The following is a 144,179-nucleotide window of genomic DNA, read 5'->3' as shown; positions in this document are numbered from 1 at the left end:
ATCATTAGTTTGATATTGCTTTAGTCTTTACTTCATTTTCATTCTACATTAAGGTTAATATCAGTTCCACTATTCATTTGTTCTTAGATTTTGTTTTTGCAAAAGTTTCACTTATATATGCTTATTCTTGCATATTTTTAAAAAGCGTAATTTTTATGTATATTTCGTTCAAATTTTGTCGGTGCTTATTCTTGCATATTTTTCAAAATCGTAAATGGTAATATCAATGCCACTAATTCATTCTTCCTTAGTAAATTTTATTGTTTCTTTTGTGTGGTATTTTGGTTTTATGTTTCTATGCGTTTTTTTCATTATTGGTTATTTTTGCTTTTTGGGTTTTGGCTGAGTGTAATTATATATAAACAAATACTATATAATATGTGCCAAAATTATTTATTATATGCTTATTTTTGCATATTACGATAAAGTGCAATTTCGGTGCATAGTTGTGCGCAAGTTATTTTTTTCTTTTTTCTTAAAGGAAAATAAATTATTTCAGTTGCACTATGTGTATATTATAGTAGAATGTGAAAAATGCACTATTATATTTTCTTTGCATATTTCAAAAAGTGCAATTTTAGTGCAAATTGTGTGCAAGTTTTTAAATATTTTTTCTTTTTATTTTCTTTCTTATTAAAAGGCTTCATTCTTTCTTAGAAAACTTCATTATTTTGATTTTGTTTTATTTTTTCTAGAAGGGTAATACCAATGCCACGAATACATTCTTACATAGAAACATCATTTTTTTTTAAAATTTGTTTTAGTTTTCATTTTAGTTTTTAAGTTTTCATGTCTTTTCTTTTGTGTCACCAATCCATTACTTTTTAGAAAACACTTCTTTTGCGGAAATCTCACTATAATTAATATACTCAGTTATGCTTTATTTTTTATTTCTGTTTTCTGTTTGTATGCGTTTTTCTTTTTTCCTTTTTTTATTTATTGGTTTTTTTTTCTTTTTGTGGGTTTTTGGCTGAGAGTAATTATATACGAACAAAGACTATATAATATGAGCCAAAATTTCATGATTATATGATTATTTTTACTTATTACTATAAAGTGCAATTTCAGTGCAAAATTGTGCGCAAGTTGTTTTTAATTTTCTTTCTTCTTAAAGGAAATACATTATTTCATTTACACTATGTATAAATTATAGTAGAGTGCGACAACTGCACTATTATATTATTCTTTGCATATTTCAGAAAGTGCGATTTCAGTGCAAATCGTGTGCATGTTTTAAAAGCGTTTTCTTTTTCATTGTACATATAGTCACTAATGATTGCATACAGCAGATTGATATAGTCACTAATGATTGCATACAGCACATTGTGTTGCTGGTCAGATAATGGCGGCAAAAACGACAAATTTGACCTGTGACGAAAAGAATTCACAAACTGAACTGTCTTTGAAAACATTTCACTCCACTGACTCTTTTGTGTAGCGCCCGACAGCCAGGCGTCACACTACACCGTGCAGCGCCTGACTGACAGGCGCTAGGCGTTACACGCTGACTTGGTAATTTTTAGGCAGTCCGGGTGCGATACTGCTGCAAAGTGTAGTGTGACGCCTGGCTGTCGGGCGCTACACAAAAAAGTCAATGAAGTGAAAAAATTTCAAAGACAATTTAGTTTGTGAATTCTTTTCATCCAGACGTTAAATTTGTCGTTTTTGCTGACGGCTAGTTTTCCTTGTGATTAATTAAATGCTAATGACCGGTGCTTAATGAACCAAATACTGCTCATGAGATTGTGCGGTTGTGTGCATGCATGCATCGCATGAAAGTGAACCCAGCTCCGCGCAAGCCACACCTGAGCAGCACTACAGATCATGCATGGATGGACTCTCAAGATTGATCCATACATCCCCCTGTCCCTCCATTCCCACTTGAAGCATATTGACTGAAACAAATTTGGGTCAGTCGGCTGACCCAAATTTCGTATTCAGTTGATTGATCTCTAGCCGGTCCCAACAATTATACCATTTGCTCCGATCAAACCGTGTGTATACTAGTACTCGTTGGAAGAGGAGCACGGATACTAGACACTTGTGGCCAAATCTACTCATTAGAAATTTACAAGGCGTAAAAAACAAGAGGTCTTGTGATGCCCTGCGATGAGAACAACGTTCTTGTTGCATACGGTACGGGGACAAGGTCTCGTATGTGCTGTGCCACAGCTTCTTGCAGCTAGCATGCCAATGGCCAAGCAACTGGCTCTAGTAGCTTCCGCTGGCTGCCTGCAGCTAGGGTGCACCCAAGCAAGCAAGCTGTTGCCGCCCGTCACCCTTTGTAGCCGGCCGCAGCAGTAATCGATCGTGTTTTGTTTTGAGGGTCTTGTGGTAGCTCCTTTTAGCTGTTGTTGATCCTCCTGAATTCCTTCATCCATGTAGGATCTTGGTCTGGTTGCTGCCTGCAAACTATATATGCTTGTCCTCCAAGATGAAAGACTTGCTTTCTCAAAAATAAATAAAATGCTGTTGCAACGACGTGTTCATCAAGCCACTGGGCTAGGGCTCGATTTTTCATTGGTAGGCACTAGACCGGGACACGCCGCTTGAGCCGGTGCCACCGATTTCACGGCCTTAGTTTGAATTTGAATCAGTGGAAGACTTTGAATTTTGAAAGACTTTCCAGGTCGTCCGTGAATGGAGGTTGACGTTGTTGGGTATTTCAGCTGCGCATAATAATGTTAGGTGTTAGTTTTCTTCAGAAAGTTCAGTAGTTTCAGAAAGTTTAGTAGCTTCAGATTTCTTTAGTTTTTAGTTTTCTGTTAGCGCACGAAGGGCACGATCGTTGTGTGTCCCGTGCGAATAGTTAGGAAGCCAGCTGCACGACTTCGCCCGTGGGATGGTGCGGGCACGATGGGGTTGTTGCGAGCTTCTCGGCATTACTCTCGATCACAAAATAAAAGGATCAAGGAAACAGAAAAGCAGCAGAACTTGCGCTGCACAAACTACCTGTCTCTGTTCTTCTTCGTCTGAGTTTCAGAGAGTGAGAGAACGAGAGAGAGAGAGGAAGGAGGTGCTCCGGCGAGCATCTCCGGCAACACTTGGCATCAGAGCCAGGTCATCTTCGGGATCATGTCGTCCGGTGACAACGGCTCGAACGCCCGGCAGGGCTCGGAGACTCCTCCGCGCAGGAGAGCAGCGTCGCCAGCCCGGGGCAGGAGCAGGACTCGCCGCACCGGCGAGATGGTGGTGCACCAGCAGGTGATCCGGGAGATGAGCTCCGCCGGAGTCTACCCCACGCTGACGCGCACCAACTATGCAGAATGGGCTCTGCTCATGAAGGTAAACCTGCAGGCCGAGGGCTGGTGGGATGCCGTTGAAACCGGGGATGCACCTTTCCGTGACGAGCGCAAGGCCATGGCCGCGATCTTGCGCGACCTCCCGCCGGACATGGTGAGTCCGATCGGCGCCAAGGCCAACGCCAAGGAGGCGTGGGAGGCGATCGCGTCCCAGGGCATGGGAGCCTCTCGGGTGCGAGAGGCAAACGCACAGCGACTGCGGCGCGAGTTCGAGAGCATCTCGCTCCGCTCCGGGGAGACGATCGACGACTTCTCGATGCGCATCTCCACCCTCGCCGCGAACCTGCGCTCCCTCGGCGATAACGTCCAGGAGTCCGGCGTGGTTGCCAAGTTCCTGCGCGTTGTCCCTCAACAGTACGCGCAGGTCGCCATCGCGATCGAGACTCTCCTCGACGTGAGCACCCTGTCCCTGGACGAGGTCACTGGTCGCCTCCGCGTCGTGCAAGACCGGATCAGCGAAAACGCCGCCGAGTCTCAATCCGGCGGCCGCCTGCTTCTCACCGAGGAGGAGTGGGACACACGAAAGCGCTCGGCTCAGGGGGGACGGTGGATCGTCCTCCGGCGGGCGAGGAAACAACCGGCGCGGTGGCGGGCGTGGCCGCGGTGGACGCCGCGGCGGCAGCCGCAGAGGTCCACAGGGCGGGCGCGGTGCTGACAACGTCGACAAGAGCGGCGGAGACAAGGACACGTGCCGCTACTGCGGCATCAAAGGGCACTGGGCCCGTGACTGCAGGAAGAAGAAGCGCGAGGAAGCTCACCTCGTGCAGGCGGACGAGGACGCGGACCCGGCGTTCCTCCTGATGGAGATGGTGGGGATCACCACGGCGGAGGCCTCTGCGGTCACGGCAGCGGGCCTCGACTCTCCTACACCAGGCCCTGTCTCCACCGCCATGGCAGGGGCCTTGGCCACGGGGGAGGAAAGGGCCTCGCTCCCCGTTTTCCTCAACGAGCAGCAGGCGGAGATCACTCCCGGCGCCGTCGACGCACCGCGGGAGACCACCTGGTTCTTGGACACGGGTGCCTCGAACCATATGACCGGGGACCGCAGCATCTTCGCCGAGCTGGACGAGAGCGTCACCGGTACCGTGCGTTTCGGCGACGGCTCGGTGGTGCAAATCCGAGGACGCGGGACGAACGCGTTCAAGGTGGACGGCGGCGTGCAGCGCGCCCTCACCGACGTCTACTTCATCCCACGCCTGAAGAGCAGCGTGGTGAGCCTGGGGCAGCTGGACGAGCTCGGCTGCGACATCCGTCTCCGCGGCGGGAACATGACGATCTTCGATTCACGCCAAAAGCTCCTAGTAAAGGTACACCGTGCGTCCAATCGCTTGTACAAGTTGGATATGACCCCTGTACCTCCCGCGTGTATGTCGCTGCGTCATGACGGCGAGGACTGGAAGTGGCATGGCCGCCTGGGTCACCTGCATTTCGAGGCGATCCAACGGATGGCGCGCGGCGGACTGGTCCGTGGCCTTCCTCTCATCGAGCACACCGGCGAGCTCTGCGAGGCATGCCTCGCCGGCAAGCAGCGGCGCATCCCGTTCCCCTAGAAGGCCAAGTACAGAGCTGAGAAGCAGCTCGAACTAGTGCGCGGTGACCTGTGCGGTCCCATCACGCCGGCGACTCCCAGCGGCCGGCGTCACTTCCTCCTGCTGGTCGACGACTGCAGCCGGTACATGTGGCTGGTCCTCCTCACCTCGAAGGACGAGGCAGCGGCTGCACTGAAGCGCTTCCAAGCTAGCGCTGAGGGGGAGGCAGGCCGCAAGCTGCGCACGCTGCGCACCGATCGCGGCGGTGAGTTCACGTCCAACGCCCTCGCCGCGCACTTTGCCGACCACGGCGTCCAGCGCCACCTGACAGCGCCCTACACACCACAACAGAATGGTGTGGTGGAGCATCGCAACCAGACGGTGGTGGCGATGGCACGGAGCATGATGAAGGCCAAGAACATGCCGACGTTTTCCTGGGGGGAGGCAGTGACCACGGCGGTGTTCGTGCTGAACCGTAGCTTCACCCGCAGCGTCGACGGCATGACACCCTTCGAGGCCTGGTTTGGTAGAAAACCAGACGTGCATTTCCTTCGTGTATTTGGATGCATTGCTCATGTCAAAACAGCACGGCCTCATCTGAAGAAACTAGAGGACCGGAGCACTCCCATGGTGTTCATCGGGTATGAACAGGGCAGCAAGGCGTACCGCGTTTACGAACCTATGTCAAAGTGCGTCCACGTGAGCCGCGACATCGTCTTCGACAAGGAGGCGAGCTGGGACTGGAGCAAGGAGCCTGCGGGTGCGTCGGCTGGCTCCTTCATTGTGCAGTACCCTCTGTACGAGGGGGCCAGCGACAGCGCACCGGTGGGCTCGACTGGAGCGTCGGGCAAGCGAGCCGCGTCCCCAGGATTGGCCGACACGGACACGACCGGCGCATCCGGAGGAGGCTCGAGGACTCCTTCTCCGGTCACCATGGCGGGCGACACTGGGGGGACTCCTGCCACTCCGAACGGCGGCCCGGTGTTCGTGTCGCCGCCGGCGGAGCGCCCTGACCTCTTCGACAACGACGACGACCCAGACGCACCGCACCGCTACCGGATGATGGATGAGATCCTTGGTATGCGCGAGGGGGGGCCACTGCAACCTGACGAGGACCGTGAGGAGGAGGTGCTGCACCTCATGGCGGGCGAGGAGCCTGGAAACTTCGCCGAGGCGGCACCACATGAGCAATGGCGGCGCACCATGATGGATGAGCTGCAGGCAATCCACGACAACAACACCTGGACGCTCGTGGACCTTCCCCCTGGAGAGAAGCCCATTGGTTTGAAATGGGTGTTTAAGCTGAAGAAGGACGCCGCCGACACCATCGTCAAGCACAAGGCCAGACTGGTGGCGAAGGGATACGTCCAGCGGCCCGGCGTGGACTTTGAGGAGGTTTTTGTTGGGAATCATAGCATAATTTAAAATTTTCCTACGCTCACCAAGATGCATCTATGGAGTCTACTAGCAACGAGGGGAAAGGAGTGCATCTACATACCCTTGTAGATCGCGAGCGGAAGCGTTCCAATGAACGTGGATGACGGAGTCGTACTCGCCGTGATCCAAATCACCGATGACCGAGTGCCGAACGGATGGCACCTCCGCGTTCAACACACGTACGGTGCAGCGACGTCTCCTCCTTCTTGATCCAGCAAGGGGAAGGAGAGGTTGATGGAGATCCAGCAGCACAACGGCGTGGTGGTGGATGTAGCGGGTCTCTGCAGGGCTTCGCCGAGCTTCTGCAAGACGGAGAGGTGTAGCAGGGGGAGAGGGAGGCGCCCAAGGCTGTAGGTTGCTGCCCTCCCTCCCCTCCCCCTTTATATAGGCCCCCTGGGGGGGCGCCGGCCCTGGAGATGGGATCTCAAGGGGGGGCGGCGGCCAAAGGGGGGAAGGGGGTGCCTTGCCCCCCAAGGCAAGTGGGAAGCTCCCCCCCCTAGGGTTCCCAACCCTAGGCGCATGGGGGGAGGCCCATGGGGGGGCGCCCAGCCCACTAGGGGCTGGTTCCCTTCCCACTTCAGCCCATGGGGCCCTCCGGGATAGGTGGCCCCACCCGGTGGACCCCCGGGACCCTTCCGGTGGTCCCGGTACAATACCGGTAACCCCCGAAACTTTCCCGGTGGCCGAAACTTGACTTCCTATATAATTCTTCACCTCCGGACTATTCCGGAACCTCTCGTGACATCCGGGATCTCATCCGGGACTCCGAACAACTTTCGGGTTTCCGCATACACATATCTCTACAACCCTAGCGTCACCGAACCTTAAGTGTGTAGACCCTACGGGTTCGGGAGACATGCAGACATGACCGAGACGCCTCTCCGGTCAATAACCAACAGCGGGATCTGGATACCCATGTTGGCTCCCACATGTTCCACGATGATCTCATCGGATGAACCACGGTGTCGAGGATTCAATCAATCCCGTATTCAATTCCCTTTGTCAATCGGTATGTTACTTGCCCGAGATTCGATCGTCGGTATCCCAATACCTTGTTCAATCTCGTTACCGGCAAGTCTCTTTACTCGTACCGCAATGCATGATCCCGTGACTAACGCCTTAGTCACATTGAGCTCATTATGATGACGCATTACCGAGTGGGCCCAGAGATACCTCTCCGTCACACGGAGTGACAAATCCCAGTCTCGATCCGTGCCAACCCAACAGACACTTTCGGAGATACCCGTAGTGCACCTTTATAGTCACCCAGTTACGTTGTGACGTTTGGCACACCCAAAGCACTCCTACGGTATCCGGGAGTTGCACGATCTCATGGTCTAAGGAAAAGATACTTGACATTGGAAAAGCTCTAGCAAACGAACTACACGATCTTTTATGCTATGCTTAGGATTGGGTCTTGTCCATCACATCATTCTCCTAATGATGTGATCCCGTTATCAACGACATCCAATGTCCATAGTCAGGAAGCCATGACTATCGGTTGATCAACGAGCTAGTCAACTAGAGGCTTACTAGGGACACGTTGTGGTCTATGTATTCACACATGTATTACGATTTCCGGACAATACAATTATAGCATGAACAATAGACGATTATCATGAACAAAGAAATATAATAATAATCATTTATTATTGCCTCTAGGGCATATTTCCAACAGTCTCCCACTTGCACTAGAGTCAATAATCTAGTTACATTGTGATGAATCGAACACCCATTGCGTCCTGGTGTTGATCATGTTTTGCCCTAGGGAGAGGTTTAGTCAACGGATCTGCTACATTCAGGTCCGTATGTACTTTACAAATATCTATGTCTCCATTTTGAACACTTTCACGAATGGAGTTGAAGCGACGCTTGATATGCCTGGTCTTCCTGTGAAACCTGGGCTCCTTGGCAAGGGCAATAGCTCCAGTGTTGTCACAGAAGAGAGTCATCGGGCCCGATGCATTGGGAATCACCCCTAGGTCGGTAATGAACTCCTTCATCCAGACTGCTTCCTGTGCTGCCTCCGAGGCTGCCATGTACTCCGCTTCACATGTAGATCCTGCCACGACGCTTTGCTTGCAACTGCACCAGCTTACTGCTCCTCCATTCAAAATATACACGTATCCGGTTTGTGACTTCGAGTCATCCAGATCTGTGTCGAAGCTAGCGTTGACGTAACCCTTTACGACGAGCTCTTCGTCACCTCCATAAACGAGAAACATATCCTTAGTCCTTTTCAGGTACTTCATGATATTCTTGACCGTTGTCCAGTGTTCCATGTCGGGTTTACATCAGGTCTGGTACACAGCATGGCATACATAATAGACCCTATGGCCGAGGCATAGGGGATGACACTCATCTTTTCTATATCTTCTGCCGTGGTCGGGCATTGAGCCGTGCTCAATTGCACACCTTGCAATACAGGCAAGAACCCCTTCTTGGACTGATCCATACTGAACTTCTTCAATATCTTGTCAAGGTATGTACTCTGTGAAAGACCAATGAGGCGTCTTGATCTATCTCTATAGATCTTGATGCCTAATATATAAGCAGCTTCTCCAAGGTCCTTCATTGAAAAACACTTATTCAAATAGGCCTTTATACTTTCCAAGAATTCTATATCATTTCCCATCAATAGTATGTCATCCACATATAATATGAGAAATGCTACAGAGCTCCCACTCACTTTCTTGTAAACACAGGCTTCTCCATAAGTCTGTGTAAACCCAAACGCTTTGATCATCTCATCAAAGCGAATGTTCCAACTCCGAGATGCTTGCACCAGCCCATAGATTGAGCGCTGGAGCTTGCATAATTTGTTAGCATTCTTAGGATCGACAAAACCTTCCGGCTGCATCATATACAGTTCTTCCTTAAGGAAGCCATTAAGGAATGCCGTTTTGACGTCCATCTGCCATATCTCATAATCATAGTATGCGGCAATTGCTAACATGATTCGGACGGACTTCAGCTTCGCTACGGGTGAGAAAGTCTCATCGTAGTCAACCCCTTGAACTTGTCGATAACCCTTAGCGACAAGTCGAGCTTTGTAGATGGTCACATTACCATCCGCGTCCGTCTTCTTCTTAAAGATCCATTTGTTTTCTATGGCTCGCCGATCATCGGGCAAGTCAGTCAAAGTCCATACTTCGTTTTCATACATGGATCCTATCTTGGATTTCATGGCTTCTAGCCATTTGTCGGAATCCGAGCCTGCCATCGCTTCTTCATAGTTCGAAGGTTCACCGTTGTCTAACAACATGATTTCCAGGACAGGGTTGCCGTACCACTCTGGTGCGGAACGTGTCCTTGTGGACCTACGAAGTTCAGTAACTTGATCCGAAGCTATATGATCATCATCATTAACTTCCTCCCCAGTCGGTGTAGGCACCACAGGAACATTTTCCCGCGCTGCGCTACTTTCCGGTTCGGAAGGGGTGACTATCACCTCATCAAGTTCCACTTTCCTCCCACTCAATTCTTTCGAGAGAAACTCCTTCTCCAGAAAGGACCCGTTCTTGGCAAGGAAGATCGTGCCTTCGGATCTGAGGTAGAAGGTATACCCAATAGTTTCCTTAGGGTATCCTATGAAGACGCATTTTTCCGACTTGGGTTCGAGCTTTTCAGGTTGAAGTTTCTTGACATAAGCATCGCATCCCCAAACTTTTAGAAACGACAGCTTAGGTTTCTTCTCAAACCATAATTCATACGGTGTCGTCTCAACGGATTTCTACGGAGCCCTATTTAAAGTGAATGCGGCAGTCTCTAAAGCATAACCCCAAAATGAGAGCGGTAAATCGGTAAGAGACATCATAGATCGCACCATATCCAATAGAGTGCGATTACGACGTTCGGACACACCATTTCTCTGAGGTGTTCCAGGCGGCGTGAGTTGTGAAACTATTCCACATTTCCTTAAGTGTGCACCAAACTCGTGACTTAAATATTCTCCACCACGATCTGATCGTAAGAATTTTATTTTCCTGTCACGTTGATTCTCAACCTCACTCTGAAATTCCTTGAACTTTTCAAAGGTTTCAGACTTGTGTTTCATTAGGTAGACATACCCATATCTACTTAAGTCATCAGTGAGAGTGAGAACATAACGATATCCTCCGCGAGCCTCAACACTCATTGGACCGCACACATCGGTATGTATGATTTCCAATAAGTTGGTTGCTCGCTCCATTGTTCCGGAGAACGGAGTCTTGGTCATCTTACCCATGAGGCATGGTTCGCACGTGTCAAATGATTCGTAATCAAGAGACTTCAAAAGTCCATCTGCATGGAGCTTCTTCATGCGCTTGACACCAATGTGACCAAGGCGGCAGTGCCACAAGTATGTGGGACTATCGTTATCAACTTTACATCTTTTGGTATTCACACTATGAACATGTGTAACATCACGTTCGAGATTCATCAAGAATAAACCATTGACCAGCGGGGCATGACCATAAAACATATTTCTCAAATAAACAGAACAACCATTATTCTCGGATTTAAATGAGTAGCCATCTCGAATTAAACGAGATCCAGATACAATGTTCATGCTCAAAGCTGGCACTAAATAACAATTATTGAGGTTTAAAACTAATCCCGTAGGGAGATGCAGAGGTAGCGTGCCGACGGCGATCACATCGACCTTGGAACCATTCCCAACGCGCATCATCACCTCGTCCTTCGCCAATCTCCGTTTATTCCGTAGTTCCTGTTTTCAGTTACAAATATGAGCAACCGCACCGGTATCAAATACCCAGGAGCTACTACGAGTACTGGTAAGGTACACATCAATTACATGTATATCACATATACCTTTGGTGTTGCCGGCCTTCTTCTTGTCCGCTAAGTATTTGGGGCAGTTCCGCTTCCATTGACCACTTCCCTTGCAATAAAAGCACTCAGTCTCGGGCTTGGGTCCATACTTTGACTTCTTCCCAGTAACTGGTTTACCGGGTGCGGCAACTCCCTTGCCGTCCTTCTTGAAGTTCTTCTTACCCTTGCCCTTCTTGAACTTAGTGGTTTTATTCACCATCAACACTTGATGTTCTTTTCTGATCTCCCCTTCCACTGATTTCAGCATTGAATATACCTCGGGAATGATCTTTTCCATCCCCTGCATATTGTAGTTCATCACAAAGCTCTTGTAGCTTGGTGGAATCGACTGGAGGATTCTGTCAATGACCGCGTCATCCGGGAGATTAACTCCCAGCTGAGACAAGCGGTTGTGCAACCCAGACATTCTGAATATGTGCTCACTAACAGAACTGTTCTCCTCCATTTTACAGCTGAAGAACTTGTCGGAGACATCATATCTCTCGACCCGGGCATGAGCTTGAAAAACTAATTTCAGCTCCTCAAACATCTCATATGCTCCATGTTTCTCAAAACGCTTTTGGAGACCCGGTTCTAGGCTGTAAAGCATGCCGCATTGAACGAGGGAGTAATCATCGGCACGTGATTGCCAAGCATTCATAACGTCTTGGTTCTGTGGGATTGGTGCATCACCTAGCGGTGCTTCTAAGACATAATCTTTCTTGGCTACTATGAGGATGAGCCTCAGGTTCCGGACCCAGTCCGTATAGTTGCTGCCATCATCTTTCAGCTTGGTTTTCTCTAGGAACGCGTTGAAATTGAGGACAACGTTGGCCATTAGATCTACAAGACATAGTGTAAAGATTTTAGACTAAGTTCATGATAATTAAGTTCATCTAATCAAATTATTTAATGAACTCCCACTCAGATAGACATCCCTCTAGTCATCTAAGTGAAACATGATCCGAGTTTAACTAGGCCATGTCCGATCATCACGTGAGACGGACTAGTCAAGATCGGTGAACATCTCCATGTTGATCGTATCTTCTATACGACTCATGCTCGACCTTTCGGTCCTCCGTGTTCTGAGGCCATGTATGTACATGCTAGGCTTGTCAAGTCAACCTAAGTGTATTGCGTGTGTTCCGAGGCCATGTCTGTACATGCTAGGCTCGTCAACACCCGTTGTATTCGAACGTTAGAATCTATCACACCCGATCATCACGTGGTGCTTCGAAACAACGAACCTTCGCAACGGTGCACAGTTAGGGTGAACACTTTCTTGAAATTATTATAAGGGATCATCTTACTTACTACCGTCGTTCTAAGCAAATAAGATGCAAAAACATGATAAACATCACATGCAATCAAATAGTGACATGATATGGCCAATATCATCATGCTCCTTTGATCTCCATCTTCGGGGCACCATGATCATCTTCGTCACCGGCATGACACCATGATCTCCATCATCATGATCTCCATCATTGTGTCTTCATGAAGTCGTCACGCCAACGATTACTTCTACTTCTATGGCTAACGCGTTTAGCAACAAAGTAAAGTAATTTACATGGCGTTATTCAATGACACGCAGGTCATACAAAATAATAAAGACAACTCCTATGGCTCCTGCCGGTTGTCATACTCATCGACATGCAAGTCGTGATTCCTATTACAAGAATATGATCAATCTCATACATCACATATATCATTCATCACATCTTCTGGCCATATCACATCACATAGCACTTGCTGCAAAAACAAGTTAGACGTCCTCTAATTGTTGTTGCAAGTTTTTACGTGGTTTATAGGTTTCTAGTAAGAACGTTTTCTTACCTACGTATGACCACAACGTGATTTGCCAATTTCTATTTACCCTTCATAAGGACCCTTTTCATCGAATCCGTTCCGACTAAAGTAGGAGAGACAGACACCCGCTAGCCACCTTATGCATCTAGTGCATGTCAGTCGGTGGAACCTGTCTCACGTAAGCGTACGTGTAAGGTCGGTCCGGGCCGCTTCATCCTACAATACCGCCGAAACAAGAAAAGACTAGTAGCGGCAAGAAGAATTGGCAAACTCAACGCCCACAACTGCTTTGTGTTCTACTCGTGCATAGTAACTACGCATAGGCCTGGCTCATGATGCCACTGTTGGGAATCGTAGCATAATTTAAAATTTTCCTACGCTCACCAAGATGCATCTATGGAGTCTACTAGCAACGAGGGGAAAGGAGTGCATCTACATACCCTTGTAGATCGCGAGCGGAAGCGTTCCAATGAACGTGGATGACGGAGTCGTACTCGCCGTGATCCAAATCACCGATGACCGAGTGCCGAACGGACGGCACCTCCGCGTTCAACACACGTACGGTGCAGCGACGTCTCCTCCTTCTTGATCCAGCAAGGGGAAGGAGAGGTTGATGGAGATCCAGCAGCACAACGGCGTGGTGGTGGATGTAGCGGGTCTCGGCAGGGCTTCGCCGAGCTTCTGCAAGACGGAGAGGTGTAGCAGGGGGAGAGGGAGGCGCCCAAGGCTGTAGGTTGCTGCCCTCCCTCCCCTCCCCCTTTATATAGGCCCCCTGGGGGGGCGCCGGCCCTGGAGATGGGATCTCAAGGGGGGGCGGCGGCCAAAGGGGGGAAGGGGGTGCCTTGCCCCCCAAGGCAAGTGGGAAGCTCCCCCCCCCTAGGGTTCCCAACCCTAGGCGCATGGGGGGAGGCCCATGGGGGGGCGCCCAGCCCACTAGGGGCTGGTTCCCTTCCCACTTCAGCCCATGGGGACCTCCGGGATAGGTGGCCCCACCCGGTGGACCCCCGGGACCCTTCCGGTGGTCTCGGTACAATACCGGTAACCCCCGAAACTTTCCCGGTGGCCGAAACTTGACTTCCTATATATAATTCTTCACCTCCGGACTATTCCGGAACCTCTCGTGACATCCGAATCTCATCCGGGACTCCGAACAACTTTCGGGTTTCCGCATACACATATCTCTACAACCCTAGCGTCACCGAACCTTAAGTGTGTAGACCCTACGGGTTCGGGAGACATGCAGACATGACCGAGACGCCTCTCCGGTCAATAACCAACAGCGGGATCTTGATACCCATGTTGGCTCCCACATGTTCCACGATGATCTCATCGGATGAACCACGGTGTCGAGGATTCAATCAATCCCGTATGCAATTCCCTTTGTCAATCGGTATGTTACTTGCCCGAGATTCGATCGTCGGTATCCCAATACCTTGTTCAATCTCTTTACCGGCAAGTCTCTTTACTCGTACCGCAATGCATGATCCCGTGACTAACGCCTTAGTCACATTGAGCTCATTATGATGATGCATTACCGAGTGGGCCCAGAGATACCTCTCCGTCACACGGAGTGACAAATCCCAGTCTCGATCCGTGCCAACCCAACAGACACTTTCGGAGATACCCGTAGTGCACCTTTATAGTCACCCAGTTACGTTGTGACGTTTGGCACACCCAAAGCACTCCTATGGTATCCGGGAGTTGCACGATCTCATGGTCTAAGGAAAAGATACTTGACATTGGAAAAGCTCTAGCAAACGAAACTACACGATCTTTTATGCTATGCTTAGGAGTGGATCTTGTCCATCACATCATTCTCCTAATGATGTGATCCCGTTATCAACGACATCCAATGTCCATAGTCAGGAAACCATGACTATCGGTTGATCAACGAGCTAGTCAACTAGAGGCTTACTAGGGACACGTTGTGGTCTATGTATTCACACATGTATTACGATTTCCGGACAATACAATTATAGCATGAACAATAGACGATTATCATGAACAAAGAAATATAATAATAACCATTTATTATTGCCTCTAGGGCATATTTCCAACAGTTTTCGCGCCGGTTGCTCGCCTGGAGTCGGTGCGTGTACCCCTGGCCATTGCCGCACACCGGGGATGGGAAGTGCACCACATGGACGTGAAATCGGCCTTCCTTAATGGCACTCTTGAAGAGGTGGTGTACGTGGCGCAGCCCCCTGGTTTTGCACGGCGGGGCGAGGAGGAGAAGGTGTACAAGCTAGAGAAGGCGCTCTATGGTCTCCGACAAGCTCCGCGCGCATGGAACTCCAAACTGGACAGCAGCCTCGCATCACTGGGCTTCACTCACAGCAGGACTAAGCACGCCGTGTACACGCGCGGCACCGGAGCATCTCAGCTGCTCGTCGGTGTCTATGTGGATGATTTGGTCATCACCGGAGAAAACCTACAGGAGCTGCATCGTTTCAAGGGAGAAATGAAGCACCTGTTCGAGATGAGTGACCTCGGGCTGTTGAAATACTACCTCAGGCTCGAGGTGCACCAGAGCGCGCTCGGCATCACCATCAACCAGGCGTCCTATGCTGAGAAGCTGCTGGACAAGGCAGGCATGGGCGGCTGCAATCCGAGCCATGTGCCGCTTGAACCCAACTGCAAGTTGAGCAAGGCGAGCTCAGCGCCACTCGCCGATGCCACGCTCTACAGGAGCATCATCGGCAGCCTTCGGTACCTGGTACACACACGCCCTGACATAACCTATGCAGTTGGCCTCACTAGTCGTTTCATGGAGGCGCCGACTTCAGAGCATTTCGCCGCCGTGAAGCACATCCTCCGGTACATCGCTGGGACGCTCACTGTCAGCTGCACCTATCGCCGCGGTGATCGCATAGAGCTCGAGGGTTTCAGCGACTCTGACATGGCCGGCGATCTGGATGACAGGAAGAGCACTTCTGGAGCAATCTTCTTCCTTGGTGGCAGTCCAATCAGTTGGCAATCACAGAAGCAAAGAGTGGTGGCGCTCTCCTCTTGCGAGGCAGAGTACATCGCAGGTTCAACCGCGGCCTGCCAAGGGATTTGGCTGGCACGCATGCTTGGAGAACTGCTGAACCAAGGTACGAAGGCAGTTAAAATTTTCATTGACAACAAATCAGCTATCTCGCTTGGGAAGAACCCTGTTCTGCACGACAGGAGCAAACACATCGACCTCAGATACCACTTCATCCGTGATCATATCGAGAAGGGTACTGTGGTGGTCGAGTTCGTCCGTTCTAGCGATCAGAAGGCCGACATCTTGACCAAGGCACTTGGGCGGACTCGCTTCCAGGAGCTGTGCAAGAAGATCGGCATCCTCGACGTCAGGGGGCGCACCTGAATTAGGGGGAGAATGTTGGGTATTTCAGCTGCGCACAATAATGTTAGGTGTTAGTTTTCTTCAGAAAGTTCAGTAGTTTCAGAAAGTTTAGTAGCTTCAGATTTCTTCAGTTTTTAGTTTTCTGTTAGCGCACGAAGGGCACGATCGTTGTGTGTCCAGTGCGAATAGTTAGGAAGCCAGCTGCACGACTTCGCCCGTGGGATGGCGCGGGCACAATGGGGTTGTTACGAGCTTCTCGGCATTACTCTCGATCACAAAATAAAAGGATCAAGGAAACAGAAAAGCAGTAGAACTTGCGCTGCACAAACTATCTGTCTCTGTTCTTCTTCGTCTGAGTTTCAAAGAGTGAGAGAACGATGTTCTTCTTCGTCTGAGTTTCAGAGAGTGAGAGAACGAGAGAGAGAGAGGAAGGAGGTGCTCCGGCGAGCATCTCCGGCAACAGACGTTGACCTGATGCTCCGTCCTTTCCATCATGCAATAATAAAGTTTTAAGCCAAGCTCCTCATCTCACGAGAACTCCCGGCTACACGCAGTCAGGTCAGGACGCATGAAGCATTGCCTCCACGTACTCTGGTCTCGAGTCTCAACCATGGCCGCGTCCTGCATTCACCTTGTCTTTCTCCTTTGTCTGGTCCCAGCCACCGCCGCCTCACCTCGCCGTAATCTACGCAAGTCCCCGGCCGACATCGCCGCGGCCGCACCGTTTCCGGCAGGCGCGTCACGGCCGACCACCTTCTTCCAGGTCGACCGCCCGCTCCGCCCGCCACCGGGCAGCACCGGCCCGTGCTCCACGCTCCTGCTATCCGGCTCCTTTGCGTACACCTTCACCAAGCCGCCCGCCACCGCCGCGTACTCCCCGCCGCCCTGCCTGGGCGGCCGCGCCTCGGCGGTCTCCCTCGCCGTCCTCGAGTGGCACGCCACCTGCCGGGGAGTCCAGTTCAACAGGATCTTCGGCGTCTGGCTCGGGGGCGCCGAGCTCCTCCGCGGCAGCACCGCCGAGCCGCTGCAGAACAGCGTCGTCTGGTCCGTCTCCAAGGACATCACCGGGTACGCGTCCCTCCTCGCCACCGGCAACTCCACCCTCGCCGTCTTCGTCAAGAACCTCGTCAACAGCCAGTACACTGGCGTGTACTATGCCAACGTCACGCTCCACGTCTACTTCCGCCACACGCCGACGAGGCCGCCGCCCGCCGTGGCTCCCGCCGACCTCATCGTCCAGATGTCCAGAGGCTTACCTCTCAACGACGGGCTCTGGTACAAGATCCACAACGCCACCGACGTCGTGTCCACCAGCGTGACGTTGCCATCCAACACCTACCACGCAAGTATCAGTACAAAACGGAAGTGCTCAAGTGAAATCTTGCAACAGATCAACAGTATAGGCCAGCTCTTGTATGTTAAGGACCTAAAATATAGCTTTATTGATCGGGTTATACAGTGTCCGAGGAGATCATCTCAAACCTCTATATCTTTATCTTTATCTTTACCTAATAATAAAGCAAATTGGGTTTCTTTCATCCGTCATGACATTTTTCAAAAAAGTCCCTGTCTTTTCTTGAAATCAACCCGCCGTCTGGATTTAAGTCACACCCAAACCGTTATTTTACATTTTTCAAAACCCCCCCTGATGTTTTAGGTAATTCATCCGCGGATCATATTTAAGTCAAACAAATGCTTTTTAAAATCATCCATATCTTTTAAACCGTAACTCCGATTTGAACATGTTATATATGAAATTTGATTAGAAAATATGTAGAATATGAATATGATATTATTTTTACCTGTTAAGTATTTTTAAATATTATTTTAAAATATATTTGAGTCAAACCAAATGATTTTCTAAATTATCTGTATCTTTTAAACCGTAACTTCGATTTTAACATATTATATATTAAATTTTATTAAAAAAATATGTGGAATCTAAATATGATGTTAATTTTACCTGTTAAATATTTTTTAAATATTGTTATGGAAGCAAACTTGTAATTCGGTTTTTTTCATAACGGCGGCGATCCGGATTGCAAATAAACACCCCACTATAACCATATACGGAAAAGAAAACATCGATAACTACACATGCATACCTTTGAAAAATGTCGTAGGGGGAAACAACAGATTTCTCATCGCGAGAGAGAGAGAGAGAGAGAGAGAGAGAGGGAGAGGGAGAGAGGGAGAGGGAGAGAGAGACGCCTTAGGATTAACCGTATTTAACACACGTTTTTTGTTGTTTTGTGTGAACACCGTGGCCATCGCCGGCGAGAGTGAGAAGGAGGATAAGCCGCAACACAAATATGATGCCTCGCAAAAATAAAGGAGATGGACCTATTGTGGTCTGAGTGATGGTTGTTGAGTTAAGAGCGTGTGTTATGTTTTCTCTCCCGTTGCAACGCACGGGCTCTTTTGCTAGTACGGTATAATATGTATTCAGATCATTTCTCTAACTCATCCATCACCAGCCACGCTTTAGCCTCCTATCACTTCTTCCTTCCATAACTGAAAAATGAATACGAGAGCCGTCATAAGAAATTTATAATTTCATCAATCATAAAGTGAATAAGGCAGAACTTCAAATATAAATATGGCATTATCTGAATAGTGGGGATTTTCCAAAGGTAGATGTAGAGACAGATGGGGGCCATGACAGAATTGAAATAAACTAGTCCGATGATATCAGAGTCATTGTGAACCAACTGATTAGTACTCAAATACTGCCTTCAAAATGGAGTGACCAAGGCAAGCTTAAATTTGCAGACTTACACTTATATTCCTTCCTTTTATCACAGCCCGTGGAACTTTATTGACATCCGCAGAGTAAAACTTGACTCTAAAAGAAAAAAAATGTGTTTTTTTAGCCCCAATCATCCTACACATTCCATTTCACACCAGTCGATGGCACACCTTGAAAACATGGAGCTATGGCATAATAATTGATTGATGTGGATACCAAATAATAATCTCAACAACAATAATCATGATATCTTGTCAATGGAATGTGAAAATCATTTCAGGGAATTGAGGCCAACCCTGGAAATTCTCTTACTATCTTCCGTATTATGAAAGCTGAGATCACATTTAAAAACTACAGATTAGTAGAATGTGTATTGGGCACCTGGGGGTTAGAAATTCACTCAACACAGAGTCCGCCTCAGCCTTTGAATTATGGCCATGAATAGTAGGAGTACCATACTGCTGTGATAGGGTTCAAGACAGCTGATCACACATCCTCTTCGTGGAGCAAAATACAATGACTTTCGATCCAGGCTCCTGTGATCTCAAGACGTGATCAAGACGCCTCCCTTCCTCCATAGGTGTGGCAACTTCCACATACTGCAAAGTGTATCAAACTAGGAGTACTTCTGAACAATGAAGCAAAATATACCTCAATCAAGAAAATAGCAATTTTTTCCTGCAGAAAAATTCATTTTTTTATTACCGAAGTGATTGACTTATTTGAAACAAGCTGATCATTGTTCCCAATGTTAACCTGGACAGGGTTAGTGAGAAAATCTGAAGATACTTTCCTCGCCTCTTTTAGCCAAGTGGCAATGAACATAAGAGTTTGCCATTTAGGTTGCACTTGTTTCACATTTTTTTTCCTTAGTTGTGGCTCAAAACCCATATCAAGAACAAGATATGCTACTTGACGCAGGCTCACTTTTCCCATTTCTAGAATATCATTCAGCCTTCCAGAAGTTGCAACAACCATGTCAGCACCATGCTCTAAATCTCTTAGCTGAGGGCCTTTTGGAGCACCACCATATAGACACTGCAAAAGAAAATTTATGATTAAGACGATATTCTATCACGGCTATATATATCCATGTAGTTTACAAAAACGGAAATACCATTTCTTAGGTACGAGTAACATTAGCATCTAGCAATGTGGATAAACAAGTGTATTAGGTGGTCTAAGAGTAGAACAATGTAGTGCAGACATAAAGATATATAGAAAGAACATACAGTAGATGACATTCTCGATGATCTACCAAACTTGATTGCTTCATCTTGAATCTGTGTTGCCAATTCCCTGGTTGGAGATAGAACTAACACGGTTGGCCAGCTGGCCATCCCGGGGAGAGTACACTGAAACTTCAGCTACTCCTCCTCTTCCTGTTACGCCGGCACAAACGAAGGGACAGCGGCCTCCCTGTCATTGATCCACCCCCCATTGAGGGCGAATGTGTCGGGCCAGACCGCACCCGCGACCCGAAAGTGCACTAAAAAAACAAGCAATCGATTGAATTGACCACATCCGCGCTGAGATTCGGGAAAAGAAAATCGGACGGCCAAAAAATTCAACCTGAAGCCAAACCGAAATCAGCCGACTGAAATTTAGTAAAAGTGTAAAAAAAAATAGTGCTTCGGCAGTCTCCCTTTACCTTTACATTTCCCAGTAATTATTGGAATATCCCAATAATTCACCCAACTCGCCCTAAATAAAGGAGTTGTGACTCTCCAGATACGGTAGTTGGATTGGGATGAGATTATCGGGAGATTGCAAAAGCAACTCTTCCAATAACGATAAAAGTAATATTGAAATATCCCTATTAACTAGTTATTGGAAAACTGCTGAGCAGAGGAACCTATTTGTTGCGAACGAAGGTGTCAATTTGCAGCTCAGATTCAAGTAGTTTAGGCAAACTATTTCCTGATCCTGAATGCCATGCTCCCGATCTCAGGCAAACAAGCAACATCATGCTCCTGCCCCGTCATGGCGGCGGCTGAGCGGCAGCTGGAGCCGACATGCTGACATGGCCGAGCTCATCCGCAGCTCTGAATGCAAAAATGAAGTGCGACAAGATATATGACTAGTATAACGTGCAGATGAAAGAAAAGTGTATAGATGAACCCGGGTACATATGAATCCACTTTGAAAAACACATTTTTAAATGCCAAAAGAATCTGAAAAAGTTTGCATACTCGCAGAAGCCAAAGCATAAAACAAGTGTGCCATTTGCTCCGACCAAACCGTGTACTACTACTCATTGGAAGAGCACGTATACTAGACACTTGTGGCCAAATCTAGTCAGTAGAAATTTACAAGGCGTAAAAAACAAGAGGTCTATACTATACTGGTTCATGCACCTAGGACTTGATGCCCTGCGATGAGAACAACGTTCTTGTTGCATACGGTACGGGGACAAGGTCTCGTATGTGCCAACAGCTTCTTGCAGCTAGCATGCCAATGGCCAAGCAACTGGCTCTAGTAGGTTCCGCTGGCTGCCTGCAGCTAGCGGTGCACCCAAGCAAGCAGCTCTCAGCGGCATAGCTAGCTGCTGCCGTCCGTTACCCTTTGTAGCAGGGCATCAATGGAAGACTTTCCAGGTCGTCCATGAATGGAGGTTGACGTTGACCTGATGGTCCGTCCTTTTCATCATGCAATAATAAAGTTTTAAGCCAAGCTCCTCATCTCACGAGATACACTCCCGGCTACACGCAGTCAGGTCAGGACGCAGGAAGCATTGCCTCCACTCTGGTCTCAAGTCTCAACCATGGCCGCGTCCTGCATTCACCTTGTCTTTCTCCTTTGTCTGGTCCCAGCAGCCACCGTCGCCTCACCTCATCGTAATCTACGCAAGTCCCCGGTCGACATCGCCGCGGCCGCGCCGTCTCCGGCAAACGCGTCGCCGCCAACCACCTTCTACGAGGTGGACCGCCCGCTCCGCCCGCCACCGGGCAGCTCCGGCCCGTGCTCCACGCTCCTGCTATCCGGCTCCTTCGCATACACCTTCACCAAGCCGCCCGCCACCGCCGCGTACTCCCCGCCGCCCTGCCTCGCCGCGGCCTCGGCGGTCTCCCTCGCCGTCCTCGAGTGGCACGCCACCTGCCGGGGAGTCCAGTTCGACAGGATCTTCGGCGTCTGGCTCGGCGGCGCCGAGCTCCTCCGCGGCAGCACCGCCGAGCCGCTGCAGAACGGCGTCGTCTGGTCCGTCTCCAAGGACATCACCGGGTACGCGTCCCTCCTCGCCGCCGGCAACTCCACCCTCGCCGTCTTCGTCGAGAACCTCGTCAACAGCCAGTACACCGGCGTGTACTATGCCAACGTCACGCTCCACCTCTACTTCCGCCGCACGCCGACGCGCCCGCCGCCCGCCGTGGCTCCCGCCGACCTCATCGTCCCGATGTCCAGAGGCTTACCTCTCAACGACGGGCTCTGGTACAAGATCCAGAACGCCACCGACGTCGTGTCCACGAGCGTGACGTTGCCATCCAACACCTACCGCGCGGTCGTGGAGGTCTTTGTCTCGTTCCACGGGGACGACGAGTTCTGGTGGACAAACCAGCCCGGTGCCGACGCCAACGGCCCGTTCCGTGAGGTCACTGTCCGTGTTGACGGGGTCCTCGCCGGCGCCGCGTGGCCGTTCCCCGTCATCTTCACCGGCGGCATCAACCCCCTCCTATGGCAGCCCATCACCGGCATCGGCTCCTTCAACCTCCCGACGTACGACGTCGAGGTGACGCCGTTGCTGGGCAAGATGCTGGACGGCAAGGCGCACGTGTTCGCGTTCGCCGTGACCAACGCCGTGGACGTGTGGTACGTCGACGCCAACCTCCACCTCTGGCTGGACCCTGGGAGCACCGACACGGCGGCGGGCCTCGTGAGCTACGTGGCGCCGGAGGTAGCGGCGGCGACGACGTCCTCCCGCACGACGGCGAGCCGGCGAGTCTCGGCGACCGGATGGGTGAAGTCGTCGTACGGGAACATCACGACGAACGCCACACAGACGTTCCATTTCGACAACACCAACACCAACGACGGCGAGACGGTGAACCAGACGACCGTCGCGCACGCCGGCGTCGCCGCCACGGACCTCGCCGGCGTCCTGTACTACTCGGTGCAGACGCGCCAGAGCTTCCCGCTTTTGTTGGACTCAGGAGCGGACCAGGTAACCGTCACGCACGGGTTGGAGGAGACGACGGTAGCCACCGGCCGGTGGTCGTCGGGGCCCAGGTACCAGTCGCTGCGCAACACGCAGCGGAGCAGCGTCGCCGGGGCGTCGCGGGGCGTCCGGCAGACGTACAGGTACGAGGCCACCGACGGGTGCTACTTGAGGAATGTGACCAGCAGCGGTTATAGCATCGTGTCGGACCAGTCCAGTGAGGCGTGCGTGAAGGGGCCATTGCGTTGATCTACAGGATCAAGCAATAAATAAAGTGGACGGTGATAGAGCGACAGGTGGTTCGTTCGTGATCCTCCGTCACTTGCATTCTTTTCTTCTTCTTAGTTGTGGCTCAAAACCTATATCAAGCATTCGGTCAGCTTCATCAAGAACAAGATATGCTATTTGACGCAGGCCCACTTTTCCCATTCCTAGAATATCATTCAGTCTTCCAGGCGTTGCAGCAACCATGTCAGCACCATGCTCTAAATCTCTTAGCTGAGGGCTTTTTGGAGCACCACAAAATAGACACTGCAAAAGAAAAATTATGATTAAGACTGATATTCTATTATGGCTATATATTTTTTTCCAACAAAGGATGAATTTTATTGTCTCAAAATGAAGCATCAAGGGGATACAAACACAATGAGCACACACCCGGCCTCTGCATAGTTAGGATGCACACAGCCAGCACCAACACACGCACACAAAAACACGCCGGCAATAGCAAAGTCATTTAAGACCAAAGCTATGACTTTGTTTAAGAACAAGCTATGCGCAGGCAGCCCACGTGCCAACTCCCATCTAGGGTTTCCTTGCCTCTCACCGGTGCCGCCGGTCCGCCTCATCTCCTATGTGTTGGAAATATGCCCTAGAGGCAATAATAAAATGGTTATTATTATATTTCCTTGTTCATGATAATTGTCTATTGTTCATGCTATAATTGTATTAACTGGAAACGTAATACATGTGTGAATATATAGACCACAACATGTCCCTAGTGAGCCTCTAGTTGACTGGCTCGTTGATCAATAGATGGTTATGGTTTCCTAACCATGGACATTGGATGTCATTGATAACGGGATCACATCATTAGGAGAATGATGTGATGGACAAGACCCAATCCTAAGCATAGCACAAGATCGTGTAGTTCGTTTGCTAAGAGCTTTTCTAATGTCAAGTATCATTTCCTTAGACCATGAGATTGTGCAACTCCCGGATACCGTAGGAATGCTTTGGGTGTACCAAACGTCACAACGTAACTGGGTGGCTATAAAGGTGCACTACAGGTATCTCCGAAAGTATCTGTTGAGTTGGCACGAATCGAGACTGGGATTTGTCACTCCGTATGACGGAGAGGTATCTTTGGGCCCACTCGGTAATGCATCATCATAATGAGCTCAGTGTGACTAAGGAGTTAGTCACGGGATCATGCGTTACGGAACGAGTAAAGAGACTTGCCGGTAACGAGATTGAACAAGGTATAGGGATACCGACGATCGAATCTCGGGCAAGTAACATACCGATAGACAAAGGGAATTGTATACGGGATTGATTGAATCCCCGACATCGTGGTTCATCCGATGAGATCATCGTGGAACATGTGGGAGCCAATATGGGTATCCAGATCCCGCTATTGGTTATTGGCCGGAGAGGTGTCTCGGTCATGTCTGCATGGTTCCCGAACCCGTAGGGTCTACACACTTAAGGTTCGGTGACGCTAGAGTTGTTATGGAAAATAGTATGTGGTTACCGAAGGTTGTTTGGAGTCCCGGATGAGATCCCGGACGTGACGAGGAACTCCGGAGTGGTCCGGAGGTGAAGATCGATATATTGGACGAAGGGTATTGGAGTCCGGAATTGTTCTGGGAGTACCGGGTGACGACCGGCGTGACCGAAAGGTGTTTCGGAGGCCACGGCAAGCGTTGGGGGGCCTTATGGGCCAAGGGGAGGGGGCACACCAGCCCACTAAGGGGTTGTGCGCCCCTCCCAACCCCTCTCACGTAACCTGGAGGTGGAGGCGCCTCCCCTAGGGCAGCCACCCCTCCCGGCTTGGGGGGCAAGTTTCCTAGGGGTGGGGGCGCCCAAACCCATCTAGGGTTTCCCCTGTGGCCGCCGTCCCTCCCCTAGGGAACCCTAGGGTGCCTCCTCCACCCCCTTCCCTCTATATATAGTGAGGGAGAGAGAGGGCAGCCGTACCCCTTGCCTGGCACAGCCCCTCCTCCTCCGTAGTGCTTGGCGAAGCCCTGCAGAAATACCACAAGCTCCACCACCACGCCGTCGTGCTGCCGGAGCTTTCCCTCAACTTCTCCTCTCCCCTTGCTGGATCAAGAAGGAGGAGACGTCCCGGGGTGTACGTGTGTTGAACGCGGAGGCGCCGTCCGTTCGGCGCTAGATCGGATCTTTCATTATTTGAATCGCCGCGAGTACGACTCCATCAACCGCGTTCTTGTAACGCTTCCGCTTAGCGATCTTCAAGGGTATGAAGATGCACTCACTCTCTCTCGTTGCTAGCATCTCCTAGATTGATCTTGGTGACATGTAGGAAAATTTTGAATTATTGCTACATTCCCCACTAGTGGTATCAGAGCTAGGTCTATGCGTAGATTCTATGCACGAGTAGAACACAAAGTAGTTGTGGGCGATGATTTGTTCAATTTGCTTGCCGTTACTAGTCTTATCTTGATTCGGCGCCATTGTGGGATGAAGCGGCCCGGACCGGCCTTACACGTACACTTACGTGAGACAGGTTCCACCGACTGACATGCACTTGATGCATAAGGTGGCTAGCGGGTGTCTGTCTCTCCCACTTTAGTCGGATCGGATTCGATGAAGAGGGTCCTTATGAAGGGTAAATAGCAATTGGCATATCACCGTTGTGGCTTTTGCGTAGGTAAGAAACGTTCTTGCTAGAAACCCATAGCAGCCACGTAAAACATGCAACAACAATTAGAGGACGTCTAACTTGTTTTTGCAGGGTATGCTATGTGATGTGATATGGCCAAAAGGATGTGATGAATTATATATATATGTGATGTATGAGATTGATCATGTTCTTGTAATAGGAATCACGACTTGCATGTCGATGAGTATGACAACCGGCAGGAGCCATAGGAGTTGTCTTAATTTATTGTATGACCTGCGTGTCAATGAAAAACGCCATGTAATTACTTTACTTTATTGCTAACCGTTAGCCATAGTAGTAGAAGTAATAGTTGGCGAGAGAACTTCATGAAGACACGATGATGGAGATCATGGTGTCATGCCGGTGACGAAGGTGACCATGCCGCTCCTCGAAGATGGAGATCAAAGGCGCAAGATGATATTGGCCATATCATGTCACTTTATGATTTGCATGTGATGTTTATCATGTTTACATCTTATTTGCTTAGAACGAAGGTAGCTTAAATAAGATGATCCCTCACTAAAATTTCAAGAGATGTGTTCCCCCTAATTGTGCACCGTTGCGAAGGTTCGTTGTTTCGAAGCACCACGTGATGATCGGGTGTGATAGATTCTAAAGTTCGCATACAACGGGTGTAAGCCAGATTTACACATGCGAAACACTTAGGTTGACTTGACGAGCCTAGCATGTACAGACATGGCCTCGGAACACAAGAGACCGAAAGGTAGAACATGAGTCGTATAGTAGATATGATCAACATGAAGATGTTCACCGATGATGACTAGTCCGTCTCACGTGATGATCGTACACGGCCTAGTTGACTCGGATCATGTATCACTTAGATGACTAGAGGGATGTCTATCTGAGTGGGAGTTCATTAAATAATTAGATGAACTTAATTATCATGAACATAGTCAAAAGGTCTTTGCAAATTATGTCGTAGCTTACGCTTTAGTTCTACTGTTTAAGATATGTTCCTAGAGAAAATTTAGTTGAAAGTTGATAGTAGCAATTATGCGGACTGGGTCCGTAAACTAAGGATTGTCCTCATTGCTGCTCAGAAGGCTTATGTCCTTAATGCACCGCTCGGTGTGCTGAACCTCGAGCGTCGTTTGTGGATGTTGCGAACATCTGACATACACGTTTTGATGACTACGTGATAGTTCAGTGCGTAATGTTAAAACGGTATAGAATTGAGGCACCGAAGACGTTTTTGAAACGTCGCGGAACATATGAGATGTTTCAAGGGCTGAAATTGGGATTTCAGGCTCGTGCCCACGTTAAGAGGTATGAGTCCTCTGACAAGTTTCTTAAGCCTGCAAACTAAGGGAGAAAAGCTCAATCATTGAGCATGTGCTCAGATTGTCTGAGTACTACAATCGCTTGAATCGAGTGGGAGTTAATCTTCCAAATGAGATAGTGATGGTTCTCCATAGTCACTGCCACCAAGCTATTAGAGCTTCGTGATGAACTATAACATATCAGGGATAGACATGATGATCCTTGAGCAATTCGCGATGTTTGACACCGCGAAAGTAGAAATCAGGTAGGAGCATCAATTGTTGATGGTTAGTAAAACCACTAGTTTCAAGAAGGGCAAGGGAAAGAATGGATACTTCATGAAATGGCAAATCAGTTGCTGCTCTAGTGAAGAAACCCAAGGTTGAACCCAAACCCGAGACTAAGTGCTTCTGTAATGAGGGGAACGGTCACTGAAGCAGAACTACCCTAGATACTTGGTAGATGAGAAGGCTGGCAAGGTCAACAAAAGTATATTTGATATATGTGTTATTGATGTGTACTTTACTAGTACTCCTAGTAGCACCAGGGTATTAGATACCGGTTCGGTTGCTAAGTGTTGGTAACTCGAAATAAAAGGCTACAGAATAAACGGAGACTAGCTAAAGGTGAGATGACGATATGTGTTGGAAGTGTTTCCAAGGTTGATGTAATCAAACATCGTACGCTCCCTCTACCATCGGGATTGGTATTAAACCTAAATAATTGTTATTTGGTGTTTGCGTTGAGCATAGACATGATTGGGTTATGTTTATCGCAATACGGTTATTCATTTAAGGAGAATAATGGTTACTCTGTTTATTTGAATAATACCTTCAATGGTCTTGCACCTAAAATGAATGGTTTATTGAATCTCGATCGTAGTGATACACATGTTCATGCCAAAAGATATAAAATAGTAATGATAGTACCACATACTCGTGGCACTGCCATTTGAGTCATATTGGTATAAAACGCATGAAGAAGCTCCATGTTGATGGATCTTTGGAACTCACTCGTTTTTGAAAAGATTGAGCCATGCGAACCATGTCTATTGGTAGATATGCATGAAGAAACTCCATACAGATGGATCGTTTGGACTCACTTGATTTTGAATCACTTGAGACATGCAAATCATACCACATGGGCAAGATGACTGAAAGGCCTCGTTTCCAGTAAGATGGAACAAGAAAGCAACTTGTTGGATGTAATACATTTTGATGTGTGCATTCCAATGAGTGCTGAGGCACGCTTTGGATATCGTTATGTTCTTACTTCACAGATGATTTGAGTAGATGCTGAGTATATTTACTTGATGAAACACAAGTCTGAATTATTGAAAGGTTCAAGTAATTTCAGAGTGAAGTTGAAGATCGTCGTGACAACAGGATAAAATTTCTATGATATGGTCATAGAGATGAATATCTGAGTTACGCGTTTGGCACACAATTAAGACATTGTGGAAATTGTTTCACAACTAATACCGCCTGGAACACCATAGTGTGATGGTGTCTCCGAACATCATAACTGCACCCTATTGGATATGGTGCATACCATGATGTCTCTTATTGAATTACCACTATCGTTTATGGGTTAGGCATTAGAGACAACCGCATTCACTTTAAATAGGGCACCACGCAATTCCGTTGAGACGACACCGTATGAACTATGGTTTAGAGAAATCTAAGCTGACATTTCTTAAAAGTTTGGGGCTGCGACGCTTATGTGAAAAAGTTTCAGGATGATAAGCTCGAACCCAAAGCGGATAAATGCATCTTCATAGAATACCCAAAACAGTTGGGTATACCTCCTATTTCAGATCCAGAAGCAAAAGTGATTGTTTCTAGAAACGGGTCCTTTCTCGAGGAAAAGTTTCTCTCGGAAGAATTGAGTGGGAGGATGGTGGAGACTTGATGAGGTTATTGAACCGTCACTTCAACTAGTGTGCAGCGGGGCACAGGAAGTTGTTCCTGTGGCGCCTACACCAATTGAAGTGGAAGCTGATGATAGTGATCAAGAAACTTTAGATCAAGTCACTACCAAACCTCGTAGGTCGACAAGGATGCGTACTACTTCATAGTGGTACGGTAATCCTGTCTTGGAAGTCATGTTGCTAGACAACAATGAACCTACGAGCTATGGAGAAGCGATGGTGGGCCCGGATTCCGACAAATGGCTCGAGGCCATAAAATCCGAGAGGATCCATGTATGAAAACAAAGTATAGACTTTGGAAGAACTACTTGATGGTCGTAAGGCTGTTGGGTACAGATGGATTTTAAAAGGGAAGACGGACAATGATGGTAAGTATCACCATTAAGAAAGCTCGACTTGTCGTTAAGATGTTTTCCGACAAGTTCAAGGAGTTGACTATGATGAGACTTTCTCACTCGTAGCGATGCTAAGAGTCTGTTGGAATTATATTAGCAGTTACTGCATTATTTATGAAATCTTGCAGATAGGATGTCAAAACATTGTTTCCTCGATGATTTTCTTGAGGAAAGATTGTATGTGATACAACCAGAAGGTTTTGTCAATCCTGAAAGATGCTAACAAGTATGCAAAGCTCCAGCAATCCTTCTAAGGACTGGAGTAAGCATCTCGGAGATGGAATGTACGCTTTGATGAGATGATCAAAGATTTTGGGTTTATACAAAGTTTATAAGAAACTTGTAATTCCAATGAAGTCAGTGGGAGCACTATAGAATTTCTGATGAGTACATATTGTTGATCAGACATGATGTAGAATTTCTAGAAAGCATAAAGGGTTATTTGAAAAGTGTTTTTCAATGGAAAACCTGGATTAAGCTACTTGAACATTGAGCATCAAGATCTATAAGGATAGATCAAAAACGCTTAATAGTACTTTCAAATGAACACATATCGTGACAAGATTTTGAAGGAGTTCAAAATAGATCGGCAAAGAAGGAGTTCTTGGCTGTGTTATAAGGTGTGAGTATTGAGTAAGACTCAAGACCTGACCACGGCAGAAGAGAGAGAAAGGACGAAGGTCGTCCCCTATGCTTTAGATGTAGGCTCTACAGTATGCTATGATGTGTACCGCACCTGAAGTGTGCCTTGCCATGAGTCAGTCAAGGGGTACAAGAGTGATCCAGGAATGGATCACAGGACAGCGGTCAAATTTATCCTTAGTAACTAGTGGACTGAGGAATTTTCTCGATTATGGAGGTGGTAAAAGAGTTCGTCGTAAAGGGTTACGTCGATGCAAACTTTGACACTAATCTGGATGACTCTGAGTAGTAAAGCGGATTCATATAGTAGAGCAGTTATTTGGAATAACTTCAAATAGCACGTGGTAGCTGAAGGAAATATGCGCTAGAGGCAATAATAAAGTTATTATTTATTTCCTTATATCATGATAAATGTTTATTATTCATGCTAGAATTGTATTAAACATGTGTGAATACATAGACAAACAGAGTGTCACTAGTATGCCTCTACTTGACTAGCTCGTTGATCAAAGATGGTTATGTTTCCTAGCCATTGACATGAGTTGTCATTTGATTAACGGGATCACATCATTAGGAGAATGATGTGATTGACTTGACCCATTCCGTTAGCTTAGCACACGATCGTTTAGTATGTTGCTAATGCTTTCTTCATGACTTATACATGTTCCTATGACTATGAGATTATGCAACTCCCGTTTACCGGAGGAACACTTTGTGTGCTACCAAATGTCACAACGTAACTGGGTGATTATAAAGGTGCTCTACAGGTGTCTCCGAAGGTACTTGTTGGGTTGGCGTATTTCGAGATTAGGATTTGTCACTCCGATTGTCGGAGAGGTATCTCTGGGCCCTCTCGGTAATGCACATCACTTAAGCCTTGCAAGCATTGCAACTAATGAGTTTGTTGCGATATGATGTATTACGGAACGAGTAAAGAGACTTGCCGGTAACGAGGTTGAACTAGGTATTAAGATACCGACGATCGAATCTCGGGCAAGTAACATACCGATGACAAAGGGAACAACGTATGTTGTTATGCGGTCTGACCGATAAAGATCTTCGTAGAATATGTGGGAGCCAATATGAGCATCCAGGTTCCGCTATTGGTTATTGACCGGAGACCTGTCTCAGTCATGTCTACATAGTTCTCGAACACGTAGGGTCCGCACGCTTAACGTTTCGATGACGGTTATATTATGAGTTTATGTGTTTTGATGTACCGAAGGTTGTTCGGAGTCCCGGATATGATCACGGACATGACGAGGAGTCTCGAAATGGTCAAGACATAAAGATTGATATATTGGAAGCCTATGTTTGGATATCGGAAGTGTTCCGGGTGAAATCAGGATTTTACCGGAGTACCGGGAGGTTACCGGAACCCCCCGGCAACATAATGGGCCTTAGTGGGCCTAGGTGGAAGAGAGGAGAGGCGGCTAGGGCTGGGCTTCGCGCCCCTCCCCCCTAGTCCGAATAGGACAAGGAAAAGGGGGCGGCGCCCCCCCTTCCTTCTTCTCCCTCTCCTCTTTCCCCCCTCCCAAGTCCTAATCCAACTAGGAAAAGGGGGGATTCCTACTCCCGGTGGGAGTAGGACTCCTCCTGGCGCGCCCCAAGGCTGGCCGCACCTCTTCCCCTTTGCTCCTTTATATACGGGGGCACCCCAAAGAGACAACAATTGATCTATTGATCTCTTAGCCGTGTGCGGTGCCCCCCTCCACCATATTACACCTCGATAATATCGTAGCGGTGCTTAGGCGAAGCCCTGCGTCGGTAGAACATCATCATCGTCACCACGCCGTCGTGCTGACGAAACTCTCCCTTAACACTCGGCTGGATCGGAGTTCGAGGGACGTCATCGAGCTGAACGTGTGCTGAACTCGGAGGTGCCGTGCGTTCGGTACTTGATCGGTCGGATCGTGAAGACGTACGACTACATCAACCACGTTGTGTTAACGCTTCCGCTTTCGGTCTACGAGGGTACGTGGACAATACTCTCCCCTCTCGTTGCTATGCATCACCATGATCTTGCGTGTGCGTAGGAATTTTTTTGAAATTACTACGTTCCCCAACAGTGGTATCAAAGCCAGGTTTTACGCATAGATGTCATATGCACGAGTAGAACACAAGTGAGTTATGGGCGATATAAGTCATACTGCTTACCAGCATGTTGTTGGAAATATGCCCTAGAGGCAATAATAAATAGGTTATTATTATATTTCCTTGTTCATGATAATCGTTTATTATCCATGCTAGAATTGTATTGATAGGAAACTCAGATACATGTGTGGATACATAGACAACACCATGTCCCTAGTAAGCCTCTAGTTGACTAGCTCGTTGATCAATAGATGGTTACGGTTTCCTGACCATGGACATTGGATGTCGTTGATAACGGGATCACATCATTAGGAGAATGATGTGATGGACAAGACCCAATCCTAAGCCTAGCACAAGATCGTGTAGTTCGTTTGCTCAGAGCTTTTCTAATGTCAAGTATCACTTCCTTAGACCATGAGATTGTGCAACTCCCGGATACCGTAGGAATGCTTTGGGTGTGCCAAACGTCACAACGTAACTGGGTGGCTATAAAGGTGCACTACGGGTATCTCCGAAAGTGTCTGTTGGGTTGGCACGAATCGAGACTGGGATTTGTCACTCCGTGTAAACGGAGAGGTATCTCTGGGCCCACTCGGTAGGACATCATCATAATGTGCACAGTGTGACCAAGGAGTTGATCACGGGATGATGTGAGTTACGGAACGAGTAAAGAGACTTGCCGGTAACGAGATTGAACAAGGTATCGGGATACCGACGATCGAATCTCGGGCAAGTAACATACCGATGGACAAAGGGAATTGCATACGGGATTGATTGAATCCCCGACATCGTGGTTCATCCGATGAGATCATCGTGGAACATGTGGGAGCCAACATGGGTATCCAGATCCCGCTGTTGGTTATTGACCGGAGAACGTCTCGGTCATGTCTGCATGGTTCCCGAACCCGTAGGGTCTACACGCTTAAGGTTCGATGACGCTAGGGTTATAGGGAAAGTATGTACGTGGTTACCGAATGTTGTTCGGAGTCCCGGATGAGATCCCGGACGTCACGAGGAGTTCCGGAATGGTCCGGAGGTAAAGATTTATATATGGGAAGTCCTGTTTTGGTCACCGGAAAAGTTTCGGGTGAAATCGGTAATGTACCGGGACCACCGGGAGGGTCCCGGGGGTCCACCAAGTGGGGCCACCAGCCCCAGAAGGCTGCGTGGGCCAAGTGTGGGAGGGGACCAGCCCTAGGTGGGCTGGTGCGCCCCCCCCCCCCACCAAGGCCCAGGCGCATGGGAGAGTGGGAGGGGGCAAACCCTAGGTCCAGATGGGCCTTAGGGCCCATCTAGTGGGGCGCCTCCCCCTCTCCTCCCCTTGGCCGCCCCCTTTGATGGGATCTAGGGCTGGCCGCCTCCTCTTGGGGGTGGAAACCCTAAAGGGGGCGCAGCCCCCTTCCCCCCTATATATACTTGAGGTTTGGGCTGCCATACAGACATGAGAACGTCTCCTTTTGGTGCTGCCCTACCCCTCTTCTTCCTCCTCCTCTCCCGCGGTGCTTGGCGAAGCCCTGCGGGATTGCCACGCTCCTCCACCACCACCATGCCGTCGTGTTGCTGCTGGATGGAGTCTTCCCCAACCTCTCCCTCTCTCCTTGCTGGATCAAGGCATGGGAGACGTCACCGGGCTGCACGTGTGTTGAACGCGGAGGCACCGTTCTTTCGGTGCTTAGATCGGAATCAACCGCGATCTGAATCGCTACGAGTACGACTCCCTCATCCGCGTTCTTGCAACGCTTCCGCATCGCGATCTACAAGGGTATGTAGATTCACTCCCCTTCCCCTCGTTGCTAGATTACTCCATAGATTGATCTTGGTGATGCGTAGAAAATTTTGAATTTCTGCTACGTTCCCCAACAGTGGCATCATGAGCTAGGTCTATGCGTAGTTTCTATGCACGAGTAGAACACAAAGAAGTTGTGGGCGTCGATGTTGTCAATTCTTCTTGCCGCTACTAGTCTTATCTTGTTTCGGCGGCATTGTGGGATGAAGCGGCCCGGACCGACCTTACACGTACGCTTACGTGAGACAGGTTCCACCGACTGACATGCACTAGTTGCATAAGGTGGCTAGCGGGTGTCTGTCTCTCCCACTTTAGTCGGAACGGATTCGATGAAAAGGGTCCTTATGAAGGGTAAATAGAAATTGGCATATCACGTTGTGGTCTTACGTAGGTAAGAAACGTTCTTGCTAGAAACCTATACAAACCACGTAAAAACTTGCAACAACAATTAGAGGACGTCTAACTTGTTTTTGCAGCAAGTGCTATGTGATGTGATATGGCCAGAAGATATGATGAATGATATATGTGATGTATGAGATTGATCATATTCTTGTAATAGGGATCACGACTTGCATGTCGATGAGTATGACAACCGGCAGGAGCCATAGGAGTTGTCTTTATTTTTTGTATGACCTGCGTGTCATTGAATAACGCCATGTAAGTTACTTTACTTTATTGCTAAGCGCGTTAGCCATAGAAGTAGAAGTAACCGTTGGCGTGACAACTTCAAGAAGACACAATGATGGAGATCATGATGATGGAGATCATGGTGTCATGCCGGTGACAAAGATGATCATGGTGCCCCGAAGATGGAGATCAAAGGAGCAAAATGATATTGGCCATATCATGTCACTATTTGATTGCATGTGATGTTTATCATGTTATGCATCTTATTTGCTTAGAACGACGGTAGTAAGTAAGATGATCCCTCACTAAAATTTCAAGAAAGTGTTCACCCTAACTGTGCACCGTTGCGAAGGTTCGTCGTTTCGAAGCACCACGTGATGATCGGGTGTGATAGATTCTTACGTTCGAATACAACGGGTGTTGACGAGCCTAGCATGTACAGACATGGCCTCGGCACACACGCAATACACTTAGGTTGACTTGACGAGCCTAGCATGTACAGACATGGCCTCGGAACACAAGAGACCGAAAGGTCGAACATGAGTCGTATAGCAGATACGATCAACATGGAGATGTTCACCGATGATGACTAGTCCGTCTCACGTGATGATCGGACACGGCCTAGTTTGACTCGGATCATGTATCACTTAGATGACTAGAGGGATGTCTATCTGAGTGGGAGTTCATTAATCAGACGAACTTCATTATCATGAACATAGTCAAAAGGTCTTTGCGAATTATGTCTTGCGCTTTAAGTTCTACTGGTTTAGATATGTTCCTAGAGAAAATTTAGTTGAAAGTTGGTAGTAGCAATTATGCGGACTGGGTCGGTAAACTGAGGATTGTCCTCATTACTACACAGAAGGCTTATGTCCTTAATGCACCGCTCGGTGTGCTGAACCTCAGCGTCGTCTGTAGATGTTACGAAACAACTGACATACACGTTTTGATAACTACGTGATAGTTCAGTGCGGTTTAGAATTGTGGCACCCAAGACGTTTTTGAAACGTCGCAGAACATGTGAGATGTTCCGAAGACTGAAATTGGGATTTCAGACTAGTGCCCACGTCAAGAGGTATGAGACCTCTGACAAGTTTCCTAAACCTGCAAACTAAGGGAGAAAAGCTCAATCGTTGAGCGTGTGCTCAGATTGTCTGAGTGCCACAATCGCTTGAATCGAGTGGGAGTTATTCTCCCAGATGAGATAGTGATAGTTCTCCATAGTCACTGCCACCAAGCTAGTAGAGCTTCGTGATGAACTATAACATATCAAGGATAGTTATGATGATCCTTGAGCTATTCGCGATGTTTGACACCGCGAGAGTAGAAATCAAGAAGGAGCATCAATTGTTGATGGTTAGTAGAACCACTAGTTTAAGAAGGGCAAGGGCAAAAGGGATACTTCATGAAACAGCAAGTCGTTTGCTGCTCTAGTGAAGAATCCCAAGGTTGAACCCAAACCCGAGACTAAGTGCTTCTGTAATAAGAGGAACGGTCACTGAAGCAGTACTACCCTAGATACTTGGTAGATGAGAAGACAGGCAAGGTCGACAGAAGTATATTGGATATACGTCATATGAATGTGTACTTTACTAGTACTCCCAGCAGCACCAGGGTATTAGATACCGGTTCGGTTGCTAAGTGTTAGTAACTCGAAATAAAAGCTGCGGAATAAACGGAGACTAGCTAAAGGTGAGATGACGATATGTGTTGGAAGTGTTTCCAAGGTTGATGTGATCAAGCATCACATGCTCCCTCTACTATCGAGATTTGGTGTTTGCGTTGAGCATGATTGGATTATGTTTATCGCAATACGGTTATTCATTTAAGGAGAATAATGGTTACTCTGTTTATTTGAATAATACCTTCAATGGTCTTGCACCTAAAATGAATCTCGATTGTAGTGATACACATGTTCGTGCCAAAAGATGTAAAATAGTAATGATAGTTCCAGATACTTGTGGCACTGCAATTTGAGTCATATTGGTATAGAACGCATGAAGAAGCTCCATGTTGATGGATCTTTGGACTCAATCGTTTTTGAAAAGATTGAGACATGCGAACCATGTCTATTGGTATATATGCATGAAGAAACTCCATGCAGATGGATCGTTTGGACTCACTTGATTTCGAATCACTTGAGACATGCAAATCATACCACATGGGCGAGATGACTGAAAGTCCTCGTTTTCAGTAAGATGGAACAAGAGAGCAACTTATTGGAAGTAATACATTTTGATGTATGCAGTCCAATGAGTGCTGAGGCATGCAGTGGATATCATTATGTTCTTACTTCACAGATGATTTGAGTAGATGCTGAGAATATTTACTTGATGAAACACAAGTCTGAATTATTGAAAGGTTCAAGTAATTTCAGAGTGAAGTTGAAGATTGTCATGACAAGAGGATAAAATGTCTATGATATGATCATAGAGATATCTGAGTTACGAGTTTGGCACACAATTAAGACATTGTGGAAAGTGTTTCACAATTAATACCGCCTGGAACACCATAGTGTGATGGTGTCTCCGAACATCATAACTGCACCCTATTGGATATGGTGCATACCATGATGTTTCTTATCAAATTACCACTATCGTTTATGGGTTAGGCATTAGAGACAACCGCATTCACTTTAAAAGGGGCACCACGCAATTCCGTTGAGACGACACAGTTTAGAGAAACCTAAGTTGTCGTTTTCTTAAAAGTTTGGGGCTGCGATGCTTATGTGAAAAAGTTTCAAGCTGATAAGCTCGAACCCAAAGCGGATAAATACATCTTCATAGAAAACCCAAAACAGTTGGGTATACCTCCTATTTCAGATCTGGAAGCAAAAGTAATTGCTTCTAGAAACAAGTCCTTTCTCGAGGAAAAGTTTCTCTCGAAAGAATTGAGTGGGAGGATGGTGGAGACTTGATAAGGTTATTGAACCGTCGCTTCAACTAGTATGTAGCAGGGCACAGGAAGTTGTTCCTGTGGCACCTACACCAATTGAAGTGGAAGCTTATGATAGTGATCATGAAACTTCGGATCAAGTCACTACCAAACCTCGTAGGATGACGAGGATGCGTAATACTTCAGAGTAGTGCGTGATCCTGTCTTGGAAGTCATGTTGTTGGACAACGATGAACCTATGAGCTATGGAGAAGCGATGGTGGGCCCATATTCCGACAAATGGTTAGAAGCCATGAAATCCGAGATAAATGGAACTTTGAGAAGAAGACGGACTTGGACGGTAATGTTACCATCTATGAAGCTCGACTTGTGGCAAAGAGTATTTCCACAAGTTCAAGGAGTTGACTACGATGAGATTTTCTCATCCGTAGCGATGCTTAAGTCTGTCGGAATCATGTTAGCATTAGCTACATTTATGAAATCTGGCAGATAGATGTCAAAACATGTTTCCTTACCAGTTTTTCGTAAGGAAAGGTTGTATGTGATACAATCAGAAAGGTTTTGTCGATCCTAAGGATGCTAAAAGGTATGCTAGCTCCAGCGATCCTTCTAAGGACTGGAGTAAGCATCTCGGAGTTGGAATGTACACTTTGATGAGATGATCAAAGATTTTGGATTTATACAAAGTTTATTAGAAACTTGTATTTACAATAAAGTGAGTGGGAGCGATACAGCATTTCTGATAAGTATATGTGAATGACATATTGTTGATCCGAAATGATGTAAAAAATTCTGGAAAGCATAAAGGGTTGTTTGAAAGGAGTTTTTCAAAGGAAGACCTGGATAAAGCTGCTTACATATTGGGCATCAAGATCTATAGAGATAGATCAAGACGCCTGATGATACTTTCAAAAGAACGCACACCTTGACATGATTTTGAAAGAGTTCAAAATAGATCAGCAAAGAAGGAGTTCTTGGCTGTGTTACAAGGTGTGAGTATTGAGTAAGACTCAAGACCTGACCACAGCAGAAGAGAGAGAAAGGACGAAGGTCGTCCCGTATGCTTTGGACGTAGGCTCTATAGTATGCTATGCTGTGTACCGCACATGAAGTGTGCCTTGCCATGAGTTGGTCAAGGGGTACAATAGTGATCCGGGAATGGATCACATGACAGCGGTCGAACTTATCCTTAGTATCTACTGGACTAAGGAATTTTCTCGATTATGGAGGTGAAAAGGAGTTCGTCGTAAAGGGTTACATCGATGCGAACTTTGACACTAATCCGGATGGCTCTGAGTAGTAAACCGGATTCGTATAGTAGAACAATTATTTGAAATGGCTCCAAATAGCGCGTGGTAGCATCCACAAGATGACATAGATATTCATAAAGCACACACGGATCTGAAAGGTTCAGACCCGTTGACTAATAACCTCTCTCACAAGCATAACATGATCAAACCAGAACTCATTGAGTGTTAATCACATAGAGATGTGAACTAGATTGTTGACTTTAGTAAACTCTTGGGTGTTTGGTCACATGGTGATGTGACCTGTCAGTGTTAATCACATGGTGATGTGAACTAGATTATTGACTCTAGTGCAAGTGGGAGACTGTTGGAAATATGCCCTAGAGGCAATAATAAATAGGTTATTATTATATTTCCTTGTTCATGATAATCGTTTATTATCCATGCTAGAATTGTATTGATAGGAAACTCAGATACATGTGTGGATACATAGACAACACCATGTCCCTAGTAAGCCTCTAGTTGACTAGCTCGTTGATCAATAGATGGTTACGGTTTCCTGACCATGGACATTGGATGTCGTTGATAACGGGATCACATCATTAGGAGAATGATGTGATGGACAAGACCCAATCCTAAGCCTAGCACAAGATCGTGTAGTTCGTTTGCTCAGAGCTTTTCTAATGTCAAGTATCACTTCCTTAGACCATGAGATTGTGCAACTCCCGGATACCGTAGGAATGCTTTGGGTGTGCCAAACGTCACAACGTAACTGGGTGGCTATAAAGGTGCACTACGGGTATCTCCGAAAGTGTCTGTTGGGTTGGCACGAATCGAGACTGGGATTTGTCACTCCGTGTAAACGGAGAGGTATCTCTGGGCCCACTCGGTAGGACATCATCATAATGTGCACAGTGTGACCAAGGAGTTGATCACGGGATGATGTGAGTTACGGAACGAGTAAAGAGACTTGCCGGTAACGAGATTGAACAAGGTATCGAGATACCGACGATCGAATCTCGGGCAAGTAACATACCGATGGACAAAGGGAATTGCATACGGGATTGATTGAATCCCCGACATCGTGGTTCATCCGATGAGATCATCGTGGAACATGTGGGAGCCAACATGGGTATCCAGATCCCGCTGTTGGTTATTGACCGGAGAACGTCTCGGTCATGTCTGCATGGTTCCCGAACCCGTAGGGTCTACACGCTTAAGGTTCGATGACGCTAGGGTTATAGGGAAAGTATGTACGTGGTTACCGAATGTTGTTCGGAGTCCCGGATGAGATCCCGGACGTCACGAGGAGTTCCGGAATGGTCCGGAGGTAAAGATTTATATATGGGAAGTCCTGTTTTGGTCACCGGAAAAGTTTCGGGTGAAATCGGTAATGTACCGGGACCACCGGGAGGGTCCCGGGGGTCCACCAAGTGGGGCCACCAGCCCCAGAAGGCTGCGTGGGCCAAGTGTGGGAGGGGACCAGCCCCAGGTGGGCTGGTGCGCCCCCCCCCCCCCACCAAGGCCCAGGCGCATGGGAGAGTGGGAGGGGGCAAACCCTAGGTCCAGATGGGCCTTAGGGCCCATCTAGTGGGGCGCCTCCCCCTCTCCTCCCCTTGGCCGCCCCCTTTGATGGGATCTAGGGCTGGCCGCCTCCTCTTGGGGGTGGAAACCCTAAAGGGGGCGCAGCCCCCTTCCCCCCTATATATACTTGAGGTTTGGGCTGCCATACAGACATGAGAACGTCTCCTTTTGGTGCTGCCCTACCCCTCTTCTTCCTCCTCCTCTCCCGCGGTGCTTGGCGAAGCCCTGCGGGATTGCCACGCTCCTCCACCACCACCATGCCGTCGTGTTGCTGCTGGATGGAGTCTTCCCCAACCTCTCCCTCTCTCCTTGCTGGATCAAGGCGTGGGAGACGTCACCGGGCTGCACGTGTGTTGAACGCGGAGGCACCGTTCTTTCGGTGCTTAGATCGGAATCAACCGCGATCTGAATCGCTACGAGTACGACTCCCTCATCCGCGTTCTTGCAACGCTTCCGCATCGCGATCTACAAGGGTATGTAGATTCACTCCCCTTCCCCTCGTTGCTAGATTACTCCATAGATTGATCTTGGTGATGCGTAGAAAATTTTGAATTTCTGCTACGTTCCCCAACACATGTCATACTTTGCTTCGGCGATATTGTTGGATGAAGCGGCTCGGACCGACATTACGCGTACGTTTACGCGAGACTGGTTCTACCGACGTGCTTTGCACATAGGTGGCTGGCGGGTGTCAGTTTCTCCAACTTTAGTTGAACCGAGTGTGGCTACGCCCGGTCCTTGCGAAGGTTAAAACAGCACCAACTTGACAAACTATCGTTGTGGTTTTGATGCGTAGGTAAGAACGGTTCTTGCTAAGCCCATAGCAGCCACGTAAAACTTGCAACAACAAAGTAGAGGACGTCTAACTTGTTTTTGCAGGGCATGTTGTGATGTGATATGGTCAAGACGTGATGAGATATAAGTTGTTGTATGAGATGATCATGTTTTGTTAAAGTTATCGGCAAGTGGAAGAAGCCTTATGGTTGTCTCTTTATTGCATAAGATGCAAGCGCCAAATAATTGCTTTACTTTATCGCTATGCGATAGCAATAGTTGCAAGAGCAATAGTTGGCGAGACGACCATGTGACGACACATTGATATAGATCAAGATGATGGAGATCATGGTGTCATGCCAGTGACGATGGAGATCATGACGATGCTTTGGAGATGGAGATCAAAGGCACAAGATGATGATGGCCATATCATGTCACATATTATGATTGCATGTGATGTTTATCTTTTATACATCTTATCTTGCTTTGATTGACGGTAGCATTATAAGATGATCTCTCACTAAATTATCAAGGTATAAGTGTTCTCCCTGAGTATGCACCGTTGCGAAAGTTCTTCATGCTGAGACACCACGTGATGATCGGGTGTGATAGGTTCTACGTTCAAATACAACAGGTGCAAAACAGTTGCACACGTGGAATACTCAGGTTAAACTTGACAAGCCTAGCATATAACAGATATGGCCTCAGAACACTAAGACCGAAAGGTCGAGCGTGAATCATATAGTAGATATGATCAACATAGTGATGTTCACCATTGAAACTACTCCATCTCACGTGATGATCGGACATGGTTTAGTTGATATGGATCACGTGATCACTTAGAAGATTAGAGGGATGTCTATCTAAGTGGGAGTTCTTAAGTAATATGATTAATTGAACTTAAATTTATCATGAACTTAGTCCTGATAGTATTTTGCAAATTATGTTGTAGATCAATAGCTCGTGTTGTTGCTTCCCTATGTTTATTTTGATATGTTCCTAGAGAAAAATTATGTTGAAAGATGTTAGTAGGAATGATGCGAATTGGATCCGTAATCTAAGGATTATCCTCATTGCTGCACAGAAGAATTATGTCCTTGATGCACCGCTAGGTGACAGACCTATTGCAGGAGCAGATGCAGACGTTATGAACGTTTGGCTAGCTCAATATGATGACTACTTGATAGTTTAGTGCACCATGCTTAATGGCTTAGAATCGGGACTTCAAAGACGTTTTGAACGTCATGGACCATATGAGATGTTCCAGGAGTTGAAGTTAATATTTCAAGCAAATACCCGAGTTGAGAGATATGAAGTCTCCAACAAGTTCTATAGCTAAAAGATGGAGGAGAATAGCTCAAGCAGTGAGCATGTGCTCAGATTGTCTGGGTACTACAATCGCTTGAATCAAGTGGGAGTTAATCTTCCAGATAAGATAGTGATTGACAGAATTCTCTAGTCACCATCACCAAGTTAGTAGAACTTCGTGATGAACTATAGTATGCAAGGGATGACGAAAGTAATTCCCGAGCTCTTCGCGATGCCGAAATCGACGAAGGTAGAAATCAAGAAAGAGCATCAAGTGTTGATGGTTAAGAAGACCAGTAGTTTCAAGAAAAGGGCAAAGGGATAGAAGGGGAACTTCAAGAAGAACGGCAAGCAAGTTGCTGCTCAAGTGAAGAAGCTCAAGTCTGGACCTAAGCTTGAGACTAAGTGCTTCTACTGCAAAGGGACTGGTCACTGGAAGCGGAACTACCCCAAGTATTTGGTGGATAAGAAGGATGGCAAAGTGAACAAAGGTATATTGGATATACATGTTATTCATGTGTACTTTACTAGTGTTTATAGCAACCCCTCGACATTTGATACTGGTTCAGTTGCTAAGAGTAGTAACTCGAAACGGGAGTTGCAGAATAAACAGAGACTAGTAAAAGGCGAGGTGACGATGTGTGTTGGAAGTAGTTCCAAGATTGATATGATCATCATCGCACACTCCCTATACTTTCGGGATTAGTGTTGAAACTAAATAAGTGTTATTTGGTGTTTGCGTTGAGCATGAATATGATTTGATCATGTTTGTTGCAATACGGTTATTCATTTAAATTAGAGAATAATTGTTGTTCTGTTTACATGAATAAAACCTTCTATGGTCATACACCCAATAAATGGTTTGTTGGATCTCGATCGTAGTGATACACATATTCATAATAATGAAGCCAAAAGATGCAAAGTTAATAATGATAGTGCAACTTATTTGTGGCACTGCCGTTTAGGTCATATTGGTGTAAAGCGCATGAAGAAACTCCATACTAATGGGATTTTGGAATCACTTGATTATGAATCACTTGATGCTTGCGAACCGTGCCTCATGGGTAAGATGACTAAAACGCCGTTCTCCGGAACTATGGAGAGAGCAACAGATTTGTTGGAAATCATACATACAGATGTATGTGGTCCGATGAATATTGAGGCTCGTAGCAGGTATCATTATTTTCTGACCTTCACAGATGATTTGAGCAGATATGGGTATATCTACTTAATGAAACAGAAGTCTGAAACATTTGAAAAGTTCATATAATTTCAGAGTGAAGTGGAAAATCATCGTAACAAGAAAATAAAGTTTCTACGATCTGATCGTGGAGAAGAGTATTTGAGTTACGAGTTTGGCCTTCAGTAAAAACAATGTGAAATAGTTTCACTACTCACGCCACCTGGAACACCACATCGTAACCGTACTTTATTAGATATGGTGCGATATATGATGTCTCTTACCGATCTACCACTATCGTTTTGGGGTTATGCATTAGAGACAGCTGCATTCACGTTAAATAGGGTACCATCTAAATCCGTTGAGACGACATCTTATGAACTGTGGTTTGGCAAGAAACCAAAGTTGTCGTTTCTTAAAGTTTGGGGTTGCGATGCTTATGTGAAAAAGTTTCATCCTGATAAGCTCAAACCCAAATCGGAGAAATGTGTCTTCATAGGATACCCAAAGGTGACAGTTGGGTACACCTTCTATCACAGATCCAAAGGCAAGACATTCGTTGCTAAGTATGGATCCTTTCTAGAGAAGGAGTTTCTCTCGAAAGAAGTGAGTGGGAGGGAAGTAGAACTTGATGAGGTAATTATACCTGCTCCCTTATTGGAAAGTAGTTCATCGCAGAAACCAGTTTCTGTGACGCCTATACCAATTAGTGAGGAAGTTAATGATGATGATCATGGAACTTCAGATCAAGTTATTACTGAACCTCATAGGTCAACCAGAGTAAGATCCGCACCAGAGTGGTACGGTCATCATGTACTGGAAGTCATGTTACTAGACCATGATAAACCTACGAACTATGAAGAAGCGATGGTGAGCCTAGATTCCGCAAAATGGCTTGAGGCCATGAAATCTGAGATGAGATCCATGTATGAGAACAAAGTATGGACTTTGATTGACTTGCCCAATGATCGGCGAGCCATTGAGATTAAATGGATCTTCAAGAGGAAGACGGACGCTGATAGTAGTGTTACTATCCACAATGCTAGAATTGTCGAAAAAGGTTTTCGACAAGTTTAAGGTGTTGACTACGATGAGAGTTTCTCACTCGTATCTATGCTTAAGTCTGTCCGAATCATGTTAGCAATTGTCGCATTTTATGAAATCTGGCAAATGGATAAACAAAACTGCATTCCTTAATGGATTTACTAAAGAAGAGTTGTATATGATGCAACCAGAAGGTTTTGTCAATCCTAAAGGTGCTAACAAAATATGCAAGCTCCAGCGATCCATCTATGGACTGGTGCAAGCATCTCAGAGTTGGAATATACGCTTTGATAAGTTGATCAAAGGATATAGTTTTATACAGACTTGCGGTGAAGCCTGTATTTACAAGAAAGTGAGTGGGAGCACTACAACATTTCTGATAAGTATATGTGAATGACATATTGTTGATCGGAAATAATGTAGAATTATTCTGCAAAGCATGAAGGAGTGTTTGAAAGGAGTTTTTCAAAGAAAGACCTCGGTGAAGCTGCTTACATATTGAGCATCAAGATTTATAGAGATAAATCAAGACGCTTGATAAGTTTTTTCAATGAGTACATACCTTGACAAGATTTTGAAGTAGTTCAAAATGGAACAGTCAAAGAAAGAGTTCTTGCCTGTATTGCAAAGTATAAAGTTGAGTAAAGACTCAAAACCCGACCAGAGCAGAAAATAGAAAAAAGAGCATGAAAGTCATTTCCTATGCCTCAGTCATAGGTTCTATAAAGTATGCTATGGTATGTACCAGACCTATTGTGTACCTCACCATGATTTTGGCAAGAGGGTACAATAGTGATCAAGGAGTAGATCACTGGACAGCGGTCAAAATTATCCTTAGTGGAATAAGGAAATATTTCTCGGTTATGGAGGTGAAAAAAAGGTTCGTCGTAAAGAGTTACGTCGATGCAAGTTTTGACACAGATCTGGATGACTCTAAGTCTCGATCTAAATACATATTGAAAGTGGGAGCAATTAGCTAGAGTAGCTTCGTGCAGAGCATTGTAGACATAGAAATTTGCAAAATACTTACGGATCTGAATGTGACAGACCCATTGACTAAAATTATCTCACAAGCAAAACATGATCACACCTTAGTACTCTTTGGGTGTTAATCACATAGCGATGTGAACTAGATTATTGACTCTAGTAAACCCTTTGGGTGTTGGTCACATGACGATGTGAACTATGGGTGTTAATCACATGGTGATGTGAACTATTGATGTTAAATCACATGGCGATGTGAACTAGATTATTGACTCTAGTGCAAGTGGGAGACTGAAGGAAATATGCCCTAGAGGCAATAATAAAGTTATTATTTATTTCCTTATATCATGATAAATGTTTATTATTCATGCTAGAATTGTATTAACCGGAAACATAATACATGTGTGAATACATAGACAAACAGAGTGTCACTAGTATGCCTCTACTTGACTAGCTCGTTGATCAAAGATGGTTATGTTTCCTAGCCATTGACATGAGTTGTCATTTGATTAACGGGATCACATCATTAGGAGAATGATGTGATTGACTTGACCCATTCCGTTAGCTTAGCACACGATCGTTTAGTATGTTGCTAATGCTTTCTTCATGACTTATACATGTTCCTATGACTATGAGATTATGCAACTCCCGTTTACCGGAGGAACACTTTGTGTGCTACCAAATGTCACAACGTAACTGGGTGATTATAAAGGTGCTCTACAGGTGTCTCCGAAGGTACTTGTTGGGTTGGCGTATTTCGAGATTAGGATTTGTCACTCCGATTGTCGGAGAGGTATCTCTGGGCCCTCTCGGTAATGCACATCACTTAAGCCTTGCAAGCATTGCAACTAATGAGTTTGTTGCGAGATGATGTATTACGGAACGATTAAAGAGACTTGCCGGTAACGAGAATGAACTAGGTATTAAGATACCGACGATCGAATCTCGGGCAAGTAACATACCGATGACAAAGGGAACAACATATGTTGTTATGCGGTCTGACCAATAAAGATCTTCATAGAATATGTGGGAGCCAATATGAGCATCCAGGTTCCGCTATTGGTTATTGACCGGAGACGTGTCTCAGTCATGTCTACATAGTTCTCGAACCCGTAGGGTCCGCACGCTTAACGTTTCGATGACGGTTATATTATGAGTTTATGTGTTTTGATGTACCGAAGGTTGTTCGGAGTCCGGGATGTGATCACGGACATGACGAGGAGTCTCGAAATGGTCGAGACATAAAGATTGATATATTGGAAGCCTATGTTTGGATATTGGAAGTGTTCCGGGTGAAATTGGGATTTTACCGGAGTACCGGGAGGTTACCGGAACCCCCCGGCAACATAATGGGCCTTAGTGGGCCTAGGTGGAAGAGAGGAGAGGCGGCTAGGGCTGGGCCGCGCGCCCCTCCCCCCTAGTCCGAATAGGACAAGGAGAAGGGGGCGCCGCCCCCCCCCCCCTTCCTTCTTCTCCCTCTCCTCTTTCCCCCCTCCCAAGTCCTAATCCAACTAGGAAAAGGGGGGAGTCCTACTCCCGGTGGGAGTAGGACTCCTCCTGGCGCGCCCCAAGGCTGGCCGCACCTCTCCCCCTATGCTCCTTTATATACGGGGGCAAGGGGCACCCCAAAGAGACAACAATTGATCTATTGATCTCTTAGCCGTGTGCGGTGCCCCCCTCCACCATATTACACCTCGATAATATCGTAGCGGTGCTTAGGCGAAGCCCTGCGTCGGTAGAACATCATCATCGTCACCACGCCGTCGTGCTGACGAAACTCTCCCTCAACACTCAGCTGGATCGGAGTTCGAGGGACGTCATCGAGCTGAACGTGTGCTGAACTCGGAGGTGCCGTGCGTTCGGTACTTGATCAGTCGGATCGTGAAGACGTACGACTACATCAACCGCGTTGTGTTAACGCTTCCGCTTTCGGTCTACGAGGGTACGTGGACAACACTCTCCCCTCTCATTGCTATGCATCACCGCGTGTGCGTAGGAATTTTTTTGAAATTACTACGTTCCCCAACAGTAGCTGCATTTGCAAGATGACATAGAGATTTGTAAAGCACACACGGATCTGAAAGGTTCAGACCCGTTGACTAATAACCTCTCTCACAAGCGAGATATGATCAAACACCATGGGTGTTGTATTCATTAAAATCACATAGTGATCTGAACTAGATTATTGACTCTAGTGCAAGTGGGAGACTGTTGGAAATATGCCCTAGAGGCAATAATAAAATGGTTATTATTGTATTTCCTTGTTCATGATAATTGTCTATTGTTCATGCTATAATTGTATTAACTGGAAACGTAATACATGTGTGAATACATAGACCACAACATGTCCCTAGTGAGCCTCTAGTTGACTGGCTCGTTGATCAATAGATGGTTATGGTTTCCTAACCATGGACATTGGATGTCATTGATAACGGGATCACATCATTAGGAGAATGATGTGATGGACAAGACCCAATCCTAAGCATAGCACAAGATCGTGTAGTTCGTTTGCTAAGAGCTTTTCTAATGTCAAGTATCATTTCCTTAGACCATGAGATTGTGCAACTCCCGGATACCGTAGGAATGCTTTGGGTGTACCAAACGTCACAACGTAACTGGGTGGCTATAAAGGTGCACTACAGGTATCTCCGAAAGTATCTGTTGAGTTGGCACGAATCGAGACTGGGATTTGTCACTCCGTATGACGGAGAGGTATCTTTGGGCCCACTCGGTAATGCATCATCATAATGAGCTCAGTGTGACTAAGGAGTTAGTCACGGGATCATGCGTTACGGAACGAGTAAAGAGACTTGCCGGTAACGAGATTGAACAAGGTATAGGGATACCGACGATCGAATCTCGGGCAAGTAACATACCGATAGACAAAGGGAATTGTATACGGGATTGATTGAATCCCCGACATCGTGGTTCATCCGATGAGATCATCGTGGAACATGTGGGAGCCAATATGGGTATCCAGATCCCGCTATTGGTTATTGGCCGGAGAGGTGTCTCGGTCATGTCTGCATGGTTCCCGAACCCGTAGGGTCTACACACTTAAGGTTCGGTGACCCTATAGTTGTTATGGGAAATAGTATGTGGTTACCGAAGGTTGTTCGGAGTCCCGGATGAGATCCCGGGCGTGACGAGGAACTCTAGAGTGGTCCGGAGGTGAAGATCGATATATTGGACGAAGGGTATTGGAGTCCGGAATTGTTCTGGGAGTACCGGGTGACGACCAGCGTGACCGAAAGGTGTTTCGGAGGCCCCGGCAAGCGTTGGGGGCCTTATGGGCCAAGGGGAGGGGGCACACCAGCCCACTAAGGGGCTGTGCGCCCCTCCCAACCCCTCTCACATAACCTGGAGAGGTGGAGGCGCCTCCCCTAGGGCAGCCACCCCTCCCGGCTTGGGGGGCAAGTTTCCTAGGGGTGGGGGCGCCCAAACCCATCTAGGGTTTCCCCTGTGGCCACCGCCCCTCCCCTAGGGAACCCTAGGGCGCCTCCTCCACCCCCCTTCCCCCTATATATAGTGAGGGAGAGAGAGGGGAGCCGCACCCCTTGCCTGGCGCGGCCCGTCCTTCCTCCAACTCTTCCTCCTCCTCCGTAGTGCTTGGCGAAGCCCTGCAGAAATACCACAAGCTCCACCACCACGCTGTCGTGCTGCCGGAGCTCTCCCTCAACTTCTCCTCTCCCCTTGCTAGATCAAGAAGGAGGAGACGTCCCCGGGCTGTACGTGTGTTGAACGCGGAGGCGCCGTCCGTTCGGCGCTAGATCGGATCTTCCACGATTTGAATCGCCGCGAGTACGACTCCATCAACCGCGTTCTTGTAACGCTTCCGCTTAGCGATCTTCAAGGGTATGAAGATGCACTCACTCTCTCTCGTTGCTAGCATCTCCTAGATTGATCTTGGTGACACGTAGGAAAATTTTGAATTATTGCTACGTTCCCCAACACTATGGTCCTTGGACCATGGAGGCACGGTGGATCCCGGCTCTTGCCGGCGGGAGGGCTCCGTTTTTAGATGGTTTTCTGAGTTTTGTTAGGGTTTGTGCCATGCTCAAGAAGACGAGGCGGCGACGGCTTCTTGAAGATAGAATAAGGTCCTCCCCGCCTAGCCCCCGTCCCGGTGATGTTTCAAGCATCGTCAGAAGGCGTGTGAAGGTTTGTCTCCGGCGGATCTCGTGGGATCCGTTCACCGTTTGTCCTCGGTGGATCCGACTGGATCCGGTCTTCATTCGTCCACGTCTGTGTGTCTGCAGGTTGGATCCTTCCAGTCTATGCTTCTCTTCATTGGCGGCGGTTGCTGTTCTAAGTGCGCTGGTCCTATGGGGCCTTAGCACGACGACTTCCTGACTGTCTATACAACAATGTTTGCCCGGCTTCGACAAGGGAGGGGCGATGACGACGGCGCGCCTTCGGCTCGCTGCAGTGCTTGTAGTCGTCGCTAGGTGGTCTACGGATCTGGATGTAAATTTTACTTCTAGTATTCTTTGTACTACCTTGACAGTTGATGAATAGATCGAAAGTTTTCTCGCAAAAAAAAGCTATGCGCAGGCAAGGAAAAAAGAAAAACCCAAAGCAATCTGATCTGCAATTGGCAAGCTACAACAATGACCATATCCGCACCAACTGTTTTTTGACATCACACAGACGACGATGTTCTTCAACAACAATGCTTTCAGGAAGGGAGTGACGCTTAAGCGTCGTCGTCAGCGGATCCACCATCCACGATTAAAATCTAGGTTTTCACCCTGAAGAATAGTCCGAGCATATTCGAGCAATGCCTTCAACAAGGTAACGACGTAGAAACATCGCCATTGCCAGGTATAGCCAACTTGGGAAGACCTAGGCTTTCACCCCGGAGCTCGAGACCGGTTGCTCAAATAGCAACACCATCAAAGTAACACGTGTGTTGTCCCCACCACTTTTCCGCGATCCCAACAGCTACATGCACCGTTGCCGCTGCACAACCATTCCTCTGCATCAAGCTGCCATCCGTAGATTGCATCTCACCGTCAAAGTCAACCACCGGATCTTGGAGAGAGAAACCCTCATCAAAACCTTTCGATGGCCACTGCAATCCCCAGAAGGCCGCCCCGCAGGCGGGTTGGTCAATAAGAACCAACACGGATGACAGAGCACACCGCCACCGACTACTAGCTCGCCGGAGAGACCTCTACTCAGGCTCGTCATCCCTCAGGCTTGCACAGCCCCGAGCCGACATTTCCAGAGCTAGAGCACGAAAGACAGATCACCTTCGCCGAGGCGCACTCGCGGAGCCCAATCACCGCCAGATCAGGATTGCACAACCGCCTGCAAGGCCGCACCATGCGAATCCCCTGGATCTTGAAGTCGAGCAACACTCGATCCAGCACAAAGCCTTGAGACAATCCGCAACAGCACCTCATCATAGCCGACGCACGTCACACGCCCGAACACCAATGCATGTGCTCACCGCAACCCCACTTTAGGGCCGAGCCCACCGGAAGGAGGCCATTAGACTAGCAGCCGCAAGGTGCCTAGTTCAAGGCGCTCCCACCATCACGCACGGACAGAAAGCCTGCTGATGTGCCCTCCGCCAAGTCGTCCATGCCGAATTCTGAGGCTGCCAGATCTCGTCAAGGCTCAATGCCAAGATGCACCTGAAGCCACCGCAAGCCAGCATGACACCCATCAGCCGGCGTCCCCGTCGTTGCCTACATAGCCGAAGTGGAACGCCGCCGCTCACAATCGCGCTGGCGAGAGCGCCTTCATGACCGTGTCCGAGCCCCCCGCCCCGAGTCCCACCACCGACGCAGGACGACGCACGGGTGCCCCTCCCCCTTTGAGGTAGGGGCCCGCCGCCACCGCGGCCAACGCCGGCGGTAGCGACGGCTGGGCAGGCACGAATCACACCCTCCTCTGGTGGCTAGGGTTTGACGCCCCGGAGCGAAGCGTTTTTTGGATCAGGTTCTTAAGTACAGTATTAACAGAAATACGGCTATATATGTCTATGTAGTTTACAAAAACAGAAATACCATTTCTTATGTACGAGCAACATTAGCATCTAGTAATGTGGATAAACAACTGTATTAAGTGGTCTAAGAGTAGAGCAGTGTAGTGCAGACGTAAAGATAGAAGGAACATACAGTAGATGACATTCTCGATGATCTACCAAACTTGATTGCTTCATCTTGAATCTGTGTTGCCAATTCCCTGGTTGGAGACAGAACCAAGACGGTTGGGCTTGTTGTGCTCCACGGAGGAGGCGAGCGCAGCCTCGAGCTTGTCCATGATGTCGACCTCCCCCATCTCCACCCGCACTGACTCGTCCTAGAAGTATGCCGCCTCCGCCCTCACCCCTCATACTCCCGTCCCCGGCACACGAACGCCGCCTCCCGGGTGTGCGCGCGGTGTTCAGAGTTAAGGAATATGTCCGCCCTTGCCATCTCCTCTCACAGTCTCTCTCCCTCTTGAGTCTCGATGCTGACAGCGGCTGCGGTAGGACGGTTCCATCTCTCGACCTTTCTCGCGTAGCGCTCGGTGAGAGTGTGTCAGTTACTTGGGCCGGGAGAAAAGGCCCAATCAACCACAAGGCTCATATTGTGCCCGTGGAGAAGCAGCCCTCTAGGGCAGTCGGCCCAGGAAAAAAACATGGAGTGTAGGCCGGAATAAAGAGCAGATCTAACGGCTGAAATCATCCAAACCACGTAAATTGATGGTTAGAAAGGCCTAGGTCGTGAGAGGGCACGAAAAGGGCCCGGTTTACTGTCCTAAATTAGGGAAGTTAGAGTGGCACCACCCGCCGTGAAGAACCTCCCTGAAGCAGCTCCAAAGGAATTGAGCCGTAGCGCACGAGAAAAAGATGTGGTTGAAATCCTCCTTTGTGTCGCACAGAGCCGTCCCCGGGGCCATTGCATTTGAGAACATCCACCCCTGAAGGTAATCGTTCGCGGATCCATTGCCACATGAAATTTAGCTCATATTCACGAACTCACATATTTTTGGGCCAAGGCACGAGTCATTTGTCAAAACTAGTGACAAGCACAGAACCGTCGAGGCCATCTACCTCGAGAAGCTCGTGTTGTTTGTACAACTACATTTTAAAGGTAATTACCATCTTATCAAAATATACTGCTGTTATCATGCTTGTGCTAATACATTCATAATTTTGTAGGTCTCTGTTTGAAATTGTGGAAAAGTAATATGGTAACAAGTGAGCATCAAGCGACAAGAATCCATCTGAATAGTTTCTAAGATCCTTTTTATGTTCTTGGTAGTTGAATGCCATGAGTTTTGATTAAGTGGACATATATTTGTACCTAAAAAAATTGACCTTAAAAGCTCAGCCCGGCTAACTTCATTTCCTATATCCGCCACTGCGTGGGTGGGAGCGCGGGTGGCGCCGAGCCATCGCACCAGGTCACTCCGTCCGTGTAGATTTGCTTCTGTTTCGTCTTCATGTGATGTGGCGGTTGGACCTACATCGGTCCGCTTACCTCTGTCTACTTGGTCTTCGGACAACGGACTGGGGGAGCGACGAGCCGCTGCCTGCCGCACTAGGTCGTCGGGTGCGTGGATTTCCTTCTGCTTCGTCTTCCTAGTCTTTTTTTTTTTGGGATAGCTCGGCACTGGATGTGGGCCAAGGTCTGAATGTTTGGGCCAAGACCACTCAACTGTTGTTTTTCTTTCTTTCTTTTAAACTCTATAAACACCCCAAAAGAAAAATTAAACTCTATACACTAGAAGACAATGATTCTATTTTGTGCCCCCAAACAGATCCTTCCATGGCACTTCCGTGTAATTTGGTGACGCGGAATGAAGCTAACACAAAGAAATAATTACAAACATGCTGAACTGTAAGTCTGTAATCCATGCCTAAAACGGTGTTGATAGGTGATAGGTTAATAGCTGAGGTCATTTAGCAACGAAACATGGACTTTTCTGAAAGACCTAACATGCATAGGGAACATGTTAGTAATTCAGCAAACAGTTCTTTTTAAATCAATTTAGCAAAGAGTTTGTTGTCTGCAATCTGTAATTTTAAAGCTGCATTGACAGTAAAGAACTTTTTTCCCCGCAAAAAAATACAATAAAGAATGTGTTCATTGACATCACTGGTTATGATGATAAATTGTAACTTAAAAAAGATAAATTGATAATTTTGATTTGGTTGGGATGCACCAAGCCTAGGCAATAGTGCAACACCTAGGCGACACTTGAGGGTCCCGCTAGCAAGGTAGTATGGTAGACTCTCCCTCATAATAATAAAATAATTTAATATCGTTGTGGGCATATAACCCACATATCAGATATTAAACTGATAAAAACAAACACTACACTTGATCTTAGCCAAAAGGCCAAGAAAGGTATGATCTGAAACGATGCAGCACTTTGGACCAACTTAACTGTCTGCGTGGATGATGTGGGACTAAACAAATTGGAAGCGCGGACGATAAGACTTGTACAGCCCAATAACTTATCAGACAGATTTGTGAAGCCAACAATACGATACCAGGCAGGCCGTATGCACAAGGTTGCAGAGTGCCAGCGACTTGTTGTTTCCTCTACCTTGGAACTGAATCACAAGACATCGATCTTCCCATGAAGAGCGTCAAAACGACACCATCTGAAAATTCGGACGTCTGAACTATCACCCCCCCAAGTAAATACAAATTCTTCAGACAGACTATTCAGCTAACTGGCAATTAACTAACCTATCACAATTTACAGCCAGTTATCCGGCTACTACAAGTCTTCACACGTTACCCGGTCTGCCTGAGCCCGCCCTGAAAGATGCAGCAGTGAACAAGTCGGGAGTCAGGGCAGTACTCCAAGGCCCCGCCATGGCCTCTGACTCTGACGGCAGCTGCACCTGCGATGATCTGTAAGTCGCTCCGTGCTCAGCACGCTCGAGCACGAGCTGGGCATGCCATTGCTGCACACCTTTCTCAATCACTTGGCAGCAAGGAGGTGCAGCTGGGGCAAACTGCGTTCAAATTACCTGTAGCAAAATGAAAATATTGGTTAAACATGTGGTTTTATATGAAACTGATGACGATATGCGGGTTAAATGCAAACACATCTACACTGATCGTGATAAATACTCGAACAGATAAACTACCAAGGAGTGGAAGTGCAGCTACACATACAGTAAAGATCGTCGAAACTGGATACAGAACTATTCAACTAAACCTTCAATCCACGAATCACAACCGGATTCTGGTCGACAGACCATGTCCACTGTCCACATAAGCATCACACAAGTGACCAGCCAGCCTGCCACTACTATTCTTCAGTTCTCACGCGATACCGTGTCCCACCCAGATCAGTTCCATGGCAACCACAAATCCCAGTCCAAGGTCAGTAATAATGCACCAGTGGAGACGCCAAGACAGTAAGCAACAGAATCCTTGACACAAACTCCTTCGTAACGACCCCGGCTGCAAGGGGCAAAAACATATAATGGGAGCAAGAGCCGCTTCTTTGTCCGTCTCATGCTACTTCTCCATAAGGCCATTGATGCCTTACCTGGCCAGTGCATAACTTGAGGATCTGGCTTCCATGCTAGTTTCATCAGAAACCGTGCAACCCCTCCAATTTTCGAACAAGACACACAACAACAAACTGTACATACCTTCCTTCGGCCTGGTTCTTGTGCTGCTGATCTCCTTGGCCTCTCCCGCAAGTTCCTGCACGGAGCAGGAGAAGACCTCCCTTCTCCAGTTCCTCGCTGGACTCTCACGGGATGGTGGCCTCGCCGCCTCATGGCAGGATGGCACGGATTGCTGCAAGTGGGAAGGGATCACCTGCAGGAAAGATAGGACGGTCACCAAAATCTTGCTGCCTTCAAAGGGCCTCGAGGGGAAAATCTCACAGTCCCTTGGGATCCTCACCGGGCTGCAGTACCTTGACCTCTCTCACAACTCGCTGTCCGGTGGTCTGCCGCTGGAAGTGTTGCTGTCCAGCAGCATCATCATCCTTGATGTAAGCTTTAACCAGCTCAATGGAACGCTCCAGGAGCTGCCATCTTCAACCCCTGCCCGACCTCTGCAGGTACTGAACATCTCAAGCAACCTATTCGCGGGACAGTTTCCATCCACCACATGGAAAGCAATGGAGAATCTGATGGCAGTCAACGCAAGTAATAACAGCTTTACAGGGCAGATACCAACTCATTTCTGTAGCAGTTCACCATCCCTCGCTGTGCTAAATCTGTGTTTAAACAAATTCAGTGGCAACATCCCCAAACAACTTGGTGATTGCTCCAAGCTGAGAGAGCTCAGGTTCGGGTACAACAACGTCAGTGGAATAGTCCCAGATGAACTTTTCAATGCTACTTTGTTGGAATACCTGTCTTTTCGTAATAATCATTTAAACGGAGTTCTTGATGGTGTGCACATAACCAAGCTCAGAAATCTAGTAACACTCGATCTTGGTGGGAACAACTTCAGTGGCGAGATTCCAGATTCCATAGGCCAGCTCAAAAAATTGGAGGAGTTCCATTTGGACAACAACAATTTGTCAGGAGAGCTGCCATCAGCTCTAAGCAACTGCACGAATCTCATAGCAATTGATCTCAAGAAAAACAATTTCAGTGGACAGCTCACCAAGGTCAATCTCTCCAACCTGCCAAATCTAAAGACATTGGATGTTTACTTCAACAGCTTCAGTGGCACAGTTCCAGAAAGCATATACTCTTGCAGCAATCTGACTGCACTGCGGGTATCTACCAACAAATTAGAAGGGCAGCTTTCACCAAGAATGGGTGATCTGAAGAGCCTCACCTTCCTATCACTCTCTACAAACTCTTTCAGTAATATCACAAACGCACTTCACATCCTTAAGAGCTGCAGGAACCTTACCACTCTGCTTATCGGCGATAATTTCAAGCAAGAGCTCATGCCAGAGGATGACAGAATTGATGGCTTTGAGAATCTCCAGGTTTTGGACATCGAAAATTGCCAGCTGTCGGGAAAAATACCTCTATGGATATCAAGGCTCACAAATTTGGAGATGTTACTTTTAAAAAGAAATCGACTCACTGGACCGAAACCAAGCTGGATCAACTCCCTAAGCCATCTCTTCTTTATAGATGTGTCAAACAACAATCTTACAGGAAAAATCCCGTTAACCTTGATGGAGATGCCAATGCTAAAATCAATTGAAAGTGCAACTCATTGGGACCCAAGGGTCTTTGAGTTACCTATTTATTACAATGGTCCATCACTTCAATACCGTGTTGTTACATCTTTTCCAACAGTGTTGAATCTAAGCAACAACAGCTTGACAGGTGTGATTCCCCCACAGATTGGTCAGTTGAAAGTGCTTGCTGTACTTGATTTCAGTTTTAATAAGTTATCCGGGCAGATCCCACAATGTATTTGCAACCTCACAAACTTGCAGGTGCTAGACTTGTCCAGTAACAATCTCACAGGTGATATCCCAGTTGCATTGAACGCCCTGCACTTCCTTTCAGCATTCAACATTTCAAACAATAACCTGGAAGGGCCTATTCCATCTGGAGGCCAGTTTGATACATTTCAGAATTCTAGTTTCGACGGGAACCCAAAGCTGTGTGGCTCTGTTCTCACTCACATATGCAATTCAGCAGAAGCGCATGAAGCCATCATTCTGTCAGGAAAACAAACTAACTGCAAGGTGGCCTTTGTGATTGCCTTCAGTGTGTTCTTTGGTGTAGGGGTGTTGTATGATCAGTTAGTCTTATCAAGGTATTTTAGCTAGTCCTGCTTGGGTTCACATATTGGTTTATGAAAATTTCGTTCATAACAGGCTGCTACTCAGGTTTAGCAACAAGTCCAGAAAATAAGCTTCTCCTCTAGGTGAGTCACAATTAGGTAGCAGCTAAATATTCCAGGGTGAAGAGTGATTTCATTATGTGGAGATGTAAAAGTATGTAACAATGTAAGACATTCTGTCAAAAACTCAGTCATCTCAGCATTCCATCTAACCCGATTCAGCACATCAGAGTATGTACCCTTGATGTTCTAATAGCTTTAATTTCAACAATAAACGCATATAATTGTTGACATCATCAGCTGGGGAAAACATGGTACAGTGCCAGCTACTTCGCTGTTTCTCTAGCATCAGTAAAGAATATCGGTAGGTACATGTACACGGGGTCGATCACAAATAAGTTACTGCAACTTCACCAGACAATGAACAGCACCAAAAGAACATTGCAGAATTATTTCAAAAAATAAGGCATAGATGAAGGGAAAAAACTTACCGATTTACCGAAGACAAAACAGAGTTCAACCACGAAAAGTATCATTTCAAGGAGTCTACTTAAATGTCATCCTCTCTTTTCTCGGTAACGGATAGCTATCCTAATTTCTTATTCCAGTTCCATTCTTACTGGTGCAGGAGTCCAAAGTGCATCATTGAAAGGCACACGGTCGAGCCATACTAAATCCTTGGGTACATCATTGAAAGGCACACCTCCAAAAATCTATAACAAAATGTTCCTACGATAACAAGGATGGTATCTGCTACAAAGACAATCACTGGCATTGAACCTATTTTATAAGCAGAGTACATCTCAAAGTTTTGAGTAAAAGGGACGCTAATTACGCACCCAACATATACTAGCAGCGAGTGTTTTCGAGCGATGTACGTCGGCAGAGGCTGCAACTTGACTGCTCTCCTAGCCTCCGGCTTCCATCCGCCAGCGCACGCCACACTGCAAGGCACCGAGTCGTAACAAATTGCTCTCTCGTCCTCGCGGGGGACTGCGGGGCCAGAGGAAGGTGACGGGATGTGCCCCTCAGCCCTGAGCTGATCCTCTGCATGCCTTTCGTCCAGGCCCCGGGTGCCACAGGACAGGTCTGCCGCGGCGCCGGCCGCCGGCAAACTGGATCGCCGCCTGTGCGAAGCTGGTTTCGGGTTTCGTGTGATAGGAGATGAACCGGGCACGCAAGTGGACCGGCTTGTATAGACAGACTTAAATCAGGTCACAGAGCTGGTGGATCCGGGAATCTGCCTCGATGACGTCAACGGCATGCGGCGGGTCCGGTATTCGAGGAGCATGAGGATGATCCAGGCCGACATGCCACAACAACCATGGCTCAGCCTGCGGCGGGCCTCTTCTTCGGCTCACAAAGCCCTCGGAAAGACAAGTCAGGGGACAGAAAAATGTTCATCGACGACACGTACGTGGACTTGGGGGGAACCCATACTAGTACATTACTCGTCCTTATTGTTCGATGCAGAACATGGTATTCATACATAGTCCATTTATCAGTATGTTCAAAAGAACGTGCATACCTGATAGCTTCACTATCTCGCGGGAAAGGGGTACCAGTACCAGACCAGGAATTTGCTTTTGTCCAATCCATGCCTGAACCTGAACCTGAACACAAGAACACGGGATAAAGAAGAAAACCAGACAATAATGGGTAGAGCTACACCTAGGACAGATCATCAGCACAACACCATCTCGAAACAAAAGAAAACCGCATGAAATGGAAATGTCGTTCTTTATTTTAAACTTCGCACCAATCATTCAACTACTAATTAACAATATGTGCACTGTATTGCCTGCTAGTTCCACCCTAAAGACCCATGTCCACACAAGGATCAGAAGTTCAGAACCAAGCAACTAATGATTCAACCACTCAACTGCCATTATCTACACAAAACCCGCCACTCTCACACGCTGCCTGGTTTACTTTGAAATGCTTCCGAGCTCAGATGGCAACCACGAATCCACAATAATAGTGCGCAAGTGGAGCCAGGAGAATGGAGAAACAGCAGCAAACGTAAACATCAGACAATAATAGCGGGCAACTAAACGCCTCAGGTCAAAGAGGATGGAAGAGACCACATATCACCCACTTGGCATCATTCACATATTGACAGATAAGTCAATGCTCTTGACTGAAAGCGCCTTCCGCAATAATGCTTCCCTGTACTATCTTGCTGATCAAATCTTCGCAAACCTTCAGCAACTGCTGTTGACTTCTTTCTCAGCCTTTCTATGAAAAACTGCTTTCTTTTCTTGTATTCACGTATTTTCCTGTTAAGCAAAGGATGCATCATGAAATGGTAACTTTTTGTCAGTATTAGTTAGATTTGTTTCATGAAGGTAGTAACACAAGTGATGTCTGGTCAAGCATAATTACAATATGCTGTTAGAATCAATAAGGATTGGGTCAAGGATGGCCAGAAAAGATATGTTTTGTGCGGTCAGCAGTCAGGAAAAATGGGCAATTGGCCCATTAGAGTACAGCAGGCCGCCAATAGCCAGACACTGAAACGTCAGTGTGAACTAAGAAACTGCTGGTGAGCTGGTGTCTGATTTTGTTGACCCCAATTTCCTTTCTTTCCCCTCAATCTCTTTCATGATTAGACCACCATTGATGCTTTACCCAACCACAGCACGACTTAAGCATCTGGCATCCACCCTAGTTTCAGCACAAAAACCATGCAGCCACTCCATTTTCCATACACAAAGTGCAGCAGAAAATTAACTTTCTTTGCCCTTTTGCTGTTGATCTCCTTGGCCTCTCCCACCAGTTCTTGCACAGAGAAGGAGAAGGGGTCCCTCCTGCAGTTTCTCAGTGATCTGTCGTCGGACGGTGGCCTCGCCGCGTCCTGGAAGCAGAACGGCGCAGACTGCTGCGAATGGGAAGGGGTCACCTGTGGCGAGGATGGGGCAGTCACAGATGTCTCATTGGCTTTGAAGGGCCTTGAGGGGCGCATAACACCGTCCCTCGGTAACCTTGCTGGCCTTCTGCGCCTCAACCTGTCCCACAATTCGCTGTCGGGTGGCCTGCCACTGGAACTGGTGTCGTCCGGTAGCATCATCGTCCTTGATGTCAGCTTCAACCGCCTCAGAGGAGACATGCAAGAGCTGCCATCTTCAACCCCATCACGACCTCTTCAGGTACTGAACATCTCAAGCAACTTGTTCACAGGACGGTTTCCATCATCCACCACCTGGGAGGTGATGGACAATCTGGTTGTGCTCAACGCCAGCAATAACAGCTTCACTGGGCAAATACCGGATAATTTCTGCAGCAGCTCGTCATTGTTAGCTGTAGTTGAGCTCTGTTACAACCAATTTACAGGCATCATCCCTCCTGGACTTGGTAACTGCTCCATGCTCAGAGTGCTCAAGGTTGGACACAACAACCTCCACGGGACTCTCCCAAATGAACTCTTTGATGCTTCCTTACTGGAGTACCTCTCACTTCCTAGCAATGTTCTAGATGGAGTGCTAGACGGTGCTCAGATAATCAAGCTCAGCAATCTAGTTACACTAGACCTAGGAGGGAATAATTTCAGCGGCAAGATTCCGGATTCCATTGGTGAGCTCGAGAGACTAGAAGTGTTGCATTTGGACTACAACAACATGTCAGGGGAGCTGCCATCAGCCCTGAGCAACTGCACAAATCTGGTAACAATTAACTTCAAGAGCAACAACCTCAGCGGAGAACTTAGCAAGGTCAACTTCTCCACCCTGCCTAGGCTCAAAACTCTAGATGTTCTGTACAACAACTTCAACGGCAGAGTTCCAGAAAGTTTGTATACCTGCAGCAATCTGACTGCATTGCGGCTATCTGGCAACAACTTACATGGGCAGCTCTCACCAAGAATAGGCAATCTGAAGCACCTCACCTTCCTTTCACTTGCTATAAACTCTTTCACAAACATCACAAATGCGCTTCACATTCTTCAGAGGTGCACCAACCTTAACACACTGCTTATGGGAAGCAGCTTCAGGGGCGAGTTAATGCCAGAGGATGACTTCATTGATGGTTTTGAGAATCTTCAGGTCCTCTCCTTAAATGATTGCTCGTTGTTAGGTAAAATACCTCTTTGGATATCGAAGCTAGCAAAATTAGAGATGTTGATATTATCTGAAAATCAACTCACCGGATCAATACCAGCCTGGATCGAAGACCTAAAGCACCTTTTCTATCTAGACATATCAAACAATAGCCTCACTGGAGAAATTCCAACAAACCTGCTGGATATGCAAATGTTGCAGTCAGAGAAGACTACAACCAGTTTAGACCCGAGGGTCTTCGAACTACCAGTTTATAAGGGTCCATCACTTCAGTACCGCATACCCATTGCTTTCGCCAAAGTGCTGGATCTAAGCAACAATAAATTAACTGGTGAGATCCCTCCGGAGATCGGCCAGCTGAAATCCCTTCTTTCCCTCAATTTGAGCTTCAATGCCCTAAGAGGACAGATCCCAATATCAGTATGCAATCTCAGAAACCTGCAAATACTGGACTTCTCGAACAACAATCTCACTGGTGCAATCCCAGCTGCACTGAACAGCCTGTACTTCCTTTCAGCATTCAACGTTTCTAACAATGACCTAGGTGGTCCTATCCCATTCGGAGGTCAGTTTAACACATTCCAAAATTCTTGCTTCGATGGGAATCCAAAGCTCTGTGGCTCTATACTCACTCACAAATGTGGTCCAGCTTCAACACCTCCACCCACCACCATGGCAACCAAACAAACTGACTACAAGGCCGCCTTCGCGATTGCCTTCAGCGCGTTCTTTGGTGTAGGGGTGTTGTATGATCAGCTAGTCTTATCAAGGTTTTTGCGCTAGGACTGTCCACTTTCCATATCGGTCTATCTCCGCTTCTTTGGGATCAGGCTGCTTTTCGGTTTAGCAAAATGCCCGTCAAACAAGCTTCCCGAGGTTCAAGTCATAACTAGAGTTACAAAATTATTCTAGTGCGAAGCATGATTCCATTTCGTGGAGATTTACAAGTATGTAAAAATGTAAGATTGTTGGCTGAAGCTTTCTGTACCTGTAACCCATCCCATATTGTTGGTGTGCTGTGTATTTTCTTCTTCTTTCAGGAAAACGAATTCTGCACTGAAACTTAAATTTTTCACAGTTTACTTTGCTTCATGCAAAATCAGTATACTACTACACTAAATAAGCAAGATGAACTGATGTAGTATGGTGCATACGACGAGTCACTGCTATCACAGAACAGCATGCCAAAAATCCATCACAAAATCTTCTTAGAACAAGCACAACAGTACACTGAACAGGTTTGGTAAGCAGCGTATCTCGAAAAATAAACCGTCCGCGGCAGGTGTTTTTTTGGAGGCCGTACCTCCGCACAGCGCGTCACCGGACTGCTGTCCTCCCGACGGCATCTGCCCGGCGGCGCGCGTTGCGAGCTCCACGATTCCGGGGTTCCGGGCCGTTGCCTCGCCCTCTCCCTCGCGGGGAACTGCGGAGCCAGAGCAAGGCGACGGAGCGTGCCCCTGAGTACATACCTAGCCACCGGGCACCCCGCTCCGCAGCACGGATTTACCGAGCCGCCGCCCCGCCGGCCGCCGCATTGCCAAGCTCTAGTAGTACGGATTTATCGGTTTTCATCTGTTTTGTCTTTTGTTTTTCAGTTACTTTGTTCTTCATCTGTTTTCTTCAGGTTTTTCTTCTTTTTTTCATTTTTATTCAACACATGTTTACTCTTTTTTCACATGAATGTACATTTTCCGTATACATCAGAAACATTATGCTAATGCACGTTAAAAAAAAATTCAACACAAGATTACATTTTTTTTCCAAATATATATTTTGATGTCTATTTTTTCTCATAGACATTGTACATTTTTTATACATCTTATCTATTTTCTATACAAGTTTAAATTTCTTAAATAATATATGATTAACATTTTTCAAATATATGTGTTTGATGACTACCTTTTCTTCATACATATTGTACATTTTTTAATACATCAGAAACATTTGTATACAAGTTCATATTTTTAAAATACATGATTAATTATTGTTTTCAAATTTATGTTTTGATCTGAAACATTAATACATGTTCTCATTTTTCTTATACATCAGGAACATTTTTTATACACGTTTAACATTTTTAAAACATATTTGAACATTTTCAAAATACATAATTAACATTTAAAAAAAATTGTGTTTCATGACTACTCTTTTTATACACATTGTATATTTTTCGTATATATCAAGATTTTTTTTATCAAAATACATTTAATTTTTTTAAATACATGACTATTTTTTTGGGTACATGATTAACATTTTTGTATAGAACTAGAAAAACAATACCCCCTCCGATCCATATTAATTGACACAGAAAGAGATTCCACACGTTCCTCTTTGGCTCGATCTGACATCGATCCCGAAAGAGATTCCACACGTTCCTCTTGGGCTCGATCTGACATCGATCCCGAAAGAGATTCCACACGTTCCTCTTGAGCTCGATTTGACATTGAGACCAAGGGTAGCGGATTTAGGGTCTGATCTGACATCGAGATGGAATATTCTCACGGTCATTCTGGCCCTGATACGACATCATGTATGAGGAGAGCGGCTACGGGATCCGACCTGAGGTCAATCCTGGTAGAGGTTTCTCACACTCTCCCAAACTTTAATGTGAATCCACGACTAGGGAAAACGGCTCCGGGACCCGATCTGACATCGATCCGGGGGAAGGCTTCTCACCCTCCTCCTCGGCTAGATCCGACATCAAGGCCAAGGGAAGCAGCCCGTGCTGCTCTTCGACCTAGCGCGAAACCAGGCCCAAGAAGATCAGTTCTTCGTGAAGATCCACATTGTACTCCATGCTAATGAACCTCATGATCCGACCTGGAGCAAAGGACTCGACCTGAACGAGGTGGCTAGCTGAGTTGGCGACGTAGTTGACGCCGCCGAAGACAACCATATGGCCTGCCACAAAGTGCGTTGGTTTCAATCTAAGCGTTGATCTTGACTCTCATCGCGACGATCACCTAGCGGGACCTGCATTGGCCACCATTGACAGAGCTAAATCAAGAATATCTCAGGGTAAGCTAGGCATCTAGGAGCAATGGCAACAAAGACACATGGTTTCCGCAGGTTCAGACTCTCCGAAGAGATAATACCCTACATCCTCCTTGTGTTTATTGCGTTGGAGTGCGTACAGAGGTAATCTACCACGGGATTGTATGATCTAACTTGTCTGTTACGAGCATGGCCCCTTAGTTTATATAGGTACCAGAGGGTCCTAGGGTACAAGATCCTAGTCAGCTACGTATGGGGAGGCATGGTCCTCCACAAATCCAGCGTCTTGGAGTATACGTCAAGCCTTCTGGATCTTCCTTATAATCATCATGGGCTACCCGAAATGGCCCAGGACGCGACCGATAAGGAGTCCTGTCACGACCGATTTTCCAATAAAAATATTTATTGAGAAACCGATCCCTTTTATGGTCCAGTAGAGAAGAATCCTCCTCACTGGTAGACAAATTTTTTATCACAGAAGAAAAACCAGGAGTACTAAATATAATACAAGGTTGAGCGAAGATAGCTCAACGATTTATTACAAGCACGCCGATAATACAAAAAGGCGGATAGGGTGGCATACTACTGACTCGCAAAGAAACAACGGTGGTGGGTATGTCATAGTGGGGTGGGTGACATGACTCCTGAATCTAACAACTCTTCGAGCGTCGGAGTGAGGCTCGAGGATTCTTATTGTGGGTGGCGGAAGCGTATATAATACAAGTGACCAAAATCCAGGATCGCACGGGACTGACTGGGACTCCTCTAGGCGTCGGACTCGCTATCAAACTCTTCATCCATGAGATCGCCTTCGTCCACATCTGGCCAAATCAACAAGCCAGGTGAGTACTATGAAAGTACTCGCAAGACAGTTCAGACATAAGATACAATAAATGTAAACATGATGCATATGAACAGATTAACAGGCGCACTCAGACAATGAGATAGCAATGCATGGAAAATAAAAGGGGGGTCGGGCGGTAGTCCTCCCGAAATCCCAAAGTAATACTGAGGGCCAATCGAGTGTCTGAATGACTCCTCGAAAGGATATAAAAGAAATAACAATGCCGCAGTCGGGCATCAAGGCGACACCACATAAAGGGCTTATAATAGAATATAAAAGACAGTGCGTGCCATAGTCGGACGTCTGAGCGACATCAATAAAGGCCTTATATCAAAAGTAAATAACAAGAGTGCCACAGTCGGACGTCTGAGCGACATCACATAAAGGGCTTATATCAAAAGTAAATAATGAGAGTGCCACAGTCGGAGGTCTGAGCGACATCACATAAAGGGCTTATATCGAAAGTAAATAACAAGAGTACCACAGTCGGACGTCTGAGCGACATCACATAAAGGGCTTATATCAAAAGTAAATAATGAGAGTGCCACAGTCGGACGTCTGAGCGACATCACATAAAGGGCTTATATCAAAAGTAAATAACAAGAGTGCAACAGTCGGACGTCTGAGCGACATCACATAAAGGGCTTATATTTCATAACTTAATATCTCAGTAGCTCATGAATTTAAATCATTTCAAGGGAATATTCAGGTACGAGGTAAATGAAAGATTAGTCCATCCACAGGAATAATAATTCAACCGGGTTTACCACTCAAACTTGTCACCGGGGATTTACCATGGAGACTGACATAGGGACTGGCATCGATATGGATAAGTTGGCCACGGTCCTTGATCATGGACACGATGACTCGGAGAGATTTGACTCTGCAGAGTTTGTACTATTTAACCACAGCCAACGGATTTCAGTAGTCACAAGGGACTAGTTCCGTTTACGGTGTTTTAGGAGAAACACATCTAACCAGTACACACCCATTCAACATTCCGATGCCAGAAATCACCCTCGGCAACGTTCAAGAAAAACCTTGAGACGGGGAGGCTACAACCTCGCGTAGCATGGGATCAAATTTATACCGCGCGCTCTAAGGGGTGCCCCCCTCTCGGTCCCAACCGGAAACACCCATGCCCCCTGACCGGATGACTGGCTTTAATCCAGGGCCATGGAACCCTCATCCGGGCCCTCTATTTGGTGTGTACAAGGAAAGAGGTTAACCACTTACTAAACCGCATTCTTTGCAGAAAACATGTGGCAGCACGAAAGGGGAAGAACGGTAACGTGGCTCAGACCACGTTAACGTCGAAGTTTATCGGATGACGAAGACTGGCATGCTACAACAATACCATCTTACTACCTTTCATGTCACCACATGATCAGGTCATCTCTCATCAAAGATCACGGTATCTTCGGAACACACGGATAGTTGCCTTGCATGCAACGAGATACTCACCGATGCTCATATGCCATGCACAACCATTCAAGCAAACATGCAAAAACACCTATCATATCAAAAGTTCAAACATGCTTGCCTGGTTCGAAGAAGTCGGAGTCTAGTTCGGCGAAGTTCGCGGCTCCGTCACCTCCTCCGGAACCTACGGTATAGCGAAACCGTACACTAACGTGAAAATCATCGCGTGCATAAAAATTGTTCCAAAAATATTCCAAATAAATACTATAAAAAACTAGACAAAATTATAAGACTGACAGAAAAAGAATCAATCAAAAATCATCTTTTATTAAAAAGATATAAGGGTTTTAGTCCAGGGACTAATCTGTGATGAAACAGAAAAGAACCAGGGACTTAACTGAGAAAACAGAAAACGATTCGGAAAGAAATGCGCCAGCCCAAAGAGAAGACGCATTTTGCCCGAAGGCGCCATCAGAAAACGATTCGAGAGGGAACAGAAGAGAGGCTGACGGGGGGGGTCCCACACGTCAGGTTTAAAACTTCGCCGGCGCCCGAAGGCTGCGGTGGTCGCCGGCGTTGAACCACGGCGAGGCAGGGAGATCGGAGGGTACCAAGAGGTTCAGTGTGTTCTTCCGCGTCGGTGGGTGGTGGACTTGGCCGTCGGAGAGCACCACGTCGACGGCGACACTTTCTCCGGCGGACGGTGGTTCGGGCGATGGTGGAGAACTCCGGTGGGTGCTGCAAACTCCAAATTGTAGCGCGGGTCAGGAGAGTGGATGTACTAGGAAGCTACTGGCAAGAGCTGAGAGGTAGAGGTGCACGCACGGGGGTGAATCGAGCTGGATCCCGTGGCGGGTCGAGGCGGCCGGAGTTGGGGAAGAAGGCTCCCTCGGGGCTCTTCCAGTGGCTTGGCGTGGTATTGGTGGAGTGCAGAGGTGGTGTGGGTTCGAGTTCGAGCTCGGGGCCTCCTTTTATAGGCGATCCGAGGGGGTGGCCGTGAACGGGATATCTCCGGCGAGCGATTACGGCGAGGCAGAGGTTGGGCAGGGGGTTTAGGGGGCTAGGCACCATCAGGGAAGATCACTGGTGCCGTTCCACCGCTAAACCTCGGTCGGGCAAGGCGTAATGCGCCGATCCTCGACGGGGCGGCCGTACGGGCACGGCGGCGGCAGGGAGCGCGCTCCGCGCCTACCAGTTCACGACGAAGGATGGCAGCGTGCACGGGTGAGTGGATGGCCACGCGGCGGCCTCGGGTGGCTTGGGCGGCGCTGGGCGGCGCCGGCCAACGCTGCGCCTCTCTGGCAGCCGCAAAAGCCGCTGCTGCCGTCGCTCACGGGGTGGCGCACCTCCTCCTGCTCGTCGCCGACGTCCGCAAGCCTCCAGGAGATCGTGCGGCGCAGGGATAAGAAGGAGAGAACAGGGCGCAAGGCGCCACCGCGGTACTGGCGAGATCGAGAAGGAGTTCTGAAGAAAACGACAGTGCTCACTGAAACTGTATCTCTGAATTTCTGAACATTGACAGAAACAGTGCCCATCAGGTGTTCGACAAAATGATTTGGCATGAAGAAAAAAAATTCTGGAGCTGGGACTTGGTGAGGTGACCTCTCAATGCATCCAGAGGCTGCCTGATTTTTCTCAGATTTTTAGGAGGAGAATTCAAATGAATTTCATCAAATTTGGCAAATATGGTCCAAACTTGCAGCAAGTACAATTTGAGATATTTGAACTGGAGACCAGTGGATCTTCATGGATCTTGGTTGAGGGCTCTAAGGACTAGCCAGGGAAACTTGTTTGGAGGCCAAACTCAAAGTACAATTGGTAGTTCCTTTGAAAACCTCCAAGGGTCAAAATAGAAGGCAGAAATTATTTTAAAGGGAAGAAAATATATGGGGAGGTTCAACTTGCTGGATTTGAAATATAACTTGACACAAAGATGGGGAATGGCTTTTCGGAGGGGATTTCCACTCATGTCATGGCAAGAAGAGATTTTGAAAAGGGGGAAAAGATCACTCCAAATGCCATAGGGCTATTTTAAAGGATTTTCAAAAGAAATTTCCCAAATGAAAAACATTTGGGTTTGAGTCCACATAAGATGGAAAAACCTCCAAGACCAAAATCAAGTCTTGGGTGAATCCAAAACAAAACACCTGTCATAAAAGAAAATATTTTGAGAGGGAGAGTACTTCAGAAAATTTTAAATAACATCCCTCAAATCAAATAAAAGTTTGAGAAAGCCAAATAATTTTTTTTGGGTGTCACAAGTCCTCAGCCCGGCCCACCAGGCTGGGAGTCAACATGGTGAGAGGCCCCTTAGTGGGACACCATTAGCTCCTCCTCGACACGTTTTGGGTACACATGATGGAGATCCACCATGTGCACCTCGTCGGCTTGCTCCGCCTCAAGGTGCTGGCTGGCCTCCCGATCTTTCTGTATTGGCCACCCACGGGTCAACGAGCGTCAACTGCGGCAAGCTGTCGGGGAAGTTGCCCCGGGCGTTGGCGTCATGGAGATGCATCGACATTAGGTCATACCATCGCGCTGCCTGCATCGCTAAGTGGCAAGATCCCGTCCAAATCTTCTCATGTGTTTCGCAGTTGGTGATCTCCAATCCCCCACCGATGCTGTCGCACGCCGATGTATTTCATCTGCGGTGACGACGACGGTGGGAGGTAGGGGAAGTGGGAACCACCGTCGCGGGAGGAGGAAGCGTCACCGCGGCCACGGGCTCGGGACTGCGCGGATCCGCTGATCCGCGCTTCTAATCGATGGCGGGGAGCGAAGGAGGCTAGATCCAGCCATTTTTTACGGCGGGGGCTTGGGTTGCAGTGGAATGGAAGAGGAGGAGAGGTGGGATGAGGAGAATTTTTACTCCACGAGTGGGCGACCGGGTATATTTAAGGGCCACGGGACGCCAAGGAGTAAAATATATCCTCCACTACCAGTTATAAGGGTTCGGTTAGATGCACTTTAGAGGAGAAAACGTGAATTTATCCTCCTCTAACCGATTATAAGGATTGGTTGGAGATGCTCTAAGCCATGATTTTTGTTGTTGAGGACCGAGGGAGCCATCTAGGTCTATGTTATGGGGTGTGTCTAGGGCACATCTAGATGTGCTCTAATTATTGCACATCTAAGTGAGTGAATCAAGCATAAAGAGAAAAGAAAAAAAGAGAAAGAAACTATTCACACGAATCTCAATGTAAGATCGATGACATATGACTTAAATGTGCAATACTTATGTCACATCTAGATATGCTTTAGCAAAACTGTTATGATTATCACAGTAAGTTTTCCCAAATGGTAAGTGCCACACGTGTGGCAGGGTTCGTAGTGTTTGCATATAAAAGGTAAATGAAGTAAAATCACGTATATATTCTCAACTTCTAGAACTACTGTATCCGAAGCCATGAACAATAAAAAGGAGTGACAAGTCCTAGACAGAGAATGGTAAAAATAAAAGCTGAATGCGAGAAGAGTCTGAATCAACGACAAGAAATCTATAGCATCCACAGGAATACAACCAACAAACGATCGGGTCATGGTCTTCTTGAGCCAAGTGGGTAAGCACATACGAGTACTACTCAACTATTCACCTAGAAAATGAAGCAAAGCTAGGAGTATTCTGTATTCAACTATGCTGAATCCCGTTCTGGACAAGCATCACAACTACTGATATATAGGTGCCACGGCCACGCGGTTTACTTGAACCCCAGCTCGGAACCCAGAGTCCCAGATGGGAACTCACGCTCTTCCTCCGTTGGACCGCTGCTGCACTACCCAGCCAGGGCACGATTTAACACCATCAGGTTTCCATGCTAGTTTCACCAGCAAACACTGTTCCATTCCCCCTACATGAAACACAGCAAAAAAGAAAAATCACCAATGGCTTCCCTTCGCCTTGCTTTTGTGCTGCTCATCTCCCTGGTGTCCCCCACCAGCTCCTGCACACAGCAGGAGAAGATCTGCCTTCTCCGATTCCTCGCGGGGCTCTCGCAGGACGGTGGCCTCGCGGCGTCATGGCGGGACGGCGAGGATTGCTGCGAGTGGGAGGGGGTCACCTGCGGCACAGACAGGGCGGTCGCCGGTGTCTCGCTGGCTTCTAAGAGCCTCGAGGGGAACATCTCAGAGTCCCTTGGTAGCCTCGACGGCCTGAAGCTCCTTGACCTCTCGCACAACTCGCTGTCCGGTTGCCTGCCGCGGGGATTGGTGTCTTCTCCCAGCATCGTTGTTCTAGATGTCAGCTTCAACCGCCTCAGTGGAGCACTGCACGAGCTGCCATCATCGACCCCTCCCCGGCCTCTGCAGGTACTAAACATATCGAGTAACTCGTTCACTGGGATGTTCCCATCCACCATATGGGAATCAATGGAGAATCTTATCGCGCTCAATGGCAGCAATAATAGCTTCACTGGGCAGATACCAACTCATTTCTGCAACGGTTCACCATCTTTCGCTGTGCTTGATCTGAGTTACAACAAACTCCGTGGTAGCATCCCCCGAGGACTTGGTGATTGCTCTGTTCTGAGAGTGCTCAATGCTGGCTACAACAACCTCAGTGGAACCCTCCCAGATGAACTCTTCCGTGCTACCTCGTTGGAGCACCTGTCTTTCCGTAACAATGAGTTACATGGAGTACTGGATGGTGCGCACATAATCAACCTCGGCAATCTCGTGACCCTGAATCTTGGAAGGAATAACTTCAGTGGCAAGCTTCCAGATTCTATAGGTCAGCTCAAGAGAATGGAGGAGTTATATTTTGACCGCAACAACATGTCAGGGGACCTACCATCAGCTCTGAGTAACTGCACAAATCTTATAACAGTCGACTTCAAGAGCAACAAATTCAGTGGAGAACTTAACAAGGTTGATTTCTCCAACTTTCCCAATCTGACAACTTTAGACCTTCTGTACAACAACTTCACTGGCACAATTCCAGAAAGTATATACTCTTGCAGCAAACTCATTGCCCTGCGGCTATCTGCAAACAACTTGCATGGACAACTGTCGCCAAAAATAGGCGATTTGAAGCACTTAGCCTTCCTTTCACTTGCTTTCAACTCATTCGTAAATATCACAAATGCACTTCACATTCTACAGAACTGCAGGCAGCTTACCATCCTGCTTATCGGGGATAACTTCATGGCAGAGCTCATGCCTGAGGATGACATAATTGATGGCTTTCAGAATCTTCAGGTCCTGGATATAGGAGGTTGCCAGTTGTTAGGTAATATGCCATTTTGGATATCGAAGCTACCAAACTTACAAATATTAAACTTAGCTAACAATCAACTCACTGGATCAATACCAGCCTGGATCAAAACCCTAAGCAACTTGTTCTATCTGGACATATCAAACAACAACCTCACAGAGGGAATTCCAACAACACTGATGGATATGCCAATGCTGAAGTTAGAGAAGACTAAAGCCCATTTAGACCCAAGGGTGTTCAAACTAACTATTTATACTGCTCTATCACGACAATACCGCCGATTGAATGCTTTCCCTAAAGTGCTGGATTTAAGCAACAATAAATTCACTGGTGAGATCCCTTGGGAGATCGGTCAGCTGAAATCCCTCCGTTCTCTCAATTTGAGTTCGAATGACTTGACGGGACAGCTCCCACAGTCAATATGCAATCTCACAAGTCTTCTGGCACTAGACTTGTCCAATAACAATCTCATGGGCCCAATCCCATCTGGACTGAACAGCCTGCACTCCCTTTCGGCGTTCAATATTTCCAAGAACGACCTAGAAGGTCCTATTCCATCTGGAGGCCAGTTTAACACATTTGAGACTTCGAGCTTTGATGGGAATGCAAGGCTCTGTGGTTCAATGCTCATTCAAAAGTGTGATTCAACAGAAGCACCTCCAGCCACCACTATGTCAAAACAACGAACGGGCTATAAGGTTGCCTTCATGATTGCTTTCAGTGCATTCTTCGTCATAGGGGTGTTGTATGATCAGGTAGTCTTATCAAAATATTTTGGCTAGTACTACTCCTGTTTACATATTATCTGTCATGTCAACTTCATTCGGATTAGGTTGCATTTCATGTTTAGCAACATTGTCCAGCAGAGAAGCTTCTCCTCTAGATGTGAGTCATAATTAGGTTTCTGGATATAATATGGGGTGAAGAGTGACTCCATCTGTTGGAGATGTAAAATTATGTAACAATGTAAGAAGTTCAAACAAGTATTCCAAATGTGTCGAGAACTGTAGTCTAACTTTGATTTCATATTTCCTTTACTTACTTAACAGTAAAAAGAATCCACAGTTGAATCTAAATTTTCAGGCGTGTGAGTGAGAAAACAAGATTAACTGATGAAATGTAATCCATGATTACTACCAGGAAGGTAAGGCACTAGCCAAAATGCATGTAGTACAGAACATCAACTGACCGGAATTTGTAACTAGGGTAACAAAAAATCTCAAACAAGACGCTTGCTACTGCAACCAGAACATCAACTGACCGGAATCTTTTCCAGGAAGATTTTATTTCGTAGGATTCACCTCGGAAGAAGCGCGTCGACGGACTGCTGATCTAGCCCCCGGCATCCGTTCGCCGGCGACCTTGCACTTGCAGCCGCCGCTGCGCCGGGTCGGCGCGAATCGCTGCCTCACCTTCGTGAGGAAACATCGGGAGCGGAGCACAGTTAAAGAGATGCGCCACTCGGGACTAACCCCTGGCTGGACTGCCGCCACCGGTGCGGCGAGCCGCCGGCGCACCAGGTCGCTGCGCTGGGGAACTGTCTCAACTTTTTGCCCCTGAGAACAGGGGAATTTCTTTTCAGACAAGAGAACAGGGGAAGGGCAGCCTCGCCTGAGGGAGCGCGAGACTGGGCCGCCCATCTGAGGCCACAGCCTCGGTTCTTTTTCACGTATTTTTCTTTTCTTTTACTTTTTTTGCGAGAAAACTTCTGATCTTCTCCATCCATCCCGTAATATATTAGACATTATTACATTTAATATAACGTCTTATATTACGGGACAAATAAAGTATTCATCATCAATCATTGCAGTACAATGACCACCGGAAACAATAAAAATTACATTAGATTCACGTACCACCTAGCGACGATTACAAGCACTGGAGCAAGCAGAAAGCATGCCACCGTCATCACCCCTCCCTCTTTGGAGCCGGGCAAAGCTTGTTATAGTAAACAGTTGATAAGTCATCGTGCTAAGACCCCGTAACATCAACACTCTAGAATAGCAACCACCGCCAATGAAGACAAGCATAGATCAAAATGACCCAACCAGAAGACACACTGACATAGAAGAACAAAGATCGGATCCACCAAAGACAATCACCGCCCGAATCCTGCGAGATTCACCGAAGACACTGATGAATAATTAGGCATTTTCCCATTTAGTTTAATCCAGAAAAATAATGGATAAAACATGAATAGCAATATATTGATGAAACTAGAAACTAGCAACAATTCGTTGAGACTAGTCATGCAATCAAAATCATAAGCAAAATACATCATATGCATGTCAATTGCTATTAGCAATAAACCAAATGCTAGCCCTAACAATGAGGATAAGATGGCATACGGCGCAGTAGCAGAAGGTGCAGATGTCTCGATCGTCATGTCGCTGAAGAGGTTGTTGACGTCGGGGAAGAAGTCGTCGTTGGGGAACTCATCGTCAGTGATGTCGCCGTTCGCAGCCACGATGAACAAGACTCCAGCAGTCGCGTAAGGACGCTCCCCAAAAACCTGATCGCCCCTCTCCCGTACCGGATCACAAGAGGCGGGGTTTCGGAGGCCTGCTGTCTCACTTCCCGGTGCACGCCAGGAAGAGAGATGGGAAAGAGATAGGCGGCTCAATGCTTTGGAATGAGACGAAAGGTTGTTGTGCTGCTTGGAACAACAGAGGAGCGACCTCTTATACACGTGAGAAGAGTTGAAACTGGCCTTCATTAGTAGAAGAGAAACCGGTGCAATAAACACCATTAAACAGACGCACTAAAAACCATTAAGAAGAGAAGAAACGAGCGCACTAAAACTCACACGAAGTGTTCAGTTTCTTCTCCCATTTATGCGTCAATTGTTTCAACTTTCTTCTCGCGTGATAAAACAGCGCATACACGTGGCATTGGTCAATTTTCCACACAACCTTGTCATGCATGGATGGGCCACATGAGCCTCTGGGATTTACTTTGAATTATTGGCACAAAATATGAATTATTATATGGGTTATGCCCAATAATTCCAACAATCCCCCACCAGATCCCAGAGGCACATAAATTTGCCTACCATTCCAAAACATTGTTTATATACCGGTGTTTCGGTGAAGACTGTTAAGTTGAACTTCCACCTAGAACTCCATGCTACACTCGTTCACAACTTAAACAGTGGACTACGCCTTGAACTGCAAGTTTTGTGCAAACAAGTTTCACGTAAAATCCTTGACCGATACTAGACCGCTGAAAACTTTCCCGCGGGTAGGAGCATATACGTCATACTCCGGGGCCTCTTCATGAGTTTTTAGAGAACACCCAACTCTCACAGACCGCGACGTTTAACAGTCTAACTCATATAGGTGTGTTCTTTCTAGATGTTCTGTAGGACAACATCTTTGCCTACCCAAGCCATTCAGAACACATTAAGATAAATATCAGCCTACCATACAGATTAGGAGAGAATTGCATCATGGCGGAGTGGATTTTTGTCAAATAAATATTCTCCTCTCAGTTATCCAATAGCTTGTCTCGCCAATTCTAATTCACGGGATCTCCGATCACAAAGAATGGGTTACCACCATGAACAACTTATGTAGTGGGTCTCAATCCCATCTCCTTCGATGCATTGTCTATCACATTTCGTGATAAACCCTTTGTGAAGGGATCTGCCAGATTCTTCGATGTGTTTATATAGTCCAACGCTATAACTCCGGAGTTTCTCATGAACCTGACAGATTTCAGTCTCCTTCTCATGTGTCTTGATGACTTCTTATTATCCTTAGAACTGTTTACCTTGACGATCACTGTTTGATTATCACAGTTCATTAGAATAGCTGGTATTGGTTTTTCAACCACCGGCAAGTCCATCAAAAGTTCTCGAAGCCATTCTGCTTCAACTGTTGCCGTGTCTAATGCTATGAGTTCTGCTTCCATTGTTGACCTTGTTAATGAAGGAAATATGCCCTAGAGGCAATAATAAAGTTATTATTTATTTCCTTATATCATGATAAATGTTTATTATTCATGCTAGAATTGTATTAACCGGAAACATAATACATGCGTGAATACATAGACAAACAGAGTGTCACTAGTATGCCTCTACTTGACTAGCTCGTTAATCAAAGATGGTTATGTTTCCTAGCCATAGACATGAGTTGTCATTTGATTAACGAGATCACCTCATTAGGAGAATGACGTGATTGACTTGACCCATTCCGTTAGCTTAGCACTCGATCGTTTAGTATGCTATTGCTTTCTTCATGACTTATACATGTTCCTATGACTATGAGATTATGCAACTCCCGTTTACCGGAGGGACACTTTGTGTGCTACCAAACATCACAACGTAAATGGGTGATTATAAAGGTGCTCTACAGGTGTCTCCAAAGGTACTTATTGGGTTGGCGTATTTTGAGATTAGGATTTGTCACTCCGATTGTCGGAGAGGTATCTCTGGGCCCACTCAGTAATGCACATCACTATAAGCCTTGCAAGCATTGTGACTAATGAGTTAGTTGCGGGATGATGTATTACGGAACGAGTAAAGAGACTTGCCGGTAACGAGATTGAACTAGGTATCGAGATACCGACGATCAAATCTCGGGCAAGTAACATACCGGTGACAAAGGGAACAACGTATGTTGTTATGCGGTCTGACCGATAAAGATCTTCGTAGAATATGTGGGAGCCAATATGGGTATCCAGGTCCCGCTATTGGTTATTGACCGGAGACGTGTCTCGGTCATGTCTACATAGTTCTCGAACCCGTAGGGTCCGCACGCTTAACGTTACGATGACAGTTTTATTGAGTTTTGATGTACCGAAGGAGTTCGGAGTCCCGGATGAGATCGGGGATATGACGAGGAGTCTCTAAATGGTCGAGACGTAAAAATCGATATATTGGACGACTATATTCGGACTTCGGAAAGGTTCCGAGTGATTCGGGTATTTTTCGGAGTACCGGAGAGTTACGGGAATTCGTATTGGGCCTTAATGGGCCATACAGGAAAGGAGAGAAAGACCTCAAAAGGTGGCCGCACCCCTCCCCATGGTCTGGTCCGAATTGGACTAGGGAAGGGGGGCGCACCCTTCCTTCTTTCTCCTTCCCCCTTCCCTTCTCCTACTCCCACAAGGAAAGGAGGAGTCCTACTCCCGGTGGTAGTAGGACTCCCCCCTATGGCGCGCCTCTCCTCTTGGCCGGCTGCCTCCCCCTTGCTCCTTTATATACAGGGGCAGGGGGGCACCCCAGAGACACAACAATTGATCCTTGAGATCTCTTAGCCGTGTGCGGTGCCCCCCTCCACCATATTACACCTCGATAATACCGTTGCGGAGCTTAGGCGAAGCCCTGCGTCGGTGGAACATCATCATCATCACCACGTCGTCGTGCTGACGAAACTCTCCCTCAACACTCGGCTGGATCGGAGTTCGAGGGACGTCATCGAGCTGAACGTGTGTAGAACTCGGAGGTGCCGTGCGTTCGGTACTTGATCGGTCGGATCGTGAAGACGTACGACTACATCAACCGCGTTGTGTTAACGCTTCCGCTTTCGGTCTACGAGGGTACGTGGACAACACTCTCCCCTCTCGTTGCTATGCATTACCATGATCTTGCGTGTGCGTAGGATTTTTTTTGAAATTACTACGTTCCCCAACAGTGGCATCCGAGCCTGGTTTTATGCGTTGATGCTATGCACGAGTAGAACACAAGTGAGTTGTGGGCGATATAAGTCATACTGCTTACCAGCATGTCATACTTTGGTTCAGCGGTATTGTGAGATGAAGCGGCCTGGACCGACATTACGCGTACGCTTACGCGAGACTGGTTTCACCGTTCGGAGCACTCGTTGCTTAAAGGTGACTGGCGGGTGTCTGTCTCTCTCACTTTAGTTGAACCGAGTGTGGCTACGCCCGGTCATTGCGAAGGTTAAAACAACACCAACTTGACAAACTATCGTTGTGGTTTTGATGCGTAGGTAAGAACGGTTCTTGCTAAACCCGTAGCAGCCACGTAAAACTTGCAACAATAAAGTAGAGGATGTCTAACTTGTTTTTGCAGGGCATGTTGTGATGTGATATGGTCAAGACATGATGTGATATAATTTGTTGTATGAGATGATCATGTTTTGTAACCGAGTTATCGGCAACTGGCAGGAGTCATATGGTTGTCGTTTTATTGTATGCAATGCGATCGCCATGTAATGCTTTACTTTATCACTAAGCGGTAGCGATAGTCGTAGAAGCATAAGATTGATGAGACGACAACGATGCTACGATGGAGATCAAGGTGTCGCGCCGGTGACGATGGTGATCATGACGGTGCTTCGGAGATGGAGATCACAAGCACGGTGCTTCGGAGATGGAGATCACAAGCACAAGATGATGATGGCCATATCATATCACTTATATTGATTGCATGTGATGTTAATCCTTTATGCATCTTATCTTGCTTTGTTTGACGGTAGCATTATAAGATGATCCTTCACTAAATTATCAAAGTATAAGTGTTCTCCCTGAGTATGCACCGTTGCGAAAGTTCTTCGTGCCGAGACACCACGTGATGATCGGGTGTGATAGGCTCTACGTTCAAATACAACGGGTGCAAAACAGTTGCACACGCGGAATACTCAGGTTAAACTTGACGAGCCTAGCATATAACAGATATGGCCTCGGAACACGGAGACCGAAAGGTCGAGCGTGAATCATATAGTAGATATGATCAACATAGTGATGTTCACCATTGAAACTACTCCATCTCACGTGATGATCGGACATGGTTTAGTTGATATGGATCACGTGATCACTTAGAGGATTAGAGGGATGTCTATCTAAGTGGGAGTTCTTAAGTAATATGATTAATTGAACTTAAATTTATCATGAACTTAGTCCTGATAGTATTTTGCAAATTATGTTATAGATCAATAGCTCGTGTTGTTGCTTCCCTGTGTTTATTTTGATATGTTCCTAGAGAAAAATTATGTTGAAAGATGTTAGTAGCAAAGATGCGGATTGGATCCGTGATCTGAGGATTATCCTCATTGCTGCACAGAAAAATTATGTCCTTGATGCACCGCTAGGTGACAGACCTATTGCAGGAGCAGATGCAGACGTTATGAACGTTTGGCTAGGTCAATATGATGACTACTTGATAGTTTAGTGCACCATGCTTAACGTCTTAGAATCGGGACTTCAAAGACGTTTTGAACGTCATGGACCATATGAGATGTTCCAGGAGTTGAAGTTAATATTTCAAGCAAATACCCGAGTTAAGAGATATGAAGTCTCCAACAAGTTCTATAGCTAAAAGATGGAGGAGAATCGCTCAACTAGTGAGCATGTGCTCAGATTGTCTGGGTACTACAATCGCTTGAATCAAGTGGGAGTTAATCTTCCAGATAAAATAGTGATTGACAGAATTCTCTAGTCACCATCACCAAGTTAGTAGAACTTCGTGATGAACTATAGTATGTAAGGGATGACGAAAGTAATTCCCGAGCTCTTCGCGATGACGAAGGTAGAAATCAAGAAAGAGCATCAAGTGTTGATGGTTAACAAGACCACTAGTTTCAAGAAAAGGGCAAAGGGATAGAAGAGGAACTTCAAGAAGAACGGCAAGCAAGTTGCTGCTCAAGTGAAGAAGCCTAAATCTGGTCCTAAGCCTGAGACTAAGTGCTTCTACTGCAAAGGGACTGGTCACTGGAAGCGGAACTACCCCAACTATTTGGTGGATAAGAAGGATGGCAAAGTGAACAAAGGTATATTGGATATACATGTTATTGATGTGTACTTTACTAGTGTTTATAGCAACCCCTCTGCATTTGATACTGGTTCAGTTGCTAAGAGTAGTAACTCAAAACGGGAGTTGCAGAATAAACAGAGACTAGTAAAAGGAGAGGTGACGATGTGTGTTGGAAGTAGTTCCAAGATTGATATGATCATCATCGCACACTCCCTATACTTTCGGGATTAGTGTTGGAACTAAATAAGTGTTATTTGGTGTTTGCGTTGAGCATGAATATGATTTGATCATGTTTATTGCAATACGGTTATTCATTTAAGTTAGAGAACAATTGTTGTTCTGTTTACATGAATAAAAAGCTTCTATGGTCATACACACCAACGAAAATGGTTTGTTGGATCTCGATCGTAGTGATACACATAATCATAATATTGAAGCCAAAAGATGCAAAGTTAATAATGATAGTGCAAATTATTTGTGGCACTGCCGTTTAGGTCATATTGGTGTAAAGCGCATGAAGAAACTCCATACTGATGGGATTTTGGAATCACTTGATTATGAATCACTTGATACTTGCGAACCGTGCCTCATGGGCAAGATGACTAAAACGCCGTTCTCCGGTACTATGGAGAGAGCAACAGATTTGTTGGAAATCATACATACAGATGTATGTGGTCCGATGAATATTGAGGCTCGTAGCAGGTATCCTTATTTTCTGACCTTCACAGATGATTTGAGCAGATATGGGTATATCTACTTAATGAAACAGAAGTCTGAAACATTTGAAAAGTTCATATAATTTTCAGAGTGAAGCGGAAAATCATCGTAACAAGAAAATAAAGTTTCTACGATCTGATCGTGGAGAAGAGTATTTGAGTTACGAGTTTGGCCTTCAGTTAAAAAAATGTGAAATAGTTTCACTACTCACGCCACCTGGAACACCACAGTGTAATGGTCCCAACATCGTAACCGTACTTTATTAGATATGGTGCGATATATGATGTATCTTACCGATCTACCACTATCGTTTTGGGGTTATGCATTAGAGACAGCTGCATTCACGTTAAATAGGGCACCATCAAAATCCGTTGAGACGACGCCTTATGAACTGAGGTTTAGCAAGAAACCAAAGTTGTCGTTTCTTAAAATTTTGGGGTTGCGATGCTTATGTGAAAAAGTTTCGTCATGATAAGCTCAAACCCAAATCAGAGAAATGTGTCTTCATAGGATACCCAAAGGAGACAGTTGGGTACACCTTCTATCACAGATCCGAAGGCAAGACATTCGTTGCTAAAATGGATTCTTTCTAGAGAAGGAGTTTCTCTCGAAAGAAGTGAGTGGGAGGAAAGTAGAACTTGATGTGGTAACTGTACCTGCTCCCTTATTGGAAAGTAGTTCATCACAGAAATCTGTTCCTGTGATTCCTACACCAATTAGTGAGGAAGTTAATGATGATGATCATGTAACTTCAGATCAAGTTACTACCAAACCTCGTAGGTAAACCAGAGTGAGATCCACACCAGAGTGGTACGGTAATCATGTTCTGGAGGTCATGTTATTTGACCATGATGAACCTACGAACTATGAGGAAGCGATGATGAGCCCAGATTCCGGGAAATGGCTTGAGGCCATGAAATCTGAGATGAGATCCATGTATGAGAACAAAGTATGGACTTTGATTGACTTGCCCAATGATCGGCGAGCCATTGAGATTAAATGGATCTTCAGGAGGAAGACGGACGCTGATAGTAGTGTTACTATCTACAAAGCTAGACTTGTCGGAAAAAGGTTTTTGACAAAGTTCAAGGTGTTGACTACGATGAGATTTTCTCACTCGCAGCGATGCTTAAGTCTGTCCGAATCATGTTAGCAATTGCCGCATTTTATGAAATCTGGCAAATGGATAAACAAAACTGCATTCCTTAATGGATTTATTAAAGAAGAGTTGTATATGATGCAACCCGAAGGTTTTGTCAATCCTAAAGGTGCTAACAAAATATGCAAGCTCCAGCGATCCATCTATGGACTGGTGCAAGCATCTCGGAGTAGGAAAATACGCTTTGATAAGTTGGTCAAAGGATATAGTTTTATACAGACTTGCGGTGAAGCCTGTATTTACAAGAAAGTGAGTGGGAGCACTATAGCATTTCTGATAAGTATATGTGAATGACATATTGTTAATCAGAAATAATGTAGAATTATTCTGCAAAGCATAAAGGAGTGTTTGAAAGCAGTTTTTCAATGAAAGACCTCAGTGAAGCTGCTTACATATTGAGCATCAAGATCTATAGAGATAGATGAAGACGCTTGATAAGTTTTTCAATGAGTACATACCTTAACAAGATTTTGAAGTAGTTCAAAATAGAACAGTCAAAGAAAGAGTTCTTGCCTGTGTTACAAGGTGTGAAATTGAGTAAAGACTCAAAGCCCGACCACGGCAAAAGATAGAAAGAGAATGAAAGTCATTCCCTATGCCTTGGCCATAGGTTCTATAAAGTATGCCATGCTGTGTACCAGATCTATTATATACCCTATACTGATTTTGGCAAGGGAGTACAATAGTGATCTAGGAGTAGATCACTGGACATCGGTCAAAATTATCCTTACTGGAATAAGGATATGTTTCTCGATTATGGAAGTGACAAAAGGCTCGTCGTAAAAGGTTACGTCGATGCAATTTTTGACACTAATCTAGATGACTCTAAGTCTCGGTCTAGATACATATTGAAAGTGGGAGCAATTAGCTAGAGTAGCTCCATGCAGAGCATTGTAGACATAGAAATTTGCAAAATACTTACGGATCTGAATGTGACAGACCCGTTGACTAAAATTATCTCACAATCAAAACATGATCACACCTTAGTATTCTTTGGGTGTTAATCACATAGCGATGTGAACTAGATTATTGACTCTAGTAAACCCTTTGAGTGTTGGTCACATAGAGATGTGAACTATGGGTGTTAATCACATGGTGATGTGAATTATTGATGTTAAAATCACATGGCGATGTGAACTAGATTATTGACTCTAGTGCAAGTGGGAGACTGAAGGAAATATGCCCTAGAGGAAATAATAAAGTTATTATTTATTTCCTTATATCATGATAAATGTTTATTATTCATGCTAGAATTGTATTAACCGGAAACATAATACATGCGTGAATACATAGACAAACAGAGTGTCACTAGTATGCCTCTACTTGACTAGCTCGTTAATCAAAGATGGTTATGTTTCCTAGCCATAGACATGAGTTGTCATTTGATTAACGAGATCACCTCATTAGGAGAATGACGTGATTGACTTGACCCATTCCGTTAGCTTAGCACTCGATCGTTTAGTATGTTGCTATTGCTTTCTTCATGACTTATACATGTTCCTATGACTATGAGATTATGCAACTCTCGTTTACCGGAGGGACACTTTGTGTGCTACCAAACGTCACAACGTAAATGGGTGATTATAAAGGTGCTCTACAGGTGTCTCCAAAGGTACTTGTTGGGTTGGCGTATTTCGAGATTAGGATTTGTCACTCCGATTGTCGGAGAGGTATCTCTGGGCCCACTCAGTAATGCACATCACTATAAGCCTTGCAAGCATTGTGACTAATGAGTTAGTTGCGGGATGATGTATTACGGAACGAGTAAAGAGACTTGCCGGTAACGAGATTGAACTAGGTATCGAGATACCGACGATCAAATCTCGGGCAAGTAACATACCGGTGACAAAGGGAACAACGTATGTTGTTATGCGGTCTGACCGATAAAGATCTTCGTAGAATATGTGGGAGCCAATATGGGTATCCAGGTCCCGCTATTGGTTATTGACCGGAGACGTGTCTCGGTCATGTCTACATAGTTCTCGAACCCGTAGGGTCCGCACGCTTAACGTTACGATGACAGTTTTATTGAGTTTTGATGTACCGAAGGAGTTCGGAGTCCCGGATGAGATCGGGGATATGACGAGGAGTCTCTAAATGGTCGAGACGTAAAAATCGATATATTGGACGACTATATTCGGACTTCGGAAAGGTTCCGAGTGATTCGGGTATTTTTCGGAGTACCGGAGAGTTACGGGAATTCGTATTGGGCCTTAATGGGCCATACGGGAAAGGAGAGAAAGACCTCAAAAGGTGGCCGCACCCCTCCCCATGGACTGGTCCGAATTGGACTAGGGAAGGGGGGCGCACCCTTCCTTCTTTCTCCTTCCCCCTTCCCTTCTCCTACTCCCACAAGGAAAGGAGGAGTCCTACTCCCGGTGGGAGGAGGACTCCCCCCTATGGCGGGCCTCTCCTCTTGGCCGGCTGCCTCCCCCTTGCTCCTTTATATACGGGGGCAGGGGGCACCCCAGAGACACAACAATTGATCCTTGAGATCTCTTAGCCGTGTGCGGTGCCCCCCTCCACCATATTACACCTCGATAATACCGTTGCGGAGCTTAGGCGAAGCCCTGCGTCGGTGGAACATCATCATCATCACCACGTCGTCGTGCTGACGAAACTCTCCCTCAACACTCGGCTGGATCGGAGTTCGAGGGACGTCATCGAGCTGAACGTGTGTAGAACTCGGAGGTGCCGTGCGTTCGGTACTTGATCGGTCGGATCGTGAAGACGTACGACTACATCAACCGCGTTGTGTTAACGCTTCCGCTTTCGGTCTACGAGGGTACGTGGACAACACTCTCCCCTCTCGTTGCTATGCATTACCATGATCTTGCGTGTGCGTAGGATTTTTTTTGAAATAATACGTTCCCCAACAGTTAAGATGGTCTGCTTGCAAGACTTCTAGGAAATAGCAGCACCACCAAGTGTAAACACATAACCACTTGTCGCTTTAAGCTCATCAGCATCAGATATCCAATTTGCATCACTATCACCTTCAAGTACTCTTGGATACCCGGTATAGTGAAGCCCATAACTCGCAGTACCTTTCAGATAGCGCATTATTCTCTCAAGTGCATGCCAATGAACATCTCCCGGGTTTGAAACAAACCGGCTTAGTTTACTCACAGAAAACGAGATGTCAGGCCTCGTAGCACTAGCTAAATACATAAGCGAGCCAATGATTTGAGAATATCTCAATTGATCCTTTGTTTCTCCTTCGTTCTTCCGAATTAAAACACTCGGATCATAAGGTGTCGGAGAAGGTTTGCAATCTGAATATCTAAAGCGATCCAGAATCTTCTCCATATAGTGAGACCGCAAGAGAGTGATCCCACCATCACCACCTCTTAAAAGCTTGATGTTCAAGATAACATCAGCTACTCCAAGGTCTTTCATCTCAAAGTTTTGATTCAGAAAATCTTTCACTTCCTGAATGACCTTGAGATTTGTTCCAAATATAAGTATGCCATCAACATACAAACATAATATAACTCCTTCGCCCCCACCATGGCGATAGTACACACACTTGTCGGCTTCGTTTGCAACAAAGCCCGTAGATGTCAAAGTTCTTTCGAACTTCTCGTGCCACTGCTTAGGTGCTTGTCTCAAACCATACAAAGATTTCAATAATTTACACACTTTTCCTTCCTGACCATCTACTACAAAACCATCGAGTTGTTCCATGTAAATTTCCTCCTCCAACTCTCCATTTAGGAAAGCTGTCTTAACGTCCATTTGATGAACGAGAAGATTGTGTGAGGCGGCCAATGAGAGTAGTACTCGAATGGTGGTCAATCTGGCCACAGGCGCATAAGTATCAAAGAAATCTTCACCTTCTTTTTGGGTATAGCCCTTGGCAACAAGTCGTGCTTTGTACTTTTCAATTGTACCATCGGGCCTAAGCTTTTTCTTAAACACCCACTTACACCCTACAGGTTTACACCCATAAGGACGATCAGTGATCTCCCATGTCCCATTAGCCATGATAGAATCCATCTCACTACGCACAACTTCTTTCCAGTAGTCAGCATCAGAAGATGCATAAGCTTCTGAAATAGAAGTGGGAGTATCATTCACGAGGTACACAATGAAATCTTCACCAAATGACTTTGTGGTCCTTTGTCTGTTGCTCCTTCTAGGAGCTTCATTGCCATCCTCCTCAGGAATATCTGTGTGTTTCTTCTCGGAATGTTCCAATGGAACAGTAGGTCCAGGAGTTGTCTCTGACCTCTGACTAGATGAGCTAGGCATATCCTTCATAGGAAAAATATCCTCAAAGAAAGTCGCATCATTCGACTCCATGATGGTACCAACATTCATGTCAAGTACCTCAGATTTCACCACTAGAAATCTATAGCCAATGCTATGGAAAGCATAACCCAGGAAAACGCAATCAACTGTTTTTGGCCCAAGTTTACGCTTCTTGGTAATTGGTACATTGACCTTCGCCAAACAACCCCAAGTTCGTAAGTAGGAAAGTTTAAGCCTTTTCCTTTCCCATTCTTCAAACAGGGTAATCTCTTTATTCTTTGTGGGAACTCTATTTAGGACATGACTTGCAGTCATCAAAGCCTCCCCCACCATTCCTTGGAAAGTCCCGCTGTATCTAACATGGCGTTAAGCAAATCAGTTAGAGTTCGGTTCTTTCGTTCGGCAACCCCGTTTGACTGGGGAGAGTAGGGAGGCGTCCTCTCATGTATTATACCATGTTCCTCACAAAATAAATTGAACTCGTTGGAAAAATACTCTCCACCGCGATCCGACCTAAGCCTTTTGATCTTTTGATCGAGTTGATTCTCTGCTTCGGCTTTATAGATTTTAAAGTAGTGCAAAGCCTCATCTTTTGTTTTCAACAAATATATCATGCAGTATCTAGTAGAGTCATCGATTAGAGTCAGGAAATATCTTTTTCCACCTTTTGTCAACACACCATTCATCTCGCAAAGATCTGAATGTATGAGTTCAAGTGGTGCTAAATTCCTCGTCTCAACAGTCGCATGAGACTTGCGAGGTTGCTTTGCTTGCACACAAATTTGACACTTAGAACCTTTGACAATTGTAAATTTTGGGATTAAACTCAAATTTGCTAGCCGCATCATGGCACCAAAGTTAATATGACAAAGTCGTGAATGCCAAACATTTGATTCGGTTTCACTACAAACATGATTAATAACTTTAGTGCAAAAGTCTGACAAAGATAAGCGGAACAAGCCTCCGCTCTCATAGCCCTTCCCAACAAATTGTCCACACTTAGATACTACAACCTTATTGGACTCAAATACCAATTTATAACCATCTCGACACAAACGAGAACCGCTGACAAGATTTTTATTTATAGCAGGGACATGCTGCACGTTCTTCAGTCGCACGATCTTTCCCGAAGTAAACTTTAGATCGACCGTACCAACACCATGAACAGAAGCATGTGTCCCGTTTCCCATCAGCACGGGTGCAGTTCTTGCGACCTGATAAGAAGAAAACATGTTTATGTCAGAACACACATGTACATTGGCACCGGTGTCAATCCACCAATCTGGAGAATGACATACTGAAAGAATGGTAGGAAATTTACCATACCCGACATCTTTCATGTCAACATCGCCAATAACAACATTAGCGGTCTTGCTATTGTTCTCATTCTGACGCATGTCCCAGCGGTCCTTGCAGGATGAAGCCCAATGTTCTTCACTGCCACATACATGGCACTTTCCTTTCTTCTTATAAATATCCTTCTTCTCCTTGAAGTTGACAGGTTGTGGGGCTTTGTACTTGCCATCAAATTTTCCTTTTCTCGCATAGTTTTTGTTCTTGGGTTTGTGGGTATGGAAATTTCTCTTTCGTACCAAATTGGCACTGGAATTCCCCTCATGGAAACGAGCATGTGTGTCTTTTACCCTCGCCTTCTCTTCTACATCAAGAGTGCCCATTAGATTGACAACAGTAAACTCTTGCCTCTTATGCTTCAGAGAGGTAGCAAAATTCCTCCATGAAGGAGGAAGCTTGGCAATGATGCCTCCGGCAATGAATTTGTCCGGTAACACACAATTGAGATGCTCAAGTTCTTTAGTGAGCGACTGAATCTCATGAGCCTGCTCAACAACGGAGCGGTCATCAGTCATCTTGTAATCATGGTACTGTTCCATGATATACAACTCACTTCCTGCGTCCGCGACTCCAAACTTGGCTTCGAGCGCATCCCACATATCTTTACCGACCATGATGGTCATGAATGGGTCGACAATCTTGTCGCCAAGAACACTCAAGACAGCACCTCTGAAGAGGGTGTCTGTAGCCTGGAAAGTTTGCTCCTGCTCAGCAGTCAGCTCTCCCTCTGGCTTGCCTTTAGAGGCGTGAAAACAGTTCATGGTGGTAAGCCAAAGAACTGCCCTCGCACGCCACCTCTTATAGTTCACGCCCTCAAATGGTGCGGGCTTGAGAGTTGCAGCAAAAGCAATAGGAGAAAATTGCCTACACATTTCAGGTTTTTGGATTGATGAATAATTAGGCATTTTCCCATTTAGTTTAATCCAGAAAAATAATGGATAAAACATGAATAGCAATATATTGATGAAACTAGAAACTAACAACAATTCGTTGAGACTAGTCATGCAATCGAAATCATAAGCAAAATGCATCATATCCATGTCAATTGCTATTAGCAATAAACCAAATGCTAGCCCTAACAATGAGGATAAGATGGCATACGGCGCAGTAGCAGAAGGTGCAGATGTCCCGATCGTCATGTCGCTGAAGAGGTCGTTGACGTCGGGGAAGAAGTCGTCGTTGGGGAACTCGTCGTCAGTGATGTCGCCGTTCGCAGCCATGATGAACAAGACTCCAGCAGTCGCGTAAGGACGCTCCCCAAAAACCTGATCGCCCCTCTCCCGTACCGGATCACAAGAGGCGGGGTTTCGGAGGCCTGCTGTCTCACTTCCCGGTGCACGCCAAGAAGAGAGATGGGAAAGAGATAGGCGGCTCAATGCTTTGGAATGAGACGAAAGGTTGTTGTGCTGCTTGGAACAACAGAGGAGCGACCTCTTATATACGTGAGAAGAGTTGAAACTGGCCTTCATTAGTAGAAGAGAAACCGGTGCAATAAACACCATTAAACAGACGCACTAAAAACCATTAAGGAGAGAAGAAACGAGCGCAATAAAACTCACACGAAGTGTTCAGTTTCTTCTCCCATTTATGCGTCAATTGTTTCAACTTTCTTCTCGCGTGATAAAACATCGCATACACGTGGCATTGGTCAATTTTCCACACAACCTTGTCATGCATGAATGGGCCACATGAGCCTCTGGGATTTACTTTGAATTATTGGCACAAAATATGAATTATTATATGGGTTATGCCCAATAATTCCAACAGACACACCTTCACACGCCCTCCGATAATACTAGACACATCACCAGGATGGGGGCTGGACGAGGAGAACCTTATTCCATTTGTAGGGAGCCACTGTCATCTTATCTTCCTGAGCAAGCCACAAAACCTTAGCAAAACTCAAAGAAACAAATAAAAACAGAGCCCTCCCGTCGGCAAGGGATGAGAACCACCGCGTCCCATGGCCCTAAAGCCACAAGAGAGGATGCAGGTGGCGGTGCTGGCGGAGGCAGAAACCCTATCCACCCTGTTCGCTTGGAGGAGAGGCAAAAGGGTAAGCCCCCCTCATCGTTGCTATTTGCGAATTAATTGATATGCCTTTTTACTTTTGCGTATACTTCCAAATATTCTAAATATATACATGTATATTACAAAATACACTATATATTAAACATCTGTAAAATGTTAATCTATCATCTGTAAAATGTTAAATGTGTGTAGATTTTTTCCTAATGTATACAAAAAATACAATGTGTATGAAATAAGTTGATCATGTATTTAAAAAAATTAATCAAAATTTGTAAAATGACAATCATCTATTTACAAAATGGTAAATGTGTTTTAAAAATGTTCCTGGTGAACATAAAAGAATATTGAATGTGTATTTAAAAATTGAACATAAAATCATAAATTTTAAAAATGTTGATTTTGAATATAAAATATATTAATCATAATTTCGAAAATGTTAACTATTTATAAAAAATGTTCCTAATATATACCAAAATTGTACAATGTGTGAAAAAGTAGTCATCAAACACAAAAATTTGGAAAAAATGTTAATCATCCATTTCAAAATATTTAAACGTGTACAAAAGAAAGTTCCTGATGCATACATAAAATCTAGAATGTGTTTTAAAAATTTGAAGACAAAAACATAATATTTTAAAAATGTTGATTATGTATAACAAAAGGTTAATTTTATATTTGAGACATGTAAACACATGTATTAAAAGCATTTCCTAATAAATTTACATTATTTATAAAAAAAATAGTGATCAAACATAATTTTGTAAAAAAGTTAATAATGTATGTTAAGAAATATTAAACATACATAAAAAATCTTCATGATGTATATTTAGAACATACAGACATGTATTAAAAATATAGACATGTGTTTAAGTAAAAAATGGTAAAACCCAAAGAAACGGAAGAAAAATTAAAAAAACTTGAAAGAAAGGGTGAAAACCAATGAGAAAAATGAAGAAAACAAACAAAAGCAATACAAAACTGAAGAGAAAAGAAGAAGACTGATGAAAACAAAGAATGAAATAAGAAAAACACAAGAAAGAAATAAAGAAAATAGAATAAAAAATAGAAAACAGAAAACAAAAAAGACTAGGGAGAAAAAAGCAACAAGGAAAACGGAGAAAAAAGTGCAAGAAAGAAAAGACTGAGGAAGTAACAAAGGAAAACCAGGAAGAAGAACAAAGGTGAAGAAAAAAACCAAACCTAATAGTGAAAACGGGAGAAGAAACCCAGCAGAAAAAAGAAAACCACGATCCAAACCCGACGAGTGGCGACCGAAAAAAAACAGGCAAAGATAGGCAAGCCTAGTAGCTACAGCACGGGACAAACCTTATAGGGAGACGGAAGAAGCACTCGCACTAAGTGAGAGATAGGTTTTGTGTAGGGGAAGTGTCTCTTATTCGTCTTAGGATTTGGGGGCCACCTGCGAGCATCAAAGGTCGCGGCTTCGCTAAGGCCATGCTCGTCGCGGAGCAAGGTTGGTCAGCCCATGTACGCGTGTGTTCGTTGTTTTTTTCTCGGTCCCTACCTGTTGCTGGGTTTTTTTCCTGTGTCTTTATTTGTTTCCATTTTTTCTTTTAGTTTCATTACGTTTTTTATTTTCACATTTGGATTTTTTATTGCGGTTTCTTTCATTTTGCACATTTTTATATAATTTTTATACTATAAGCAACATTTTCTAATACGCGAGACAGTGTCTAGGAGTGTCCATTTGAAGCATTTATTTGTGCATACATGCAGCCATGTACCTCACTTTGTCTTGGAATTATCAGGTCACATGGATATATAATTGATGGGGATGGAGGAAGAAAAAAGAAGAATGGAGAAAGAGAAAAGATGGTTCGAGGTGGGTCAAATCCTATTGGGTCAATGTTTTGCCAAATCCATGTTTAAAAAGGCTTTGGGAGGTCTGGTTGGATCAATGTTTTGCCAAATCCTATTCGGGGCCTTTAGTGTGCCTGGTACTATTCATTTTTGTAACGGGCGCCCAACCCCTCGTCATGTTTGGGCCGGCCCATGTTGACTTTTTTTTTCCTGTTTCCAAACTGCAAAAAGGGCACGAGAGCATCAAAGGTCGCGGCTTCGCTAAGGCCATGCTCGTCGCGGAGCAAGGTTGGTCAGCCCATGTACGCGTGTGTTCGTTGTTTTTTTCTCGGTCCCTACCTGTTGCTGGGTTTTTTTCCTGTGTCTTTATTTGTTTCCATTTTTTCTTTTAGTTTCATTACGTTTTTTATTTTCACATTTGGATTTTTTATTGCGGTTTCTTTCATTTTGCACATTTTTATATAATTTTTATACTATAAGCAACATTTTCTAATACGCGAGACAGTGTCTAGGAGTGTCCATTTGAAGCATTTATTTGTGCATACATGCAGCCATGTACCTCACTTTGTCTTGGAATTATCAGGTCACATGGATATATAATTGATGGGGATGGAGGAAGAAAAAAGAAGAATGGAGAAAGAGAAAAGATGGTTCGAGGTGGGTCAAATCCTATTGGGTCAATGTTTTGCCAAATCCATGTTTAAAAAGGCTTTGGGAGGTCTGGTTGGATCAATGTTTTGCCAAATCCTATTCGGGGCCTTTAGTGTGCCTGGTACTATTCATTTTTGTAACGGGCGCCCAACCCCTCGTCATGTTTGGGCAGGCCCATGTTGACTTTTTTTTCCTGTTTCCAAACTGCAAAAAGGGCACGAGAGCTGCTATTCGATCCCGCCACGAGCGAGTTTAGTGTAAGACGCAACAACCACCCGACCACTTCACTTTTTGTGACTACTTATATGTTTTTGATCTTTTTTTCCTTTTTCTGTCCAATTTTTCTTTTTTTTCGAGAAACTTCCTTTCTTAATGAATATTTTCTGCAAAGTCGATGTATTTTTTTCAAATTTAATGAATTTTTTTAAAATTCGATAACTTTCTTTCCCTTTTTTCTTTCCTTTTTCAAATTCGAGAAACTTTCTTTATTCATGAGTTTTTTTCTGCAAAATCGATGAACTTTTCTCAGATTTGAAGAAACTTTTTCAAATTTTGATGAATGCTTTTCAAATTCGATGAAATGTTTTCAAATTCTATAATTTTTTAGTTCGATGAGATTTTTTGAAGTTTGATTAACTTTTTTAAATTCGATGAACTTTTAAAATTTTGTGAAATATGTTTCAAAATTGATGAAAGTTTTTTTAAAGTAATGAACTTTCAAATTTGTGACCTGTTTTCAAATTCGTAATTTTTCGATCCATGTGTTTTTCAGGTTTGCGAACGAAGGGATGAACACCAAAAAAAGGGACGAACGAACGTACCTACGTGAATGGAAGGGAAGGAGCGAGCGTACTAGCTAGTCCAGCCCACGCGAGGCTGGTGCGAGCGCTAGCCAAGCGAACCGGTGTCGAATAGGAGGTCTCCAATGTTTTTTCTGACCGATGAATGACCAGACTGGCCTTTGGACGTTTGAGAAGGACGACCGTGGATGTTCTTAGTCGCTACAGTTCCACTTTCCTCGGTCTCTGCAGTTGGTGCAAGTGGGCCGACCCAGCTAGGGACGCCCGCGAGCGTCGACCATCTTGGTATTACTTGGGCTCATCATCTACGGAGTATCACTTATTTGGGGATTAACGACGTGCCAACATTGGAGGCCTTGGCGCGAGGCTTTGTCACTGGCCAAGGGTTTGGATATTTCTCGGGTCCTGGTATCTTTGGACTGTGCTACGGTGATTAATTATATTGAGACGAATCAAGGAGGATGACATGCAGCCATTATTCACGAAATCCGTGCTAGCAAATTAGATTTTTTTGGAGTGTGATTTCATGTATGAGAGAAGGTCTAGAAATTATGAGGCTCCCATAGTCCGACCGAGCTAAATCTCCTGTGGGAGATTAAACTACCAATGAAGATTCGTATCTTCTTTTGGCAATGGGTCCATGACCGCCTACCTTCGGGTACGGAGGTGCTTAAATGTAATGGCCCTCGTGATGGGCTATGCCCTTTATGTGGAGTGCCATAGGACTTCAATCACATATTCTTCTTTTGCCCAACAGCGATTCTCCTCTGGAGTTGTTTGCGGGACATGGTGGGAGGGAATTGGTGCCATAATAACCTCCCGAACATGTTCCGGGAGGTCCTAGGCTTTCCTCGCGGGATGCGCCCATCCCTTTGGGTGGTAGTGGGCACTCTCGCATGGGCTTTATGGACTGTTCGCAATAAACTAGTGATTGAGCATGTGATTCCGCTTCGTGCGACTCATGCAATATACAAACTGTGTGGCTACTTACAGCTTTCGAAACCGCTTAGCAAGCGGCGGGATCGGGACAACATCCACTTCATCATGGCGAACTTCGTTCTACCGTTGGCTCCATTGCTCCACCGCCTCCACCAACACCGCCAGAGCCAGATTAGCTAGTAGTTCTCGGTTACTTGCAGGGGTTTGTTTTGCTGTGCCCCTGGCCTGACTTATTTGGTCCTTGTTGCACTTTCATCTTCGTTTTTCGTTTGAACCTTTGAACCTTAAACCTTGATGTCGTTGGATGTTTGGTGCAGTTGCTTTATTACTCCCTCTGTTTTTATTTACTCCGCATATTAGTTTTGGTCAAAGTCAAGTTTTACAAACTTTGACAAAGTTTTTAGACAAAAATATTAACATATACAATAACAAACCAATACCATTAGATTCGTTGTTGAATGTACTTTCACATCATTTAGATTTGTTATGCTAAATATTTATATTCTTTTCTATAAATTTGATCAAATTTTACAAAGTTTGACTTCAGTCAACTCTAATATGCGGAGTAAATAAAAACGGAGGGAGTACAATATAAAGCGAGGAAACCCTTTTTAGTCAATTATGAGGCTGGTAGTATAGCTTAGTTTTCTTTATCTCTAGGTGTAGGTAGACATGTGTGGTTCCTTCAAGGCGAGCGATACGCGCCGGCGGACCGGCCGAAATCCGAGCCGGTCACGCGCGAGCCCTCTGATTTGGCTTCCTGCAGCCGTCGGATGCCTCCTTTCCCAATCATTTTTTCTCTGGCTTGGTCAACGCATCAGTTTGTGTCGGATGCCTCCTTTCCCAAACGTTTTCTTCCCTGGCTTGGTCAACGCAGCAGTTCTTGCCCTCAGCCTTCACGTGCGCACTCCCGCGCGATAGCAGCAGTTCCCTGTTTCCCTCCTCCGCACGGCCGCCGGCTGCTCAGACCTCGCCTCCTTGCAGTGTTGCCCTCCGTTTCTCGCCGAAGAAGCCTTCCCAGCTCGTCGATTTTGGTTGCAGCTCTGCCGTCAAAACCGGATGCAATTTCCTCGACTGTCCGGTTGTAACTCCTTGCCATCGACGCTCATGGTTGCAGCATCCCGGTGTGCCATCGCCCTTGCCGTCGAGCTCGCCGCACAGGGTTCTACAAACAACGGCCACATGTCAACCATGAATGGATGTAGCAAAACGTTTCATCCGTTGTAGCAAAACCCGACGACGGTTGCAGCAAAAACATCACCGCCGTCGTCGCGGGTCGCAGGTCCGCCGTGCATGGTAGCAAAAAAAAATTGTTGGTCGTAGCAAAAACCAATAGCGGTTGCAGCAAAAATGTCACCGCCACCGTCGCCAGTCGCACCTCCATCGTGGATGGATGTAGCAAAAAAAAATTGTTGGTCATAGCAAAAACCAATAGCGGTTGCAGCAAAAATGTCACCGCCACCGTCGCCAGTCGCACCTCCATCGTGGATGGATGTAGCAAAAGGTTTTGTTGGTCGTAGCAAAAACCAATTGCGGTTGCAGCTCTGTGCTCTATGGTTGCTGCAACAAAACATTGTGACCTAGGTGGTCACCGGTTCCAGCAAAACTGGATCGTGCTTGCAGCTAAAATGATTGTTGATTCCAGCAAAAAAATAAATGCAACAAAAAATCATGGCGGCGATCGCCGTCGCCGCTCAGCACTATCCTCTCCTATTTTGCAGCAAAAACAAAAGTTGGTTCCAGCAAAACTGCTGGCTGGTTCCAACAAAAAAAACAAATGCAACAAAAACATGCAGCCACCGTCGTCGTCATTGAGCATTATCCTTGCAGCAAAAAACAAAGCCGGTTCTAGCAAAATCAAAAGCGGGTTCCAGAAAAAAAAACCAAAAAAGGTATAAACTTATTCGCGGCCACCGCCGGCGCCGTCGACCACCATCGTCGGTCACCGACATCAGCGGGGGGTAGCAAAAAGCGAGCGCGCACAGTGGTTCCGATGAGCACCTGCAGCAGCGCGTGGCAGCATATGTGTGGAGGCCCGTGAGGGAACCCAACCGATGAGATGGGGGAGAAGGGAGAAGGAGGGGATGGGGAGGGAAGGGAGGTTGCAGGACGGTGAGGTAGTGCCGCGGTTGGGCCAGCTCGTCTCGGCGGAGGCATAAGACCACGACGGAGGCGCTGGGCTATGAGCAGGAACGAAGGAATGGTGGAGAAGATACGGTGAGGGATGGATAAGGCAAGGGAATAAAAGAATAGAAGGAGGGCAGCTTGTGGGTCCAAGGAGACGCGTGGGACAGCGCGTCGCTTCGGCCGGTTTGCCGGCTGCAAGCGTTTCCCTTCCTTCAAACACATGATAAAGAAAACAATTACGTTGAACTTGTTTGAATAAAGAATCGTTGTACCCTAAAAAAATGCAGCTCTCTCCGATTCCGCCTCTTGCATGGACGAAGACGACGGTTCTCCCCAAAGAAAAAGAAGAACGAATGAAGGCGACGGAGCTAGGGTTCCCACCGCACTATTCCAACCCAACCTAGTCAACCGACGCGAAACCGATTCCCCTCTTGCGCATCACCTATGCCTTCCTCCCCCTCCGCCGGTCCGCCGGTCAACGGAGAGTCCACCCGCGGAAGCTATCCTCAATGGGTCGTCCTCGACACGGTCACCGGCGGCGCCCGCTACCGCCACAAGAGCGATGCCAAGTCCTCGGCTGCTTCCACCAGGGCCGCCGCCAGCGTCGTTCTGGACAGCGAAACCGACGCGGAGGTGGTCGTCGAGGTATCCTTCTCGCTCGTCAACCCGCCGGATGTCTCCTCCTGCGCCGTCCGCTGCCACGGTCTGCGCGATGATGATGGCCTGCCGTTCCACGCCTGCGTCGTCAGCGCCCAGGGCAACGTCGTGCTCCTCTACATCATCCTGGACCGCACCAGGGCTTTACTTCGTGTACAACGTCGGCCAGGGGAGTCCGTTGCTCGAGGTGCAGGCCCCGTCAGATTCCTTCCACGCCATTGATGCGCTGGGCATCTTGCCCATGCCCAATGGCGGCAGAAGATCCGATGGCTATGTGGTGGCCACCATCAGCCGCGTGATAACCGATGGCATTCTGAAGTATCAGCTCCTTCGCTACTGGTCCAAGACCAAGGATTGGAGCTCCAAGCTGTCTCCTCTAGAATGCGACTGCGGAGACCATGACCTAATTGATCCGTTGAACCATAGCACACACAAGGTAATCGTGGTGGGAAGCTCGTTGGGCTGGGTTGATCTCTGGCGGGGTATTCTGGTGGGGCCAATAGCTCCTGTGCGACGTTTTTGATCTGAATTGGAAGGAGTGCGACATTGTTGGAATGAATGGCTGTGATGCGACACATTTGAGCGTGTAAATAGCCCAGGGCCACACGGGGTGTTAAATGTGGTTAAATTGATCGTCAACGGACAAGCCCGTTTATGTTAGGACATGTGGGTCCAACTTAATTGGTCCTCAAAATAGCTGACCGTGCCCTGCCGCCTGACCATGCCGGGCCCGCCACTCTGCCCCCCTTCTTCTCCGGTGGCGGCGGATCTTGCGTTCTCGGTGGCGGCAGCGGAGCCCTCGTTCTCAACAGCGGCGGAGCCTTCGTCCTCAGAAAATGGTGAGTGAATTCGAACCCTAGTCGCCCTCCTGTTCCTCTCTCGGGCCCGTAGATCTCAGCTCGTTTCCTTTGTTTTTGCTTGTTGAATCGATAGGTTGTGAGGGGAGCCCGTGGGCATACTGAGATGGAGCCGCCAGATTCAACTTCGAATAGGTAATGCGCCTCTCTCCGATCCAATTTTGCATGCAATTAGGGCCTCGTCTGCTCTTTCTCACGTGCTCACACTGTCCGCCACTGTCAGAGGGGATGCTGCCGCTCGGACCTTCGAATTGACAGTCAATTTCTTTCCATCAAAGGCAAAATTAGTTGATGGTAGCATACAGAACATTGAGAGAGACACAATTGTTAAATGGGAGGTTGAGTTTACAGAGATTGATCCACAAGTTCTACAAAACATGGGAGAGACGGCAGTGAAGAAATGGGTGGAAAAAATTGGGGAGAATATTGTTTGGGGTCCAGAGCAAGAAGTATCACTGTTGCGGTTTGATGATTGGAAAGGAGAGTATGTGAGAATAGAAGATGGTGAACAGATTGTTGAAGAAATCGATCGGCAAAACGGCTAGACAAGCAAACGGGCTAATTTTTTTGCTGAGCTCGTTGATCTGAACATTTTTTTGAAGGTTGGATATGTGCCATCACAATTGGCTGCGCAGATGGTAGATGATGATTGGGCTACACAGAGGCCATTGATTCCCATGTGTACTGAACTTACAGTAATAGCCGAAGAGGGACAGGTGACTAGAACTGAAACTGAAACTGCAACAACTGTTGATTGGAATGTAGTTGAATTAGATGAGCCTACTGATTTGGTCATTGCACCAATGCCTGACATTGAGATGGCCAAACTTTTTGGCATTCCAGTCGATGACAGAGATAAGCAGGAGAGGGGCGAATCTAGTTTGCCTGCTAATGCTGATGAAGAAGTAGATGGACAGTTGATGGAACAAGCTGCAAATGAAGTAGATGATGCACATGATGATGAGCTGGTGCATGTGTATGACAAAGAAAACCCTATCATTGAAGTAGGCAAGTTTTTCCCAAGCATGAAGGAGTTTAGGATGTGTTTCAAGACTTATGCAGTGAAACATGAGTTTGATGCCAAGACTGTTTGGACTGATAGAAAGAAGTTTTATGCGAGGTGCAGAGGATTTGATGGTAGTGTGAAGCCTTACAAGTGGTACATATCTGCTAGACTGCAACCTGATGGAAGTACTGTCAGGGTTAACCAAATCCCCAATCAACATACTTGTATTACAAGTTCACAGAGAGTATCAACCATGACATCACAACTTTGGGTTGTAGAAAAGGTCACCCCAATTTTAGCCAAAACACCAAACACTACTGCCAAGAAACTCAAAGTAGACTTGGAAAAGATGTACCCCATTAAATTGAAATATACCACAGTGTGGAAGGCAAAACAAAGGGCAATGAAAAATTTATATGGTGATTGGGCAAATACATTTAGGATGCTTTACAACTTCAAAGCAGAGGTGGAAAACAGGTCACCTGGCAGTGTTGTGGAGATAGATACAGAGGTATCAGTCGAAGGTGAAGTCAAGTTCTCTAAGTTTTCTATGGCTTTGAAGCCTTGCATCGATGGGTTCAAAGCAGGGTGCCGTCCATATTTGAGCATAGACTCATCATTTTTGACATGCAAGTGGAATGGTCAGTTGGCAGCATGCAATGCTCTAGATGGACACAACTGGATGTTTCCTATTGCTGTTGGCTTGTTTCAGTCAGAAACAGAGGCTTCATGGACATGGTTCATGATCCAGTTGAAAAGATGCCTAGGGCCAGTGTCACCTTTGGCTATACACACAGATGCATGTAAGGGGCTTGAAAATTCAGTGAAAAATGTTTTCCCACATGCTGAGCAGAGGGAGTGCGTCGGTCATTTGTGGATGAATTTGATCAAAAAATTTAGAGGAGAAGAATTTGGACGCATGTGGCCAGCAGCAAGATCTTACACTAGACAGACACACAAATATCATCTTGATAAGATAATGGCAGCATGTGATGAGTTTGGTCCATGGCTGAACACCTACCATTCTTTGTTATGGTACAGGTCAGCATTCAACACTGCCATCAAGTGTGACCACATCAACAACAATTTGGCAGAGAGTTTCAACAACAAGGTGAAGGAGTTAAAAGATTTGCCTATGCATGACATGGTTGACCAAATCAGGATCATGCTCATGCGGTTGTGGGAATTGAGAAGAAGGATAGGTGATTGTCTGCAAGGTGATAAGCTTCCAGCAGTGGTACAACAGGTGGTCAATAGGAGCAGATGTCTTTCACATTTGTTTGTTGAAAAATCTTCACCTTGGGGTGCTGAAGTTAGAGATAACAAAACTGGAAGGAGACATGTTGTTAACATTGAATTGCATGATTGCACTTGCCTCGAGTGGCAACACACTGGTAAACCATGTGAGCATGCCATTCTTTTCTTAGCATCCCAACCGAAGATAAACATGCACCCATATTTGCATGAATATTATTCGGTAGCAAGATTCAAAGCTGTATGCTACTCCAATTCCAGCACTTACAGATCAGTCTCAGTGGCCTGAAGTGGACACTGAATTTTCCATGTGTCCTCCCTTGACGAAAAGAAAGACTGGCAGGCCTAAACAGAGTAGATTCAAGGCATGGTTTGAGAAAGGTGGGAGTAGTAAGAAGGGAAAGAAAGATGGAAAGCCAAAAAGGGCCCAAAAAGGTAACAAAAACATATGCAAGTTGTGCCAGGAACTTGGGCACAGAGTGGGATCTGTCAAATGCCGTTACACTCCTGATAAGCCAAAGTATGTTCTGTTTATTTGTCTGTGTTTTGATTTGGTGCTTTTTTTCAATTACTATATCTATAACATTTTCCCAATGGCCAGGAGGAAGCGAGCAAGTCAGCCCCTTGTTGTTGAACAGTGTTGGCCAACAAAAAAAGCAAGAGTCAATGGCGGTAGAAAGAAGAGAAGTGTGCCTGAGCCTGAGCAGACTAAAGAAAATCCTGCTGCAGTCAACATTCAGACTAAAGAAACTGATGTGGAGGTGCACACCGAAGAAACTGAAATTGCAGTCAACATTCAGACTGAAGAAACTGCTCTCGAGGTTGAAACTGAAACTGAGCGTGTCGAGGTTCAGACTGAAGAAACCCATGTTGAGGTACACACCAAAGAAACTGAAACTGCTGTCAACATTGAGACTGAAGACACTGATCATGAGGGTGTTGGCGAGGTGTTGAAAAGACCAGTGAAGAAAACCAAGATGATCAGTGAACTTGTGTGTGTAGTAGAACCAAAAACAAGAAGTGCTAAGGCGAAGAAGGGCACACGACGTGGTGGGAAGAGGTAGAACAGAGAACAGTTTGAAAATTTGGGGCATGTAATAATATTTGTAACTTGGTGCGTACTGGTAGTCACTATGTATCCCCGTATTTCTATTCGAACTTGTTTGTTGGTACCTTGTCTAAACCAGCCAAATAAAATTCAAATTTAAATTCAAATTTGGGCTCAAATTTGAATTAGGGATGGGGTATTGATGTTTTAATGCTATCTAAAGTACCTCAACTGAAATATGTTTGCTTGCTGATCATTCCGAGCCCTTTTGGCAAGTTATACTCATAGTCATGAAAAGTGTGTTTCAAATGACCTCCAAAGGTAGGGTAAACGGCCTCATATTTAAGCAAGTTTTTTTGGCACCTTGTCTAAACCAGCCAAATAATTTTTCTACACATCTATTCTACCTATATAGTGTAAATCTAAAGTCTCACTATTTATTGAATTAATTTTCTATTATTTTCTTTTCTTTTTGAAAAAACAAGGTTTAATAGAAAATTATATATAAAACAAGTTTAAAACATGAAAATGAGAAAAGTAAGTTAAGATCTTTCTTAGTCAATCCAAAATGAAGTTTTGGTGAGGTTTTCACACTTTTCATTTTCAAAACCCCACCTACTCTCGGGTGCCCACTACTCTCTCCCTTGAACTCCATACTACATTGTTCGAGGAATGACAATTTTGTGAAGGATTTTTCGTAAAAATGTATGTAAACCATATTTATATTTTTTCTCGTTACTATACGACATAATAAGACGATGTGCGCAAGTTTATATTTTTTTGATTTTTTGAATTAGTTATGCTCAACCCTAATCAGTCAAAACCCCTCAAAACCTCTCAAAACCCCTCAAAACCCCTCTCAAAACCCCTCAAAACCCCGCACACTACCGGGTCGCCGATCGTTGTGCATGGACGGTTGAGATCAGGCGCTACGGTTAGCTACAGTGTGCATCGATCCGCATGAGACGCGCTGATTGGTTGAATCAGTGTGCATCGATCCACATGAGACGCGTTGATTGGTTGAATCGGTGGGGTTTGGATCAGCCTCTCTCGTTGGGGCATCAGGACCGTTCATTTGAATCCAACGGCAAGAGTTGACGCGGTGCATGGACCAAGCCTACGCAGTGCCCTTTCCATCGTTGCATGCGTGCCCGTGCCTACCCGCAGCATGCATGCCCACCCGCAGAACTGCGCCCGTGCGTTGCATGCATGCCCTCGATGTAGCCCTGCTCCGCCACCCCTATCGACGCAGTAAGCTGTAGCATGCCTACCATTAGAACCGATGTAGCGTCGCATCAAAGCATGCACCCGGCCACAATGCAGCAGCCCGATGAAGACAACCAAAAAGCCAACGCTGCATGGCGTGCTGTGCATGGCGTGCTCCTCTTTAAGGACGCAATACTGGCATGGGGTATCGATGTGGGTATCGATGCAGTTCAAACGGTGTGCTGCCCGTTACAAGATGGGCAAATGAAGGCGTCCATTATTGTCACGTCTCCCATCGACCGAACATTGCCCTCTAGCCAGGCCCTAGCAAGATGGGCAAATTAATGGGCTATGACATGAATGCACGGGCGGCACACACAGAGAACCCGGGGCAGGCGTGTCCCCTTGACCCACGACGACACAGACGCGTGCGTGAGCCCGTCCCCCTTGACCCGCGACCGGTGGCACAGAAGGATCGCAGCCCGTTTCCCACGCTCGTGTACACACTTTCATGGGGCGCCACCAAACGCCGCCCGCCCATTAATTCTACGGGGTGAAACCACGTCGCACTTGGGCTATTTAAGTCGGGCACTATCGTCTTCCTCTCCCTCCTCATCCACACCCCATCCTCTGCCTCCTCTGCCCTCCTTCTTCCTTCTTCTCCATCAAACCCGATCGAGCCCTCGAGCCACCCCGCCACCATGCAGTACAACGCCCCCACCTACCGCTTCCCCCCAACCGTGCCGGAAAGGCTCTACCCGGCCGTAGTGTATGTAGAGAGAACCCTTAGGGTTTGGGTGATCTCGAGGTGGAGGGGCGCAAGGGAGTTAACGGAGTTCTTCCTTGCGGCCGGCTTCCGCCACCTCCCCCGCGGCTCTCCTCGGATGTACCATCTTGAGGAGGTCAACCACAACGGCGTTGTGGTTGGGCTCCTCGCCACGTTCACTAACCCTGTCGATGCTTTCCATCTCCTCGGGCGAGCGTATTGGGTTGGTTGTGAGTTCATAGCTTTCACCACCTACAATATCTTCGCCGACTTCAACGACATTGTGACGCCCCCGATTCAATAGTACACTAATCATGGACGCAAATGTCTACGATCAAGATCAGGGACTCACGGGAAGATATCACAACACAACTCTACAACATAAATAAGTCATACAAGCATCATAATACAAGCCAGGGGCCTCGAGGGCTCGAATACAAGTGCTCGATCATAGACGAGTCAGCGGAAGCAACAATATCTGAGTACAGACATAAGTTAAACAAGTTTGCCTTAAGAAGGCTAGCACAAAAGTAGCAACGATCGAAAAGGCAAGGCCTCCTGCCTGGGACCTCCTAACTACTCCTCGAAGCCGAACTCCATGTAGAATCATCCTCGGGATCTCTAGCTCCTGGACTCCAGCATCTGGTTGCGACAACCAGGTATAGAAAGGGGAAAAGAGGGAGAAAAGCAACCGTGAGTACTCATCCAAAGTACTCGCAAGCAAGGAGCTACACTACATATGCATGGGTATATGTGTAAAGGGCCATATCGGTGGACTGAACTGCAGAATGCCAGAATAAGAGGGGGATAGCTAATCCTGTCGAAGACTACACTTCTGGCCACCTCCATCTTGCAGCATGTAGAAGAGAGTAGATGGTAAGTTCACCAAGTAGCATCGCATAGCATAATCCTACCCGGCGATCCCCTCCTCGTCGCCCTGTTAGAGAGCGATCACCGGGTTGTATCTGGCACTTGGAAGGGTGTGTTTTATTAAGTATCCGGTTCTAGTTGTCATAAGGTCAAGGCACAACTCCGGGTCATCATTTTATCGAGGGACATGTCTATTCGAATAGATAAACTTCCCTGCAGGGGTGCACCACATAACCCAACACGCTCGATCCCATTTGGCCGGACACACTTTTCTGGGTCATGCCCGGCTGCGGAAGATCAACACGTCGCAGCCCCTCCTAGGCTCAACAGAGAGGTCAGCACGCCGGTCTAAATCCTATGCGCGCAGGGGTCTGGGCCCATCGCCCATTGCACACCTGCACGTTGCGTACGCGGCCGGAAGCAGACATAGCCTAGCAGGCGTTCTAGTCCAATCCGGCGCGCGCCGCTCCGTCGCTGACGTCACGAAGGCTTCGACTGATACCACGACGTCGAGTGCCCATAACTGTTCCCGCGTAGTTGGTTAGTGCGTATAGACCAAATGGCCAGACTCAGATCAAATACCAAGATCTCGTTAAGCGTGTTAAGTATCCGCGAACGCCGACCAGGGCCAGGCCCACCTCTCTCCTAGGTGGTCTCAATCTGCCCTGTCGCTCCGCCACAAAGTAACAATCGGGGGCCGTCAGGAACCCAGGCCCACCTCTACCGGGATGGAGCCACCTGTCCTTTCAGCCCCCTCATCAGAATCACTTGCGGGTACTCAACAAGCTGACCCGACTTTAGTCACCACATGTGTCATGTATATAAAGTATAAAGTATATACCCGTGATCACCTCCCGAAGTGATCACGGCCCAGTAGTATAGCATGGCAGACGGACAAGAGTGTAGGGCCACTGATGGAACACTAGCATCCTATACTAAGCAGTAGGATAGCAGGTAAGGGTAACAACTATAGCAACAATGATAGGCTATGCAGCAGAATAGGATTAACCGAAAGCAGTAACATGCTACACTCTTCTAATGCAAGCAGTATAGAGAAGAATAGGCGATATTTGGTGATCAAGGGGGGGGGGGCTTGCCTGGTTGCTCTGGCAAGAAGGAGGGGTCGTCAACACCATAGTTGAACTGGGGGTCGCCGGGAGTCTCGGGGTTTACCGGAAAGAAGTAACGGAGGGGGAACACAATAAATAACAAAGCAATCAAAGCATCACAAAGCGTAACATGGCAATACGCGGTGCTAGGTGTGCCCTAACGCGGTAGTAGGTGATACCGACGAAGGGGGGAAACATCCGGGAAAGTATCCCCGGCGTTTCGCGTTTTCGAACAGATGAACCGGAGGGGGAAAGTTGCGTGTTTGCTATGCTAGGGATGTGTGGTGAACGAATGGGCCGCGTATCCGGATTCATCTCGTCGTTCTGAGCAACTTTCATGTAGAAAGTATTTTCATCCGAGATACGGATTAAAAGATATGATTTTCAAAAGAATTTATTAATTTTTGGAATTTAATTAATTATTTAATTTAATTCGAAACTGGATTTATGACATCAGCATGATGTCATGCTGACGTCAGCAGTCAACAGGGGTTGACTGGTCAACCTGACCAGTGGGTCCCACTGGTCAGTGACACATTTTAATTAAACATATTAATTAACGTAATCAGGATTAATTAGGGGTGGGCCCCACTGTCATTGACTACTTAATTAGCTAATTAGGTTAATTAGGTAACTAATGTTTAATTAGTTTAATTAGTTGTTTAGTTTAATTAATCAAAATTAATTAAGTTAATTATTTTTTTATTATTATTTATTTATATATTTTTCATTCTTTTTTTATAAACGTTCTCAGGGGGGCGTGGGCCCTGGCTGTCATAGGGCCAAGGGCGAATCGGGCAAACGGGCGTGCGGGCGCACGGGTGTGGTGCCCGTGCCCGAGTCCGACCACGGGCGCGGCCGTGGAGAGGCCGGCCGGCCGGAGCGCGCGGGCGCCAGAGCCGCGGGCGGCAGAGGAGAGCGGTGGCAGCGGCGGCTTGGCCGGAGCAGAACCGCGGAAGGGGACGGGCAGCGGCGGCCACGCGCGGCCATGAACGCGTGCGGGGGCGAGGGTGCGGGGCCGCGACATGGACGAGGCGCGCGAGAGTGTGCGCTAGGCGGCGGTGAGCGAGGCGCGAGCGTGGGACGAGGCCGCGGCCGTGAGCGCGCCCGATGCGCGGCAGGAGCAAGGCAGAGGAGAAGGAGGGGGGCCTCACGAGGGGTTGTAGGGCACGGGGCAGTGTGCGTGGGGTGGAGGTCGAGGACGACGCGACGACGGAGTGGAGAAGAGGACGACGGGGCGACGGCGATTCGGGGAAGACGGTGAGGGGCTCCGGCGGTGCGGTCCTCGTGCGGCGGCATCGAGGTAGCTCCGGGCGGGGTCCCGTGGCAGCGTGGTCGTGGACGGGCGGCAGGGCGCCGGTGGGGCGACGGGAGGGGCCAGCTCCGCGAGGGGGGTGGCGGGGAGCGGCGACGACGCGGCTTCGAGGCTCGGGGCGCCGCGGGGTCGAGCCCCCGATCCAGCTCGGGTTGAGGGGCGGGCGCTTGTGCGGCAGGCGAGACGGAGCAGGCTACGGGGCGGCGTCGGGGATGGGCGCCGGCGTCAGGGGCGCGAGGCGGCGCGGGATGGGGTCCTCCCCGATCCAGATCCAGGCGAGTGGGGGGAGACGAGGGAGAGAGTGGGGTTCGTGGGGGGGGGAGTGGGGATAGTGGTTAGGGTTTCTATCGGGTGGGTGCAGCGGGTTATAGGGGGCGGCTGGGCCGGCCTGGTTGGCCCGATGGCTAGCTGGGCCGTGGCCCAGCGAGGGAGGGGGTTTTCTCTTTCTTTTGTCTTTATTTTACTTTTGTTTAATTTTCCTTTTCTGTTTTCTGTTTTACTTTAGTTCCTCTTTTATTTTAGTTTTGTAAACTATAAAAGTAGTCCCTAATTTAGTGATAGTAAATAGGCTACTGCCACATAAGTTTGCGCAACTAAATAAAATAGTGTAATATTTTATTTTTTGTAAAAGGCATTCAACTAATTGTTTTTGCTACTGTTTAAAATATTTTTAGAGTATTAAACCTTTTCTAAAAGTGTGGTTTCTCCACCATACTTATCTATGCATTATTTGGCTCACCAGGAACATTTTAGTTTTAACATTTGAAAACTTTTATTGTTTGTTTGATTTTGAATTTGACTTTGAATTGGTTTCGAAATAATGCGAGATTAGCAACAGTAATCGAGGTGACGTGGCATCATTAGTAGATGGTTACTGTAGCTTAATTATCCGGGCGTCATAATTCTCCTCCACTACAAGAAATCTCGTCCCGAGATTTAAGTGGTAGTGTAGGGGGGAAAGATTTGGTTACGAAATTCTAACGAATCTTCTCGGTCTTGATTGCTCTTCCCGAAGTAGTCGATCCTTTTCGTTGATGTCTTTAGTTCTCTGTTTTAAGTTCTCATGATGAAGTTGGCATCCTTTCTTTGGGAACTCCATCGTACTTACGAAAGAATAAAGGGGCTGGGAGAACAGACCTCTGCAAGGTTGACTAACTTGTTGATAACATCGGGGAAGGTGCGGGAAGTAACTCTCGAATTAAAAACCTTTAGAAAATATCGAGAGTAAGGCAAGAAGGTGTCATGAGAAGTTTCAAGCGGCAGGCAATCGTTCGATGCCTGAAACAGAGTGTGAAAGGGGTTCAAAGCAATCGGAATAAGTATTATGTCTGATGCCAGTATAGATCAGTAGGATGGTGGTCCGCGAATTACATACGACGCCATGCGCGATGAATAAATTTGGGAACAGGGGGTGCACAGGAGAGTAAGGTTTTGATCCTGTGGAACTGTGGGTTATGGTCCCACCATGTGGTTAAAGTAGGAAGGGCGGTGACATCTTGCACGATCATGATAGTACTGCATGTCAGAGGGTAGCCTGTCAGTTATATGTCAGCAACATCGTCGGTACCAAGGGCTAGGGACGAAGAGAACCATTTTCCTGCTCGTTGAAACGAGGTGGACCAATAGGCAAAGTTCTCGTCCATCGGTGGTTACCGGAATGTCACCAACAATAGTAACAGGGTCTTACTGACAGAGTTGTACACCGAGGTGTTTGCACAAGCAGGGAATTAATACTGCTTAGATCATAATGATCACCAGAAATGTTAAACCAACCAATGGAAAGGAAAAATATGATTATCAGATTTAAACAGAACAATGGAAAGGAAAATTTGTTTAAACACATATTTCAGGGGTATATCCTTCCCAAGGACAATGGTTAGAAGAGAACCATTTAGGTTAGGGAAGAGGAAGTTCATGACATTACCCAAACAACGGTGTTTGAATAATTTATAACGAAAATTTAGCATTGTGCTTCAAATGTTTTTATTGAAGATCGGAGTACCACAGACATGCTTCGAGATAGCATTGACATGGTCATTAGGTAAGATCAGGCTATGGATACACAAAGGATCCATCAGGAACAACTTATAGAGTAAGTCTTACAATTTCCTCATGGAAGAATAGCTAACCTTGCTAAAAAGGAAAACTTATAACAATAGGTCCTCCGGCCAGGTGTGTTAGGCATGACATCACCTTACCGGGTCATAAATAGACCAATGTTATAACTCTTGGAAATATGTTCCAACCATCATATCTGACCGAGATTCAGATCTAATTGGTGTCAGGATAACTCAGACTCAGGATGCCTGAGAAGAAAAGGTGCAACACAAATTGACGATATGACAATGTAAGATTCTCGGGAGATGAACTATGGAAGCGAGTTCCGAACAAGGGTTCATCATTGAATCAAGGAGAGGTGAGGAGGTGACTGATTGACTCAGCGACAATCCATTGAGATTTCCAAAAGATGGATTTCCACAACTATGTGAACAAGGAGATAACATTAGCTAGATCGAATGACTTAATGATGTATGCTCGAGGAAAACATACACAGTTAAACATTGGTTGAAATGTGCACCCGAAATATGGGCTAGGTAGCACTATCAATGTTCGAATGATGATTCATTAAGCCATAGACGTAGAATGAAACTATAGACCAATAACTTCAAAGCAATAGGGTTGCTAGAAGTTTAGAATTTATACATCACAGACCATTTGTTGGTATTTCGTTTAGAAACAACACGGGGACCAAGAAAGAATGGTGATGGTGAGAAGTATCACTGTACCAAGAATTCTTAAGAGGTGGAGTAATGCTGACGGCATTCTTGACATCAAAGATGGTAATACTCCACAGTAGAACATAACATAGGTTGGATAGCAGGGAAATCAAGATACAACACAAAATATGAACAAGTTTGTGTTGGGGGGAGGCAAGAATGTTGTCGATGATAACACAATTCATCGAGGGGTAAGGATGGTATTTCTCATCCTGAATTTCGACACACAACTTGGAAGAAGTCAAATTGTTGACAATGATCACGACAAATTTGTCGAGAGGTTTTCAAGAAGATGTAATTGATCGACGATGACATCAAGTCAAAGGAATGATGAAAGCGAAAGGTTATTGGAACCACGGGTAAGACACAAACTCGAAATCAAGTTTGCTGTTCAAGGAGAAGTGATATGACGAGGAAGATCGACGCAAGATTAGCTCACTGTCGAAATTTGTGCGCTGGGAAGGTCCAGGTAGCACAGTTAAAATCGGCACGATAATGACATAGCCGAGCAGGCTAGGAATGACTTGAAGGATTATTAAACTCGTAAGCAACAAAAATTACTTAGAGTTATTATATCGGAGTGCGGAATTGATTCACTTATCGGTGTCCTTGAGGGGTTCTAACAACTCAAAACCCGTTGGAAAAATGGAATCGACAAGAATATTAGTTGATGAAGAACTCATAAGAAGTTAAGTAGTTCCTTGGCATTCTCGAGATACCAGGTGGGTAATACTCGACGACAGACCAAAGTAGAGGTTGGACGGGGGTATTGCTCTGCAGAGGACAAGTGCTTAAACTTGCACGAGAAATTGTATTTAAAGGAGAACATGGTCGGAACCACGATTGCAAAAGGATCAATACACAGATACTAGACGATATCATATCAAGGAAATAGTTATTATTACAAGAAGCTTCTATGATAGGATCTACATCGTGTCCATGGGCATGAACACAAAGTTCAAGGTCGACTCCCACTGCTCCAATGCATACCCTTTCATTCACTTCTCATTTTTCGAAGAAGTTGTAATGTTTAAATTTTATCTAGCAAAACTCCATAAGAGTATGACTCGTGCAAACTTTCAAGTTCACACATATTAAGGAAGGCATAGGTTCAACCCATCGGGGTATTGTAGGGACATATAACACAACCTTCAGGAGTAATAAACACAGGCTCGAAAGTAGAGCATGGTTGAAAAAGCAGAGGATACAATTTACCAAAGGCATTATATATCCATGGAAAGGCTCACAAGGTTATTGAATATGAAGGACATTGTCGGATAAAATCCAACAAAGGATCTGGTGGTCCATAAAGGATCTGATGTGAGTATCGGCACAAAACCAGAGCAAGAAACAATGCAAAGACATTGAATTATAGAAACAACTGACTAACTCAGAGCTCAATTGCAAAGGAATTATGATTTCCAAATCAAGGGATCACAAGCAAATGCTCTGATTAAGGATGGATAAGTTGAATAGCCTTAGGGGTACAATCGACGTCAATTTGATTGGTCGAGAACCAACTCATGTTTAATATGACATCTGAGCCAGAAGGATGAATTCTAGGATCTGATTGAGGATTGCGAGCATTCGCAACAAATTGAATCAACGGACTCAAAATGATAATGACAAGAGATGCCAATAAGATTGTAGACTTATGGGATTAACCATAATGCAAGCAAGTAAGAATTTCAAGAGCAATAGGCTACTCAGGATTTTCGGAAGTTCAAATAGTATTTTGAAGACTTTTGTGAAATACATGAATCAACTGGGGATGAGCAAATATCCGGTGAGTGCTAGAAATTATCCATAATGGTATTGATGTGGCAAAGAACAACAAGGCAGTAGGCAAAAAGGATTCTCGAAACAACGATGAGTATTTCGGGGTATCTTGTAATAACAAGACCAACTAGGGATGAATGTAAGAATGACAACTGCATGTAGTTATCCATAAGGGTTGACGGTGGAAGGGTAATTGCAAACGCGATGAACACAAGTTCTCGGGTTAACAGCGGGGAGTGTCTTCAGGGTCTTCACGTGCAGCAGACGATCATCAGTAATAAGGGGCTCTCCGGGTGAAAGTGATAACGAGATCCTAATGTTAGATTTAGCAAAATTCACTTAACCCGAATAGAAGAGAGATCAGAGTCCCGGAGTATAGACAAGGAGTAAAAGATCCTAATACCACCCAATGGCGACGTGGGCCCGTAAGCCACACAACCATGTTAGTAAAAGTTTTTCAATGACTAGACTCGACTTCGGCCAAGGAGTTGGAAAGGGGGCACCTACAGGCAGTCGACTCTGATACCAACTTGTGACGCCCCCGATTCAATCGTACACAAATCATGCACGCAAATGTGTACGATCAAGATCAGGGACTCACGGGAAGATATCACAACACAACTCTACAACATAAATAAGTCATACAAGCATCATAATACAAGCCAGGGGCCTCGAGGGCTCGAATACAAGTGCTCGATCATAGACGAGTCAGCGGAAGCAACAATATCTGAGTATAGACATAAGTTAAACAAGTTTGCCTTAAGAAGGCTAGCACAAAAGTAGCAACGATCGAAAAGGCAAGGCCTCCTTCCTGGGACCTCCTAACTACTCCTCGAAGCCGAACTCCATGTAGAATCATCCTCGGGATCTCTAGCTCCTGGACTCCAGCATCTGGTTGCGACAACCAGGTATAGAAAGGGGAAAAGAGGGAGAAAAGCAACCGTGAGTACTCATCCAAAGTACTCGCAAGCAAGGAGCTACACTACATATGCATGGGTATATGTGTAAAGGGCCATATCGGTGGACTGAACTGCAGAATGCCAGAATAAGAGGGGGATAGCTAATCCTGTCGAAGACTACGCTTCTGGCCACCTCCATCTTGCAGCATGTAGAAGAGAGTAGATGGTAAGTTCACCAAGTAGCATCGCATAGCATAATCCTACCCGGCGATCCCCTCCTCGTCGCCCTGTTAGAGAGCGATCACCGGGTTGTATCTAGCACTTGGAAGGGTGTGTTTTATTAAGTATCCGGTTCTAGTTGTCATAAGGTCAAGGTACAACTCCGGGTCGTCATTTTACCGAGGGACACGTCTATTCGAATAGATAAACTTCCCTGCAGGGGTGCACCACATAACCCAACACGCTCGATCCCATTTGGCCGGACACACTTTTCTGGGTCATGCCCGGCTGCGGAAGATCAACACGTCGCAGCCCCACCTAGGCTCAACAGAGAGGTCAGCACGCCGGTCTAAATCCTATGCGCGCAGGGGTCTGGGCCCATCGCCCATTGCACACCTGTAACACCCCAAAAATTTTATTTTTGGTTTTATTAATTTTGTTTTTATGGGAAGGAGGTTATTTAATTTTTTTAAAAAACTTCTCCTTCTCAAAACCTTTCAGACAAGTATTTTATGTTTCTTTCTCAACTTTTACTTTGGTCTTGAGGGCTTTTCATTTTGTGTTGACTCAACACAACTACTTTCTTTGGGAAAGTTTTTGAAATCCTTTCTTTTAACCCTATGACTTATGGATTGATCCTTCCCCTTTCAAAAAAAATTATCTCTTGCCATGACCTAGGTTGAAATCTCCCTCCCAAGAGCCATCTTCCCACTTTGTGTCAAGTCAAGCTTCAAATCCAACAAGTTAAACTTCCCCTTGAATTTATTTCCACTTATTTTAAAGCAAAAAAATCTTTTCTGTCTTCTATTTTGGCCCTTAGAGATTTACAAAGGAACCACTAGAATTCCTTTGAGTTTTGATTCCAAACAAGTTCCCTGGCTAGTCCTTAGAACCCTCAACCAAGATCCATGAAGATCCACTGGTCCACAGTTCAAAATTTTCAAAATTTGCTTGCTGCAAGTTTGGACCAGATTTGTCATTTTTGGTGAAATTCATTATTTTTCTTCTCCAAAACTTCTGAGAAAAATCATGAGGCCTCCAGATACATCAAGAGACCTCTCCACCAAAGATCAGCTCCAGAAAAATTTCCCACATGCCAGAATCATTTCATCGAATAGGTGGCATGCACTGTTTCTGTGAAGGTTCAGTGTTCAGTGTTCAGTTTAAGTCACCGGTGTCGTTTTCTTCAGAACTGCGGCGTCCATCTCGCCAGTACTCGCGCTGGCCTCTTGCTCCCTGCTCCTTCTTCTTGTCCACCGCGCCGCACGGTCACCTGGACGGGCGCGAGCGTCGGCGGTGAGCTGGCAGGAGGAACACCGCCCCCGTGAGCAGCGGCAGCAGCACTCGCTGCGGCTGCCAGAGAGGCGCAGCGATGGACGGCGCCGTCCAGCACCGCCCACACCACCAGGAGCCTCCGCGTGGCCGTCCTCTTCTCTGGACGCGCTGCAGAACCGTCGCCGTGGCCTGAGTGGCGCAGAGCACGCCCACTGTCGCCGACGAGCCCGTGAGGCCGTTCCGTCGAGGGCTGGAGTATCGCCCATGTCCGACCGAGATTAACTGAGAAACGGAGTCAGTGAACCAATCCGCTGCTGCCCAGCCCCCTAAACCTCTCGTCCGACCACTGCCTCGCCGTAATCCTCACCGGAGAAATCATGTTCACGGCAACCGCCTTGGATCGGCTATAAAAGGAGGCCCCGAGCTCGACCTCGACAAAGCACCATCACTCCACCTCACCAGAACCACGCCCAGCCACTGGGGAGACCTCGGGGAGGCCTTCTTCCCCGACTCCAGCCGCCCCGACCCGCTTCGGGATCCGGCAAAATTTGCTCAAGTGCGTGCACCCCCGCCTCTCAAACCTTGCCAGTAGCCTCCTAGTGCAACCACTTCTCTAACCCGCGCCCTAATTTGAAGGTTGCAGCTCCCGTCAGAGAGTATCATCCTCGCCCGAACCACCGTCCGCCGGAGTTGAGGCCACCGTCGACGTGGTGCTCGCCGACGACCAAGTCCACCACCCACCGACGCGGAAGGACATCGTGAACCCGTAGGTACCCTCCGATCCCCCTGCCTCGCCGTGGATCAACGCCGGCGACCACCGCGAGCCTCGGCGCCGGCGAGCTCTGTTTCAAAGTTTGAATCTGACGGGTGGGACCCTCTCGTCAGCCTCTTCCCTTCTGTTTTGAAACGTTTTCTGAAAACGCCTTCGGGCAAAGTACGCTTTCCTTCTGGGCTGGCGTATTTCCAACCGAAACGTTTTCTGCTTTTTCAAACTAGCCCCTGGGTCTTTTCTGTTTCATCACAGATTAGTCCTTGGACTAAAACCCTTATATCTTTTAAACAAAAGATGCTTTTTAGTTGATTCTTTTTGGTCAGTTTTATATTTTTGTCTAGTTTTTTTATAATATTTATTTGAAAAATATTTGGAATAACTTTTATGCACACTTGGTATTTACGTTAGTACGCGTTCTCTTTATACCGTAGATACCGGAGGAGGTGACGGAGCCGCGAACTTCGCCGAGCTAGACTCCGACTACTCCGAACCAGGCAAGCACATTTGAACCTTTGATATGATAAGTGTTTTGCATGTTTGCTTGAATAGTTAGTTCATGGCACGTTTAGAAGAGCGTCAGTGATGTTATATTACATGCAAGGCAACTACCAGTATGTTTCGAAACTTGGTGTGATCTTTTGATGGGTGATAACACAATCATGTGGTGACATGAAAGGTGTTAAGATGGTATTGTTGAAGCATGTCAGTCTTATGTCAATCTTTAAGCTCCCGTGTTAATGTGGATCAAGCCACGTTATCGTCCGTTCCCATTTGTGCTACCACATGTTTTCTGCAAAGAATACGGTTTAGTAAGCTGCAAACCTCTTTCCTCGTACACACCAAAGAGAGGGGCCGGGATGAGGGTTCCATGGCCCTGGATTAAAGCCAGTCATCCGGTCAGGGGGCATGGGTGTTTCCGGTTGGGACCGAGAGGGGGCACCCCTTAGAGCGCGCGATATAAATTTGATCCCATGCTACGCGAGGTTGTAGCCTCCCCGTCTTAAGGTTTTTCTTGAACGTTGCCTAGGGTGATTCCTGGCAGCGGAATGTGGAATGGGTGTGTACTGGTTAGATGTGTTTCTCCTAAAATACCGTAAACGGAACTAGTCCCTTGTGACTACTGAAATCCGTTGGCTGTGGTTAAAAGTACAAACTCTGCAGAGTCAAAACCTTCCGAGTAATCATGTCCATGGTCAAGGATCTTGGTCAACTCATACATATCAGTATCAGTCTCAATGTCCGTCTCAGCGTCAGTCTCTGTGTCAGTCTCAGTGAAAATCCCCGGTGAATAAACATGAGTGGTAATCCAGGTTGAATGTTATTCCTGTGGATGGACTAACCAGTTTATTATTACGTACATGAGTATTCCCTTGAGATGATTTAAATTCATGAGCTACTTGAATCCAAATAATGAAATATGAGCCCTTTATGTGATGTCGCTCAGACGTCCGACCGTGGCACTATTGCTATGTATATAAGCCCTTTATGTGATGTCGCTCAGACGTCCGACTGTGGCACTATTGTTATTTACATTTGATATAAGCCCTTTATGTGATGTCGCTCAGACGTTCGACGGTGGCACTCTTGCTATTTACTTTTGATATAAGCCCTTTATGTGATGTCGCTCAGACGTCCGACTGTGGCACTATTGTTATTTACGTTTGATATAAGCCCTTTATGTGATGTCGCTCAGACGTCCGACTGTGGCACTCTTGCTATTTACTTTTGATATAAGTCCTTTATGTGATGTCGCTCAGACGTCCGACTATGGCACTATTGTTATTTACTTTGGATATAAGCCCTTTATGTGATGTCGCCCCGACGTCCGACTGTGGCACTATTGTTATTTACTTTTGATATAAGCCCTTTATGTGGTGTCGCCCTGACGCCCGACTACGGCATTGTTAATTTATTTCTACCCTTCGAGGCGTCGCTTCAGACACCCGATCGGTTTTCAGTTATTTCATTGGGATTTCGGGAGGACTACCGCCTGACTTCCTTTTTATTTATCATGCAGAGCAATTTTATTATCTGAGTGCGCATTACTAATCTGCTCATGTGCATCATGTTTGCATTTGTTATATCTTATGTCCAAACTGTCCTGCGAGTACTTTCATAGTACTCACCTGGCTTGTTGATTTGGCCAGATGTTGACGAAGGCGATCTCATGGATGAAGAGTTCGATAGCGAGTCCGACGCCTAGAGGAGTCCCAGTCAGTCCCGTGTGATCCTGGAATTGGTCACTTGTATTATATACGCTTCCGCTACTCAGAATAAAAGTCATCGAGCCTCACTCCGGCGCTCGATGAGTTGTGAGATTTAGGGGTCATGTCACCCACTTCACTGTGACATATCCACCACCACTTTTATTACGAGTCAGTAGTTATGCCACCATACCCCTTGTGTCATATCCGCCTTTATGTATAATATCGGCGTGCTTGTAATAAATTGTTGAGCAGCCTCAGCTCAACCCTGTATAATATTTAGTACTTCTGGATTTCTGTATCAAGGATTTGTCTACCAGTAAGAAGGATTCTTCTATACTGGTCCGATAAAAGGGTCGGTTTCTCAATAAATGTTTTATTGAAAAACCGGTCCCGACAACCTTGGTATCAGAGCCAGGCTGACTGTAGGAAGCCACTAGGTGCGATCGCTAATCGGTTATTAGCGTTTTTAGTGCTTTTCAACTTTTTGCAAGTGTAGCAATTTTCTGTTGGTCATCATAAATTTATGACTTGACTATTCGGAATTTTTGTCTACTTTTGTAGACGGCTGGCGACGACTGCGAGTCACAGGTGTTCGCCAATGTGCCTGAGGGGTTTATCAAGCTTCTCGTCTCCATCACCAAGCTCGCAATCGGGCCATCGACTCGTCCAGAGTTCACACTCTACCAGCACAAGATCAGCGACAACGTGTCTATGCACCAGGCCGCGGTGCAATTCAAGGGAGGATGTTCTGCGTCTCGCCACTTCCGTTTTGTGGGAAGGGCCATGCCTACGGAGAGGCATGCCATGCAGATGGCTGCCCGTGAGGTGATAGCTCGTCTTCGGGATGTTCTTCCTACGACGAAGACTCGTCGCTACCGCTACCTCCCATGCCATGTGCCATATACTTGTCACTATGCATTCGCTTGCCCTAGGGGAGAGAGAGATGAGGCTATTGAGATGCTTGTTGAATATCTCAAAGCTCTTGAGGCAGCTTTTGACAACCTCGTGGACGACCTTGTGGCTGCCCGTATGGACTCAGTTCAGGGCTGTTCCGCCAACAGGAGGGAGCTTCTCCACACGGCACCACCACTGACTTTCGTCTCGTCCTCAGCATCCTATGCACCTGCCATTTTAGCCACCGCTCGCCACCTGCCTACCACTGAGGAGTTTGACCAAGTCATTGCTCCTACTCCAATCAGAGCTGCACCACCTGCCGCACCCGCACCAACTCCTCAACTCAGTACTTCGCGCCTGGAGCCTATTAGTGAGGAGGAGGTTGAGTCTCCTGCACCACTGGGTCTTACCCTCGGCAGGCCGAAGGAAATTTTCACCATCTCCGACTGAGTGCGACTAGCAGCTGGGCGATGTGCCACTTGTATGATATGTTTATATGTATATAGGTTTGGTGAGAAGTAGTTTGTGTGCGCATCATGTAGGAACTCGGAGAAGTGCACTAGCCTAAATAACATGTCAGGAATGTGAACGCGCATCCTGAGTGATGTATTGTATAATTACGACTCGCGTGTAAGATATGGACTAAGCAGTCCTTCTCCATGCGCAATCAAGTATTTTTCTTGAAAAATCTGGGAGTCTTTTAAATTCTGCCTTTACAGAATTATTCTTTTTGCCACTCGATTTTTCTCATGAGTTTTTGCTAAAATACCCCAGAGTGGAAAATGCCTCGTCCCTGGACTCGTTCCATGCCTAGTCCGCCGGAAGAAAATTATGGTACCCAGACAAGCAACAACTTCACACAGGGGCAGTCAAGTCAGCAAGGCAGTGAAGCAGTATTTTCTCAAGTATGCCACCTTTATGAGCAAAGCCAGTAGCAGCACCAAGAAATGATGAATCATGTTATCAATATGGGAAATCACCGTGAACCATACCAGCCGCATTCCAAATTGTCTGAACTACAAAAGACACGTCCCCCAATGTTCGCTCACACTGATAGGCCGCTTGAGGCCGATGATTGGCTTCGAGACATTGAAAGGAAATTAATTATTGCACAATGTTCGGACCATGAGAAGGTACTTTATGCACCTCACTACCTCACTGGAGCAGCTGCATCATGGTGGGAAAATTTTCTACACATGCACCCCAATGAAAATAACATCACCTGGGAAGAATTTAAAGAAGGTTTTCGTGGGGCGCACATTCCCAGAAGCATTATGAAGATCAAGAAAAGGGAGTTTGATGACCTCAAGCAGAGAAGCATGACGGTGACTGAGTACAATAGTCAGTTTACTCAATTATCTTGTTATGCCAACGAAGAGCATATGACTGAAAATAAAAAGATGGAGAAATTTTTGGACGGTCTGGCACCAGCACTTAAATGCCAGCTGGTCATACACACCTTTCCAGATTTCAAAACACTTGTGGACAAGGCTATTACATTGGAAAATGAACGCCGCAGCATGGAGGATATTCGCAAACGCAAAAGGGACAAGAATACTCATGCTCGCAACAACCGGAACAAGACTGATTTTCAGAAAAATGGAGCGAGCAAATCCACGACCAATGTTCCAAGCCCAACCAAATATTTTCATGCAAGGGACAAGGATTTTACGTATCGCCCAGGTGTTACTTGCTATGCTTGTGGAGAGGAAGGACACTATGCCAAACAGTGCCCAAAACCAAGGAACTCGCCCCCCAAGCCGAACCACGGTGGAAATAATCCAGCTCCCAAGCGTAACAACTTCAACCCCAATAACAATCACAAGAAGGGTCACCTAAACCATGTGACCAAGGAGGAAGCACAGAATGCCCCATATATCGTACTCGGTACGTTCGCTGTCAACACAATACCTGCCACGGTTTTGTTTGATTCTGGAGCTTCTCACTCGTTCATTTCGAAGAGTTTTGTTTTGCAACATGATTTTTCGATACTTCCTTTGGAAAAATCCATGTTCATCAAGTCCCCCGGGAATAAGCAAATCACTCAGAGTTACTGCCAAGGTGTGATTATTGAGTTTGAAAGACTAAAGTTTCAGGCGAATCTCATCTGTTGGAAAATAAAGAACTGGATGTTATCCTAGAAATGGACTGGTTAACCACCAACAAGGGATTTATCGACTGCTTCAATCGGACTGTAATTCTCACTCATCATCACGGCAAGACAATAAAAGTTGCAGCTCAAGAAAGACCAAGGTCACGACAACCAAAGTTGAACAAGGTGGACATTTCGGAGTTAAGAAAAGTTCCAGTGGTGTGTGAATTCCCGGACGTATTTCCCGAAGAACTACCAGGCATGCCACCAGACCGGGAAATAGAGTTCAGCATTGAACTAGCACCTGGAACCACCCCCATTTACAAGAAACCTTATAGAATGGCATCCTCTGAGTTGGTAGAATTAAAGAAGCAAATAAAAGAATTACTGGACAAAGGATTTATACGAGCCAGCTCCTCACCTTGGGGTTCACCAGTATTATTTGCAAAGAAAAAGGATGGGACACTAAGTTTATGTATTGACTATCGAGCACTCAACATGGTCACCATCAAAAACAAATATCCGATGCCACGAATAAATGATTTATTTGACCAGCCCGCACAAGCCAAGGTTTTCTCAAAAATTGATTTAAGATCGGGGTATCATCAATTAAAGGTATGGACAGAAGATATCCCTAAGACAACATTCACCTCCAGATACGGATTATATGAGTTCACAGTAATGCCGTTTGGACTGACAAACGCCCCCGCATATTTTGTCCACCTCATGAACAAAGTGTTTATGAAATTTATGGACAAATTTGTTGTGGTGTTCATTGATGATATTCTGGTATACTCTAAGACACCGGAAGAACATACTGAACATCTCCGAATTGTACTAGGAGAATTAAGGAAACGTAAATTATACGCCAAATTCAGCAAATGTGAATTTTGGTTAAGACAGGTTGGTTTCCTAGGCCATGTATTGACCCAAGAAGGTGTTGCCGTGGACCCGGAAAAAGTCAAGGCCGTACTTGGCTGGAAACCACCAGCCAACGTAACAGATGTACGAAGTTTCCTAGGAATGGCTGGATATTACCGAAGCTTTATTGAGGGATTCTCCACCATAGCAAAACCAATGACACAGTTACTCAAGAAGGACAAGAAATTTGTATGGACTGAAGCATGCGAGAAAAGTTTCCAAGAACTCAAAAGGAAATTAACAACAACACCGGTATTGGTTGTGCCAGACATACACAAAAGTTTTGAAGTGTATTGTGACGCATCCCGGAAAGGCCTCGGGTGCGTATTGATGCAGGACGGCAAAGTTGTCGCATATGCTTCCAGGCAACTACGGAAGCATGAAGAAAATTATCCTACTCATGACTTGGAGTTGGCAGCACATCCATGCACTCAAAGAATGGAGGCACTTTTTGCTGGGGAATCGTTGTGAAATATATACGGATCATAAAATCCTTAAATATATTTTCATGCAACCAGAACTCAATTTACGGCAACGACGCTGGTTGGAATTAGTCAAGGATTATGACGTCAGCATTCACTACCATCCAGGAAAAGCGAATGTAGTGGCAGATGCTCTTAGTCGGAACCCCAGCTTGGGCAACGACAATCTACAGAAGTTAAGGCCTGAATTTCAGCAGGAGTTCACCAAACTCAACTTGGTAATGGTCACTGAGGGCAACGTGTCAAGTTTGGAATTACAGCCCACCCTGATGGAACAGATTAAGAAGGCTCAGCATGGACATCCCAGCATCGAAGGTATAAAGAGAAAAGTGAGTCTTGGCAAAGCTTCAGAATTCGTCGTAGACGATGAGGGAGTATTATGGTACGGGGACAGACTCTGCGTACCAAACATTGAGGACCTCAAACAGCAAATTCTAACCGAAGGCCACACCGCTCCATATTCAATCCACCCTGGAGGAACCAAAATGTATAAGGACATTCAGGAAAAGTTCTGGTGGCACGGTATGAAGAGGGACATAGCCACCTTCGTCGCATGTTGTGATTCGTGTCAGCGCATTAAAGCTGAGCACCAAAAACCAGCAGGGCTACTACAGCCAAACAGGATACCTGAGTCGAAATGGGACGAAATTGGAATGGATTTTATTGTCGGACTACCTCGATCACGACACGGAAATGATGCCATATGGGTCATCACAGATAGATTAACTAAGGTAGCACATTTCATTCCCGTAAAGACAACCTACTCCACTCAGAAGCTTGCCAAATTTTATCTTTCCCGTATAGTTTGTCTGCATGGAGTCCCTAAGACTATAATATCCGACCGGGGCACTCAATTCGTCTCTAGATTTTGGGATCATTTACAACAAGCCCTGGGAACTCAACTAGCATTCAGTATAGCATACCATCCCCAGACTGATGGACAAACTGAACGCGTGAACCAAATTCTAGAGGACATGCTAAGAGCATGTGTTCTCACCTATGGAACCAGTTGGGAGGAAAGCTTGCCATATGCCGAGTTCGCGTACAACAACAGTTACCAAGCCAGCCTACAGATGGCACCTTTTGAAGCATTGTATGGGCGGAGATGTCATACTCCATTAAATTGGTCAGAAACAGGAGACAGTCGTATCTTCGGCCTAGACATGCTCAAGGAAGCTGAGGAGAAAGTTAGACGAATCAGGGACCGACTCAAGACAGCTCAAAGCCGACAAAAGAGCTATTACGATCGAAAACATCGTGAAGTCAGCTTTGAACCCAGTGAATATGTGTACCTACGAGTGTCTCCTATGAGGGGCCTGCAACGGTTCAAAGTTAAAGGAAAGCCAGCCCCAAGATTTATTGGACCCTTCTGTGTGGTTGCACGAAGAGGCACAGTAGCCTACCAGCTAGACCTACCCAAAGAGCTGTCAGACATCCACGACGTGTTCCACATCTCACAGTTGAGGAAATGTGTAAGCAACCCGGAGAAGCATGTATCTCATGAGAACATTGACGTGCAACCAGACCTCACCTACAGGGAACGTCCAATAAAAATATTAGAAGAGTCCGAAAGGAGGACCCGTCATAAAACAATTAAGTTTTTCAGGGTTCAGTGGAGCAATCACACCGAGGATGAAGCAACATGGGAAAGAGAGGATTTTCTTCAGGCAGAGTACCCACACCTATTTGAGGATTAGCTGAAATCTCGGGGACGAGATTTTTCCTAAGGGGGTAGGTGTTATAACACCCCAAAAATTTTATTTTTGGTTTTATTAATTTTCTTTTTATGGGAAGGAGGTTATTTAATTTTTTTAAAAACTTCTCCTTCTCAAAACCTTTCAGAAAAGTATTTTATGTTTCTTTCTCAACTTTTACTTTGGTCTTGAGGGCTTTTCATTTTGTGTTGACTCAACACAACTACTTTCTTTGGGAAAGTTTTTGAAATCCTTTCTTTTAACCCTATGACTTATGGATTGATCCTTCCCCTTTCAAAAAAAAATTTATCTCTTGCCATGACCTAGGTTGAAATCTCCCTCCCAAGAGCCATCTTCCCACTTTGTGTCAAGTCAAGCTTCAAATCCAGCAAGTTAAACTTCCCCTTGAATTTATTTCCACCTATTTTAAACCAAAAAAATCTTTTCTGTCTTCTATTTTGGCCCTTAGAGATTTACAAAGGAACCACTAGAATTCCTTTGAGTTTTGATTCCAAACAAGTTTCCCTGGCTAGTCCTTAGAACCCTCAACCAAGATCCATGAAGATCCACTGGTCCATAGTTCAAAATTTTCAAAATTTGCTTGCTGCAAGTTTGGACCAGATTTGTCATCTTTGGTGAAATTCATTATTTTTCTTCTCCAAAAATTCTGAGAAAAGTCATGAGGCCTCCAGATACATCAAGAGACCTCTCCACCAAAGATCAGCTCCAGAAAAATTTCCCACATGCCAGAATCATTTCATCGAACAGGTGGCATGCACTGTTTCTGTGAAGGTTCAGTGTTGAGTGTTCAGTTTCAGTCACCGGTGTCGTTTTCTTCAGAACCGCGGCGTCCATCTCGCCAGTACTCGCGCTGGCCTCTTGCTCCCTGCTCCTTCTTCTTGTCCACCGCGCCGCACGGTCACCTGGACGGGCGCGAGCGTCAGCGGTGAGCTGGCAGGAGGAACACCGCCCCCGTGAGCGGCGGCAGCAGCACTCGCTGCGGCTGCCAAAGAGGCGCAGCGATGGACGGTGCCGTCCAGCACCGCCCACACCACCAGGAGCCTCCGCGTGGCCGTCCTCTTCTCTGGACGCGCTGCAGAACCGTCGCCGTGGCCTGAGTGGCGCAGAGCACGCCCACTGTCGCCGACGAGCCCGTGAGGCCGTTCCGTCGAGGGCTGGAGTATCGCCCAAGTCCGACCGAGATTAACTGAGAAACGGAGTCAGTGAACCAATCCGCTGCTGCCCAGCCCCCTAAACCTCTCGTCCGACCACTGCCTCGCCGTAATCCTCACAGGAGAAATCACGTTCACGGCAACCGCCTCGGATCGGCTATAAAAGGAGGCCCCGAGCTCGACCTCGACCAAGCACCATCACTCCACCTCACCAGAACCACGCCCAGCCACTGGGGAGACCTCGGGGAGGCCTTCTTCCCCGACTCCGGCCGCCCCGACCCGCTTCGGGATCCGGCAAAATTTGCTCAAGTGCGTGCACCCCCGCCTCTCAAACCTTGCTAGTAGCCTCCTAGTGCAACCACTTCTCTAACTCGCGCCCTAATTTGAAGGTTGCAGCTCCCGTCGGAGAGTATCATCCTCGCCCGAACCACCGTCCGCCGGAGTTGAGGCCACCGTCGACGTGGTGCTCGCCGACGACCAAGTCCACCACCCACCGACGCGGAAGGACACCGTGAACCCGTAGGTACCCTCCGACCACCTGCCTCGCCGTGGATCAACGCCGGCGACCACCGCGAGCCTCGGCGCCGGCGAGCTCTGTTTCAAAGTTTGAATCTGACGGGTGGGACCCCCTCGTCAACCTCTTTCCTTCTGTTTTGAAACGTTTTCTGAAAACGCCTTCGGGCAAAGTACGCTTTCCTTCTGGGCTGGCGTATTTCCAACCGAAACGTTTTCTGCTTTTTCAAACTAGCCCCTGGGTCTTTTCTGTTTCATCACAGATTAGTCCTTGGACTAAAACCCTTATATCTTTTAAACAAAAGATGCTTTTTAGTTGATTCTTTTTCGGTCAGTTTTATATTTTTGTCTAGTTTTTTTATAATATTTATTTGAAAAATATTTGGAATAACTTTTATGCACACTTGGTATTTACGTTAGTACGCGTTCTCTTTATACCGTAGATACCGGAGGAGGTGACGGAGCCGCGAACTTCGCCGAGCTAGACTCCGACTACTCCAAACCAGGCAAGCACGTTTGAACCTTTGATATGATAAGTGTTTTGCATGTTTGCTTGAATAGTTAGTTCATGGCACGTTTATAAGAGCGTCAGTGATGTTGTATTACATGCAAGGCAACTACCAGTATGTTTCGAAACTTGGTGTGATCTTTTGATGGGTGATAACACAATCATGTGGTGACATGAAAGGTGTTAAGATGGTATTGTTGAAGCATGTCAGTCTTATGTCAATCTTTAAGCTCCCGTGTTAATGTGGATCAAGCCACGTTACCGTCCGTTCCCTTTTGTGCTACCACATGTTTTCTGCAAAGAATACGGTTTAGTAAGCTGCAAACCTCTTTCCTCGTACACACCAAAGAGAGGGGCCGGGATGAGGGTTCCATGGCCCTGGATTAAAGCCAGTCATCCGGTCAGGGGGCATGGGTGTTTCCGGTTGGGACCGAGAGGGGGGCACCCCTTAGAGCGCGCGATATAAATTTGATCCCATGCTACGCGAGGTTGTAGCCTCCCCGTCTTAAGGTTTTTCTTGAACGTTGCCTAGGGTGATTCCTGGCAGCGGAATGTGGAATGGGTGTGTACTGGTTAGATGTGTTTCTCCTAAAATACCGTAAACGGAACTAGTCCCTTGTGACTACTGAAATCCGTTGGCTGTGGTTAAAAGTACAAACTCTGCAGAGTCAAAACCTTCCGAGTAATCATGTCCATGGTCAAGGATCTTGGTCAACTCATACAAATCAGTATCAGTCTCAATGTCCGTCTCAGCGTCAGTCTCTGTGTCAGTCTCAGTGAAAATCCCCGGTGAATAAACATGAGTGGTAATCCAGGTTGAATGTTATTCCTGTGGATGGACTAACCAGTTTATTATTACGTACATGAGTATTCCCTTGAGATGATTTAAATTCATGAGCTACTTGAATCCAAATAATGAAATATGAGCCCTTTATGTGATGCCGCTCAGACGTCCGACCGTGGCACTCTTGCTATTTACTTTTGATATAAGCCCTTTATATGATGTCGCTCAGACGTCCGACTGTGGCACTATTGTTATTTACGTTTGATATAAGCCCTTTATGTGATGTCGCTCAGACGTCCGACCGTGGCACTCGTGCTATTTACTTTTGATATAAGCCCTTTATGCGATGTCACTCAGACGTCCGACTGTGGCACTATTGTTATTTACGTTTGATATAAGTCCTTTATGTGATGTCGCTCAGACGTCCGACTGTGGCACTCTTGCTATTTACTTTTGATATAAGCCCTTTATGTGATGTCGCTCAGACGTCCGACTATGGCACTATTGTTATTTACTTTGGATATAAGCCCTTTATGTGATGTCGCCCCGACGTCCGACTGTGGCACTATTGTTATTTACTTTTGATATAAGCCCTTTATGTGGTGTCGCCCTGACGCCCGACTGCGGCATTGTTAATTTATTTCTACCCTTCGAGGCGTCGCTTCAGACACCCGATCGGTCTTCAGTTATTTCATTGGGATTTCGGGAGGACTACCGCCTGACTTCCTTTTTATTTATCATGCAGAGCAATTTTATTATCTGAGTGCGCATTACTAATCTGCTCATGTGCATCATGTTTGCATTTGTTATATCTTATGTCCAAACTGTCTTGCGAGTACTGTCATAGTACTCACCTGGCTTGTTGATTTGGCCAGATGTTGACGAAGGCGATCTCATGGATGAAGAGTACGATAGCGAGTCCGACGCCTAGAGGAGTCCCAGTCAGTCCCGTGCGATCCTGGAATTGGTCACTTGTATTATATACGCTTCCGCTACTCAGAATAAAAGTCATCGAGCCTCACTCCGGCGCTCGATGAGTTGTGAGATTTAGGGGTCATGTCACCCACTTCACTGTGACATATCCACCACCACTTTTATTACGAGTCAGTAGTTATGCTACCATACCCCTTGTGTCATATCCACCTTTATGTATAATATCGGCGTGCTTGTAATAAATTGTTGAGCAGCCTCAGCTCAACCCTGTATAATATTTAGTACTTCTGGATTTGTTTATCAAGGATTTGTCTACCAGTAAGAAGGATTCTTCTATACTGGTCCGATAAAAGTGTCGGTTTCTCAATAAATGTTTTATTGGAAAACCGGTCCCGACAACACCTGCACGTTGCGTACGCGGCCGGAAGCAGACATAGCCTAGCAGGCGTTCCAGTCCAATCCGGCGCGCGCCGCTCCGTCGCTGACGTCACGAAGGCTTCGGCTGATACCACGACGTCGAGTGCCCATAACTGTTCCCGCGTAGTTTGTTAGTGCGTATAGACCAAATGGCCAGACTCAGATCAAATACCAAGATCTCGTTAAGCGTGTTAAGTATCCGCGAACGCCGACCAGGGCCAGGCCCACCTCTCTCCTAGGTGGTCTCAACCTGCCCTGTCGCTCCGCCACAAAGTAATAGTCGGGGGCCGTCAGGAACCCAGGCCCACCTCTACCGAGATGGAGCCACCTGTCCTTTCAGCCCCCTCATCAGAATCACTTGCGGGTACTCAACGAGCTGACCCGACTTTAGTCACCATATGTGTCATGTATATAAAGTATAAAGTATATACCCGTGATCACCTCCCGAAGTGATCACGGCCCAGTAGTATAGCATGGCAGACGGACAAGAGTGTAGGGCCACTGATGGAACACTAGCATCCTATACTAAGCAGTAGGATAGTAGTTAAGGGTAACAACTGTAGCAACAATGATAGGCTATGCAGCAGAATAGGATTAACCGAAAGCAATAACATGCTACACTCTTCTAATGCAAGCAGTATAGAGAAGAATAGGCGATATCTGGTGATCAAGGGGGGGGGGGCTTGCCTGGTTGCTCTGGCAAGAAGGAGGGGTCGTCAACACCATAGTTGAACTGGGGGTCGCCGGGAGTCTCGGGGTTTACCGGAAAGAAGTAACGGAGGGGGAACACAATAAATAACATAGCAATCAAAGCATCACAAAGTGTAACATGGCAATACGCGGTGCTAGGTGTGCCCTAACGCGGTAGTAGGTGATACCGACGAAGGGGGGAAACATCCGGGAAAGTATCCCCGGCGTTTCGCGTTTTCGAACAGATGAACCGGAGGGGGAAAGTTGCGTGTTTGCTATGCAAGGGATGTGTGGTGAACGAACGGGCTGCGTATCCGGATTCGTCTCGTCGTTCTGAGCAACTTTCATGTAGAAAGTATTTTCATCCGAGATACGGATTAAAAGATATGATTTTCAAAAGAATTTATTAATTTCTAGAATTTAATTAATTATTTCATTTAATTCGAAACTGGATTTATGACATCAGCATCATGTCATGCTAACATCAGCAGTCAACAGGGGTTGACTGGTCAACCTGACCAGTGGGTCCCACTGGTTAGTGACACATTTTAATTAAACATATTAATTAACCTAATCAGGATTAATTAGGGGTGGGCCCCATTGTCATTGACTACTTAATTAGCTAATTAGGGTAATTAGGTAACTAATGTTTAATTAGTTTAATTAGTTGTTTAGTTTAATTAATCAAAATTAATTAAGTTTAATTATTTTTATTATTATTATTTATTTATATTTTTTAATTCTTTTTTTATAAACGTTCTCAGGGGGGCGTGGGCCCTGGCTGTCATAGGGCCAAGGGCGAATCGGGCAAACGGGCGTGCGGGCGCACGGGTGTGGTGCCCGTGCCCGAGTCCGACCACGGGCGCGACCGTGGAGGGGCCGGCCGGCCGGAGCGCGCGGGCACCAGAGGCGCGGGCGGCATAAGACAACGGTGGTGGCGGCGGATTGGCCGGAGCAGAACCGCGGCAGGGGACGGGCAGCGGCGGCCACGCTCGGCCATGAGCGCGTGCGAGGGCGAGGGTGCGGGGCTGCGGCACGGACGAGGCGCGCGAGAGCGTGCGCTAGGCGGCGACGAGCGAGGCGCGAGCGTGGGACGAGGCCGCGGCCGTGAGCGCGCCTGATGCGCGGTAGGAGCAAGGCAGAGGAGAAGGAGGGGGGCCTCACGAGGGGTTGTAGGGCACGGGGCAGTGGGCGCGGGGTGGAGGTCAAGGACAACGCGATGGCGGAGTGGAGAAGAGGACGACGACGATTCGGGGAAGACGGTGAGGGGCTCCGGCGGTGCAGTTCTCGTGCGGCGGGGTCGAGGTAGCTCCGAGCGGGGTCCCGTGGCAGCGTGGTCGTGGACGGGCGGCAGGGCGCCGGTGGGGCGACGGGAGGGGCCAGCTCCGCGAGGGGGGTGGCGGGGAGCGGCGATGACGCGCCTTCGAGGCTCGGGGCGCCGCGGGGTCGAGCCCCCGATCCAGCTCGGGTCGAGGGGCGGGCGCCTGTGCGGCAGGCGAGACGGAGCAGGCTACGGGGCGGCGTCGGGGATGGGCGCCGGTGTTAGGGGCGCGAGGCGGCACGGGATGGGGTCCTCCCCGATCCAGATCCAGGCGAGTGGGGGGAGACGAGGGAGAGAGTGGTGTTCGTGGGGGGGGGGGGGAGTGGGGATAGTGGTTAGGGTTTCTGTCGGGTGGGTCCAGCGGGTTATAGGGGGCGGCTGGCCGGCCTGGTTGGCCTGATGGCTAGCTGGGCCGTGGCCCAGCGAGGGAGGAGGTTTTCTCTTTCTTTTGTCTTTATTTTACTTTTGTTTAATTTTCCTTTTCTGTTTTCTGTTTTACTTTAGTTCCTCTTTTATTTTAGTTTTGTAAACTATAAAAGTACTCCCTAATTTAGTGTTAGTAAATAGGCTACTGCCACATAAGTTTGGGCAACTAAATAAAATAGTGTAATATTTTATTTTTTGTAAAAGGCATTCAACTAATTGTTTTTGCTACTGTTTAAAATATTTTTAGAGTATTAAACCTTTTCTAAAAGTGTGGTTTCTCCACCATACTTATCTATGCATTATTTGGCTCACCAGGAACATTTTATTTTTAACATTTGAAAACTTTTATTGTTTGTTTGATTTTGAATTTGAATTTGAATCGGTTTCGAACTAATGCGAGATTAGCAACAGTAATCGAGGTGACGTGGCATCATTAGTAGATGGTTACTGTAGCTTAATTATCCGGGCGTCACAGACATCTTCCCCAACAACGGCGTTATGCACACGCTCCCGTACCCCATCAACAACGGGGAGGAGTGAAGGGCGGCGCCCGGAGGAGCAAGGTGGCGTTGTTCACCCGGAGGAGGAGGAGAAGAAGAACCCGCGTTTGGTGCCCCCTGATCTATCTAGCTTGCTATAGATCTATCGTATTAGTTTTTTTAAGTTGTAATCGGTATGCTACTATTATTAAGTTGTATTAGTACTTTAAGTTGTAAGGCTATCATGGAGTTGTAAGGCTATCGTGGAACTATGGGTTGCAATCGTTATGCTTCTATATAATCGTTATGCTACTATATATATTGTGTGTTTCGTGCTATTATTTGTGGATTGCTATGGGTTGTTCTTGCTTATTATTCGTGTATTGCTATGGGTTGCTACGGGTCCGGGTTGCTACACCCCAATCACCACACACACCATCTTCAAAATATTGGCCAAACCATGGACATGCAACTAGGAGCCCCATGCAAACCCACTATGGACATGCAACTAGGAAATACAAACTAATTTACTTCGGACACTTCATGCAAGCATGCAACTCATTTAGTTCATGGAACCGTAGACATGCATAAAAACAATTAACATTTTGTTTTAGTGCATCAAAAAATGATCCATCACAAAATTTGGTGCAAAAAAAGGCCAAAGTAAAAACAAGTAACATTTTATTTGCCGAAGTTAGAGGTGGGATGGTGCCCCTACGCAGGTGGGCTGGTCTTGGGCATGGTTATTTTCTCAGGCCCCATTTTCTCACGGCCCAACATCTATTCGGCAGCCCAGTTTTGTTTTTTACTAGAAACTGAATTTGGGTGTGTACTCTGTTAACTGAAGAACAAAAACAGAGGAAACAAAGCATGAACACTGAATAGGGCCCCTGAGAATATCATTACAATAATTCAAGCAAGTTTTGCTTCACACAAATTCAAATTCATCTAACAAATGATCCCTGGCTAACTCAAACTACTGGGCACCCCTGAAACTAGCTGACACACTAACTGAAACTCTAACAAATTCTAGCGATTGATGAACATCAAGTAAAATAAACCCATAGCAATGACACAACCATAAAATGCTCCAGCCATCATATTTGCTTGCTGCTTCAAATCGATCAGATGCTTTAGTTGCTTGCCAATTTTCTTCAATTCACACTTCAGTTATGCACTGTGCATCATCGGACCGGCTCTGTCCGCCAAATTGGGGGCTTGTTCCACGGCAAGCCGCCCCCCAAAATTGAGCTCTTGGGTTCGGGTTGATCCCTCCAATTTCAACCTTTCAACATAGTCATCGAGCCACTCAAAATGCCCACATTTCTTCAGAACCTGAAAAACAGGGGGCGGCGGCGCATGAATCCTAGATCCACCGCCCTAATTCGAGGAAAAAAGAAAGAAATCGGGAGAAATTAGACCATAGGATTGGTCAAGAACACAGATCTAACCTGCCCCGGCTGTGGCTTGCTCAAGCATTTCACAAACTCGCGCCCACGGTTGCCATTTTCTTCCCTCACACAAGTCAAACGCTTCAGGGGATCCATGCACGGGCAATTGGGGCATCTTGTCAACGGCAGTGGACCGTACTGCGTCCATGATTGGCGGGAGGCCGAAGTCGAGCTAGACATCACTCGCTGGCGGCGCGCTTCATTGTCGGAGCAGAGGAAGAAGAAGGTGGGAAAGGAAAGGGATAGGGCAAGCAATGGAGGGCGGGGGAGGGGGGTGTGGGCTGGCTCGGGCTCGTGGCTGGCTCGGGTCGGGGCACGTTGATGAGAACGGGCATGCTTGCGTGGATAAGTTGTGGGTCCCACTCGCATGCGAGTAACTACTAGGTCCCGCGTGTCATAACTCGAATTGCTAACCCCTCGTGTTTTTCATTTCATGGTTAAACAGAGCCATGTCGCATTGGAGCTATTGTTTTCTTCTAAAACGTCGCATCACAGCCATTCATTCGAACTACATCGCACTCCTTCCAATTCGCATGAAAAACGTCGCACATGAGCTATTGGCCCATTCCGGTGTGCGATGTGCTCAACGAGGAGGATCATTTGATTCGTTTCATCGATCTACCTGGTCCAATGCACAGCAACAAACATTGGTTCGGAACATCGTCTGCTCAGGCGTGCCGAGATGTCATCTGCACCGGAGATTTAATCAAGTTTGTTGAAGTCGAGTACCATCGAGGTGACTATGCTGAAGGCTCAGATGATGGTGCCATTGATTATGGTTGGAAGGCCACAGCTTGGCATAACACCACACGATTTTGCTGATTGGCAGCACAGCTTCACTATAGACTCTGATGACTTTACAATAACGGATGATGAGAGATGCTCTTACTTGTTGCCTGAACTGTGGACTGACAATGCCAAGAAGCTATCCCTGGACACGTTTATGTGCTCTCTTTCCAACCTGAGCCTGGACGATGATGTGTTTTATATGAAGTCAGCTCCGAACCCTACAAGCCCAGTGGCGTGGCTAGCTGCCGTGAACACGAAAGAGAATCTACTACAACTTATCCCTTTTACTGCTAAAATTTCTCGCTGTGAGCCAACCTATCGCCCTTGTGTTTTCTCCAAGTACCTCAATACTTCTCCGGATAATTATATCCTTGAAAAAAGTGTGCTATAGCACCGCTAATAGCAAGCGGGCTGAGAATTGTCTCGGTAAATAGCTCAGTGTACAATGTCTCATTAATAGCACGATATAGCACGCTTAGCATATTTTAAGGCCGGCGCTATTTTATTATAGCATGCTATTTTTTTCCCTGAACTTTATTGATGCTTGTTTCATTATCATGTAACTGGAGCACATTAGTCTTAGTATAATCCTTGCAATATTACAAAATGCTTGCATACTTATAGGCTCAACACCTAGGGATGAAAGTAGACTCGAACTCATACCCATCAAAATATCTCTCGAACTAGGCTTTCGTCCCACTTTATAGATAAAGCAAACATCCGTACATCCAAGTAGCATCCATGAAAACGGAAACCGACGGCTGGGGCGACAACACAATCATGCCCAAGAAAGAGAAAAGAAACATGGACTACAATTTCGACACTTCAATGACACCTAGATTAGGCTAGGCAAGTTAGGATTCCACCAAAGTGGACTGAGCCGGTTTTCACTTTCAGTGAGATTTCGATGAAAAAATCCAGTAATTTCTGTAGACACCGAAATATTTACCTTTCGGTCAAAATATTTCAGTAATTTGAGTTGTGCACATGAATTCAAATATTTTTTCAAAATATTTTCGTTAATTTCAAATATTTTTTTCAATGTCAAGTGAACACATTTCGGTCCTTTGGCCAAAATGCAAACCAAAAATCCAAAATCACTGAAATTTAGCAAGTGCTGAAATATTTCTGAAACTAAAATTTAGAATCCCATCTAGACATCTTGGCCCGGTTACTATCTTGGACGAAAGTGGTCAGAAGTCCCAGGGATTTGATGCATAATTTTGGATGAACACAAGTTTACATTTCCGCACCAGACTCCTTTTTTTGAAAAATCATCGGGGTGGGGGGGGGGGGGGGTGGGGCGGGGAGCTCCCCACCTGACCTGAATATATTTCTCAATTTTGTAACCCAGCGTTTGCCTGAATACAAAGGTGAATTACATAAGCACGTGTAATCGTGATAAGAGATAGGAACTCCATGAGGAGGCAGCCTGTTTGTGCGTCGGCTTCTTGATCCGGTGCGTCGAGAGTATGAGGTCGTCAATGATTCGCTTAAGGGTGAAGATGCTGTGATGGTTCTGATGCTTGAAAGTCATAGCCTTCCTGGAGTCCCAAATCTTCCACAGAATGATGAGGAGGATGGAGTGCCAGATTAGCGCATCCACCTAGCGAGGGAGACAACAGTCCCAAAGGTCGTCGATGTTGTCCGGCGGTGAGAAACCAATAATCCTTGGCCATATTCGCTGCACGAGCGGGTAGTCGATGGAGATGTGTGAAGTGGTTTCGCCGTCGAACCCACATCATGGACAGAGCGAGTCCGAGACGATGTGTTTGCAGAGGAGGTTGCCTTTGGAGTTAAGTCGACCACGGAACAATAGCCATGCAAAGATCACACGGTCTGGAACGCATGAGGACCATATGGCCACCGCATGTGCATCGTCGTCGTCGTCGCCCATGGTGAGCTTATAGGCGGCCCGCGTAGAGAAGCATATGCCACCGTTGAGGTAGCCAGTCATCTAGTCCTCACGACACCTGGAAGTCCTGTAGAAGAGACAACAAAGAGCACAACTCGGTCACAACATTAGATGTTAGGCGGTTTCGTAGGATTTATTCTAAACCGTGATTCAAAGAAGCAGCCACACAAGCGAGGGGTGAAGTGGTGTGTGAGTAGAGGCACGGGAATAGAGCAGCGAGAGATTGTTGGTATAGCCAAATATCTAACCAAAACGGTGGCCTACGCTGATATTGGTTTCTTGTTGGTACAACTTGCAGTTTCTTCAGGTTAACATTGGCGGTAGAGCAGAACATGAGTAGATCTTCTGCCTACTTATAGCCTCAGAAATCGATTTAGTAGTATGCATTGTCAACACATAGCACTTAGGTTTTGGGTACATATATAGATTCCTCACTAAACTACCTCTTACCAACACAATACCTAAGCATGATGGCTCATGTGCCGCAGCCGACTGACAAGCTTCAGTGTCACACCCTAGCCTTGTTTAGCAGCAGTCAGCTAGAGCCAGCCTCTCGGAGCCACACCCTGTGCAGCCAACCTATAATCGGCCATGGCAAGACAACCATCACCACATGACCATGGACCTCGAACCGGGACTAAAGGTCAGTCTTTTGTCCCGGTTCTAGCCATTAACCGGGACTAAAGAGATGCCTATATATACGCTCGCCCCTGCCCGCTCACTCCTCTGTTTTTTTGGCCGGCCGACATTTGGGAGGTGTGTGTTGCTCTGCTCTCACCTTCTATGCACATGAGGTGTTCGATGAAATGCCCGAGCCACACTTAAGCTTTCTCCTCTCCAAGCTCGACCTCCAAACTTCATTTTCTCCAAGATTTATCTAGGTTTGGCAGTGCACCAACTACACAAGTGTTATCAAAGGTTAGCAACTTCATCCTTTTATCTCTCACTACTAGTTTAGCTCATTTTAAATGCTCTAGAAGTAGAGTAGTTTGTGGGTTTTAGTAGGGGAGTGTATGTGAGAGTTCTTTTGATTTAGATGCATAACTTGAGCTCAAATTAACTTCTTAGAGTCTGCACATGTGTAGGATGCCGTCCCGTCCCCGTCCTCACCACTGTCGATCGCCCGTGCCGATCTCGTCGCCGGCACCACCGTGGTGAGCCTCTTGTTCTTATCTTCTTTTTAAAAGAAAAAAAATTCTTACTTGTATGATTTAGATAACTACTTGTATAATTTTCTTACTTTTATTATTGTTTGTTATTATATAGTGCCATGGTTTTGGTATCTGCCCCCGTCAGCTCTCGTCCGGTCTATGATTCGGATGTGGTATATTATTTTATAACTATTTATTTCGTTTAGTGTTTATGACAATTATGCCGACCAACGTGACATAGATGTTTTTACCTAGGTGGTATGTGAACCGGAAATGCCAACCGACCCTCTTGTCGAGAGGTTAAATTTAGTTGAAAAATAAAACAATTATTTGAAAGAAAAATTGAAAATAATTGAAGAGGAGAAGATGAAATTAGAGTTGCATGTTGCCGATGTCATCGACGATCACAAGATCCAGATGGATGCAATGCGCCCGAAGATTAGAAAATATGTCATTGATAACGAGGCTTGGTATCATTATGTTGTTGGATCAATTGTTACCTTAGTTGTGATTATGATCGCATTTGTTGTTGAATTTAAATGTTTTACATAGTTGTATGTTAGTTTCAATGTATGTTTTAATTAGATGCTCTAGAGAGCTGTATGTTGTTCTATGACAAATATGTATGAACTTTATGTATTTATTTTTTCAGTAATAGCATTTGATCACTACTGTACTTTGGTTTTAATGTGATGATGAACTTGTATTAATTTGGTGACTTATCTATTCATGATGTTCTGTAATGGTTTTTGATACACTTAATTATATAATGCACGCAGATGTACCGCAATGGATGTACGGTGACCGACGCGCCTCCAAGTACATCGAGGGCCTGCATAATTTTCTCGAAGTGGCTGAGGCAAACAAGCAGAATGGTTTTATGTATTGTCCATGCCCTGTCTGTGGGAATACGAAGGATTACTCTAACTCGAAAACCCTTCACTTGCACCTTCTTGAGAAGGGTTTCATGCCACACCATAATGTTTGGACCAAGCACGGATAAAGAGGGGTTATGATGGACGACAATGAAGAAGAAGAGGATGATGACAACTACCTATGTTCCCTGAATACGGTGATACTGCAATGGGGGACGCTGAAGATCAAGAGGCACCAGATGTGCCCGATGATGATCTTTGCTGGGCCATTGTTGATGCACAGAGAGAATGCAAAAGTGAAAGGGAGAAGTTGAAGTTCGATCGCATGTTAGAGGATCACAAAAAAGGTTTGTATACCAAAATTGGGAAGATGACAACACAAAGCTCGGTACCACACTAGAGTTGCTCCAATGGAAGGCAGACAATGGTGTATCTAACAACGGATTTGGGAAGCTACTGAAAATTATGAAGAAGAAGCTTCCAAAGGATAACAAATTGCCTGACAGTACATACGAAGTAAAAAAGGTTCTATGCCCTCTAGGATTGGAGGTGCAGAAGATACATGCATGCCCTAATGACTGCATGCTCTATCACAGTGAGTACGAGAATTTGAACGCATGCCTGGTATGCGGTGCATTGCGGTACAAGATCAGACGAGATGACCCTGGTGATGTTGAGGGCGAGCGCCCCATGAAGGGAGTTCCTGCCAAGGTGATGTGGTATGCTCCTATAATACCATGGTTGGAACGTTTATTCAGAAACAAAGAGGATGCCTCATACGTCTCCATCGTATCTACTTTTCCAAACACTTTTGCCCTTGTTTTGGACTCTAACTTGCATGATTTGAATGGAACTAACCCGGACTGCCGCTGTTTTCAGCATAATTGCCATGGTGTTATTTTTGTGCAGAAATAAAAGTTCTCGGAATGACCTGAAACTTCATGGAGAATATTTTTGGAATATATAAAAAATACTAGCGAAAGAATCAACACCAGGGGGCCCACACCCTGTCCACGAGGGTGGGGGGCGCGCCCCCCCTGCCTCGTGGGCCCCCTGAGGCTCCACCGACCTCAACTCCACTCTATATATTCACGTTCGGGGAGAAAAAAAATCAGAGAGAAGGATTCATCGCGTTTTATGATACGGAGCCGCCGCCAAGCCCTAATCTCTCTCGGGAGGGCTGATCTGGAGTCCGTTCGGGGCTCCGGAGAGGGGAATCCGTCGCCGTCGTCATCATCAACCTTCCTCCATCACCAATTTCATGATGCTCACCGCCGTGCGTGAGTAATTCCATCGCAGGCTTGCTGGACGGTGATGGGTTGGATGAGATTTATCATGTAATCGAGTTAGTTTTGTTAGGGTTTGATCCCTAGTATCCATTATGTTCTGAGATTGATGTTGCTATGACTTTGCTATGCTTAATGCTTGTCACTCTGGCCCGAGTGCCATGAGTTCAGATCTGAACCTATTATGTTTTCATGAATATATGTGAGTTCTTGATCCTATCTTGCAAGTCAATAGTCACCTATTATGTGTTATGATCCGGTAACCCCGAAGTGACAATAATCGGGACCACTCCCGATGATGACCATAGTTTGAGGAGTTCATGTATTCACTAAGTGTTAATGCTTTGGTCCGGTACTCTATTAAAATGAGGCCTTAATATCCCTTAGTTTCCAATAGGAACCCGCTACCACGGGAGGGTAGGACAAAAGATGTCATGCAAGTTCTTTTCCATAAGCACGTATGACTATATTCGGAATACATGCCTACATTACATTGATGAACTGGAGCTAGTTCTGTGTCACCCTATGTTATAACTGTTGCATGAGGAATCACATCCGACATAATTATCCATCACTGATCCAATGCCTACGAGCTTTTCACATATTGATCTTTGCTTAGTTACTTTTCCGTTACCAGTGTTACAATTACTACAAAACTACTACTGTTACTTTTGCCACCGTTACCGTTACTTCCATATTACTTTGCTACTAAATACTTTGCTGCAGATATTAAGTTTTCCAGGTGTGGTTGAATTGACAACTCAACTAATAATACTTGAGAATATTCATTGGCTCCCCGTAACAGCCTGGATTTTGGCCCTTTTCTTTTTCTTTTGATTTATTTGGGTTTTGCTCTGTTTTTCTTTTTGGAGTGGATCTGTGGCCTTGCAACCTGGGAGATCATCATCATTTCCTCCACCTAGTGACTCATCATACTCAAAACCTTGCCAAGATCATGTCACTTCACTCCTTGACCAAACCCTAAAATCTTTTTCTAGGGAATATTCCTTTTTCCAATAAAGGAATAACCCTATCTGCCTAGGTTGTGAAGCAACCCATATTTCTGTCCATCCAAAAATTCCCAAATAATTCTCAAAATTCCTTTGGCTCATATATCGCTCAAATATGCCCAAACTTTCCTGTTCTAGCCAAAGAATAATATCCCAATAATTATTCTTCATTTCTGTCCAGTGTGGCTTTCTGTGAAGGAAATGCCACCTATCCTTTCCTGATTGCTCCCAAACCTTTTGGGCATTCTCTTATGTCCAAATTATTGCCTCATGCCAAAATTCTACTTTATTTGCCTAGCCAATCCTCCTCAGCAAAGTTCCAAACTTTCTGTCAGACAGAAGGCATTGTGAAGGAAGTACTAGCTAGGGTTATCCAAATGAACTGAAAATTTTCACACTCCTTCATGTGCTCATATTAGCACACTCCTCCAAATTTCAGCTCCATCCAATCAACTATGTGAGCATAGGACCAAATCTTAGATTCTGTTAATATTTTCAGGTTGTGAAGCAAGTATGTTTTATATTGCTTCATTAATTCTGATAAATTACTAGATTATGATCCTACCCAAATAACATCTCTCCACCAAATTTGGGACCATTTCATTAAGCCATTTTCCCTCTAAAATTATTCCAATTTTCTGGTCAATGAGGATGTTTGTGAAGCAAGTACCATTTTGGCTTGTCCAATTGGTATGAAAATTTTACAGCATTTTTATATGACCAAATCACAAAGCCTTGCCAAATTTTAGGTCAAGTGGGTACTCTATGTGAGTGCATCATCTTGATCTTGATTCTGGAGCATTTTGGTCAGTTGCAAAGCAACTATATTAAACATTGCTCCAAATCTTCTCAAAGTTTATAGGATTATAGTCCTTCTTAACCTAAACCTCCCAGACAACTCCATTTCTCGCAATCCATTTCCTGTTGATCACCAGCGCACGTCCAAGTTTACTGCAGTAAACTTCAGAGCTTATATACCATTTAACCATAGCACCCCAGATCAAGCCATGGCATCATAAATGCTCAATATTGGAAGGACTTCACCCCAGACAAGGTTTCCCATCCTCTACAGTCCTCCCCGTGCCATGTCGCCTGGTGACCGCGCAGCTGGCAAGCCTGTGCGTGCGCTCTGTGCGCAGTGGCCGCGTCCAGCGCGCCGTTTCTGCTTCGTCCGCTCCTCTCTCGTCGTCATCGCGCGCGTGACCATGTCCCTTGTCTTCCTCTCGCCGTCGCCGTTCTCCTGGACCCCTCTCCCCTCCGTCCGTTTCCTCACCGACGCAAGCCGCCGCGCGCCCACGGGTGAACAGTGGCGGTTTGGCTCGGAGCTCGCCGTCTTTTTCCTTCCCGCGCTCCCTTGGCCGCCTCTTCCCCAGGAGCTCTCCCTCGTGTTCCCTCTCGTTGCCTAACCCCAAGGTCATGCGCACGCACATGCGTCTGCGGCGCCGGACACGTATCCAGGGCGACGCCAGCTCGGCCTCCTTGCCTCGCGGCTATATAAGCCCACCCCGAGGCCTCTCCACCTCACCAAGCTTCTTCCGTCCCTCCTAGCTTCCTCCCCGACCACCCAAATGAGCTCGAGGAGCTCTCATTCCTTCCCCTCGTCGCCACGGCCGCCGCTCTGTCCCGGCTAAATTCGCTCAAAGAAGTCCTCCTTCTTGTCTTCTTCCACCACCAGAGCCCCTATCTACCTCCGGCGACCTTCCCCTGTCGTTTCCCTCACCCTCCGGCGCACCAGGGAGCCATGCCCGTTGCCGCCCGACTTGGCCGTCCGCTGTTGTCAAGGCTGCTCTCGTTCCCGTCGACTTCAGCAACCGGGAGGCTGACAAGGCGATGCAGCTCGGTCCCCCCAGCACGTTGGTGTGCTGAGCGCCGCGGGAGGCGGCCGGAATCGCCGAAAGCCTCGTCGGGGCGGCCTCCCCCTCGGCCAGGCGCGGGCAGGCATGCGAGGAAGAGGAAGGACCTACCAGCGGGCCCCGCATCACCCCGCCCCCACCCGTCAGCGACCCAGAGGCCGGCCCCGCCACCGCCACGCTGGATAAGTGGAGGCGTACTCCAGGGAGTACGCCTTCACGCATTAAAAGCGCATTCTGCTTCTTCTTCTGGTTGAAATACGCTTCCCGTTCTTGAAAACGTACTCCCAGAAAAGGCACTTGCAGTTTTTCCTGCTAAGGCCCTGTTTGTGATGCTTTTATTTACAAATGGGTCCCTGGCAGAAAAACATTCATAACTTTTCACCCGTAGCTTCAAATCAGGTGAATCCAAAGCCCACTTCTTCGTTTCATCGAGCCTGTTCTGATGGAATCATTTTCACCATGTGTTAACATTCTGAAAATGACCATTTTGCCCTTGCACTTAATCAGCCCCCTCCGAGAGAAAACATTTTCCGGCGATTCGTTCCGCGAGGTTCCCGCACTTCTTCCCGGTGATTTCTTCCACCCCAGGCAAGCCACACCCTCCATTTCCATGACTGCAATGCAGTGACATGGTTTGTTTATTTGAACTCATTTAAAATATTGCAGTAGCTATGTGTGATCTTGTTCATGGCATTTCTCGGAGTTGTATTTTGATCTTGTTATTGCCATGATATTGCTTGGAGTTCTAGGACTAATATTTTTGTAACTTATGAGTATGTCATGTTGACTTTGGATATTAGTGGCTTTTATGATTATTTTCATGGTGGTTTTGGATATGGTATTTTGGAGTATTTGCTTTGGATGTCATGCTGCCTTTGGATTATTAGTGGCTAGTATTATTTTCATCATGATGCTAGTTGATATTATATTTTGGAGTATGATGTTGGAGATGATGCTTGCATGTGGATCATAGTTGGATAGTTAGTTCTTATTATTTGAGTAGTAGTATTATCGTTCTTGGATTCATCATGATAGAAGTGTTATGTTATCCTCGGAGTATTTTGATATGTCGATAGTATGCTTTGGATTATTTGTTGGATATTGCTATGACTTGGATTACAGGTTGGTAGATGATAGCGGAGTATCAGTTATCACTGTTATATGTTAGGGATAAATTCCGTCATTAAGTTGGTCAGGTGCCATTGAAACGGACTTTTTCCAGTGCAACCACATTTGCCTTTTATGGGAAGGCCCTAAAGCGGTCTATTGTCATGTCTCTCGCCGGTGCCTCCAACGAGGGAAGGTTATGGGCGTGCGGTACCCTGGCCCGGTAAGCAGACATAACCTTGTGTGCCCGTAGTTGTTGTTAGGCGCCTTTTTGTCCCCGTTTGGGACCGTTTTTGTTTTGCCACGACGGTGGCCGTTGGTGCCTTTGGTAGGCACGGGGCCACCCAGGACTGAATCCAAAAGGGGTGTTGGTCGGAGTGGCCGGGGGAGTGCATGGTAGTAGGTCGGTTTTGTCGGAACACCGTTGGTCCACCCGAATGGGAGTGCGAGGCCATGGGTTCTGTGGTGTGGGTAAAGTGCGCTACCTCTGCAGAGTGTGTGTGTTTAATCTATCGATAGCCGCGTCCTCGGTCATGGGCACAAGTTCGTACTAGGTCACACTGTTCGATCAACACTCACATGACGGAATGACTTATAGGTGATGTATATGTTGATATATTGTGAGCTGTAACAGTTTGGCAGGATGATGTTGTTAATGTTGGGATGATCTTGAGGATGATCATTCAGTTTGTGATGTGGTCACGAGGTGATCATGTGGATGTTCCATTTGTGATCCGTGAATGATCACCGTTTGGTTACGAGGTAACCCGTTGAACCCAGGGTGGTTCCGTTTGTGATCCGTGAATGATCACCGTTTGGTTTTGATCACGAGGTGATCGAGATGGTATATTGCTTGGCCGGTTAGCCAAGAATGAGATGGTTGTTGATATTAGAGATGTTGGTTTATCAGCATCGTATTAGTTTCGACATGTTTAGTAGTTGCTTTCGTATCATGGTAGCTGTTAATTAATTAACCTGTTAATGCTATGTTGTTGTCTTGCCTTGATGTTTTTGGTTGTTGTGAGCTTGCAAGTACATTCAATGTACTGACCTGGCGTGTCATGCCAGATTGCAGGTGATGCTGTGATTGCTTGATTGCTAGTCGAGTTATCCGTTCGTGCGAGCTAGATCGTGTCCCAGCCAGAGTCCCTGTAGAGTGGAGTTCACCACCATCGTCGTTGTTCCGCTGCTAGAAGATATCCGCTGCTACGAGTTGTTCCGCTGCTAGCATAGAGCAAGTGTAGTATCGCAGGCGTAGTGTCGCCGTGCTGATGTGCTTCTTTGTAACATAAGACCCTTGTATTATTATTCTTGTAATAAGAGCTGATTTGTTCTATGCTGAGCAGTGCCATATTCCAGAGACTTCTCCTCGGTCTCTGGGCTGGAATACGGGGCGTTCCGGTTTCTCTAAGCCGGGGTGCCACAGGCTTGGTATCAGAGCAGGCCTGGCTGTAGGACGCCCTAGTCAGCGTGAGCGGTAGGAACCTGTAGTAATCGGCAGTATAGAGTCTACCTTGTTTGTTGCATTTGGTTGCTGCATTTGTTTGTTTGTTTGTTGCATAGCATGCATATAGCCTTAGTATTTGCTGCTAACGGTTTATCTGGTGAGTGTAGCTGGCATCGGTGCGGATCCACCATAGCTCAACCTTTGCATTTCTCCAGTTTTCTGTTCTTGCTTGTTCTTTGGTGTTTGGCGTCATTTCCGTCCCAACGGAGTGATGCCAAGTGATCCCGACACTGTTTGCAGAAATGGTGCTCAGGTATTGCGTCGATTTCGTTCTTTCAGCCCCACCTCTCATTTCGGTGATAGACATGCTTCTATCCCGGATCGTCCTTTTTATCTTGTCGTGTTGGCAACCCTTAATGGTCTCAGTCATCATAAAAGGGCAATGTCAGCCGACTCAGTTTTTCCCGCTATCCTATTTCTTGGACGAGTACAGATCTTTTCCGTCTGCTTGATAATAATGTGGCCGCGACATTCGTGTCCCGCTACATGGTTACCAAGTATGTCCTCGCCTCCCAGTTAGTCAAGGATGTTACCTTGCTAGCTAGCACTTGGTGCAGCGCTGTTTGCACCAATTCTTCCACACATTTATTCGTCCTCGTGCACACCGTCACAGCATGTTAGATCGTAGTACCGAAGATCCCGCGAGATTTGTGTGCTTAAGTAGGCATGCATGTTGTGTGACTAGCAGTACTATGTGACTTTGTTTGAGTGTGTAGTGATTGTTGTTGTGTGCTTCTGTTTAGTGGAGTTTTCTTTTGTTTCTTTCTTTTTTGGGCCCCGGTGTTATATTATTTTTTCCCCTATAAAGAGTTGCTCATCAACTGACACTAGACTCGAAGAAGTAATAAGGAGTTCAAATATTTGGAAACTCAGCTAAACAGAATGGAATTCTCAGCCGACTGCAGTGAAATGGGGAATATCTGATTTTGAGGCTGATAATCAATTTTGCATTAGGGTGCACTCCTCACAACAGTACTAATAACTCAAGTCTACATCAGTACAAAATCCTCACAGCAGTAATGATCAAGTCAGTAGCAAGACAAGTCAGGTACAAGATCAATGGTTTATTTTCAGTCAAAGGTATGGGTCATATAATTTTTTTTGGCTCAGCAATGCATGATGCTTGAAATATGTTATCATCCGAAATGAAGTCAGAATGTGATATGCTCAAGGAAGACAGTCAAACAAATTTTCTCATGCAAATGATCAGCCACAGAATATTATGGGCGTGTGTGTGTAGATTTCAGTCTGCATATTAGTATGAAGCTTTGGATGTAAGAAACTCAGTCTTCTTCCACACACTATCGGAAGAAATTTATGATGCAAGGCTCCTCAATTTTTTCAGTATAATATATGGACAGTTTCCGGCCCAAGATACTCAGTCTTCTGACAGAAGGAATTGAAATTTTCTAACAAGCAAACCCGAGGAGAAGCTTCTCAAGTACGGAATCCAGGCTTCTCCAGCACAATAATCAGGTCAAGCTCCGTGTGTAAGCTGTCGAGAGTTCTTCTGTACGCTACCCAGACAAAAGCTTCGAGCAGAAGCTAACGAGTCTTCCTCAGCAAGCTACTCGGATGGCTTCTCTCGTAAGCCACTCAGTCCACGTCAGTACCACACTATTGCACCGTCCTCAGAGATCGTACGATGGGTTGGCAGTATATGGCAGTATAGCTCAAGAATCAGATTCACAATAATTTTGTTAGAAGTACAAGTCAGTCAAAGCACATGTCTGCTTCCGAAATCAAGTGTTCGGCTACACATACCTTTCCACACATATGGTGAGAATGTATCCCCGGTCAGATCAGTCACTCATACGGGATACGACAATGATCAAGCAGATATACCTAAGAAAGGTACGGATCCAACAACCTCATGAGCCATTCAAATGAAGAAAAGCAAAGACACACATCTCATGTAATACAAGAATCGACAAGATTTGGAGATGGGAACGTAGAATCAACAATCTTGACAGTGGCCACCACCCGCACCGACAAGGAGATCTCATGAGCTCTTGTCACTCTTTTATGTGGTTGGCCTCAACAAAGAGCTCTGTACCGCTACAAGCCCTGATCATATGTCGTATATGTGCGGACCTAGGTCAGAAAACAAGCACAAGGAATTATGCCAAAAATATTGCACTAGCCCCAGTCATGGTCATATGAAGAATCAAGGCCATGTGTGGCCAAGTTATTTCAGTAAAGTATCCTAACAAAGAAAATCATGACCGTCAAAAGGATGAGACTGACAGCAAAGATAT

The 144,179-nt window shown here is 46.3% G+C and overlaps 6 protein-coding genes, 1 long non-coding RNA gene, 1 other non-coding gene and 1 pseudogene across 9 annotated transcripts; 5 read left to right on the top strand and 4 right to left on the bottom strand.

The window, feature by feature from the left end:
• Nucleotides 1-3,075: 3,075 nt before the first annotated feature.
• On the top strand, nucleotides 3,076-4,852 carry LOC141025864 (uncharacterized). The gene is made up of 2 exons (XM_073501795.1): nucleotides 3,076-3,932; nucleotides 4,036-4,852. Exons 1-2 carry the CDS (start codon nucleotides 3,076-3,078, stop codon nucleotides 4,850-4,852), a joined length of 1,674 nt encoding a protein of 557 aa, XP_073357896.1.
• Nucleotides 4,853-19,319: 14,467 nt separating this feature from the next.
• On the bottom strand, nucleotides 19,320-20,577 carry LOC109760515 (DEAD-box ATP-dependent RNA helicase 14-like; annotated as a pseudogene).
• A 788-nt stretch (nucleotides 20,578-21,365) lies between these two features.
• Nucleotides 21,366-23,707, top strand: LOC109760523 (peptide-N4-(N-acetyl-beta-glucosaminyl)asparagine amidase A-like). Its single transcript, XM_020319334.4, has one exon. It carries the CDS (start codon nucleotides 21,740-21,742, stop codon nucleotides 23,375-23,377), a length of 1,638 nt encoding a protein of 545 aa, XP_020174923.1. The 5' UTR covers nucleotides 21,366-21,739; the 3' UTR covers nucleotides 23,378-23,707.
• Nucleotides 23,708-53,413: 29,706 nt separating this feature from the next.
• On the bottom strand, nucleotides 53,414-63,318 carry LOC120966224 (uncharacterized). Of its 2 annotated transcripts, none has more exons than XR_012187303.1 (3): nucleotides 62,586-63,318; nucleotides 59,071-59,155; nucleotides 53,414-54,787 (listed from the first exon to the last, which is right to left on the bottom strand). It is a non-coding gene; the product is annotated as an uncharacterized lncRNA (long non-coding RNA). The 2 variants fall into 2 exon arrangements; XR_005759539.3 differs by having other exon boundaries at nucleotides 62,901-63,304.
• LOC120967493 (U2 spliceosomal RNA) lies at nucleotides 53,957-54,156 on the bottom strand. The gene has a single exon (XR_005761255.1). It is a non-coding gene; the product is annotated as a U2 spliceosomal RNA (small nuclear RNA).
• Nucleotides 54,820-59,064, top strand: LOC109784786 (receptor-like protein 2). The gene has a single exon (XM_045229753.1). The coding sequence runs from the start codon at nucleotides 55,348-55,350 to the stop codon at nucleotides 57,526-57,528; it is 2,181 nt and encodes a 726-aa protein (XP_045085688.1). The 5' UTR covers nucleotides 54,820-55,347; the 3' UTR covers nucleotides 57,529-59,064.
• On the top strand, nucleotides 60,142-62,587 carry LOC109784777 (receptor-like protein 2). The gene has a single exon (XM_020343376.4). The coding sequence runs from the start codon at nucleotides 60,230-60,232 to the stop codon at nucleotides 62,378-62,380; it is 2,151 nt and encodes a 716-aa protein (XP_020198965.1). The 5' UTR covers nucleotides 60,142-60,229; the 3' UTR covers nucleotides 62,381-62,587.
• Nucleotides 63,319-70,219: 6,901 nt separating the features above from the next.
• Nucleotides 70,220-73,428, top strand: LOC109784767 (tyrosine-sulfated glycopeptide receptor 1-like). Its single transcript, XM_020343367.4, has one exon. The coding sequence runs from the start codon at nucleotides 70,710-70,712 to the stop codon at nucleotides 72,846-72,848; it is 2,139 nt and encodes a 712-aa protein (XP_020198956.1). The 5' UTR covers nucleotides 70,220-70,709; the 3' UTR covers nucleotides 72,849-73,428.
• Nucleotides 73,429-87,102: 13,674 nt separating this feature from the next.
• LOC141025863 (uncharacterized) lies at nucleotides 87,103-88,486 on the bottom strand. The gene is made up of 3 exons (XM_073501794.1): nucleotides 88,368-88,486; nucleotides 87,240-88,130; nucleotides 87,103-87,127 (listed from the first exon to the last, which is right to left on the bottom strand). The coding sequence occupies exons 1-3, from the start codon at nucleotides 88,484-88,486 to the stop codon at nucleotides 87,103-87,105; spliced, it is 1,035 nt and encodes a 344-aa protein (XP_073357895.1).
• Between the last annotated feature and the right edge of the window lie 55,693 nt (nucleotides 88,487-144,179).

This window comes from Aegilops tauschii, chromosome 6 (assembly GCF_002575655.3).
Source record: "Aegilops tauschii subsp. strangulata cultivar AL8/78 chromosome 6, Aet v6.0, whole genome shotgun sequence".
NCBI classification, from domain to species: Eukaryota; Viridiplantae; Streptophyta; class Magnoliopsida; order Poales; family Poaceae; genus Aegilops; species Aegilops tauschii.
The sequence above is the reverse complement of the archived record's forward strand: the minus strand, read 5'-3'. Positions and strand labels throughout refer to the sequence as shown.

Excerpts from the sequence above, each read along its gene's own strand:
- LOC141025863 (XM_073501794.1), bottom strand. The coding sequence starts at position 88,486 with ATGGCTGCGAACGGCGACATCACTGACGACGAGTTCCCCAACGACGAC. Across the intron at positions 88,131-88,367 it reads GCACCTTCTGCTACTGCGCC|GCAATTTTCTCCTATTGCTT; the intron begins GTATGCCATCTT and ends TGAAATGTGTAG. Across the intron at positions 87,128-87,239 it reads GTTGACATGAAAGATGTCGG|GTCGCAAGAACTGCACCCGT; the intron begins GTATGGTAAATT and ends TCTTCTTATCAG.
- LOC109760523 (XM_020319334.4), top strand. The coding sequence starts at position 21,740 with ATGGCCGCGTCCTGCATTCACCTTGTCTTTCTCCTTTGTCTGGTCCCA.
- LOC109784786 (XM_045229753.1), top strand. The coding sequence starts at position 55,348 with ATGCTAGTTTCATCAGAAACCGTGCAACCCCTCCAATTTTCGAACAAG.
- LOC109784767 (XM_020343367.4), top strand. The coding sequence starts at position 70,710 with ATGAAACACAGCAAAAAAGAAAAATCACCAATGGCTTCCCTTCGCCTT.
- LOC141025864 (XM_073501795.1), top strand. The coding sequence starts at position 3,076 with ATGTCGTCCGGTGACAACGGCTCGAACGCCCGGCAGGGCTCGGAGACT. Across the intron at positions 3,933-4,035 it reads CCGCGGCGGCAGCCGCAGAG|GAAGAAGAAGCGCGAGGAAG; the intron begins GTCCACAGGGCG and ends CCGTGACTGCAG.
- LOC109784777 (XM_020343376.4), top strand. The coding sequence starts at position 60,230 with ATGCAGCCACTCCATTTTCCATACACAAAGTGCAGCAGAAAATTAACT.